The following is a 144,179-nucleotide window of genomic DNA, read 5'->3' as shown; positions in this document are numbered from 1 at the left end:
GCCTTGCAATGTGGAGCGCCTTGGGGCAACTGTTTGTTTGATTTGGCGCTATATAAGAAAAAGTTGATTGATTGATTGATTGATTGAAAATGATCTGCTAATTAAATTTTTTGACAAAAAAATATATCAATATAGAAAAAATATATAAAAAAATTTTTTTTTTTTTCAGTGAGAGTTGGACACACCCCTCATGCATTTGTTCTATGTGCTTTGATCGTGAAGATAGGGCCCACAGTTATTGTTGGTAATGAAATTGTGTGAATCAGAAAATTTATTAAAATAATTCAGCTTCATCAGCTCACCCTAAGTGCATGTGTATTTATTTTTAATTTGGTGTAATTATATGATGTCGTCTCATATTCACTCAGATTCTGTTCCTCAGTCTTTGCTGTGGGAAATCAAAGCTGGCAAGATGCTGTGAATTCAGGGAAAATCCCAGCGCACCGTTTTTTTCTGCTTCATGATGAGAAGAAGAGAAGCAGAATTTTCTTCCATTTGCTCCCATGAAATGAGTTTTATCACGTTCCTGCTCACAGATAATTAATTTCAGAGGTGAAAAATTCCCCGTGGAAGATGGAGAACAGGAACATAACGTGTGGAAATGGCTTCATTTGAAGTTCCCACTAATTATTTACAAATGTGAGATTCCAGACGTCCAGCCAACACGCCAACATGGCTGCTCCTCACGCCGCTTCATTTCCTGTCATTCTTCAGTTTGTGCAACAATAATCTTCTCTGCACAAACGACAACTGTAACACACGCGGGATCAGCTGGGATCCATCTGAGTCCAGCTCACGTGCACAAGTTCTTTTCAAGGGGCACAAAGCTCTTCTCTGATCGAGTGTATGAAAGGTCAAAGGTGAGACTGCGAAGGATTCTTCCGAAGGTTCATTACTTGTCCGGTTTTCCTCCCTGACAAACACATCTGATGATTCTACTGTAGGATTTGGAAGAGCCTTAAAATTGTCAGGCGGTCATCTGAGGAGCGACCAGACTGTCAGGTTTGGGTACATTCCACAACCACTTAGCTGCGTTTAACCGTCAGTTTTCCATATTGATGTGTTTTCACACACACCTGGTTTAAGAACTATAAAACGGCAACAGGTAAGTCCACATTTTGACACGTTCTCTGTGTTTTAAGTTGAGCACAGATGTGTTAAAACTGATTCAAACAGAATCGACCTCATGATGTGTTTATGACAAGAAAATAGGGTTTTATAAGATATTGTAAACTGTTCCTGTGTCTGGTTGTTCTGACGTACAGTGTAACACGACCTGAGGGGAGGAGATTAAACAGTGTGGAGTCCAAGGTGGGAGGGGTCTGCAGAAATGTTACCAGCTGGTCCTGGACCGGTATAAGTCCTGGATGGAGGGCAGGCTGGCTCTGATGAGTTGTTTCTGCAGACCTGTAGACCTGCAGTCTGTGAGCTGGAGATGCACAGACATTTTATTCAGGAAATGGAGTTTAGTATTTTACCAATTCAGCAAAAACTTTATTGGAGGCAATGGAAACCAGCCTGTGATGACTGGAGTCTTGTCCAGGCTGGGGTCAGCACACCAGAGGGGTTTTTCCCTCTTTGGCTGGCAAAGGAACATATTGGCTGTGATGTGGATGAAGTCCTCTGGCTAAAAACCACACACACAGACATGATGCTGAAGAATGAATCTCAGTGACTTTGTCCAGTGTTCACCTCGTCATCGTCCGGCGTTCACACTCGTCATCTGTCCGGCGTCACCTCGTCGTCTGTCCGGCGTTCACCTCTTTCTCTGCCTGGCGTTCACCTCGTCATCTGTCCGGCGTTCACCTCATCATCTGGTCCGGCCGTTCACCTCGTCATCTGTCCGGCGTTCACCTCTTCCTCTGCCTGGCGTTCACCTCGTCATCTGTCCGGCGTTCACCTCATCATCTGTCCGGCGTTCACCTCGTCATCTGTCCGGCGTTCACCTCTTTCTCTGCCTGGCGTTCACCTCGTCATCTGTCCGGCGTTCACCTCATCATCTGTCCCGTTCACCTCGTCATCTGTCCGGCGTTCACCTCTTTCTCTGCCTGGCGTTCACCTCGTCATCTGTCCAGCGTTCACCTCGTCATCTGTCCGGCGTTCACCTCGTTGTCTGTCCGGCGTTCACCTCTTTCTCTGCCTGGCGTTCACCTCGTCATCTGTCCGGCGTTCACCTCATCATCTGTCCGGCGTTCACCTCCGTCATCTGTCCGGCGTTCACCTCACCGCCTGTCCGGCGTTCACCTCTTTCTCTGCCTGGCGTTCACCTCGTCGTCTGTCCGGCGTTCACCTCGTCGTCTGTCCGGCGTTCACCTCTTTCTCTGCCTGGCGTTCACCTCGTCGTCTGTCCGGCGTTCACCTCGTCGTCTGTCCGGCGTTCACCTCTTTCTCTGTGGCGTTCACCTCGTCGTCTGTCCGGCGTTCACCTTGTCGTCTGTCCGGCGTTCACCTCTTTCTCTGCCTGGCGTTCACCTCGTCGTCTGTCCGGCGTTCACCTCTTTCTCTCTGCCTGGCGTTCACCTCGTCGTCTGTCCGGCGTTCACCTCTTTCTCTGCCTGGCGTTCACCTCGTCGTCTGTCCGGCGTTCACCTCGTCGTCTGGCCGGCGTTCACCTCTTTCTCTGCCTGGCTTCACCTCGTCGTCTGTCCGGCGTTCATCTCTTTCTCTGCCTGGCGTTCACCTCGTCGTCTGTCCGGCGTTCACCTCGTCGTCTGTCCGGCGTTCACCTCTTTCTCTGCCTGGCGTTCACCTCGTCGTCTGTCCGCGCGTTCACCTCTTTCTCTGCCTAGCGTTCACCTCGTCGTCTGTCCGGCGTTCACCTCTTTCTCTGCCTGGCGTTCACCTCGTCGTCTGTCCGGCGTTCACCTCGTCGTCTGTCCGGCGTTCACCTCTTTCTCTGCCTGGCGTTCACCTCGTCGTCTGTCCGGTTCACCTTGTCGTCTGTCCGCGTTCACCTCTTCTCTGCCTGGCGTTCACCTCGTCGTCTGTCCGGCGTTCACCTCTTTCTCTGCCTGGCGTTCACCTCGTCGTCTGTCCGGCGTTCACCTCTTTCTCTGCCTGGCGTTCACCTCGTCGTCTGTCCGGCGTTCACCTCGTCGTCTGGCCGGCGTTCACCTCTTTCTCTGCCTGGCGTTCACCTCGTCGTCTGTCCGGCGTTCATCTCTTTCTCTGCCTGGCGTTCACCTCGTCGTCTGTCCGGCGTTCACCTCGTCGTCTGTCCGGCGTTCACCTCTTTCTCTGCCTGGCGTTCACCTCGTCGTCTGTCCGGCGTTCACCTCTTTCTCTGCCTGGCGTTCACCTCGTCGTCTGTCCGGCGTTCACCTCTTTCTCTGCCTGGCGTTCACCTCGTCGTCTGTCCGCGTTCACCTCGTCGTCTGTCCGGCGTTCACCTCTTTCTCTGCCTGGCGTTCACCTCGTCTCTCCGCGTTCACCTCTTTCTCTGCCTGGCGTTCACCCGTCGTCTGTCCGGCGTTCACCTCTTTCTCTGCCTGGCGTTCACCTCGTCGTCTGTCCGGCGTTCACCTCGTTCTCTGCCTGGCGTTCACCTCGTCGTCTGTCCGGCGTTCACCTCGTCGTCTGTCCGGCGTTCACCTCTTCGTCTGCCTGGCGTTCACCTCGTCGTCTGTCCGGCGTTCACCTCTTTCTCTGCCTGGCGTTCACCTCGTCGTCTGTCCGGCGTTCACCCGTCGTCTGTCCGGCGTTCACCTCTTTCTCTCTGGCGTTCACCTCGTCGTCTGTCCGGCGTTCACCTCGTCGTCTGTCCGGCGTTCACCTCTTTCTCTGCCTGGCTTCACCTCGTTGTCTGTCCGGCGTTCACCTCGTCGTCTGTCCGGCGTTCCCGCTGGTGTAATCTTTATATTTCGTCATTTAATATTTTCTACTTTGTATATCTCATCTTTTTATATTTTATGTATTTAATCTTTTAATATTTTATGTATTTAATGTTTTTATATTTCATGGATTTAACCATTTTATATTTTGTCTATTTAATCTTTTTATATTTTATGGATTTAGTCTTTTTATATTTTGTGTATTTCATCTTTGTGTATTTCACTCATGTGAAAAGACTGAGCTCAGGTCAAAGGTCAGCCGTGTGGATGTGAGGGCTCACGTGCTGAAGGTGTGGTCACATGGCGCCCTCTAGTGGAATAATTTAAAACATCAGTCAGTTGACATGAGTGCAGCAAACGCAAAGAAATAATAATAAAATATATTTTAAAACGTCACACTGACGTCATCCCGAAAACAAACCCGGAACAAAATGAAAACCAGAACACGTCACTAGTTCGGTCAGAAACAAACCGACCCGTTTGGACTCACACAGTTTGTTAGTTTGTTGTTGATAGGTAATGTAGTTGTTTTAATTTGCTTTGAACACAATATTTAGTGCCTTAAAATGTTGTTTTGACCTCTGAATGTTTTTTTTTTTCATTGTTAAAACTACTGTTGACCAAAACGCTGCATAAAGTCACTCAGTAAAGATTATCATTGGTGTAATATTGTTTATTTATATCAGTATTCTGTCTTATAAAGGTTTCCATTTTTGCAAAGCAAACTGAATGGAGCCACAAAATAAGCATAAAAATTTCCATTCATCCATCCATTTTCTTTTGCTTTATCCTGGAGTCGGGTCGCGGGGGCAGCAGCTTCAAGCAAAGCCGCCCAGACCTCCCGATCCACACACACCTCCCCCAGCTCCTCTGGGGGAACCCCAAGGCGTTCCCAAGCCAGCCGAGAGATGTAGTCCCTCCAGCGTGTCCTGGGTCTTGCCGGGGCCTCCTCCAATGGAACGTGCCCGAAACACCTGTCCAGCGAGGCGCCAGGGTGCATCCTGAAAAGATGCCCGAGCCAACCTCAACTGGCTCCTTTCGACGTGGAGGAGCAGCGGCTCGACTCCGAGCTCCTCTCGAGTGTACAGAAGGAGTTTAGTGTTAATGTTTTCTGATAATTTTATTAACTTTTATTTCTTGAAAAAAAAAACTGTCAGAAGCACAACGTTTATCCAGAGACGCTAATAGAGGCAGAGGGGAGTCAAACCTACAACACTGCTGGTTTGGATGCAGTGTAGGAGTATATCCTCCAGAGGGCAGCCGTTCACAGCGTTTTCTGGGTACCTGATCAAAGGAATGACCGAATGTCCATGTGTCCACTGACCCCCCCCCCCCCCCCCCCCCCCCCCCCCCCCGAAAAAATAACAGTTCACGAATCAGGACTGGGATCGAATTATAGTAACAACAATATAACACTTTATAAACTAGCTGTTTCATTCCTGATGAAGCTTTCATTACATGCTGCCTATATATAAGAGTATCCATCCTCCATTTTCCTTCCGCTTTATCTGGAGTTGGGTCGCGGGGGGCAGCAGCTCTAAGCAAAAGCCGCCCAGACCCTCCCGATCCACACAACACCTCCCCCACTCCTCCAGGGGAACCCCAAGGCGTTCCCAAGCCAGCCGAGAGATGTAGTCCCTCCAGTGTGTCCTGGGTCTTTCCCGGGGCCTCCTCCCAATGGGACGTGCCCGGAACCCTCATCCAGCGAGGCGTCCAGGGGACATGCCGGAAAAGATGCCCAAGCCCCCTTAACTGACATCTCCTTTCGACGTGGAGGAGGCAGCGGGCTCGACTTCCGAGCTCCTCCCGAGTGAACCGAGTTCCTCACCCTATCTCTAAGGGAGCGTCCAGCCACCCTGATGAGGAAACTCAATCCTCGGCTGCTCGTACCCGTGATCTCGTTCTTTCGGTCATGAGCCAAATCTCATGACCATAGGTGAGGATCGGAACGGAGATCGATCTGTAAATCGAGAGCTTTGCCCCCTACTCAGCTCTCTCTTCACCACGACAGTCCGAGACAGCGACCGCATCACTGCAGATGCTGCACCGATCCGTCTATCGATCTCACGCTCCATCCGTCCCTCACTCGTGAACAAGACCCAGAGATACTTAAACTCCTCCACTTGAGGCAAGGACACTCCACCGACCTGAAGAGGGCAAAGCACCTTTTTCCGGTTTGAGAACCATGGCCCTCGGATTTGGAGTTGCTGATTTTCATCCCGGACGCCTCACACTCGGCTGCAAACCGCTCCAGTGCGCGTGAAGGTCCTGATTTGACGAAGCCAACAGAACCACATTGTCCGCAAACAGCAGAGACGAGATTCTGTGGTTCCCAAACCAGCCCCCTCTACACCTGGCTGCGCTAGAAATTCTGTTCATAAAAATAATGAACAAACCGGTGACAAGGCAGGCCTGGTAGAGGCCAATGTGCACTGGAAACAGGCAATGCGAACCACGCTCCTGCTGCAGTTGTACAGGCGTTGGACTGAGAGACACGGTCGAACGCCTTCTCCAAATCCACAAAACACATGTGGACTGGTTGGGCGAACTCCCATGAACCCTCGAGCACCCGATGGAGCATGTAGAGCTGGTCCAGTGTGCTGCGAGCAGGGCAAAACCACACTGCTCCTCCTGAATCCGATATATATAGATATATATAAATATATAGCAGACAAAATAATTATTTTATGCTGAGGTTAACATTTGTTGACATCACAATCACTGTTTCTGTGCCTACGCCTCGTCTCCATCCTACAGCGTGTTACGCCATGTTACCGTCCTACACCACATCTCCATACTACAATGTGTTTACCATGCTATGCCATGTTACAGTGCTACGCCATGTTACCGTCCTACACATCTCCATACTACAATGTGTTACCATGCTACGCCATGTTACCGTCCTACACCACATCTCCATACTACGTGTTACCATGCTATGCCATGTTACCGTCCTACGCCATGTTACGTCCTACATCACATCTCCATACTGCAACTTGTTACCATGCTACGCCATGTTACCGTCCTACACCACATCTCCATACTACAACGTGTTACTGTGCTATGCCATGTTACCGTCCTACACCACATCTCCACTACAACGTGTTACTGTGCTACGCCATGTTACCATCCTACACCACATCTCCATACTACGTGTTACCGTGCTATGCCATGTTACCGTCCTACATCACATCTCCATACTACAGTACAACGTGTTACCATGCTATGCCATGTTACCGTCCTACACCCCTCATCCTACAGCGTGTTACCATGCTACGCCATGTTACCGTCCTACACTACATCTCCATACTACAATGTGTTACCCTGCTACGCCATATTACCGTCCTACACCGTGTTACCGTCCTACACCATATCTCCATACTACAATGTGTTACCATGGTACGCCATGTTACCGTCCTATACTGTGTTACCGTCCTACACCACATCTCCATACTACGTGTTACCATGCTACGCCATGTTATCGTCCTACACCACATCTCCATACTACAACGTGTTACCATACTACGCCATGTTATGTCCTACACCATATATCCATACTATAACGTGTTACCATGCTACGCCATGTTACCATCCTACACCACATCTCCATACTATAACGTGTTACCATGCTATGCCATGTCACCATCCTACACCACTCTCCATACTACAACGTGTTACCATACTACGCCATGTTACCGTCCTACACCGTGTTACCATCCTACACCACATCTCCATACTACAACGTGTTACCATGCTACGCCATGTTACCGTCCTACACCACATCCCCATACTACAACGTGTGACCGTGCTACACCATGCTACGCCATGTTACCGTCCTACACCGTGTTACCGTCCTACACCACATCTCCAAACTAGGTTTACCATGCTACGCCATGTTACCGTCCTACACCCGTGTTACCATCCTACACCACATCTCCATACTACAATGTGTTACCATGCTACGCCATGTTACCATCCTACACCACATCTCCATACTACAATGTGTGACCGTGCTATGCCATGTTACCATCCTGCACCAGATCTCCATACTGCAATGTGTTTCCGTGCTACGCCATGTTACCATCCTACACCACATCTCCATACTACAATGTGTTACCGTGCTACACCATGTTACTGTCCTACACCACATCTCCATCTACAACGTGTTACCATGCTATGCCATGTTACCGTCCTACGCCATGTTACCATCCTACACCACATCTCCATACTACAACGTGTTACCATGCTATGCCATGTTACCGTGCTACACCCATGTTATCGTCCTACACACACATCTCCATACTACAATGTGTTACTGTGCTAGGCCATGTTACCTTCCTACACCACATCTCCATACTACAACGTGTTACCGTGCAACGCGATGTTACCGTCCTACACCGTGTTACCATCCTACACCACATCTCCATACTACAACGTGTTACCATGCTATGCCATGTTACCGTCCTACACCATGTTACCGTCCTACACCACATCTCCATACTACGTGTTACCATGTTATGCCATGTTACCGTCCTACACCACGTCTCCATACTACGTGTTCCATGCTACGCCATGTTACCATCCTACACCGTGTTACCGTCCTACACCACATCTCCATACTACGTGTTACCATGCTACGCCATGTTATCGTCCTACACCGTGTTACCGTCCTACACCACATCTCCATACTGCATGTTTACCATGCTACGCCATGTTACCGTCCTACACCACATCTCCATACTACAACTGTTATCGTGCTATGCCATGTTACGGTCCTACACCATGTTACTGTCCTAACGCCACGTCTCCATCCTACGTGTTACCATGCTACAACATGTTACCATCCTACACCGTGTTACCATCCTATGCCACGTCTCCATCCTATAATGTGTTACCGTGCTATGCCATGTTATCGTCCTACACCATGTTACCATCCTACACCACCATCTCCATACTACAACGGTTACCATGCTACGCCATGTTACATCCTACACCACATCTCCTTACTACAACTGTTTACTGTGCTATGCATGTTACCATCCTACACCACATCTCCATACTACAACGTGTTACCGTGCTATGCCATGTTACCGTCCTACACCGTGTTACCATCCTACACCACATCTCCATACTACAACGTGTTACCATGCTACGCCATGTTACCATCCTACACCCATCCCCATACTACAACGTGTGACCGTGCTACACCATGTTACCGTCCTACACCATGTTACCGTCCTACGCCACGTTTCCATCCTACATGTTACCATGCTACACCATGTTACCGTCCTACACCGTGTTACCGTCCTACACCACATCTCCATACTACAACGTGTTACCATGCTACGCCATGTTACCGTCCTACACCACATCTCCATGCTACTGTTACCGTGCTACTCCATGTTTCGTCCTACTCCATGTTACCGTCCTATGCCACGTCCATCCTACGTGTTACCATGCAACGCCATGTTACCGTCCTACACCGTGTTACGGTCCTACACCACATCTCCATACTACAACATGTTACCGTGCTACGCCATGTTACCGTCCTACACTACATCTCCATACTACAACGTGTACCGTGCTACGTCATGTTACCTTCCTACGCCACGTCTCCATCCTACAACGTGTTACCATGCTACGCTATGTTACCGTCCTACACCATTTACCGTCCTACGCCACGTCTCCATCCTACAAGTGTTACCATGCTATGCCATGTTACTGTCCTACATCGTGTTACCGTCCTACACCACATCTCCATACTACGTGTTACCATGCTACGCCATGTTACTGTCCTACACGTGTTATCGTCCTACGCCACGTCTCCATCCTATGTGTTACCATGCTACACCATGTTACTGTCGTACACCGTGTTACCGTCCTACGCCACGTCTCCATCCTACAACGTGTTACCATGCTATGCCATGTTGCCATCCTACATCACATCTCCATACTACAATGTGTTACTGTGCTAGGCCATATTACCTTCCTACACCACATCTCCATACTACAACGGTTACCGTGCAACGCCATGTTACCGTCCTACACCGTGTTACCATCCTACACCCATCTCTATACTACAACGTGTTACCATGCTATGCCATGTTACCGTCCTACAACGTGTTACCATCCTACACCACATCGCTATACTACGTGTTACCATGTTATGCCATGTTACCGTCCTACACCACGTCTCCATCCTACAGCGTGTTACCGTGCTACGTCATGTTACCGTCCTACAACCACATCTCATACTACGTGTTACCGTTGCTACGCCATGTTACCGTCCTACACCGTGTTACCGTCCTACACCACATCTCCATACTATGTGTTACCATGTACGCCCATGTTATCATCCTACACCGTGTTACCGTCCTACACCACATCTCCATACTACAACGTGTTACTGTGCTATGCCATGTTACCGTCCTACACCACATCTCCATACTACAACGTGTTATCGTGCTACGCCATGTTATCGTCCTACTCCATGTTACCGTCCTATGCCACTTCCATCCTACAGCGTGTTACCATGCTGCGCCATGTTACCGTCCTACACCATGTTACCGTCCTACGCCACGTCTCCATCCTACAACGTGTTACCATGCTATGCCATGTTACTGTCCTACATCGTGTTACCGTCCTACACCACATCTCCATACTACGTGTTACCATGCTACGCCATGTTACTGTCCTACACCGTGTTATCGTCCTACGCCACGTCTCCATCCTATGTGTTACCATGCTACACCATGTTACTGTCGTACACCGTGTTACCGTCCTACGCCTGTCTCCATCCTACAACGTGTTACCATGCTATGCCATGTTGCCATCCACATCCACATCACATCTCCATACATCCATACACAGTGTTACTGTGCTAGGCCCATGTTACCTTCCTACACCACATCTCCATACTACAACGTGTTACCGTGCAACGCCATGTTACCGTCCTACACCGTGTTACCATCCTACACCACATCTCTATACTACAACGTGTTACCCATGCTATGCCATGTTACCGTCCTACAACGTGTTACCATCCTACACCACATCTCTATACTACGTGTTACCATGTTATGCCATGTTACCGTCCTACACCACGTCTCCATCCTACAGCGTGTTACCGTGCTACGTCATGTTACCGTCCTACACCACATCTCCATACTACGTGTTACCGTGCTACGCCATGTTACCGTCCTACACCGTGTTACCGTCCTACACCACATCTCCATACTATGTGTTACCATGTTACGCCATGTTATCATCCTACACCGTGTTACCGTCCTACACCACATCTCCATACTACAACGTGTTACCGTGCTACGCCATGTTACCGTCCTACACCACATCTCCATACTACAACGTGTTATCGTGCTACGCCATGTTACGGTCCTACACCATGTTACTGTCCTACGCCACGTCTCCATCCTACGTGTTACCAGGCTACAACACGTTACCATCCTACACCGTGTTACCATCCTATGCCACGTCTCCATCCTATAATGTGTTACCATCCTACACCATGTTATCGTCCTACACCGTGTTACCGTCCTACACCACATCTCCATACTACAACGTGTTACCATGCTACGCCATGTTACCATCCTACACCACATCTCCATGCTACAACGTGTTACCGTGCTACGCCATGTTATCGTCCTGCACCATGTTACCGTCCTACGCCACGTCTCCATCCTTCGTGTTACCATGCAACGACATGTTACCGTCCTACACCGTGTTACCGTCCTACACCACATCTCCATACTACAACATGTTACCATGTTACGCCATGTTACCGTCCTACACTGTGTTACCATCCTACACCACATCTCCATACTACAACATGTTACAGTGCTATGCCATGTACCGGTCCTACACCACATCTCCATACTACAACATGTTACGTGCTACGGCCCGATTGTACGCCTAACTGTGTACCTTCCTACACCACATCTCCATACTACAACGTGTTACCGTGCTACGCCATGTTACCGTCCTACGCCACGTCTCCATCCTACACGTGTTACCATGCTACGCCATGTTACTGTCCTACACCATGTTACCGTCCTACACCACGTCTCCATCCTACAATGTGTTACTGTGGTACGCCATGTTACCATCCTACACCACATCTCCATACTACAACGTGTTACCGTGCTACGCCATGTTATCGTCCTACACCATGTTACCGTCCTACGCCACGTCTCCATCCTCCGTGTTACCATGCAAGGACATGTTACCGTCCTACACCGTGTTACCGTCCTACACCACATCTCCATACTACGTGTTACCATGTTACGCCATGTTACCGTCCTACACTGTGTTACCATCCTACACACATCTCACATACTAACAACTGTACAGTGCTATGCCATGTTACCGTCCTACACCACCTCTCCATACTACAACATGTTACCGTGCTATGCATGTACCGTCCTACACTGTGTTACCTTCCTACACCACATCTCCATACTACAATGTGTTACCGTGCTACGCCATGTTACCATCCTACGCCACGTCTCCATCCTACAACATGTTACCATGCTACGCCATGTTACTGTCCTACACCATGTTACCGTCCTACACCACGTCTCCATCCTACAATTATGTTACTGTGGTACGCCATGTTACCGTCCTACACCACATCTCCATACTACAATGTGTTACTGTGCTACGCCATGTTACTGTCCTACATTGTTACCGTCCTACACCACGTCTCCATCCTACAATGTGTTACTGTGGTACGCCATGTTACCGTCCTACACCACATCTCCATACTACAACGTTGTTACCATGCTACGCCATGTACTGTCCTACACTGTGTTATCGTCCTACGCCACGTCTCCATCCTACGTGTTACCATGCTACACCATGTTACCGTTGTACACTGTGTTACCATCCTACGCCACATCTACATACTACAACGTGTTACCATGCTATGCCATGTTACTGTCCTACGCCACATCTCTGTCCAACACTGTGTTACCGTCGTACACCGTGTTACCATCCTACGCCACATCTACATACTACAACTGTGTTACCATGCTATGCCATGTTACTGTCCTACGCCACATCTCCGTCCTTCACAGTGTTACAGTCCTACAACATGTTACTGTCCTACACCACTTCTCTATCCTACACTGCATTACCGTTCTACACCACGTCTCCGTCCTACCAGCGCGTTACCATTCTCTTCAACAATTAGTCCCACTGAACCAAAATCACAACTACAAAGTAATATGTGATGCTTTCTGTCAGCACAACAGTGAACAAAGCTGAGTCAATACCACCACATGTGCTCCAGTTTTAAATGTTCTGACACAGGAACAAAGTGCAGCACATCACTACATCATGTGCAAAGATGCACAAACAAGCGTACAAGGGTGCACGTGGATGTTCTACTTCACTGGTAATTATCCAAACATGCTGTCAGCTGAACTCTTCATCCCACTGAGGCTCCTGCTCCGAAGAGCCCGTCGTCTGCTGCAGCTTCTCACTGAACATGTGCACGTGATCTCGTATGTGTCGTAATCAGTCTGGACTGACATCATGACTTCATCTCTGCAGACCTCTGATTTGTGTCTGGCTGTGAACAGGTGAATCGTGTTCACCTCGTCTTTGTGGTTTTGGCAGCAGCACAGACATACTGGGCCGTTCTGTGACATTTCCACTCAACACACCGCGGTGTGAGAGGTGCTAACTGATCAGCAATGGACCAGTTTCACACCTTCAGCTTCACATGGCGTTCGCGTTGCAGCTACAACAGTAACATTCTCTGCTTCCTCACAGTCACATACCAGCTCTCAGTCCTCTTCCTGACCTTCACATCCCCATCAGCTATACTGCCACCTACTGCAGAAACTGTGAAGGCCACTTAAAACATCTGCAGCTTGACAGAAGGAGGTGAATTATATTTTCTACCTGTTGAACAGCTAAAAGGTTTAAGGTTGTCTGCCAGGTGGGTCGGCCCACTCTTTGAAAGGGGATGTGATGGTCTAGTGTTAAGGTGTTGGGCGTGGGACCAGAAGATCCTCAGTTCAAATCCCCGCGACTGGAAGAAAAAATAAAAATAAAAATAAAATCACTAAGGGCTCTTGGGCAAGGGTCTTTAATCTCCTAGTTGCTCCCGGTGTGTAATGGGCACCTTGTATGACATCGGGGTGAATGTGAGGCATAATTGTGAAGCACTTTGAGCATCTGATGCAGATGGAAATGGCCTAATAAATGCAGTCAATTTTGAACCTCCAGGCTGAAGAAATTTGCAGGAGGACCTCTCACACCAACTCTGTAAATGTTTTATTTGAATAAACCTCTGTTCTCTCCTGTCTAACAGACTCATTGTTACAGTGGGAGGAGGTAAACCAAAGGATAAGGGGAACCCTAGGTGCAGGACAGCCGAGCCAATGAGAGTGGTGTTAAAGCACAGTTTTATTGGTGATAATGAAACTAGACAAAGACAAACATGGCAACAAAACTTCAGAGTTGGGAGTCCTCTTCCAAATCCTGGTGGGGCCACAGAGAATGCTCATCAGAACTGGGGACTCCTTCCTACACTACAGCTGACATTCGACAGAGACTGGGTGAAAGGAACAATGTCCTTTCTGCCTAGAGAGGAGTCAAAACACAGACAACAGGTGGCAGGAAAAACTGAAGATTATCTTCTTCTGAAAATGTGGTCTCAGTAGAGGACTCCTTCCTGTAAGGGCAGTGCACTGAAAAGGTTCTTCATAAAAAGGGTGAGTACACAGATTAGGCAGAGCCAAGGAATGACTCTGCTGCTTGGAGTGCATTTCCAAAATGAAACACCACATTCAACCAGTAGGTATTTCTTGTCATACAAAATGAAGTTCAGACGTCAGTCCTCTTATTCAAACAGGGTTCCAACAAAGTATTTCTTGTGAACGAGTGAATTAAACTTCAAAGTGCAAAACCAACATTTACTCCATGCACCAAACATGATCCCAGGAGACACTCAGGCTGCAAAAAATGCAAACCTATCATGCATACACAGACAACCAAAGAGAGACAATGGACCTGCTCCGAAGATAAACCAGTCACTTTAAATAGGCTCTCATCAGATACAGGTGCAGACCAACCAAGGTGTAAGTGATAATGTCTAATTATGTGTAGGGACAAAAACGAGCAGTAGATGGAGGTAAAGCAAAGACAGAGACCTGTGAGGACATAAAGGATCACCAGAGGGAGGCAGAGAGGCTAAATACTGAAAGGTGATTCAGGCCAAATGCAGAGAATACTTTACAAGAAAAGGGTGAAACAGACAAGACGTGAAATCAGAGCAGAAAGCTGGGAGTGATTGTGAGAAGGAAATGACAAAGGATGACTGAGACAGATAGAAAATAGAGGAATGAGAGAACGGAAATGACTCAGACAAAACTGGGATAAAGTGTGAAAAATAGGAACAGAAGACAAAACCAACCAAGACATGATCCTAACTGGACAGGACCACAACACTCATCCTGCACTCAGGGGCATGTTCAGATTTATTTAAGTGTGTCAAATGTCTTTGTCACCTAGTAATATTTTACAAAACCAAGAGATGGAAAGTTCCGCTCAGGTGTGGGAGTGTGAACTGATCCTGTGTGTCACTGCAGCCCCCACGCTGCAGCCAAACAGGTCCCAAATAGCAACTGTTGAAAGAGACAAACGGTCCGTCCCCACCTCCAAAACATAACCAGCTGAAACGTGGGTGAGACACCGTGTCCTGGATCATGTCCAGCGAAACTCCACACATGGACTCAATGTAGATGCTGATGTTCCTTCACAGTGTCTGTGATCCTCCACATCTGAGTCTCACTAAGTAAACCGTTCATTGGACACAAAGTCATTCCAGTGGGACCCAAGGATCCTCCACAGAGACCTGGGACCAAAGACATCCACACCTCACCTTAGGACACTGGTTAGAGTCCATGTCTGACAACCAGACAGTAAGACAGGAAGCGCCAGGACCCTGAAAGACTTGGACCTGCATTGTCGTGCAACGATATGGGAAAAATTAACGCCTGTTTTGTACAACTACACTGGACAATATTCACCTAAACTTCCCACTGCGACTCTCTGTCACTGGTTGCCACTCAAGCTGCAGTTGCATCATTCTAGCAGCCATCCATCTAGTTTCTGAAGTTGCCTCATAAGCCCTCAAGTAACAGACCCCCAGATATCATGGTTTCACTCATCCACTGGGTGGCACCCTCCTGCTCATTAGACAGCACTGGGCTCAGATTCACTGTCCCCCGTCCTCCGGGACGGGAGACAGGTGCTCTACCCATGAGGCTAAAACCAAAGACCTCTAGTGTGTTTCTGGCAGTGGTGGTTTGTCAATAGCGGGCACTAGGGTGCCACCCCCTCTGAAATTTAACAGAGGAAAAGCTACATAAACATAACAAAACTTGTCATTATATTATATTAAAAAATGGAAATGAGCATTTATTTTACCATGAAATGACAGCCTGTCAGCACCTGTCATCATTTAATAAAAGGGGTTTCACAACATATGGATTAATAATTTTGATGTTTTGAACATGTCATTTATTAACTGAGGGGCGCAGGTCTAACAGGAGTCAACAGCAAGCCTTGACCTTTTGGCCTGCATGTGATCTGATGCTTCTCTCTGATTGGCCAGCCTCAATTTTGCCTTTGGGTGCACAGAACTGTGCCCAGACAATCCCATGTTTATTGACAGCGAATTGTATTGTGTTGGTGTTTCTTGTCCTCATGTGACTGGACAATGAGCGCTGTCAATCACACGTCGTCACCACAGCTGACATCGTACTCATGCGCAACAATCGTACGCGACCTTCTCTCTCCTGCCGGTGTGGAAAATGGCAGCTACAACTGGATCCGCAGAAATTTCATTAAAATATAACTGGAGCTCCTGACCAGGGTGAATTTTTTAACAAATATTTTACTTTTTTCGGTCAAGCCCAAAGAAAGCTGACCAACTCACAGGATATGGATCCATCAAACTTTTTGGTTCTTAAATTTGCACAGCATTCACGACAAATCAGAAGCTGCTATGAGCAAAAATAAACGGGGTAAAGACCAGGCCGCTAAAGCCCCAGGCTCTACTAGAGCCTCAAGTGACGAGGCTGTGGACTTATCTGAAGTGATGGCCGCTATCGCAACAAGTCAGAGTAAGATACTCTCTCGTATAGACTTATGCACACATGATTTAACTGCCAAAATAGATTCTATATGGGATGATATGGCGAAATAAGAAACTCAGGTGAAGGATCTGGAGGACGGACTGAACATGTACTCGGATAAGATGACGAATATGACGAGATGTTGCCCGGCTGAAGTTGGAAGTTGCTATGGTTAAAGCTGGTCGACTTGGAAGGACTGCAGCGCCGATGCAACGCTCGCATTATCTGGATAAAGGAGGGAACTGAGAACAACGGAGGCCAGTGGCCTACAGAGGCTATGGCTAAGATACTGCAGGAGCTGCTGGGCCTCAACTTTGCTCCGACTTTGGACCGGGTTCATCTCGGCCTGCGGCCGCCATCCTGCAATGGAGAACCCCGAGAGTTATGGTGGTGAAATTTCACTATTTTCAGGAGAGAGAGCGACGCCTGCACAACCTCACTGACCCTCCACGGCAAGAAAGTGAGTATCTTCCCTGATTACATCACCACGGTGGCTAAGAGGAGAGTGGCGTTTACAGAGGCTGAGCAGCTCCTGCGGAACTGCCAGGGGATCAAATTTGGGATCGTCTTCCCCGCGGTTCTCCGCATCACCCTGTCGACCGGCCAAGAAGGATGATTCAAGGACCCATCTGTAGCAACTGACTATATCTGGAAGAATCCAAAGCCTTAGGACATGGACCTTTTCTGAGATGTGGATGGCTAACAGGAGTTAGCGGCTAACTGCTAATGGCTAACGGTTCGCATGACTCCTATTTGCTCTTTCTTTTTCGTCCTTTAAAGCGGGACTAGTAATGTGGCCTTTATTTATTTATTTGTTTATTTGTTTGCTTGTCTGTGGACATTGCTGGCACTTCCCCCCTTCCTCCCTCCCCCCATTGGCTGCCAGTGAAGGAGCCGCTGGAGGCGGGCCTCATATGTTGCAGCCACATTACTTGCCAGATGTGACGTTGCCTCGCGGGTGTCTATATGAAAACATAAATCTAAAATAAAAAAATAATAATGATGATGATATAACTATATTATATTATTAGTTAATTAATTAATCAATATTATGATATTATTATATAAAAAATAATGATAAACAAATAAATCTAATGCAAAAAACAAAACAAACAAAAACCTATTAGTTAATGCTTTTATATGCACCTATTTCCAGTTTATTTAAAAGTCATTAGTTAAAAAAATAATTCTACAAAACAAACAAACAAACAAACAAAAACGTTTTTCTGGAAAAGCATTAAGGCCCAAATGGGGTCACTGAAAAGGAATTATTTGTAGTCCAGCGTATTAGGAGGTAGATGTTAAGAGGGAAAAAAAGCCCCACACTAAATATTTAGAGTTTTCTGTGAAGCAACATAGACAGAAAATTGTTTGCCCTGATTGGGGCTTATTGGGTTTACTATGGTTATTGGCTTTGTTATACTAGTGATGAGGCGTTCGATCTTTAGAGAGTTAGTAGATCATCATGGGTTTTTGAGGTTATATTTTTCTTTTTCTTTTTGTGGGTCACTGACGGGGAATTTTGTTTCTTATATATTTGGGTGATTATTTAACTACGGGCACTATTGGCCTTGTAAAAGTAATTTCCACCACACCATTGCCCCACAATATAAGGCGCCTTGGGGGCAACTGTTTGTTGTGATTTGGCGCTTTATATATGTGCTCTGATGTCACTGTTTATCTCCATAGAACTACCCAAACAATCTTTCATACAAACTGTTTAAAGGGACATTACAGTGTTGTGGTGGAAATTACGGCAATAGTGTGGGACAACTACATTTTGTTTAAAAAAATCACAACAGTGTATGACATTGAATACCCCAATTATGTTTTGATTATTTTACTGATATTTTATTCAGAGATATTTTAAAACATTAGGAAAAAAAACGTTTCTTTACCATTCATTTTTATCATTGAAGATCAAAAGTCTGGGTGTGGACAAGCACAAAACGGCAATATTGCATATAATGATGCTGAAAAAAGGTGAAAAAGTCATCATAGACTACTAGAACAAATTTTCTTAACACACTTTCATTGTAAAGATAACTATAAAAGTGTGAAATTTCCCCTTTTTCTGTTTTTCATACAGTATGATCAAAGGACATAATAAGTGCCCGTAGTCTAAGAATCACCCATTTATTCTGTTTTATGGTAAAGGATGTATGTGTTGTGAAGGTGTAGGAACACGGACCCACAACAGGGGGCGTTAAATGAACGGGCAATGGATAAGCCAAACCAGTAACAATTTTATGTTGTGAAGTGCACAACGGAATACAGACAAATACAGTTCTTGGTACTACAAACAATTATATGTTGAGTGACGTGTGGGCAGGCTTGAGGATAGGAGATGTCCGTCCAGAACCGAGCCGGATCCCACACGGCCCTCACCGCCAACGGATCTGAAGAACACCGGAGCCGCCAAGTCCTGGATCCCCAGGTGGCCACCGTCTCCAGCTGTCAGACCTGGTACTGCTGGCAGAGAACAGAAACAGAGTTGATGAGTATGAGTTCGCACACTCAGTAATCCCACAGTCTGTGTTCTTTGGGAGGGAGCACCTCCACCTCCAATCACACACTTGTGCAGCTCCTGTCTAACCACTATCTGGTTGGAGTGTGAAGCGAAGCCGTCGCTGGTCACACCTAACGCCAATCCCTCAGATAAGGCAACACCACAGGAAAACGGCTGCAAAGCAGTTCTGACTATACTTTTACTGCAGAGAAATTACCTCTTATGGTAGCTGATTCTCGGCGAGGAGGTGGAGTTGCAGTCCGGCCTTTATGGTGATGGTGATGAGTTGTATGAGTGACAGCTGGAGCTGATGATGAGTGACAGCTGTCACTCCCAGTGGCTCCGATGCCCTCTCGTGCTTGAAGCCCGCACTCCAAGCAGGGCGCCATCTGGTGGTGGTGGGCCAGCAGTACCTCCTCTTCAGCGGCCCACACAACAGGACCCCCCCCATTAATGGGCGCCTCCTGGTGCCCGACCAGGCTTGTCCGGGTGCCGAGTCCTAGAAGTTGGCCAGGAGGGCCGGGTCCAGGATGAAGCTCCTCTTCACCCAGGAGCATTCTTCGGGTCTGTATCCTTCCCAGTCCACCAAATACTGGCTTCCGACAGATGTCCAGGAGCCGGCGCACAGTCCAAGCCGGCTCCCCGTCAATGATCTGGACAGGCGGCGGCGCCGGTCCAGGGGCACAGAGTGGAGAGGTGTGGCAGGGGTTTGAGTCATGACACGTGAAAGACCGGATGTATCCGCAGTGAAGCTGGCAGCTTTAGCTTCACTGTGGCTGGACTGAGGACTTTTAGGATGGTGAGGGTTCATGTATCTGTCCTTCAGTTTTTCGGGATCTCCACTTGTAGGGGGATTGTCCTTTGTAGCTAGCCAAACCGCCTGCCCGGGCTGATACGTAGGGGCGGGGCATGCTGGCGTCGCATGGGCCTTAGCCCTCGTCCGGGCTTTGAGCAGGGCAGAGGGGGCGGTACGCCTCACCACGACATCACCTCCTCAGATGGGACTGGACCGAGGGCACCCGACAATGGGGGCTGGTACCCCAAACATACCTCAAATGGGGAGAGACGGTGGCAGATGACACTTGGCTATTATGAGCGTACTCGATCCAGGCCAGATGGTCACTCCAGGCCGTCGGATGCGCGGAGATCACGCAGCGGAGGGCCTGCTCCAATTCCTGGTTCGCCCGCTCTGCCTGTCCGTTCGTCTGGGGGTGGTACCCGGATGAGAGACTTACGGTGGCGCCCAGTTCCCTGCAGAAACTCCTCCAGACCTGGGAGGAGAACTGAGGACCACGATCTGAGACAATGTCCGATGGAATCCCATGCAGACTCACGACATGGTGGACCAGTAGGTCTGCAGTCTCCTGCGCCGTCGGGAGCTTCGGGAGGCCACGAAGTGGGCCGCCTTGGAGAACCGGTCCACTATCGTGAAGATGGTAGTCATGCCCTTGGGACGGCGGGAGGCCCGTGACAAAGTCCAGGCCGATGTGAGACCAGGGGCGATGAGGCACGGGCAGAGGCTGGAGGAGGCCTTGGATCTTGTGGTGGTCCGCCTTGCCCTGGCACAGGTGGTGCAGGCCTGGACGTACTCCCGGACGTCGGCTTCCAGAGACACCCACCCGAAGTGCTGCCGGACAACTGCCACGGTTCTTCGCACCCCTGGATGGCAGGAGAGCTTGGAACGGTGACAGAAGTCTAGGACTGCAGCCCTGGCCTCTGGTGGGACGTACATCTTGTTCTTCGGTCCAGTCCCCGGGTCTGGGTTCCGTGTCAGGGCCTCCCGGACGGTCTTCTCCACGTCCCAGGTAAGGGTGGCCACGACAGTGGACCGGGGATGATGGTTTCAGTCGGGTCTGACAGCTCGGTCCTGACTTCCTCCTCGTGCACCCGGGACAGGGCGTCAGACCGTTGGTTCTTCGTCCCGGGGCGGTATGTGATTCGAAAGTCAAAACGCCCGAAGAACAGTGACCAGCGGGCTTGCCTGGGGTTCAGACGCTTGGCGGTCCGGATGTACTCCAGTTCTGATGGTCCATGAAAACCCGTGACGGTACTGAAGCTCCCTCCAACAGGGTCTCCACTCCTCTAGAGCATCCTTCACCGCAAGAAGTTCCCGATTGCCGACGTCATAATTCCTTTCAGCCGGGGTCAACCTGCGGGAGAAATAGGCACATGGGTGGAGAACCTTGTCGGACTCCCCGCTCTGGGATAGCACGGCTCCTATCCTGAGTCAGAGGCGTCCACTTCAACTATAAACTGGCGATTTGGATCGGGCTGCACCAGGACTGGCGCAGTCGAGAACCGGCGTTTCAACTCCCTAAACGCGGCTTCGCACCAATCCGACCAGGTGAAGGGGACTTTAGTGGAGGTTAGGGCTGTCATGGGGCTAACTACCTGACTGTAGCCCTTGATGAACCTCCGGTAGAAGTTTGCAAAACCGAGGAACTGTTGCAGTTTCCTACAGTTTGTTGGTTGGGGCCAATCTCTCACCGCCGCAACCTTGGCCAGATCAGGGGCAACGGAGTTGGAGGAGATTATGAACCCCAGGAAGGACAAAGAAGTAAGGTGGAACTCGCACTTCTTGCCCTTCACAAACAGCGGTTCTCCAACAACTGCTGCAGGACCTGATGTACATGCGTAACATGAGACATGATTTGATGAAGCCAACAGACCACATCGTCCGCAAACAGCAGAGACAAGATTCTGTGGTTCCCAAACCAGACCCCCCTCTACACCCTGGCTGCGCCTAGAAATTTTGTCCATAAAAATAATGAACAGAACCGGTGACAAAGGGCAGCCCTGGCGGAGGCCACGTGCACTGGAAACAGGTTTGACTTACTACCGGCAATGCGAACCAAGCTCCTGCTGCGGTCGTACAGGGACCGCATAGCCCTTAGCAAAGGACCCCGTACTCCCGGAGCACTCCCCACAGGGTGCCCTAAGGGACACGGTCAAACGCCTTCTCCAGATCCACAAAACACATGGTTGGGCGACCTCCCATGAACCCTCGAGCACCCGATGGAGCGTGTAGAGCTGGTCCAGTGTGCCGCGACCAGGACGAAAACCACACTGCTCCTCCTGAATCTGAGGTTTGACCATCGGTCAAATTTTCCTCTCCAGTACTCTGGAATAGACCTTACCGGGGAGGCTGAGGAGTGTGATCCCCCTATAGTTGGAACACACCCTCCGGTCCCCCTTCTTAAACAGAGGGACCACCACCACCGGTCTGCCAATCCAGAGGCACTGTCCCCGATCGCCACGCGATGTTGCAGAGGCGTGTCAGCCAAGACAGTCCCACAACATCCAGAGACTTAAGGTATTCAGGACGGATTTCATCCACCCCAGGAGCCTTGCCACCGAGGAGCTTTCTAACCACCTTGGTGACTTCGGCCTGGGTAATGGATGAGTCCGCCTCTGAGTCCCCAGTCTCTGCTTCCTCTTCGGAAGACGTGACGATGGGATTGAGGAGATCCTCGAAGTACTCCTTCCACCGTCCGACAACAACATCCCCAGTCAGGGTCAATAGCTCCCCACCCGCACCGTAAACAGTGCTGTGGAGAGCTGCTTCCACCTCCGGAGGCGTCGGATGGTTTGCCAGAATCTCTTCGAGGCCGACCGATAGTCCTCCTCCATAGCCTCCCTGAACTTCTCCCAGACACGAGTTTTTGCCTCTGCGACCACACGGGCTGTGGCACGCTTGGCCTGCCGGTACCTGTCAGCTGCCTCTGGGGTCCCACCTACCAACATAGATAAGTAGGACTCCTTCTTCAGCTTGACAGCATCCCTTACTTCCGGTGTCCACGACCGGGTTCGGGGATTGCTGCCGCAGCAGGCACCAGAGACCTTGCAACCACAGCTATGAGTGGCCGCATCGACATTGGAGGTGGAGAACATGGTCCACTCGGACTCCATGTCTCCAACCTCCCCCGGGATCTGGGCGAAGCTCTCCCGGAGGTGGGAGTTGAAGACCTTGCTGACAGAGGGTTCGCCAGTCGTTCCCAGCAGACCCTCACGATACGCTTGGGCCTGCCAGGTCTGACCGGCTTCCTCCCATCCCAGCGGATCCAACTCACCACCAGGTGGTGATCGGTCGACAACTCTGCCCCTCTCTTCACTCGAGTGTCCGAGACACGTGGCCGAAGGTCAGATGATACGACTACAAAGTCGATCATCGACCTCCGGCTCAGGGTGTCCTGGTGCCACGTGCACTTATGGGCACCCTTGTGCTCGAACATGGTGTTCGTGATGGACAAATTGTGACTAGTACAGAAGTCCAACAACTGAACACCACTCGGGTTCAGATCGGGGAGGCTGTGCTTCCCGATCACCCCCCTCCAGGTGTCACTGTCGCCGCCCACGTGGGCGTTGAAATCCCCCAGGAGAACAATGGAGTCCCCAGTCGGAGCACTATCTAGTACCCCTCCCAGGGACTCCAGGAAGGTCGGGTACTCTGCACTGCCGCTCAGCTCGTAGGCCGAGACAGTGGTGAGAAACCTGTCCCCGACCTGAAGGCGTAGGGACGCGACCCTCTCGTTCACCGGAGTGAACTCCAACACATGGCGACTGAGCTGGGGAGCAATAAGCAATGCGACCCCAGCTCTCCGCCTCTCCCCGTGGGCAATGCCAGAAAAATGAAGCGTCCAGCCCCTCTCCAGGAGTTGGGTACCAGAGCCCAAGTTGTGCGTGGAGGTGAGCCGACTATCTCTAGTCGGTATCTCTCAACCCTCCCGCCCAAGCTCAGGCTCCTTCCCCCCTAGTGAGGTGACATTCCACGTCCCAACAGCCAGCGGCTGTGAGCATGGGCCGGGCCGCCGGGCCACCCGCCCTCGACCGCCACCCAATCCTCTCTGCACCCCAACCCCCATTGCCCCTCTGCAGGTGGTGAACCCACAGGATGTCGGCGCCCACGTCGCACTTTTGGGCTGAGTCCGGCCGGGCCCCATGGGCTAAGGCCCGACCGCCAGGCGCTCCGCGCGCGAGCCCCAACCCCAGGCCTGGCTCCAGGGTGGGGCCCCGGCTCGCCATACCGGGCGACGTCTCGGTCCTTGATATTTACTGGTCATGGAGGTAAAAACTAAGGTGATTGCCGGCTACTAGCCCCTTTCAAAACAAATAGATATGTTCCTGGAAATTAATATCACTCTGGAGGTGCAACGATCCACCATCTGGGAGGCTCTTAAAGCTTACCTCAGAGGCCAGATCATCTCATACTCAGCAGATGAGAGGAAGAAACTTAAACAATTAACAGACCTGTCACATAGTATAGCAGAAACAGATCATTTATACACCAACTCTCCAACACCGGAGCTCTATAAGAAGAAATTACTGTTAAAAACAGAATTTGATAACCAATCTATTAATGTTTTAAATCTGCAGTGATTAAACCATTACTTAAGAAATCTAATCTTGACCCAAGTGTATTGAAAAACTATTGGCCGATATCAAATTATCATTTTGCTCTAAAATTCTGGAAAAAGTGGTGTCACAGCAGCTCATAGACTATCTCACTGAGAATAACCTCTTTGAGCCACTGCAGTCTGCTTTTAGAAATATCATTCCACAGAGACGGCTCTCACTAAAGTGGTGAATGATCTTCTGCTTACAATGGATTCGGACACCACTATGGTTCTGTTGCTGTTAGATCTCAGTGCTGCATTTGATACAGTGGATCATCATATTCTACTTGATAGGCTGGAAAATCATTTTGGGATTACTGGGAGTGCTCTTGCATGGTTGATGTCATACTTGAACAGTCGTTCTGTGTTTTGTACAGTAACACTACCACTAACCTTAGTGACATGAAATCTGGAGATTCACAGGGGTCCATGTTAGGCCCCCTACTTTTCTCCCTTTATATAGCACCCCTTGGGCACATATTGCAGCGTTTTGGGATTACCTTTCACTGTTATGCTGATGATACTCAGTTATACATGCCAATAACTGCTGGTAATCTCATCCACATAATCAGTGAGAAGCTGGATGTCTAGAAACTTCCGACTTTTAAACTCTAAGACTGAAATAATGGTTCTTGGTCCAGTGAGACATCGGCATCAATTTGACCAGTTAACACTTAGCCTAGGCTCATGTGTCATACATCACAATGACAAAGTGAGGAACCTTGGGGTAATTTTTGATCCTACATTGTCCTTTGACCTCCACATTAGAGATATTACGAGGACTGCTTTCTTCCACCTGTAAATATAGCAAGATTCATCCCATCCTGTCTATGGCTGATGCTGAGACCCTGATCCATGCATTTGTCTCTTCTAGATTGGACTACTGCAATGTTCTATTTTCTGGTTTACCGCAGTCCAGCATTAGGGCTCTTCAATTGGTTCAAAATGCTGCAGCCAGACTTTTGACACAAAGCAGAAAGTTTGACCACATTACACCCATTTTGGTGTCTCTTCACTGGCTTCCTGTCCCAGTGAGATCAGATTTTAAGGTTCTGCTACTAGTCTATAAAATTTCATGGACTGGCACCTCCCTACTTAGCTGACCTAATTAAACCTTACGTACCGGACTGGGCTTTGCGTTCTCAGGGTGCAGGATTACTTTGTGTCCCTAAGGTGAATAAGAAGTCTGTGGGTCACAGAGCTTTCTCTTATCGTGCCCCTGTTCTATGGAATGATCTCCCTGCATCAATAAAACAGTCAGATTCTGTGGAGACTTTCAAGTCCAGACTTAAGACGCACTTATTTTCCCTTTCATATGGTTAGCATACTGGCATAGTATAGTTCTACCCTTTTTACTCTTTTAATTCATTTTTTTAGTAAACAGAGCGTGCCAAAGCCTCAACTTTATGTTAGGAAAGTGTAGTGACACGGACCCACAACAGGGGGCGTAAATGAATGGACAATGGATGAGCCAAAAGTATAACACTTTACTGTTGTGAATGTGCACAACGAAATACAGACAATCACAGAATTTGTATGCAATCAATATACAAAGGTGACATGTGGGCAGGCTCGAGGATAGAAAACGTCTGTCCAGAGAAGAGCTGGGCCCCACACGATTTCCACTGCCAACGGGTCTGAAGCACACCGGAGCCGCCAAGTCCTGAGTCCCCAGGTGGCCACCGTCTCCAGCTGTCAGACCTGGTACTGCTGGCAGGAAGCAGAAACAGTTAATGGTGGGTGTGTGTACACATCCAGTAAACAGTCAGCAAACACGTTCTTTCTGTAGCCGGGTGGGAAAAACACCTCCACCTTTAATCCAGAAAACCAGGCACGTGCAGAAATCTGTGAGTACTTATCCCAGTTTGGCGTGGGGAGTGAAAACGTCAGCCCTCCATGAACCACAAACCCAGCCTCCAGCTGCAAGCACTCACCAACTGCCAAAGTACAGATGCAAAACAGTCAGCAATACGGCTGAGTAGTTTACCTATTTGGTAGACGACATCTTGGCAGGGAGGTGGAGTTGCTACCCGGCTTTTATGGAGATGGTGATGAGGTGGTGATGAGTGACAGCTGGTGCTGATGATGAGTGACAGCTGTCACTCCCGGTTGCTCCGGCGCCCTCTCGTGCCTGAAGCCCGCACTTCAGGCAGGGCACCCTCTGGTGGTGGGCCAGCAGTACCTCCTCTTCAGCGGCCCACACAACAGGATCCCCCCTTCAACGCGCACATCCTGGCGCCCGACCAGGCTTGTCCGGGTGACGGGTGTAGAAGTCGGCCAGGAGGGCTGGGTCCAGAATGAAGCTCCTCTTCACCCAGGAGCATTCTTCGGGTCCATACACCTCCCAGTCCACCAAATACTGGAACCCCCGGCCCTTTCGACGGACGTCCAGGAGCCTGCGAACCATCCAAGCAGGCTCCCCATCGATGATCCGGGCAGGAGGCGGTGCCGGGCCGGGGGTGCAGAGGGGTGAGGTGTGGTGTGGCTTGATACGTGAAACATGAAAAACCAGGTGGATCCGCAGTGAAGCTGGGAGCTGTAGCTTCACTGCGGCTGGGCTGAGGATCTTGAGGATCTTGAATGGTCCAATGTAGCGGTCCTTCAACTTAGGGGAGTCCAATTGGAGGGGGCGTCCTTCGTTGAAAGCCCACACTCCTGCCAGGCTGGTATGCAGGGGCCGGGGAACGCCGGCGGTCTGCATGGGCCTTGGCCCTCATCCGGGCCTTCAACAGGGCAGAGCGGGTGGTACGCCACACCCGACGGCATCTTCGTAGGTGGGCCTGGACCGAGGGGGCACCGACCTCTCCCTCCACCATTGGAAACAATGGGGGTTGGTACCCCAAACACACCTCAAATGGGGAGAGGCCAATAGCAGAGGACACTTGGCTGTTATGAGCATACTTGATCCAGGCCAGATGGTCACTCCAGGCCGCCGGGTGCGCGGAGGTCACGCAGCGGCGGGCCTGTTCAAGTTCCTGGTTCGCCCGCTCTGCCTGTCCGTTCGTCTGTGGATGATACCCGGACGACAGGCTCACGGTGGCCCCCAGTTCCCTGCAGAAACTCTCAAGACTTGAGAGGAGAACTGAGGACCACGATCCGAGGACAATGTCAGTTGGTATCCCCATGCAGACATACAATGTGGTGGACCAGGAGGTCTGCGGTCTCTGGGCTGTTGGGAGCTTCGGGAGGGCCACAAAGTGGGCCGCCTTGGGGAATCGGTCCACTACCATGAAGATGGTCGTCATGCCTTGGGACAGCGGGAGGCCCGTGACCAAAGTCCAGGCTGATGTGTGACCAGGGGCGATGAGGCACCGGAAGCGGCTGGAGGAGTCCTTGAGTCTTTTTGTGGTCTGCCTTGCCCCTGGCACAGGTGGTACAGGCCTGGACGTATTCCCGGACGTCGGCCTGGAAGTCAAAACGCTCGAAGAACAGTGACCAGCGGGCTTGCCTGGGGTTCAGACGCCTGGCGGTCTGGATGTACTCCAGGTTCCGATGGTCTGTGAAAATCGTGAATGGCACCGCAGCTCCCTCCAACAGGTGTCTCCATTCCTCAAGAGCCTCCTTCACCGCAAGGAGTTCCCGATTGCCCACGTCATAGTTCCGTTCTGCCGGGGTCAACCTGCGGGAAAAATAGGCACAAGGGTGGAGGACCTTATCGGACTCCCCGCTCTGGGACAGCACCGCTCCTATCCCTGAGTCAGAGGCATCCACTTCAACAACGAACTGGCGGCTAGAATCGGGCCTGCACCAGAACTGGTGCAGTCGAGAACCGGTGTTTCAACTCCCTAAACGCGGCTTCGCACCGATCCGACCAGGTGAAGGGGACTTTTGGGGAGGTCAGGGCTGTCAGGGGACCAACCACCTGACTGTAGCCCTTAATGAACCTCCTGCAGAAATTTGCAAAGCCGAGGAACTGTTGCAGCTTCCTACGGCTTGTCGGTTGGGGCCAATCTCTCACCGCCGCAACCTTAGCCGGATCAGGGGCGACGGAGTTGGAGGAGATTATGAACCCCAGGAAGGACAAAGGAGTGCGGTGGAACTCGCACTTCTCGCCCTTCACAAACAGCGGTTCTCCAACAACCGCTGCAGGACCTGACGTACATGCTGCACATGGGTCTCAGGATCCGGGGAAAAGATGAGTATATCGTCCAGGTATACGAAGACAAAACTGTGCAGGAAGTCCCGCAAAACATCGTTTACCAAGGCTTGGAACGTCGCGGGGGCGTTGGTGAGTCCGAACGGCATGACCAGGTACTCAAAGTGACCTAATGGGGTGTTAAATGCCGTCTTCCACTCGTCTCCCTTCCGGATCTGAACAGGTGGTACGCATCCCTAAGATCCAGTTTAGTGAACATTTTGGCTCCATGCAGGGGCGTGAACACTGAATCTAACAGGGGCAACGGGTATCGATTGCGAACCGTAATCTCGTTCAGCCCTCTGTAATCAATGCATGGACGGAGTCCGCCGTCTTTCTTGCCCACAAAAAAGAAACCAGCACCCATCGGAGAGGTGGAGTTCCGGATCAACCCGGCAGCTAACGAGTCCCAGATGTAGGTTTCCATTGATTCGCGCTCTGGACGTGAGAGGTTGTACAGTCTACTGGACGGGTACTCAACGCCTGGGATCAGATCAATGGCGCAATCGTACGGACAGTGTGGGGGAAGAGTGAGTGCCAGATCTTTGCTGAAGACGTCAGCAAGATGGTACTCCTCAGGCACCGCCGTCAGATTGGGGCTGGACTTTTACCTCCTCGTTAGCAGTCAAACCGGGGGGAACCGAGAATCCCTAAACACTCCCCGGTGGCAGGTTCGCTCCACTGAGCCACAACCCCAGACGGCCAATCAATCCGGGGATTGTGTTTAATCATCCATGGGAAGCCCAAAATTACGCGGGAGGTAGAAGGAGTCACATAAAACTCAATCTCCTCCCGATGATTCCCAGACACTACCAGAGTTACAGGTAGTGTCTTGTGTGTGATTAAAGGGAGAAGGGTGCCATCTAGTGCCCGCACCTTCAATGGTGAAGGGAGCACCACTAGAGGGAGCCTACTTCCCTTGCCCATCTGCTGTCCAGCAGATTCCCTTCTGACCCTGTGTCCACCAGTGCTGGGGCTTGAAGGGTTAGATCCCCACTCAGGATCGTAACTGGGAGACTGGGATACGTGTGTGTCCCACGTAAATTTCTTGGCCCACCCTTAGCCCAGTTTCAGGGCGGGCATTGGTGTTTAACCGCTTGGGGCAGTCTCTCTGCTGATGCTCGCTTGAGCCGCAGATAAAGCACTCCCCGCGGGCCAGTCTCCTCTGTCTGTTAGAAGCTCTCAAAGACTGTTCTGAACTCCCTCACAAACCCAGTATATGTTGTTAGGAGCCGTGAATTCTGCTCTCAAAGCGCCGTAGCCCAGGCGCGTGCCTCACCTCAAAGCAAATTAATTACATAAGCCACCCGACTGGAGTCTGACGCGTACATCACGGGACGCTGTGCAAAGACGAGCGAACACTGCATCAAGAAGTCTGCGCACGTCTCCACACAACCTCCGTACGGCTCCGGGGGACTTATGTATGCTTCAGGGTATGGTTGGGGGGGTCGTTGAATGACCATTGGAACGTCTATATTTGGCACCAGGACAGCAGGAGGAGGAGCTGCAGCAGCGCCCTGTGCGCGCGCTTCCACCTGTGCGGTGAGAGCCTCCATCCTGCGATTGAGAATGACGTTCTGCCCGGTCATTAAATCCAACCGAGCAGTGAAGGCGGTGAGGATTTGCTGCAACTCACCTACCATGCCTCCCGCTGGCGCCTGTGCACCCTGCTCTTCCATTGGTTGTTCAACAGATGGTTGACGCCCCTCGGAATCCATGACACTGGCCGAGATATCCTGTTGGGAAAGTGTAGTGACACGGACCCACAACAGGGGGCGTAAATGAATGGACAATGCATGAGCCAAAAGTATAACACTTTACTGTTGTGAATATGCACAACGAAATACAGACAATCACAGAATTTGTATGCAATCAGTATACAAAGGTGACGTGTGGGCAGGCTCGAGGATAGAAGACGTCTGTCCAGAGAAGAGCCGGGCCCCACACGATTTCCACTGCCAACGGGTCTGAAGCACACCGAGCCGCCAAGTCCTGAGTCCCCAGGTGGCCACCGTCTCCAGCTATCAGGCCTGGTACTGCTGGCAGGAAGCAGAAACAGTTAATGTTGGGTGTGTGTACACACCCAGTAAACAGTCAGCAAACACGTTCTTTCTGTAGCCGCGTGGGAAAAACACCTCCACCTTTAATCCAGAAAACCAGGCACGTGCAGAAATCTGTGAGTACTTATCCCAGTTTGGCGTGGGGCGCGAAAAGGTCAGCCCTCCACGAACCACAAACCCAGCCTCCAGCTGCAAGCACTCACCAACTGCAAAAGTACAGATGCAAAACGGTCAGCAATATGGCTGAGTAGTTTACCTATTTGGTAGACGATATCTCGGCAGGGAGGTGGAGTTGCTGCCCGGCGTTTATGGAGATGGTGATGAGGTGGTGATGAGTGACAGCTGGTGCTGATGGTGAGTGATAGCTGTCACTCCCGGTTGCTCCGGCGCCCTCTCATGCCTGAAGCCCGCACTTCAGGCAGGGCACCCTCTGGTGGTGGGCCAGCAGTACCTCCTCTTCAGTGGCCCACACAACACTTTACCTAAATTCTGTGTCTTTTAGTGAAGTTTAGGGTTAGTGGTCAGCGATCACCTTAGTATTTCTTCTGTTTTTCTTGTTGTTTAATGCTGACAAATTATACTGTATTTCTTGTCTTTCTGATGCCTGATTGTTTTTTTTTCTCTCTGTTTAAGGTGCAGCTCCATCCAGAGATGGGTGTGGTATTTGTGCTGGAGACCCTCCTGTCCTGTGTCCCAACAGCATTTCCTGTATGTTCGTTTTGTGAATTGTTTACGAGGACTGCTTTCTTCCACGGAGACCCTGATCCATGCATTTGTCTCTTCTAGATTGTACTACTGCAATGTTCTATTTTCTGGTTTATTGCAGTCCAGCATTAGGGGTGCCCAGTTGGTTCAAAATGTTGTGCCTATTAGCATTTTCCGTAATTATTGTATATTGTAAGGCTTTGCCTTACAATATAAAGCGCCTTGGGGCAACTGTTTGTTGTGATTTGGCGCTATATAAATAAAATTGATTTGATTTGATTTGATTACATTACGTGACACCTGTTGGCATCACATTATGAGATGGTAGTGAGTTTTCATGATAGGGATAGCCTGCTAGCATCACATTATGTGGCACTAGAGTGTTTTCAAGACACATGAATGATTCAATTCATGGAGAATCGCTGCTTTAAGGTGCTCCCGTCGCTCAGTTTCTCAGCCACCACACGTATGTAGTGAGTGAAGTGCATTATAAATCACATTACTCAGAATGGAGGCACTCAGTGCATGCTAACGTTAGGCGCTCTTTGACATTGCACCTAATGCCAAGACAGATCATTATTCCGAAGGTCCACTGGTCAGAAGGTTCCTAAAGAAGGCCAATCAGTTACAACCCCAATGGTATGGGGGTGTGTTAGTGCCCATGACACGGGCAACTTACACATCTGTGATGGCACCATCAATGCTGAAAGGTACATCCAGGTTTTGGAGCAACACATGCTGCCATCCAAGCAACGTCTTTTTCAGGGACGTCCCTGCTTATTTCAGCAAGACAATGCAAAGCCACATTCTGCACGTGTTACAACAGCGTGGCTTCGTAGTAAAAGAGTGCGGGTACTAGACTGGCCTGCCTGCAGTCCAGACCTGTCGCCCATTGAAAATGTGTGGCGCATTATGAAGCACAAAATACAACAACAGAGACTCCGGACTGTTGAACAACTGAAGTCGGACATCAAGCAAGAATGGGAAAGAATTCCACCTACAAAGCTTCAACAATTAGTGTCCTCAGTTCCCAAAAGCTTATTGAGTGTTGTTAGAAGGAAAGGTGATGTAACACAGTGGTAAACATACCACTGACCCAGCTTTTTGGAAACGTGTTGCAGGCATCCATTTCAAAATGAGAAAATATTTGCACAAAAACAATAAAGTTTATCAGTTTGAACATTAAATATCTTGTCTTTGTGGTGTGTTCAACTGAACATACAGTTGAGCTCAAACGTTTACATACCCTGACAGAATTTTTGTTTTTTGGCCATTTTTAAGAGAATATGAATGACAACACAAAAACTTTTTTCACTCATGGTTAGTGGTTGGGTGAAGCCATTTATTGTCAAACAACTGTGTTTCATCTTTTTAAATCAAAATGACAAGAGAACAACCCAAATTAACCTGATCCAAAGTTTACATACCCCTGTTCTTAATACTGTGTGTTGCCCCCTTTAACATCAATGACAGCTTGGAGTCTTTTGTGGTCATTTGTGGACGAGGCTCTCTGATGGTGAAGCTGCCACTGAATATGTTTCGGACTTTATTTATATCAATTACAAAGAAATACAAACAATATGGCACTCTATGATAAATCTGCATGGAGTAGACAGTTCTCAAAAACTGAGTGACTGTGCAAGAAGGAGAAGAGTGAGGAAAGACACCAAGACACCCAGACAACCCAGAAGAAGTTATAGGCTTACATGGCTGTGTGAGAAATTACGAGGTCTGTCCGTAAAGTATAGGTCCTTTTTATTTTTTTCAAAAACTATATGGATTTCATTCATATGTTTTTACGTCAGACATGCTTGAACCCTCGTGCGCATGCGTGAGTTTTTCCACGCCTGTCGGTGACGTCATTCGCCTGTGAGCACTCCTTGTGGGAGGAGTCGTCCAGCCCCTCGTCGGAATTCCTTTGTCTGAGAAGTTGCTGAGAGACTGGCGCTTTGTTTGATCAAAATTTTTCTAAACCTGTGAGACACATCGAAGTGGACACGGTTCGAAAAATTAAGCTGGTTTTCAGTGAAAATTTTAACAGCTGATGAGAGATTTTGAGGTGATACTGTCGCTTTAAGGACTTTTCACGGTGCGAGACGTCGTGCAGCGCTCTCAGGCAGTGTCATCAGCCTGTTTCAAGCTTAAAACCTCCACATTTCAGGCTTTATTGATCCAGGACGTCGTGAGAGAACAGAGAAGTTTCAGAAGAAGTCGGTTTCAGCATTTATCCGGATATTCCACTGTTAAAGGAGATTTTTTTAATGAAAGACGTGCGGGCGGATTGCAGCGTCGGCTCGCAGCCGCCACGATGCTCTGCCACAGGAAAAACACCTCTGTTGGAAGCCTTAAGGACAAGTTGGAACATCTCCAGCTGATAAACAATTTCTCATATACTCACTCCACTGAAAGCCATCAAAAGCCGCCTGGATTTTACAAATGGTTATTAACACGGAGGTGTTTTTCCTGTGCCGCCGCACCGCGCCGGCTGCGTCCCGACGCACGGACCCGTCCGCACGTCTTTCATTAAAAAAATCTCCTTTAACAGTGGAATATCCAGATAAAATGCTGAAACCGACTTCTTCTGAAACTTCTCTGTTCTCTCACGACGTCCTGGATCAACAGAGCCTGAAATGTGGAGGTTTTAAGCTTGAAACAGGCTGATGACGCTGCCTGAGAGCGCTGCGCGACGTCTCGCACCGTGAAAAGTCCTTAAAGCGACAGAATCACCTCAAAATCTCTCATCAGCTGTTAAAATTTTCACTGAAAACCAGCTTAATTTTTCGAACCATGTCCACTTCGATGTGTCTCACAGGTTTAGAAAAATTTTGATCAAACAAAGCGCCAGTCTCTCAGCAACTTCTCAGACAAAGGAATTCCGACGAGGGGCTGGACGACTCCTCCCACAAGGAGTGCTCACAGGCGAATGACGTCACCGACAGGCGTGGAAAAACTCACGCATGTGCAAGAGGGTGCAAGCATGTCTGACGTAAAAACATATGAATGAAATCCATATAGTTTTTGAAAAAAATAAAAAGGACCGTAACTTTATTGACAGACCTCGTATACACAGTGGATCCCCACAGACAACACGCTGGTCATATTATATTTTATCAATTCATATTTCATAACTTATATGACTAAAGAAAACTACTAAAATAGTTAGCTATTGTTATTTAGGAGATTTTATATACTTCATTAATTTAATTTAATAAGTTTACTAAAAGATATATTTTAAGTACCGTATTCACCCATTGGCTGAGCATCAGCCCACCCCCTTTTTTGAAGAAAGTTGGTGAAGCATTCACCTGAACTTAAACTAAATTACAAAGAACATATTTAGGCAGCACAGTGGTTTAGTGGTTTGCACTGTTGCCTCACAGCAAGAAGATCATGGATTTGATTCCCACCTGGAGCCTTCCTGTATGGAGTTTGCATGTTTTCCCGTGTTTGCATGGGTTCTCTCCAGGTGCTCTGGCTTTGTCTCACATCCAAAGACACGCAGGTTAGGTGGACTGGAAACTGTAAATTGTCTGTAGGTGTGTGAATGTATTTGTTTGTCTATATGTGGCCCTGCAACAGACTGGTGTCCTGTCCAAGGTGTACCCTGCCTCACACTCTATGGCTGCTGGAATAGGTTCCTGCCAATGAATGAGAAAAGGACAAAAATTGAACATAAACAGGTGAGTTATTTGTGATTTTTTTTTTATTCGTGATGAAATCAGACATTTCATTGAAATGGGCATTCCACTAAAGATAATATTGGCCATGCTCGTGCATCAGCCACCCATCTTCAGGCAGAATTTCTAATCCTGTCCATCCTCCTCACCCCAAAAGAAAATCACATCATCTTCCGCGCCGCCTCCTATCTTTTTGTTAGTGCCACCGTCTCTAAGCCGTCCAACATAGCTGGTCTCACTACTGTCTTGTAAACTTTCTCCTTCACTCTTGCTGATATTCTTTGGTCATAAATCCCTCCTGCCACCTTTCTCCACCCACTCCACCCTGCCTACACTCTCTTCTTCACCTCTCTACCTCACTCTCCATTACTTTGGACAGTTGACCACAAGTATTTAAACTCATCTACTTTCACTTACTTTGGGCATCTACTTTCACCACTTCTACTCCTTGTAACTGCACTATTCCACTGGGCTCCCTCTCATTCACACACATGGACTGAGTCCTGCGCCTACTGACTTTCATTCCCTGTCTCTCCAGAGCGTATCTCCAACTCTCTAGGCTCGTCTCAACCTGCTGTCCAACATTTTGGGAAAAAAATTTAACACGTGAGAAGTGTCCTGTTGTCTCTTTATAAATTGGGGGGGGGGGGGGGCAGTTTCATAGGATGGGACGTGCATGAATCATGTAGAAATCTCATGCACTAAATGTGCATGTGTGGCCAGGCTGAGAATGTAAACAGAGAAGCTGCCCATAAGGGCAATGGGCAAAACTTTAAGTTGATTTTGGGTTGCCAATCCATTTTATTTTTGCCAAATCTGAGCAAATTTCAGCAGCTTTTGTCACCATCTAGTGGGTGTCTACAACCAGCCATCTACAACCAGCACTGTTCCCAGAAGACCACTCAAATTGTCAAAGTTACAAATTTTTGTCTCTCATGTGCAATAATACTTACACATTCTTGTGCAGTAATACTTGAATCACTCATGTGCAATATTACCAAACATTCATTTTAACTGTTGAATTTTTTTTCTGCTTCTAAGTAGTGTACGTATTTTACTGTGTATAATGTTGTTCCTGCACAGTACTTGCCTTCAGTGTTTTTAGAAGCTTTATTTTTCTTTTACCTTACTTTGCATACTTTGCACAGTTGTCCTGTAACGATCTCCTTGCTGCCGCAACATCGCATATTTCCCCAACGTGGGATTAATAAAGGATTATATTACCTTCTGTGAGCATTTCAGGGCATCTGATACATTTCCAACTTGAAACCCAAAATTCTGTTTAAGAAAGAAAGGAAATAAAGGCATTTATAAATGTCAAAAATGCATTTTTTACATGCAGAGCTTTAACCTCCCAGTATTTATGTATAAACATTTTGATATTGAGAGTTTTACAGTTCTTGAGTTTTAAGATATGAAAGTTTATCGAAATTAATGAACTTCTCCTGACAAGCACAATTTACAGTTATGATAAAGCTCAGAGCACAGAGGGAGTGCTGCCTCTTCCTCTGCACAGGCCTTTTAAGTGTCTCAATCTCTTCTGGCCGCTGTATAAATGTGAAACAACAATTTAGAGCACCTTTAATCTTTAGTCATGAAATACATTATCTTTTTAGTTATGGTCAGTTTACAAACACAAAAAGCGGCACGTTTTTAGTAATGAGACATTTTATTGTTTACACCGCTTTAATTGAATCCGTCGCTTATTATTTTAAAAATATCAAGATGTGTTCCTGATTCCGTCCGGTGTGGATTCTGCAGGCGGTCCTTCGCTGTCGTCCCAAGTCTTCTGTGTCGGGATTGGCTGAGCAACACAGTCCGAGGTCTGTCTCGGCATCCTATTGGTTCCTGCTCTTGTCAATCTCATTTTTCCCATTGTGGTGACAGATGGAAGGAAAAACAAAATTAATCTGTGCGCTCGGGCGGCCATCTTGGTTTTCCTTGCACAGGAGAGAGTGGAATCCCAGCTGGTGGGAAACCTTGAGAATTATTCCTCGTCAAGGATAATTCCCGGTGGTCACATATTTGGGATTTTTCCCAGCACATTTTTGAGGAAGTATACGCGGGCAGCCAGATGGCAAGAATCCTGTCCTGTGAGCGGAACGCGTCTGGAAAGCAGTCGGTCTGCTCGCGTCGAGGCTGAAATAACGTTAGCGGGCCGAGCTAGCTGTTAGGTACCGAGTCGGGTGCACCGTTTTCGGCTCTGTGCTGCAGCTGTTCCCGCTGGCATTTTCCATGCAGCCGGAGGATTCTTTCCAGCGGGACACGATATGTGGACTTTTACCACAGGACCGATAAGGTTTCTGTATGCTTATAAAGCGTTATTCCCGGATAAAATGATGTAATGTTTACTTACCTGGCAGAAAAGTGGACTGAATTCAGAGTTCAGTTTGATAAACGACCTACGATCTTACATTTTACAAACAGAAATCCGCCGAATTACATTCAGAAGTTCTCCCAGCGTGTTTGTTGAAGTTTACGTTAATGTTAATATGTACTACCAGGAATTCGTGTTAATTTTTTTTGAGGCCGTAATCAAGTTTTAAAGATAAACTTTTTTTTTTTTTGATGGACTTAAAGTTTTGATGGTTTTAAGTCAGGACGAACCTGTCCGCAGTTCACTGGAAAAAGACACGAGGACGACAACACACTGGATTAAGAACTAATTAAGGGTTTATTATTTCTGTTACTGTCATTGGATGTAAAATGGGATCAGCGACCAAACTGGCCTTCAGTGTTTTCCTCATCTCCTGCTCCTCAGGTGAGTTTAAAATGCAGATTCTACAGTTTTCCACTTTTCCGTTTTTAAAATGCACCATGTCTGCTAAGGATAGGACTAGTCGTAATCGTCGACTACGACCAGCTAACATTCAACTAGTCGACTATTTTTTTTATTAGTCGGCTAGTCGAAAGCTATTCATTAAATTCATGTAACCCTTAAGACTCGAGGCTCCCTTTACTCGGTGAAGAAAGTCTGAACGTTGGCAGGTGAACTAGTCAGCTCAAATGGGTAGTCTAAAATTAAATTAATGCAGGTATTGTGTTCATGCTAATACTGTTTCTTGTATTTGTGATTTACTGCTTATATTTGTTAGAATAAATGTCACGTTTGAGTTTCACCATGAATATTCAAAATTGGCTGAATTCATTCAATGTCAAATTTAGTCGTTGACTAGTTGATGTCTAATTAGTCGACCTACTGATTTTCATTAGTCCTCCCAACCCTACGCCAGGGTCCGGTTTCATAAAGCAGTCTAATCTTGTTTAGTCAAATAAACTCACTTAGTTGACTAGTTTTTTACGTTAGCTGTTGCACAAAGCACTTCGTCGGCTGAAGTTTCACATTACCAACTAAACTTTTTAGTCTGGTACAGAGGAGTCTAATCTTATTCTATCTGTAATCTTATTTTAGTCAATAAAACTTGAATATCCCACCTCAAAAATGACAGCCACCATGTACCACTACTTGATGGAACACTCAAAAGCACCCCTACATTACTCCTATTCCTTCAAAAAGAGATCTTCCTCTGCTTTTGGCCATAGTTACAGCAGATGACTGTTATGATGTATTTGTGATAGTTCTCACATGAGCCACTGGGTGTCGGTGTTACGCAGAGCAGCATTGTGCACAAAAAGGTTGACAAAAGTGTAGAAGAAGAAACTGAAGCGAAACTACTAGGCTAAGTGCTAAGCACATCGTTCTGCAGTTTGTATGGTTCCGTAAATGTTAACAAAACCAGTTAACGAAACAAAGGCTGGATAGTTCATGACAATGACCAACCTGGAAGTAAACAAAACTGTCGTGCATGGAGCCGTCTCTCTGCAACAGCACACGTGAGGCCGTTATGCCTGTGAAAACAGTCGACTAAGGTAAGACAGCTAATCTACAAGTTTAGCCATCGATGTAAAACGTGATTAGATGGATAATGTTGGGTGACTGACACGCTGGAGGGACTACATCTCTCGGCTGGCTTGGGAACGCCTTGGGGTTCCCCCGGAGGAGCTGGGGGAGGTGTGTGTGGATTGGGAGGTCTGGGCGACTTTGCTTGAGTTGCTGCCCCCGCGGCCCGACTCCGGATAAAGCGGAAAAAAAATGGATGGATGGGTGGATGTTGGGTGACTAACTGTAGTCGACTAAGAAAGTTTAGTAGACTGAAAGATTAGGTTACTTTATGAAAACTTGTCCCAGACCTAGGGTTGGGAGGACTAATGAAAATCCAGTTTCATAAAGCTGTGTAATTGTGTTTACTAGACTAAACTCACTTAGTTGGCCAAGCTTTTGACATTAGTCATTGCACAAAGCACTTAGTCGGCTAAATGTTTGCGTTAGCCGACTAAAGTTTTTAGCCTGGTACAGAGGAGGCTAATCTTATTTTAGTCGACAAAACTTACCTCAAAACTAGCGGTGGGATCAGGTGTTCTGGGACCGGAATAATCCATTACAGATGTTTACAGCCAGCCCTTCTTCAGGTTTTGATTGTGCTGAGGTATTACCTGTGGGACCTTTCATCAGGTTATCAATGACATGATGCACATCTCCAAGTCAGCCATTTTCTTTTGGAACACTCGAGCACCCCTACGTCGCTCATATTCCTGCAAAAGGAGTGTTTCATCTGCTTTTGGCCATGCTTGTAGCAGATGACAAACCTGGAAGTAAATAAACCTCTCGCACATTGAGGCATTTCTTGGCAACGGCACTTGCGAGGCTGCTATGCCTGTGAAAAATGTCGACGAATGTAAGACAGCTAATCTACAAGTTTAGCCGTTGATGTGAAGCAGAGATTAGACAGCCAATGTTGGGTGATTAACCTTAGTCGACTAGGTATGTTTAGTAGACTAAAATAATAGACTGCTTTATGAAAGTGAGAACTAATGTCTACTCCAGGGGTGAGCAATCATGTGCCAGGAAGGGCGGAGACACTACAGGTTTACCTTGCTACCAATCACCTCAGCAGGTGATTTCATTAATGATTAGGTGTCTCAGCAGGTGATTTCATTGATGAGCAAGTGTTTATGTTTAGGGGCGAAGCTCATCAGTAATTCACCTGCTGAGGTGATTGGTTGTAAGGAAAACCTGCAGTGTCTAGGCCCTCGTTGTCCACCCCTGCTCGACACACGTGGCTGTACATTCAAATGCTTCCTGTACGAGAGTCCCGTGAAGAATGAATTTAATTTTGAAAACTGAAAACTCTGTTTAAGCAGGCATTGACATTAAGCTTTTTAGTGTACTTGTAACCCTGGTGGTTTACTTGTCCTATAGGAAAAGCTGGTTGTCCGGACAAGCGTTATCTAATGTTTCCTGCCACAGCATCTTGCAAGAAGATGCTATGAACACACACTCCATACAGTGGTCTCGTGCACACATGATACAGGGTTCCCCCCAGAAATGTTTAGTGTAGCGGTGCTGTTGGTAATTATCCCCCGAGGCGGTGCACTGTGAGTTATTTTGACTGATTTTAGATGCACTGAAAACAAGAATAATAGACAAAAAATTTACACTTATGTTGTAATATCAAAGTTCTTTTTTGTATTTTTTTGTCTATGTTAAGAAAATAAATGACATTGAAAAGTTTAAAAACACATTAATATTTGATGGACAGAACATTTGCTCTCTTCTTTAAAAATGACACACTGGACCTGTGCAGAGATTTTTCTGTCATGTTGACACTTTTCTGAGTGGAATTGCATACTTACTAAAAAACAACAATATAACCCCTAATTGTCTTGTTTGAACAAGAGCTGAATCTGGACTGATTTGATTGTCAAATCAGAATCAAATTTATTGCCAAGTTCTCACATACAAGTAATTTGATCTGATGTCACTGGTGCATAAACAACAATAATAAAAAGAAAATGAAAAAAATAATTCTGGAAGAAGTAAAGGAGTAAATCTGCTCTTTTAAAGATGAATCCTGGATTCTGTTTCACTGAGGGTGTGTGCTGAAGATGATCGTTTATTACAATTGTTTTGCTGCTTTTTTACAGCGTGTAGCATCTGCTAACACTTTTTCCTCCTGTCTCTCGCTCTCTCCTCTTCTTTCTCGCTCTCCTCTTTTCTCTCTCTCGCTCTCTCCTCTTCTTTCTCGCTCTCTCCTCTTTTCACTCTCCTCTTGCTCGCTCTCTCTGTTCTGTCCTCTCTCTCTTTCTCTCTCGCTCTCTCTCCCTCCCTCTCTCCTCTCTCACTCTTTCTCACTCTCTCTCTGTGAGGGAACGAGAGACTCTTCACTTTCACACCATATTTGAGCAGACATTGTAAACATGAAGGCTTTCAACTGTAAAATAAAGCGTATAAATGAATTTCTGGAGCTATACAAGCAGAAGGAGCACTTTTTAATCTGAAGACTTTGACAGAGTTTTTTTCCGCTGCAGCGCTGCTCGGCTCTCTGTCTGCGGGGGAGAGGTGAGCGGCGAGTTCAGCACAAACAGCCTGGCTGAATTTTAGAAAAACTACCTGATAGCAGGGCAGAGTGTGACGGCGCTGTCATAACACTGATGGAGCGGCGCCGTTGTTGCATTGTCTGGGGATAACCCTGTGATATCATTTTTTTCCGATTGTCCGCCTTCTCGCGAGGTGCGAGACAAGACGTGATATAAATGAGAAAACGTGTCCGGTCGGACAACGATTTAGAGCTATTGCTTGTCCGATCACATTTTACACTTGTCCCGGACAATCGGACAAGCGTTAATGTCGATGGTACTTAAGTGATTCAGCAGGTATAGCAAATGTGTGGCAATTGGTATTCACACTGCCATGAACACTGCCATCTACTGGATGGGAGTGTAGATTCCAATCGCCACGCATTTGCTACATGCTGAATCACACTTAACAGAATTTTCAGTGAATTGCCTTTTTTTACAAATGAAAAAAATGACATTTATAAATACAGAATTATTTGTAAAAACCAACACACACGTTACAGTAGCTTGTGTGTTGGTTTTTACATATAAATAAAATGACCAACCACTGATGACAGGAAGCTCATTTTCACATAATGCCTTTTGGCATGTGTGTCTGTACACACTCAAACCTTCAAAATTAGTGCATTACTTTAAAACTAAAACATATAGCTGATATTTACACTTTGTAAAAAAGACAGAGGTGATCTTAATTCGATAACCTATCTGGAATTAGTTTGTTTAAAATTTTAACCATAAGTCAAAACTGTATTGCTGTGCATGACTGCTGCAACACATCTGTAAGACTGTATGGATGTGAAAATAAATTATTTTTTTCTTCTCTTCCTTTCTGTCTGGTAGCCAGCTCTCCTCTGCTGGCAGAGGATTGAGCTCTACCTCTCGGGGCTGTCTGCTACAAAAGATGTAACAGGCAGGCACTAAAATGTATGATTTCAGGCTTTACAAATGTTTTTAACTGTTAAGCTTTATTCACTATGCCCGCAAAAAGATATTAGTGGTCTAAAACTAACTAGCGGTCTAGCTTAGCCGCCGTTAGTTTCCCTCTGGCAGATCCCGAGCAGCCGGGAAAGCAGGCCGACTGGGTGACTGTGAGGAGGAAGCGTAGCCCTAAACAGAAGCCCCGTGTACACCGCCAACCCGTTCACATTTCTAACTGTTTTTCCCCACTGGACGACACACCCGCCGAGGATCAAACTCTGGTTATTGGCGACTCTGTTTTGAGAAATGTGAAGTTAGCGACACCAGCAACCATAGTCAATTGTCTTCTGGGGGCCAGAGCAGGCGACATTAAAGGAAATTTGAAACTGCTGGCTAAGGCTAAGCGTAAATTTGGTAAGATTGTAATTCACGTCGGCAGTAATGACACCCGGTTACGCCAATCGGAGGTCACTAAAATTAACATTAAATCGGTGTGTAACTTTAAATCAATCAATCAACTTTTTTTTTATATAGCGCCAAATCACAACAAACAGTTGCCCCAAGGCGCTTTATATTGTAAGGCAAGGCCATACAATAATTATGAAAAACCCCAACGGTCAAAACGACCCCCTGTGAGCAAGCACTTGGCTACAGTGGGAAGGAAAAACTCCCTTTTAACAGGAAGAAACCTCCAGCAGAACCAGGCTCAGGGAGGGGCAGGGGCTGAGGGAAAGAACCAGGAAAAAGACATGCTGTGGAGGGGGAGCAGAGATCGATCACTAATGATTAAATGCGGAGTGATGCATACAGAGCAAAAAGAGAAAGAAACAGTGCATCATGGGAACCCCCCCACAGTCTACGTCTAAAGCAGCATAACCAAGGGATAGTCCAGGGTCACCTGATCCAGCCCTAACTATAAGCTTTAGCAAAAAGGAAAGTTTTAAGCCTAATCTTAAAAGTAGAGAGGGTGTCTGTCTCCCTGATCTGAATTGGGAGCTGGTTCCACAGGAGAGGAGCCTGAAAGCTGAAGGCTCTGCCTCCCATTCTACTCTTACAAACCCTAGGAACTACAAGTAAGCCTGCAGTCTGAGAGCGAAGCGCTCAAATGGGGTAATATGGTACTACGAGGTCCCTAAGATAAGATGGGACCTGATTATTCAAAACCTTATAAGTAAGAAGAAGAATTTTAAATTCTATTCTAGAATTAACAGGAAGCCAATGAAGAGAGGCCAACACGGGTGAGATATGCTCTCTCCTGCTAGTCCCCGTCAGTACTCTAGCTGCAGCATTTTGAATTAACTGAAGGCTTTTTAGGGAACTTTTAGGACAACCTGATAATAATGAATTACAATAGTCCAGCCTAGAGGAAATAAATGCATGAATTAGTTTTTCAGCATCACTCTGAGACAAGACCTTTCTGATTTTAGAGATATTGCGTAAATGCAAAAGGCAGTCCTACATATTTGTTTAATATGCGCTTTGAATGACATATCCTGATCAAAAATGACTCCAAGATTTCTCACAGTATTACTAGAGGTCAGGGAAATGCCATCCAGAGTAAAGATCTGGTTAGACACCATGCTTCTAAGATTTGTGGGGCCAAGTACAATAACTTCAGTTTTATCTGAGTTTAAAAGCAGGAAATTAGAGGTCATCCATGTCTTTATGTCTGTAAGACAATCCTGCAGTTTAGCTAATTGGTGTGTGTCCTCTGGCTTCATGGATAGATAAAGCTGGGTATCATCTGCGTAACAATGAAAATTTAAGCAATACCGTCTAATAATACTGCCTAAGGGAAGCATGTATAAAGTGAATAAAATTGGTCCTAGCACAGAACCTTGTGGAACTCCATAATTAACTTTAGTCTGTGAAGAAGATTCCCCATTTACATGAACAAACTGTAATCTATTAGACAAATATGATTCAAACCACCGCAGCGCAGTGCCTTTAATACCTATGACATGCTCTAATCTCTGTAATAAAATTTTATGGTCAACAGTATCAAAAGCAGCACTGAGGTCCAACAGAACAAGCACAGAGATAAGTCCACTGTCCGAAGCCATAAGAAGATCATTTGTAACCTTCACTAATGCTGTTTCTGTACTATGATGAATTCTAAAACCTGACTGAACCTCTTCAAATAGACCATTCCTCTGCAGGTGATCAGTTAGCTGTTTTACAACTAAGATCGAAGCATTAAATAATGGTAGGGCTTCCTTGAGCAGCCTGGTAGGAATGGGGTCTAATAAACATGTTGATGGTTTGGATGAAGTAACTAATGAAAATAACTCAGACAGAACAATCGGAGAGAAAGAGTCTAACCAAATACCGGCATCACTGAAAGCAGCCAAAGATAACGATACATCTTTGGGATGGTTATGAGTAATTTTTTCTCTAATAGTCAAAATTTTGTTAGCAAAGAAAGTCATGAAGTCATTACTAGTTAAAGTTAATGGAATACTCAGCTCAATAGAGCTCTGACTCTTTGTCAGCCTGGCTACAGTGCTGAAAAGAAACCTGGGGTTGTTCTTATTTTCTTCAATTAGTGATGAGTAGAAAGATGTCCTAGCTTTACGGAGGGCTTTTTTATAGAGCAACAAACTCTTTTTCCAGGCTAAGTGAAGATCTTCTAAATTAGTGAGACGTCATTTCCTCTCCAACTTACGGGTTATCTGCTTTAAGCTACGAGTTTGTGAGTTATACCACGGAGTCAGACACTTCTGATTTAAAGCTCTCTTTTTCAGAGGAGCTACAGCATCCAAAGTTGTCTTCAATGAGGATGTAAAACTATTGACGAGATACTCTAACTCCCTTTGCAAAAACAATGTCTGACTCTGTAGTTTTCTCTGGGCCCCTCCCCAATCGGACCGGGAGCATGTTCTCCTTGAATTGCTGGCTGTCTGAGTCGTGACCAAAAAATGAGGTGGGCTTCATAGATAATTGGCAAAGCTTCTGGGGAAGACCTGGTCTTGTTAGGAGAGACGGCATCCATCCCACTTTGGATGGAGTAGCTCTCATTTCTAGAAATCTGGCCAATTTTCTTAAATCCTCCAAACCGTGACTATCCAGGGTTGGGACCAGGAAGCAGAGTTGTAGTCTTACACACCTCTCTGCAGCTTCTCTCCCCCTGCCATCCCCTCATTACCCCATCCCCGTAGAGACGGTGCCTGCTCCCAGACCACCAATAACCAGCAAAAATCTATTTAAGCATAAAAATTCAAAAAGAAAAAATAATATAGCACCTTCAACTGCACCACAGACTAAAACAGTTAAATGTGGTCTATTAAACATTAGGTCTCTCTCTTCTAAGTCCCTGTTAGTAAATGATATAATAATTGATCAACATATTGATTTATTCTGCCTTACAGAAACCTGGTTACAGCAAGATGAATATGTTAGTTTAAATGAGTCAACACCCCCGAGTCACACTAACTGCCAGAATGCTCGTAGCACGGGCCGAGGCGGAGGATTAGCAGCAATCTTCCATTCCAGCTTATTAATTAATCAAAAACCCAGACAGAGCTTTAATTCATTTGAAAGCTTGACTCTTAGTCTTGTCCATCCAAATTGGAAGTCCCAAAAGCCAGTTTTATTTGTTATTATCTATCGTCCACCTGGTCATTACTGTGAGTTTCTCTGTGAATTTTCAGACCTTTTGTCTGACTTGGGGCGATTTTAACATCCACACAGATGCTGAGAATGACAGCCTCAACACTGCATTTAATCTATTATTAGACTCAATTGGCTTTGCTCAATATGTAAATGAGTCCACCCACCACTTTAATCATATCTTAGATCTTGTTTTGACTTATGGTATGGAAATTGAAGACTTAACAGTATTCCCTGAAAACTCCCTTCTGTCTCATCATTTCGTAATAACATTTACATTTACTCTGATGGACTACCCAGCAGTGGGGAGTAAGTTTCATTACACTAGAAGTCTTTCAGAAAGCGCTGTAACTAGGTTTAAGGATATGATTCCTTCTTTATGTTCTCTAATGCCATATACCAACACAGTGCAGAGTAGCTACCTAAACTCTGTAAGTGAGATAGAGTATCTCGTCAATAGTTTTACATCCTCATTGAAGACAACTTTGGATGCTGTAGCTCCTCTGAAAAAGAGAGCTTTAAATCAGAAGTGCCTGACTCTGTGGTATAACTCACAAACTCGCAGCTTAAAGCAGATAACCCGTAAGTTGGAGAGGAAATGGCGTCTCACTAATTTAGAAGATCTTCACTTAGCCTGGAAAAAGAGTCTGTTGCTCTATAAAAAAGCCCACCGTAAAGCTAGGACATCTTACTACTCATCACTAATTGAAGAAAATAAGAACAACCCCAGGTTTCTTTTCAGCACTGTAGCCAGGCTGACAAAGAGAGCTCTATTGAGCCGAGTATTCCTTTAACTAGTAATGACTTCATGACTTTCTTTGCTAATAAAATTTTAACTATTAGAGAAACAATTACTCATAACCATCCCAAAGACGTATCGTTATCTTTGGCTGCTTTCAGTGATGCCGGTATTTGGTTAGACTCTGTCTGAGTTATTTTCATTACTTACTTCCTCCAAACCATCAACATGTCTATTAGACCCCATTCCTACCAGGCTGCTCAAGGAAGCCCTACCATTATTTAATGCTTCGATCTTAAATATGATCAATCTATCTTTATTAGTTGGCTATGTACCACAGGCTTTTAAGGTGGCAGTAATTAAACCATTACTTAAAAAGCCATCACTTGACCCAGCTATCTTAGCTAATTATAGGCCAATCTCCAACCTTCCTTTTCTCTCAAAAATTCTTGAAAGGGTAGTTGTAAAACAGCTAACTGATCATCTGCAGAGGAATGGTCTATTTGAAGAGTTTCAGTCAGGTTTTAGAATTTATCATAGTACAGAAACAGCATTAGTGAAGGTTACAAATGATCTTCTTATGGCCTCAGACAGTGGACTCATCTCTGTGCTTGTTCTGTTAGACCTCAGTGCTGCTTTTGATACTGTTGACCATAAAATTTTATTACAGAGATTAGAGCATGCCTTAGGTATTAAAGGCACTGCGCTGCGGTGGTTTGAATCATATTTATCTAATAGATTACAATTTGTTCATGTAAATGGGGAATCTTCTTCACAGACTAAGGTTAATTATGGAGTTCCACAAGGTTCTGTGCTAGGACCAATTTTATTCACTTTATACATGCTTCCCTTAGGCAGTATTATTAGACGGCATTGCTTAAATTTTCATTGTTACGCAGATGATACCCAGCTTTATCTATCCATGAAGCCAGAGGACACACACCAATTAGCTAAACTGCAGGATTGTCTTACAGACATAAAGACATGGATGACCTCTAATTTCCTGCTTTTAAACTCAGATAAAACTGAAGTTATTGTACTTGGCCCCACAAATCTTAGAAACATGGTGTCTAACCAGATCCTTACTCTGGAAGGCATTACCCTGACCTCTAGTAATACTGTGAGAAATCTTGGAGTCATTTTTGATCAGGATATGTCATTAAGTGCGCATATTAAACAAATATGTAGGACTGCTTTTTTGCATTTACGCAGTATCTCTAAAATTAGAAAGGTCTTGTCTGAGTGATGCTGAAAAACTAATTCATGCATTTATTTCCTCTAGGCTGGACTATTGTAATTCATTATTATCAGGTTGTCCTAAAAGTTCCCTGAAAAGCCTTCAGTTAATTCAAAATGCTGCAGCTAGAGTACTAACGGGGACTAGAAGGAGAGAGCATATCTCACCCATATTGGCCTCTCTTCATTGGCTTCCTGTTAATTCTAGAATAGAATTTAAAATTCTTCTTCTTACTTATAAGGTTTTGAATAATCAGGTCCCATCTTATCTTAGGGACCTCATAGTACCATATCACCCCAATAGAGCGCTTCGCTCTCAGACTGCAGGCTTACTTGTAGTTCCTAGGGTTTGTAAGAGTAGAATGGGAGGCAGAGCCTTCAGCTTTCAGGCTCCTCTCCTGTGGAACCAGCTCCCAATTCAGATCAGGGAGACAGACACCCTCTCTACTTTTAAGATTAGGCTTAAAACTTTCCTTTTTGCTAAAGCTTATAGTTAGGGCTGGATCAGGTGACCCTGAACCATCCCTTAGTTATGCTGCTATAGACTTAGACTGCTGGGGGGTTCCCATGATGCACTGAGTGTTTCTTTCTCTTTTTGCTCTGTATGCACCACTCTGCATTTAATCATTAGTGATTGATCTCTGCTCCCCTCCACAGCATGTCTTTTTCTTGGTTCTCTCCCTCAGCCCCAACCAGTCCCAGCAGAAGACTGCCCCTCCTTGAGCCTGGTTCTGCTGGAGGTTTCTTCCTGTTAAAAGGGAGTTTTTCCTTCCCACTGTCGACAAGTGCTTGCTCACAGGGGGTCGTTTTGACCGTTGGGGTTTTTACGTAATTATTGTATGGCCTTGCCTTACAATATAAGGCGCCTTGGGGCAACTGTTTGTTGTGATTTGGCGCTATATAAATAAAATTGATGAAATTGATGAATTTATGTTCATCTGTGTCAGTATTTTAATTTTGATTATCAATTATATTTTTATCTGTTATTCCCATACCATTTTTATTCATACACTGTGTCTGTTTGGCCACACTGTCATGCAGTGAATGAATGAATGAAGTCAAATCATGTCTTTATTATAGTACATTGGAGCAAATAAGTATCTGATCCACTGTTGATTTTGCACGCTTTCCCACCTACAAAGAATGTTGAGGTCTGTAAGTTTTATCGTAGGTTCACTTCAACTGTAAGACAGAATGTAAAAAAAAAAAAATCTGAAAAATGACATTGATTTTAAAAAAAATAAATTTAATTTGCATTTTATTGCATGAAATAAGTATTTGATCACCTACCAACCAGCAAGAATTCTGTCTCTCACAGACCTGTTAGTTCTTCTTTAAGAAACCCTCTTATTCTGCACTCTTTACCTGTATTAATTGCACCTGTTTGAACTTATCTGTATAAAAGACACCTATCCACACAACCAATCAATCAATCACACTCCAACATATCCACCATGGCCAAGACCAAAGAGCTGTCTAAGGACACCAAGGACAAAACTGTAGACCTGCACAAGGCTGGGATGGACTACAGGACAACAGGCAAGCAGCTTGGTAGAAGACAACTGTTGGTGTAATTATTAGGAAATGGAAGAAACACAAGATGACTGTCAGTCTTCCCTGATTTTGGGCTCTATGCAAGATCTCACCTCGTGGGGTAAGGATGATTCTGAGAAAGCCCAGAACTACACAGGAGGACCTGGTCAATGACCTGAAGAGAGCTGGGACCACAGTCACAAAGATTACATTAGTATCACACGACACCGTCATGGTTTAAAATCCTGCAGGGCAGCAAGGTCCCCCTGCTCACGCCAGCACATGTCCAGGCCCGTTTGAAGTTCACCAGTGACCATCTGGATGATCCAGAGGAGGCACGGGAGAAGGTCATGTGGTCAGATGAGACCAAAATAGAACTTTTTGGTATCAACTTCACTTACCATGTTTAGAGGATAACAACCCCAAGAAAACCATCCCACCCATGAAGCATGGGGGTGGAAACCTCATACTCTGGGGGTGCTCTTCTGCAAAGTGCACAGGACCACTGCACCGTATTGAAGGGAGGATGGATGGGGTCATGTATTGAGAGATTTTGGCAAACAACCTCCTTCCCTCAGTAAGAGCATTGAAGATAGGTCGTGGCTGGGTCTTCAGCATGACAATGACCCCAAACACACAGCCAGTGCAACTAAGGAGGGGCTCCGTAAGAAGCATTTCAAGGTCCTGGAGTGGCCTGGCCAGTCTCCAGACCTGAACTCAATAGAAAATCTTTGGAGGGAGCTGAAACTCCAAACCTGAAACATCTGGAGAAGATCTGTATGGAGGAGTGGACCAAAATCCCTGCTGCAGTGTGCGCAAACCTGGTCAACAACTACAGGAAATGTCTGACCTCTGGAACTACAAACAAAGGTTTCTGTACCAAATATTAAGGTTTGTTTTTCTAGTGGATCAAATACTTATTTCATGCAATAAAATGCAAATGAATTATTTAAAAATCAGTGTGATTTTCTGTTTTTTAAGATTCTGTCTCTCACAGTTGAAGTGTACCTACGATAAAAATTGCAGATCTTTACGTTCTTTGTAGGTGGGAAAACTTGCAAAATCAACAGTGGATCAAATACTTATTTGCCCCACTGTATATACTTTTATCTTATTCAAGAGAGGAGAATAAGGAGTAATAATGGTTGTGTTTTTAATGCTTTAAAATAGGTATCGGATTGCTATCGGTAAGACTAATCATTTAAAATATTGGATCAGAAGCCAAAAAAATCAGGACATCCCTAGTATTTTCCTGATATCCCTGTTTGATACCAATACCAACTGCTGAATTTCTGGTATTGTGGCTTCCTGCACAGGACAAGTGAGCCACATCAGAAGAATGTCTACAAAGTTCAGTGGCTTTTCCGCGTGTGGTTTCTCTCACCGCTCCTTCATTTCAGAGTGTTGAACATCATGCTGTGCCGTTTGGACACATGATTAAATGTGTCAGCGTGTACGTCGGAGGGCAGGGGTTTCCGTTGTTGTACTGTCAAAGCTCCTCCACAGGGTGACGGAGGCTCTCTGAGCACCAACACCTCCCCCTCCAGTTAATCCCTTCACTCCAGCACAGAGGATAATCTGCAGACTATGAACTGTGTCAAAGCATCTTGTCCTCAGAAGTAATCCCACCGCTTCTACTAAAGACATGAGACTGAAAAATGTCTTTCATAAATGCAACCTGCGCTGCTAAAGGACGCATGCAGACAAGCTTCATTTTTCTGTCCAGTCAGAATCAGAGCCCAAACTACGGCTAGGTGACTAAAACAGTCTGTTGATTTCAGTCATCAGCTTTGTATAATTTTACTCGATAGACAGGTCATTGCTCTTGATTCATTTCAAATATGCAGAGTCAGCGGTGCAATCCGCAGGGCTGTGCTGCTGCTTCAATTTGCACATTTTAAAAGTGGTGCACATTTTAAAAATGTATTTCTCTTTCCTTTGCTTCAGATAGACACCAAGTCCGTCTCTGGTGCAGGGCACCATCTAATCAGGTAGTGGTTTCTGCAGAAACGTGTTTGTCTCCTTGTCGTGTCTGTTGTCCAATGCAGAGACTGTACAAGTGTGTAATAATGATCTGAGCCACTTCAAGCGTGATTCATGATGGATTTAATCATTAACATTTCTTGAAACATCATCTTTCAAAAGTCTCTGCCAGCAAATGCTAACTGGCTAACGTTAGCTTGAGGTTTGTGGTTGTGTATCTGTGCATATGTGCCCAAATCACTAATGTTTATATGTTGGCATCGGTATCAGGCAAAATGAGTTTGAAAATATTGGCACATCGAATATCAGCAAAAATCCAGTATCATGCATCACTTGTGATTATACTCGGAGTTCAGAAATATATTCTGGCTGGTAGATATAACTGAGTTTATATTTCAGGCAGCAGTGGTGGGCACACTTCAGATAATCCGATAACAGATAATTATCGAAGATAATGTTTTCATTATCGGATTATCTTTTTAGATAACTTTAAAAACCATTATCGGACCAATTATCTTCCGATTAATTTTTGTTCGATAACTTTTAGACCGATAAACAAAATAAACAAAGCTGAACAGCGACAAGCATTTTTAAAATTTAAAATCAGTTCAGCACCTACCTGTTAAAAGTTTTGTAACAGATGGACAGTTATACCCTCTGCTAACAGAAGAGAGCTGCTTCTATGAAAAGCATCTCTGTCCTCTGTAGACAAAGGAGAAATGGCCAAAAAATAAATAATTTCCTTTAACACCATACCGATATGCTGGCAATATCACCTAAGTCACCCAGAGGCATACATTTTTAACTTATGGTTCAAATTTTAACCAAACTAATTTTGGACAAGTTATTTAAAATTACTGTCATGTCTGAAGTTTTATAAAGTGAAAATATCAGATATATGTTTTAGTTTTAAAGTAATGTGCTAATTTTTAAGGTTTTGTGAGCACATGCTGTGCCCAGCAGTGCATTATGGGTAGGATGATTTAATCTCAGTACGTTCACGACAGGACAATTGCATTTCAGACACTCTGTTCAGGCTCCATGGACAACAGCATTAAACTCTAGTGCCTAAAACTCTCGTGAATATATTCTCTTGGTTTATAGACGTTATTGTATTTGCGTTTGTTAAATTCCACGCATTTTAAATGTAGCAGACAGGGATTATCTGGAATTTTGTTTTCAAGGCCTCTACTGCCATCTACTGGTCAGTAGTGTTCATGGCAGTATTCGCCCTAAGTACTAAGCGTCTGGGCACCAGTGTTCTATTTATTTTGACCCCGGTTATATCAGATGATTGTCAAATCAACTTTTTGGGTTTGCAAATGGCTTTTTACAAATGAAGTTTAAAAACAAAACAGCAAAAAAAAAAAAAAATTACAAGACAGCTCTGTGGTGTTTGCACATGCACAGTGCGAGCGGTTAGATGCTTGTAGCTTTTCAGCAGCAGGATACCCTCACGACGGCCGACCATAATAATATCAAACAGGTTTGATTTTCATTGGACCATATGATCAGCGATCAGGAGGTGGTCCTGAGATGTTAAACGCAGCTTGTTACTCCATGTACACTACACGATGCAGGATGCGCGATTAACCTGAAACTCGGTCCAAAAAATTCCTGCATGAAAAATCATCTTGCACAGTGTAAAGCACGTTTTACAACATCATAAAACGTGCGCACATTCTCTCCAGAATGTTCAAAGACGACAGTGTGATCTCATTGTTTGGATCTGTTGTTACTTTTAATATTAGTAGAAGCTCTTGTGGCATTAAAACTTAAAATCATTTTATTAGTAGTTGTAAGTGTACCAGAGACAATATTGGAATTTATCTGTTATCGGTTATCTGTAACTTCCGATACATTTTTGGGTGGTTTATTGTTTTATCTTTATCGAAGATAACTTTTCAGTTATCTGATTATCTGTTATCGAAGTTAATTTTTTGGTTATCTGTGCCTACCACTGACAGGCAGTAAATCAAGGGGAAAGTACCTTAATTTTCATTTATGTTGTTTTCTTTTTTTATATATACAGAAATTTGAGACAGTGAATTAATTTTATCTGCTGTCTGATATTTTCATTGAATTAAATGTTCCACATCTTGTTTGAGGACATTTTCCAAAAATCCAGTCTATTTGGCGTCTTTTGGCCATCTCAACTATAAATCTAAATAAATTCCTTTGGTTTTGCTCAAACATTAAAGTCTCAGACTGTGGGGTGGTGGTTAAAGAGGTTTCCCTGCAGGGCTGCTGTCCTGCACGGGTCAGCTGATCTCATCAGCCAATCAGCAGCTGTGACTCCTGACCCAGTGGCTCTGTGTAATTTAAAAATCTGAGTCGATTTGTCTGCTTCAGTTGCCTGGCCCAGATCTGCTGATGTTCACCTCCCCCCCCCCCCGAGTAATCCTGATAATGGTCTCTGTGGCGACGCACATAATTCCCAGATTTATCCTAACCACATGGCAATTAACAGATGAATTCCTGCCCAACATTTCCATTCCACAGATTCTAGTGTAATTTCTATGTATGTATGTGCAGTTGTGCTCAAAAGTTTACATACCCTGGCAGAATTTTAGATTTTTTTTTTTTTTTTGGCCATTTTTGAGAGAACATGAATAACACAAACTTTTTTCCCCTCATGGTTAGTGGTTGGGTGAAGCCATATATTGTTAACCAACTGACCTTACTCTTTTTAAATCGTAATGACAACACAAATGACCCAAATGACCATGATCAAAAGTTTACACACCCCAGTTCTTAATACGGTGTGTTGCCCCCTTTAACATCAGTGACAACTTGCAGTCTTTTTGTGGTCGTTGTGGACGAGGCTCTTTATTTTCTCTGATGGCAAAGCTGCCCATTCTTCTTGGCAAAAAGCCTCCAGCTCATGTAAATTCTGGCACTGTCTTGAATGAACTGCACGTTCAAGATGATATTGAGGTCAGGAGACTGAGATGGCCACTCCAGAACCTTCACTTTAGTCTGCTGTAGCCAAGGACAGGTCGACTTGACCTTGTGTCTGGGATCGTTGTCATGTTGGAACATCCAAGTATGTCCCACGTGCAGCTTCCGGGCTGATGAGTGCAAATTTTTCTCCAATATTTTCTGATAACATGCTGTTTTAATTACTTAAAAATCATTAATTCATGAATTATTTAAAAACCATACAATGTGACTTTCTGTTTGTTTGTTTGTTTGTTTTTTAGCTTTTGTCTCTCACAATTTAAGTGTAGCTACCGCCGATAAAAATTAGACCTCTCCATTCTCCGTAGGAAAACTTGCAAACTCGACAATGGCTCAAGTACGTATTTGTGTGTGTGTGTGTGTGTATACACTAGCATGTTGCCCATGGGGATTCACAGGCTCTCGATTGGGTCGTGTTTCTTGGTAGCTGAAGCCCCATCACACATAGCCAGAATGTGCAGGAAGCAGGCCGACACAGCAAAAATGGTCATAATCCGGATGCAGTTGGGGGATAAAGAGGCGTGGTCAGCTGTGTCAGAACGCAGCCAGACTGCCTCATCCACACTAGAGCTGGGGATTGTTTCAAATTTCAAGATTCGGTTCTGATTTTTCGGATGTGGGCCAATTCTGTCGTCATTCTGGCTGTGTGACATAGCCAGAAGGGTGGTAATAAATTAAGCAATGAGTTGGAATGGCATGTCAGTCCAGAATGTTTTTAGAACCTTCACACATAATGCGAAACAGTTTGAATTAGCGAACCACAAAAACACTGCGCCGACGGGCAGGCGTGTACGATCCTTCTGCGACAGTGCACGCTTGTTTACAAACACAGTGCGAGCAACTGGAGCATGTGGAACCACATCGCGCAGCTGCTGTGTTAAAAATAAAAACCAGCTGGTACCTGTGGAACCACATCACGCCCGCTGCTGTGGAAAAAAATAAAAACTCAAAAAATACATAAATGCACCAAACAGCAAATGTCAGGCACGATCTGTTTGTCTCTGATCGAAGTTCCACGCATGTACAGCTGTTTGTCTTTATCGCATGCAGGTACTTTTAATTTGAGACTCAGCATCATGAGATTGAACACACTCATGGTAACAGCAGTATAACTTAAGTAATGTGACTAAACTTACAAACTACAAAATCACAATTAATTGTTAACACTAACCAATCAATCAATCAAACAACTTTAACTGCCCCTTGTGGGATTATTAAAGTCGAGCAGCCCGTAAAAACCACAACATATAACAGCATATAAGAACAATAAAACAAACAAAATGGATAAATACAGACTTAAGAAGGAGTTAAAATGAATAGCCAGAATAAATAAATAACTCAGCCACATGGGGTGTCCAGCCAGTACATTCTGAGTGCCAGTCCCAAGCCTGGATAAATGAGGGTTGCGTGAGGAAGGGCATCCAGCGTAAAACAAGCCAACCCAACTGTGCAGACTAAGAATTGAATTTCCATACCGGATCAGTCGCGGCCCGGGTTAACAACGTCCGCCACCGGTGCTGTTGCCCAACAGGGTGCCGGTAGAAATTGGGCTACTGCTGGGTGAAGACGACGACGATGAAGAAGAGGAGGAGAACATTTCCACAAACAGCAGGAGAAGAAGAAAACTAGAAGGGTGGAAATGAGAGTGGGGACTTTGAATGTTGGTAGTATGACTGGTAAAGGGAGAGAGCTGGCTGATATGATGGAGAGGAGAAAGGTAGACATATTGTGTGTGCAAGAGACCAAGTGGAAGGGAAGTAAGAGCAGGACCATCGGCGGTGGGTACAAGTTGTTGTACCATGGTGAGGACAGGAAGAGAAATGGTGTTGGGGTCATTTTAAAGGAAGAGTATGTTAAAAGTGTGTTGGAGGTTAAGCGAGTGTCTGACAGGGTGATGAGTGTGAAGTTGGAAATCGAAGGGGTGATGATGAATATCATCAGTGCATATGCCCCACATCTAGGTTGTGAGATGGAGAAAAAAGATTTCTGGAGTGTGTTAGATGAGGTGGTGGAGAGTGTGCCCAAGCATGAAAGAGTGGTGATAGGAGTGGACTTCAATGTGCCTGTTTGTTGAAGGGAGCAGAGGTGATGAAGTAATGGGTAGATATGGTATCAAGGATAGGAATGGGGAAGGACAGATGGTAGTTAATTTTGGAAAAAGGATGGAAATGGCTGTGGTGAATACCTACTTTAAGAAAAGGGAGGAGCACAGGGTAACATATAAGTGTGGAGGAAGGTGCACACAGGTGGACTACATTCTTTATAGGAGATGCAAGCTAAAAGAAATCAGAGACTGTAAGGTGGTGGCAGGAGAGAGTGTCACTAGACAGCATAGGATGGTTGTTTGTAGGATGACTTTAGAGGTGAAGAAGAGAGTGAGAGCTCAACAAAGGATCAGATGGTGGAAGATGAAGGAGGAACACTGTTGTTTGAAATTTAGCAAGCAGCTGAGAGAAGCACTGGTTGGACGGGAAGCAATTTTAGACAACTGGAAAAGTACTGCAGATGTGGTGAGGGAGACAGCTAGGACAGTACAGGGTATGACATCTGGACAGTGAAGGGAAGACAAGGAGACTTGGTGGTGGAATGAAGAGGTCCAGGAAAGCATAAGGAGAAAGAGGTTGGCGAAAAAGTTTTGGGATAGTCGGAGAGATGAAGAAAGTAGACAGGAGTACAAGGAGATGCGGGGTAAGGCGAAAAGAGAAGTGGTAAAAGCGAAGGAAAAGGCATATTGCGAGCTGTACGAGAGGTTGAATAGTAAGGAAGGAGAAAAGGACTTGTACCAATTGGCCAGACAAAGGGACAGAGCTGGAAAGAATGTGCAGCAGGTTAGGGTGGTAAAAGATGCACATGGTAATGTGCTGACAAGTGAGGAGTGTGTGCTGAGAAGGTGAAGGGAATATTTTGAAGAGCTGATGAATAAAGAAAGAGTGAGAGAAAAGGCTGGATGACGTGGTGAGAGTAAATCAGGAAGTACAAGAGATTAGTAAGGAAGAAGTAAGGGCTGCTATGAAGAGGATGAAGAGTGTAAAGGCAGTTGGTCCAGATGACATTCCAGTGGAGGCCTGGAAATGTCTAGGAGAAATGGCAGTAGAGTTTCTAACCAGATTGTTTAATAAAATCTTGGAAAGTGAGAGGATGCCTAAGGAGTGAGGACGAAGTGTGCTGGTTCCTAGTTTCAAGAACAAGGGTGATATGCAGAGCTGCAGTAACTACAGAGGCATAAAGTTGATCAGCCACAGCATGAAGTTATGGGAAAGAGTAGTAGAAGCTAGGCTTAGAAAACAGGTGAAGATCTGTGAGCAGCAATATGGTTTCATGCCGAGAAAAAGCACTACAGATGGTAAATGGTAAATGGACTGCATTTATATAGCGCTTTTCCATCTGTATCAGATGCTCAAAGCGCTTTACAATTATGCCTCACATTCACCCCGATGTCAGGGTGCTGCCATACAAGGCGCTCACTACACACCGGGAGCAATAGGGGATTAAAGGCCTTGCCCAAGGGCCCTTAGTGATTGTCCAGTCAGGTGGGGATTTGAACCCATGATCTTCTGAACTCAAGCCCAACACCTTAACCACTAGACCATCACCTCCCCTAATGCAGATGCAAAACCTCCCCAGATGCAGTGTTTGCGCTGAGAATACTGTTGGAGAAGTACGGAGAAGGCCAGAAAGAGTTACATTGTGTGTTTGTGGACTTAGAAAAAGCTTATGATAGGGTGCCAAGAGAAGAGCTGTGGTATTGTATGAGAAAGTCTGGAGTGGCAGAGAAGTATGTTAGTAGGGATGTGAATTGTACAACTACTCACGATTCAATTTGATTCTGATTCTTGGGGTGATGATTTGATTCAGAATCGATTTTCGATTCAATGAGCTCTGAGAAATAGTTATATTACTTAAAAAATGTTTATGTTTAAGAAAATGCAGCTTTACAAGGTTAATCAAGTGATTCTAGATGTAAATTTACTTATCTGCTTTGCTCGTTTGGAGTTGGCTGGCAGTTTAGCGAAGCGCTGGTCAGTTGTTGGCAGAGACCGCTGCTCCGCTCTTTTAGCTCTGGGTGATGACGTAGCATGTGGGCTTGCGGATTTGAAGTGTTTCCGAAGTACTTAACTTTCATTTTGCAGATTTTGCACACTGCATAAGTCATGTCAAGCTCCTTCTTACGCAGCAAATAATAAAATCCAAAATGCACTCAAACATTTGCCTTTAGCAAAGACGGTGCTGGCTGAATTAGCTCTTTGTCCGCCATGCTAAGCTGCAGCTCACGAATATTTGAAGCACGCCGGACCCTCCCCTCACGGGGACGCTGCAGTACAGAAGCCGTTGCCTGACAAACAGTACGCGCAGTACAAGAATAGTGTGACAGTGGTGAGATGCGCATTCGGAATGACAGACTCATTCAAGGTGGAGGTGGGATTACACCAAGGATCAGCTCTGAGCCCTTTCTTGTTTGCAGTGGTGATGGACGGGTTGACGGATGAGCTCAGACAGGAGTCCTCATGGACTATGATGTTTGCAGATGACATTGTGATCTGCAGTGAGAGAGCAAGTTGAGTGTAGTCTGGAGAGGTGGAGATATGCTTTGGAGAGAAGGGGAATGAAAGTTAGTAGAAGCAAGACTTAGTATATGTGTGTGAATGAGAGGAATCCCAGTGGAATAGTGCAGTTACAAGGAGTAGAAGTGGTGAAAGTAGATGAGTTTAAATATTTGGGGTCAACTGTTCAAAGTAATGGAGAGTGTGGTAAAGAGGTGAAGAAGAGATTGCAGGCAGGGTGGAGTGGGTGGAGAAAGGTGGCAGGAGTGATTTGTGACCGAAGAATATCAGCAAGAGTGAAGGGGAAAGTTTACAAGACAGTAGTGAGACCAACTATGTTGTACGGTTTAGAGACAGTGGCACTAACAAAAAGACAGGAGGCGGAGCTGGAGGTGGCAGAGCTGAAGATGTTGAGATTCTCTTTGGGAGTGACAAGAATGGACAAGATTAGGAATGAACATATCAGAGGGACAGCTCAGGTGGGACGTCAGAGAGGCGAGACTGAGATGGTTTGGACATGTGCAGAGGAGGGACCCAGGGTATATAGGGAGAAGGATGCTGAGGATGGAGCCACCAGGCAGGAGGAGAAGAGGGAGGACAAAGAGGAGGTTTATGGATGTGCTGAGGGAGGACATGCAGGTGGTTGGTGTGACAGAGGAAGATACAGAGGACAGGGTGAGATGGAAACGATTGATCTGCTGTGGCGCCCCCTAACGGGAACAGCCGAAAGACAAAGAAGCAGCCAGAATAAATAAATAAAACACGCCAGGGCTACAGAACATTTGAAAGTCAAATCACCGAAGGAATAAACGACTTTAAAAAACGGTTGGTTCTACGATCTGGTGAAGCATACCAGCGTCCTGAAGGAAGCAGAGAAAACTCCCTTGAAAGAACATGACCTGACAACGACAAGATGCTGTCAGCCTTCCGGAGGATCTGAGTTTAAATCTTTGTTTCACTCCGATAATCTTTGAACAGATTTTAACAATATTGTTCAGGCTGTTTGTCTTTCACTGAGGGGGTGTGAAACACTAACAGCACTGTTAAAATAACATAAACCACAATAACGTTTAAAGTCCCAAAACCCCAAACTCCCATGGTGCATTTTAGCACAACATCCATTGTTTACTGTTTCACTAAAATTGCTCATTTCTTCAAAAAACAATTTATGTCCTATCAACTTTCCCTTTTCGCAGCGTTCGTCCTTGACCCAAAATACATAAGCATACCAAATGGCAAATGTCAGCTCTTCCCGGTTTCTGCATTATCGAAGCCAAACACACACACACACACACACACACACACACACACACACACACACACACACACAGAGACCACTTGGCTTTTATAATATAGAAGATGTATGTATGTATATGTTTTTAAACCGTCTGACTGTCTATCTACCACTATTGGAATCTTTTTGGAGTAATTATACCATTTCTAACCAACAGACACATTGTCAGGTGGTGCTGATGTGTGATGTTTTCTCAGGGAAACGTCTTCAACGTCGTTGTGAAGAAGCCTTTCCGCACCGTGGCGCTGAGAGAGATCCGCCGCTAACAGAAATCCATTGTTACCAGAATTTTATCTTATTTTATTCGGCAATAAAATGATATAAGAATACATAAAAATACCGCTGAGGATAACACAAGAACGCTTCCAATACAGATGCTTATTTACATTGTGGTCCTCGAGCACCGAGCTGCTGATCCACAAGCTGCCCTTCTAGCGCCTGTTGAGAGAAATCGCTCAGGACTTCAAGACGACCTCCGCTTTCAGAGCTCCGCTGTGATGCTCTGCAGGAGGCCGGCGAGGCTGATCTGGTCGGCAGCTTCCTAGTTCACAATATCGCAGTGTGACACTGTCGGCCAGTTCGTTACATCACCACTAAATTCACTATCTGGTACAAAATACGGCTCCACTGAACAAACTGCTACACATCGATCATGATAAATAGCTTTATCTCGAGGATTTAAAGCATAATAAGCGTAATAACTGTACAGTCTCTCCATTTTTCTGTCACGTGCCAGCCTCCTTGTAATCCAGAATGGAGACGGCACCTGTCCTGCAGCAAATTGGTCACGTGATTGAAAACTCTCTATAGTCCCTTCCCATGTAGAGCAGACCGTGTGTTTTTTTAAAAACAAACACACTGCTTCTCTCTAAATGCGCAGTAAGTCTATTTCAGATGATCAGCGTGGACCATCTTTCTCTTAAAAGGCTTTATTTTACTTTGTGTGTCACGTTGGAAAGCGGCAGCTATTGTTGCTAATTTGATTAGCTGTTATGCTCCAGTCTTCTTCTGTTTGTTTTTTTTTTTTCTGCAGACGTTGCAGCACAACACACAGGCCTGGCATATGTACTACAACGTTAAACGAAGCTTCGAGGCACAGAATTTGCCTCGAACATTTTTTGTAATTGAATTATTCGAGTTAATCGACTAATCGTTTCAGCCCTAGACTTTACAGTTTTTCTTCCATTCTGGCGTTCTATATTAACACAGGGAACCTTAGTTCATGCAAAAACATGAAATTTGAATATGAAAAAAGGTTGTTTTATTTTTTTTACTCTGAAAACCACAAACATCTTTACCGAACCATTTTTATAACTTCGGATGTAAATATAAATTGTAAGTTTAAAAGAAAACATGTAAAAAATGCAGCAAAAACAAAGTTATATACATGTATTTGCATTAACCCTCTGGGGCCGATGCCGTCGTATACGACGGCTAAGACCAAGCTTTACTAAATTATAAATAATTTTTAATGATAGGAGATAGAAACTTACTTTTTTTTTTGCTGAAAAGTTAACTCCGCGGACTTTCGAGCCAGCCATCGGCCATCTTTGCACTCCTCATAGAAGCTGTGTGATGACATGCACAATGTTAGTGTCCAATCGGAATTGGTTCATCATCACATGGTTTTCTAAAATCCAATCATAGGGCAGATTTACCTCACGTGAAAAGCCAAAGATCGTTTTCTAGTTGGCCCGTTTGAATAGCCCCCTGGGTGCTCCAGTGAGTATACACTATTTGTACATACTCAGTGTGCCCTGTGCCATTATGCACAGCGATCAGTGCAACAGACGGAGCACCTCTGATGACAATCTCATGTGCTCAAACAAAGAGTGTGTAACTATCAGGATTGCTTCACTAGTTAAATTATTTTTTGCTTTATTTTTTATTTGCCTATTTCTGATTGTAAACCTTTGACACTTATAAAACACAACTAAAACATATATATTCTGAAAGCACAGGTTGTCCGGAAAAAAAAGAGACATAAAACTTGATTGTGGGATGCAGAGAGAGCTGTTAACAGCAATAATAAAACATTTATGCCAGGCGAGTGAACTGTCCAAAAAATGCCCTTGGACCTCAGAGGGTTAAAATGCAGGAGTGTTTTAGGCAGGTTTTTTTTTTTTTTTTTTTGGGCAGCATTTTACATGCAATAATATGCCACACAAATTATATTTTTGCCACTCAGATAAACATTTCCTGTCCAAAGCAAGACTTCTCTGACTTGTATTGATTGGCTTTGGAATGGCCTGATACTGTCATTCCTGCTGCTGACCACTTGGGGGCATCCTTTGTCTCTGGTGGCCTTTTTGTTCCCCTCAGGAACAATCCCACGTGGGCTCCTCCAACAATCCATGTGGAATCAGTGGTTTTGATTGGTTCACGTCATGCGTTTTCCACCAATGATAAAGGAGAATATGCCGAAATTGACTCAACACAAGAGGGCGCTACATACTTATATTAACGAAATTGCATCACTAAATATAAAATTATATTAGGTACTTTATGTAAAAGACTCACCTGACCAACTGCTGTGCTTGTTTGGAGTATGTGCTGCTCTGAGCTCTGCCTTTCCTCCAAAATCACATCATACATGTCCATCAGTGAATGTCGTGCTTCATCACTCAGTCTGCGTCTCTTTTCCCCTGGCTCCTCCTCCTCTCCAGGTGATTTTTTTTTTTTCATTCTCGTTTGTCATCCTGTGAATCTCTTGCTGCAGTTCGGTAATGGCAGTTGTCCTCACTGTAGTGTCAAAATAACAGTCTTTGTACCTTGGGTCCAAAATGGTTGCCAGATAGTAAAGCGGTTCAGAAAAACTTGACGTGAAGCGCTTATCAATAGCTTAGAATAAAGTAGCCTTTGCAGTGCCGACTCCTGCATCTGTGTCCACTGTCTTACTCAGTAAACATTTCAGTGCCACAACGGTGGGTATCACGTCAGCAGTAGAAGCTGAATGTGAGCTTATTTCTCACGTCAGTTGTTCAAATGGGCTCAGCAGTGCGGTCATGTTTTTGATAAGACTCCATTGACTCATAGTGAATGACACGGGAAGCTCATGATCAGTCCCATACACTCCAAGCACACGTTTCTGTTCCAGTAAACTTTTCATCACGTACAGCGTACTATTCCAAGGAGTCGTGACATCTTGTTGGAGGGTCTTGTTGGGCAAGCCCAGGTCTGTTTAAATGCCATGCAGTCATGATGTAGCGAGCTGCGAATGCTTGAAATGTCCCACTAATCGTCTTCCAATTGTTACATAGTCAGAGACGCTACGCTGGCTAATTAGCCCATCTTGTACTGTTAGCTGTATTTTGTGAGCCATGCAACTGAGGCTTTTAATGCCACATTCGTCAAGTCCCTTCTGCATATTGGCGGCGTTCTCACGAAGGACTACGTGCACTTTCTGCCTTGAAATGTTCCAATGAGTCAACATGTTATTAAACGTGGCGGCAATGGCAGCGCCTGTGTGTGAGCCTGTGAATTTCTGAACATGCAACATGGCTCGTTGTCGCTTAAAATCATCATTGATCCACCGAGCAGTGAGACTTAACATACTTATTTGGTTGACGGTGGAGCTCCAGATGTCCATCGTGAAGCTGATATCAGTCGCATTTCCATCCAACAGCTTGTGAATGCGTGTAGCAACAACTTTGTACAGCTCCGGCAGTTCAGTGTCCGAAAAATAATGGTGATTTGGAATGCTGTAGCGGGGCTCAACCTGTTCCATAAGCCGACGAAATCCCACGTTCTCTACTATAGAGAATGGTTCTCTACTATAGAGAATGGTTGGTCATCCAGCGCAATCATTTCAGTTATCCTTCTTGTTATGGATATGGCTTTAGCTGAATCTTTGCTGAATTTTTTTTCTCCAGCGTGTACGGAATGGTCTCCTGTTTAGCTGTAGCGGTGGGCTTGCTGCTACTATTAGCTTGTTGCTTGTATTCATTGTACACCGTTGAATGATTGTTTTTCAAATGCGTCATCAAATTTGTGGACTGTTTGGAATCACAGAACATTGAATCACACGCTGCCACAAACAAGACAAAACATCGGTGAGCATTTTTACTCATCGGCCCGATACCAATATTTTAAAAAATAACATATATCGGCCAGTCATATCGGTGGCACTGGTATATCGTCCATCCCACCCCCCATAACAGAGGAATGAGGGAAAAAGTGCATGCACGCACGGTGAATGCAGCGCCTCTGCAATCAACTATTATGTTCAGTTTTGGTGTAGCATGTACGTTTATCACTAAATCATAAAGGGACAGTCATGGTTTCTTTCACTTTGAAACTGCTGCAGGCAGAGTGAGGGAGAGAGAGAGAGAGAGAGAGAGAGTCCGTCCGTTCGCTCGCATGTGTTGGTGGAGCGCACGAACAGAGAACTGCTCCACACACATCACCATAATAATGCAGCAAAAACCTTCCGAACATTAATCATTACTCAGGTTTTACTGAGTTGATTTGAAAACTGGATTAAAGATTGAAGTCTACACTTTCAATAAACATTCAAACTGAAAGCATGGGGCATTTGGTTGTGAGGGACACTTATTTCGGTCTTGTGATCTTTGACACAGATCGGCGTCAAATGACTCCAGAGAGTTAACAATAATAATTCAGGATTTATAATTTTTATCAATTGTAAAAGCCACATCTTCATTATTTTGTTATATTTTATATTTTATATCATTTGATATTATATATCTATTTGTCATAACTAATGTTTGAAATGTTAAAAACACATCAATATTAGATGGGTATAGCGTTCCTGCCATGTTCAAAAATTTTCATACAGCAGCTTTAATCTGAGCTGCAGAGAGCAAAGTGTTGGATTTTAACACTACGAGACAGTAAATTTAAACTTTCTTTTTTCATGACACATTTTTGAATTGGATTACAGCTCTTGTCATTGGCATTGGAAAAATTTGTTCTGCAGCACTTTTTTTTTCTTTTTTGACTAGTCGTGCGCCTTCAACATTTTGTCAATTTAAAATTTTAGCTTGTGTGCAAATTACAGCATATCATAAAGCATCACCGTACAGATTAAAAATCATTGTAGTCAGCGTCGCTGTTCGGCAGACATCCCTTCCCTGGAATTGTACAGCAATTCATATTATAAAACATCGACTTTGTAATAAGTTGGTCACGTTGTTTGTCTAAGCATGCATGCAACACAGTCTGATCTGATACAGAGACAGTAATTTAATTCTGCACACTTTGCCTTTTATGTTCCTAGTTTGGAAGAAATCTGTAAGCAAACTAATTTTTTTCCAAACGTTCCAGACGGAGTTGATACAGGCTGCCATGCTAGTTCTCCTTCAGTCTGTGCATACACACAGCTCACTGACTCTGCCGCCTCCTGCAGACAGCAGGAACGGGGACAGAAGTGTGGAGTGAGTGAGGCAGTGAGGAGAAGCAAACAAAACAATGTTTTTTTTTTAAAATCATTTTTCAATGTTTCAAATTGAATTTTAATAATTTTTCAACACCTCTAGTAGCTTAAGTACATAGCACTTTATCTGCATTTTAGTAAGAGGGTTGGAGGTTGGAGATGCTTGCTTGTTGGTGTTCACCAAATCAATTTGATTATCTGCCGTGCAGGAAAATCCAATCAGAAGCACACATGCATACAGCCGAGGTAAATATCGGCAGGCCCTCTGACCCAGTGTCCATTTGGAGAATGGAATTACAGGCTATTGGATGGGCTGCAATATGAAACCTTGCCACTAGGTGTTTTCAAAACCACCTTCAACATTACTAGGGGGAGGTAATGGTCTAGTGGTTAAGGTGTTGGGCTTGAGTCCAGAAAATCATGGGTTCAAATCACCGCCTGACTGGAAAATCACTAAGGGGGCCTTGGGTAAGGCCTTTAATCCACTATTGCTCCTGGTGTGTAGTGAGCACCTCGTATGGCAGCACCCTGACATCGGGGTGAATGTGAGGCAGAATTGTAAAGCGCTTTGAGTGTCTGATGCAGATGGAAAAGCGCTATATAAATGCAGTCCATTTACCGTTTACTAGGTGTCCCTATAATTCATGGAACTGTGGCTTATTGTAAATATGTATTTATGTACATATTTCGTTCACACTTTTGTTTTAAATATTCAGCATGTGGCTGATTTTCACGTCATGATGTTGGCATGTCGGCTTTTACTCACTGCCATCCTTTTTGTGCTTATCAGGTGCCATCCTGGGCCGCTCAGAGACGCAGACATGCATCCACTACAACTATAACCCCTCCGTGATGGAGACACGGGGGAACCTCAGCGGTGTGGAGACCTGCTCTGGGGAGAAAGACAAGCGGCTGCACTGCTTTGCCACCTGGAGGAACGTGTCAGGCGTTGTGGAGGTGGTCAGACAGGGCTGCTGGCTGGATGACGTCAACTGTTACGACAGGTTATATATAGTCTGTCTTAAAGCCAAGATACTGAGGGTCCCCATGTATTTTAGTACAATACTAAAACATATTCTTTATAGTAAATGTACAATCCAGAGCTGTGAATGTCAGCAAAGTCTAATTTTGGAACTGAGTATTTCTACAACTACAGTCACAGAATTGTAGATTTTGAAGAACATGAAACACTGACCTTAAGTAGCTGTAAAAAGTAGACATCAGCAGTTTATTTCTTACATCTTCCATGCAGCTTATCCTGATCTTTAACATCTGATAGTCTTCATCGTAACCACAAGTCGGACAGAAGCTTTGATGAATTAATGTCCAGTAACCTAAACCACAGCACTTGTACACTCTTGTGATCAGCTTGGCCTCCATGTTAACTACATTTATATGCCTTAAGATATTTTAAGAATGCCTGATCTGATTTTCATCAAATCTGGCAGGGGAGGAAGTAATTTGATTGTGGATAGGATGGGTTCTGACCCCATGCTAATATCTAAGAACATATGTAATATTATCAAACTTGACAGTAAAGTATCTGTCACCTGTCACACAGGCACAGTTTTCCTGAACATGTGTGTCCTGGTTTTGAGGTCTGTAAAAGTGGGGAAAGTTGGTTTAAATTCGTGCAGGTTTTGAAGTTCTCTCCAGCTTGCTCAGCTGGACTCCCAGCTTTTTTCTTTCTGCTTCTTTTGGCTCCTTCCACTCTCGGATACCGCAGTGGATCCGGTGTGGATCCATGACTTGGCTTGTCAAAGTTTCATACTCTTTGTCCTCTCTGATGCAGCTGCAGAGCTTAAAAGCGGAATAACTTCATGTTCATGTTTTTGGTAGTGGAAAAAGCGTCTGCACCCTCCTCATGGAGGACCTGTGCGTTGAACCCAGGATAGAGAGCACTAACCACTGCGCCACCATGCTGTCAGCTTCTGCAAAAACCTCTAAAACGCACTCCTTTTTCATTCTGTTTTAAATGGAATGTCGGTTGTTGAGGGAAGGAAAAGTGAAAACTTTTATGCACTTTACAGAAGTAAAATCAGTTTGTTTGAATTTAAAGTTTTCATCATCCTCCTCTCCCTCAGGCAGGGTGGATCCTTGGTTTTGGTTTTAATATTGTTAAGGTGATGGGTTCAGTGCTTTTAAGCCAGCAGCCGTTGTGGTGAGAAAAATGGATTCTTGGTTGATTTCCGGACGGGATGGTGGATGTAGAGAAAGGCAGAGTCTTGTTGCGCATCGCACTCCCGTGTGGATCTTTGCTCACCAGCTGGCTCAGTCCCTCGTGTTCTTTCCAGGTCTTCTAGTTGATGGAGCAGTTCTTGAGGTTGTGCATCAGGAGATCCTTGTAGTGTTTGTTCTGCTCTCCTCTGGACTGTTTTCCTTCAATCATCTGAGAGTAGAAAATATGTTTGGGTAGTCGTCTGTCATCCATCCTCATGACAGGACCCACCCACCAAAGCTGGTCCTTGATGACACACTTGGTGCTCTGGAGCTCAGCTTCAGACAGGACGCTGATGTTGGAGTCTTTCCACTGGATGTGGAGGACACTCCTCAGGCAGCGTTGGTGGAATCACTCGAGGGTTTTCAGGTGGCGGTGGTAGGTCTACACAGATTGAAACTTGTTTGATAGTGATCACTCTCATCCTCAACCGCTGAGTCCAATTAAAGGTCATGGGGGCTGGAGCCTATTCCAGCAGCCATAGAGCGTGAGGCAGGGTTCACCCTGGACAGGACACCAGTCTGTCACAGGGACACATATAGACAAACAAACACATTCACACCAGCACACACACCTACAGACAATTTAAAGTTTCCAGTCCGCCTAACCTGTGTCTCTTTCGATGTGGGAGGAAGCCGGAGCACCCGGGGAGAACCCACACAAACATGGGGAGAACATGCAAACTCCACACAGAAAGGCCACAGGTGGGAATCAAACCCACAACCTTCTCCCTGTGAGGCAACGGTGCTAACCACTAAGCCTTGATAGTGCTCCTTCGCAGTGAACATTTGAAACAGAAGCAGCATTTGTTGCTGTTTTTGTTTATAGTTGAACAGCTCTGGTGGAGCTCCTTTCTGTCATTTTCAGGTGGGTTGGCAGGTCTGCACTTCGTAAACCAGCCAGTTAGGAAGTAAGTTGGAATAAGTCATTTCATCCCGTTTCCACACGTTCTTTTATAGTGGGTGATCGTAGTAGAATGGCGCCCTGTTGAATAGCCCTGCTAAGAGCAACAAGAGTTTCTTTCAAGAGTTGGGGTTTGGCTAAGTTCTTCAACAATGTCTTGTCTTGGCGGATGACTGAACATGTCCTCCTTTCAACAACTGGGTTGGCAGGCAGTCGTCTGAATGCTTTAATAAATGATTCTCTCTTTGTACCTGACACTGGCATAATGAAACACATAAATAATTTTTCCCACAGCTCAGCCAGTGGTCCATATGTCACCATGCGCCTGTGTCACAGACCGAACGGTTCCCCCTAAAAATTGGTCCGCCCTGCCTTCACTGCGTATGTGTCATTTTGGGCCACAGCAGCACATCTGAGTCTGACTCTCTTCACCCAACGCGATCAAATGGAATAATGTGATTATTAACCATCAGATGACAAAGTAAACCTTCTTCAATAATTCTAAAGTCAGTTTTAAGCAGAAACGAGGGTTAGGGTTAAAAACTCTGTTTCTCCTCGCAAAACCAGGAAGTGAGGGAAAAGGGGCGGCGCGCATCAGCGGCTGCGGAGACAAGCCATGAATTGGATCCCCCTGCCGTCTATGATTCTGATGAATGTTCAGTCACTCAGAAATAAAGTTGATGAGCTACAGGCACAAATACATTTCCAACATGAATTCAGGGAGGCGTGCCTGTTAGCAATAACGGAATCCTGGCTTATGGATAAAGACGCTGACGCAAATTTGGCACTGGATAACTTCGGGGAACCCCTTCGTCTCGATCGTGACGTAGATGTGACTGGCAAATCACAGGGGGGAGAAGTGTGTCTTTACATCAATGAGCGCTGGTGTAAGAATGTCATTGTGAGAGACAAACACTGCACTGAAGATGTAGAGCTTTTAGCGGTGTCCTTACGGCCACCATATTTACCCCGAGAATTTCCACAAATAGTTGTTGTTGTGGCGTATGTACATCCCAAAGCAAAAGTCGACAGAGTATCTGAGACTATTCTTAATGTGACTCAAAAGCTGCAGTCTAGATGTCCAGATGCACCCATCTTTGTTCTTGGTGATTTTAACCAATGCTCTTTGAAACATGTTCTGAGGAACTTTTATCAGTATGTCACATGCGCAACTAGGCAAAATACACTCAACAAAAATATAAACGCAACACTTTTGGTTTTGCTCCCATTTTGTATGAGATGAACTCAAAGATCTAAAACTTTTTCCACATACACAATATCACCATTTCCCTCAAATATTGTTCACAAACCAGTCTAAATCTGTGATAGTGAGCACTTCTCCTTTGCTGAGATAATCCATCCCACCTCACAGGTGTGCCATATCAAGATGCTGATTAGACACCATGATTAGTGCACAGGTGTGCCTTAGACTGTCCACAATAAAAGGCCACTCTGAAAGGTGCAGTTTTGTTTTAATGGGGGGGGGGGATACCAGTCAGTATCTGGTGTGACCACCATTTGCCTCATGGAGTGCAACACATCTCCTTCGCATAGAGTTGATCAGGTTGTCAATTGTGGCCTGTGGAATGTTGGTCCACTCCTCTTCAATGGCTGTGCGAAGTTGCTGGATATTGGCAGGAAGTGGTACATGCTGTCGTATACGCCGGTCCAGAGCATCCCAAACATGCTCAATGAGTGACATGTCTGGTGAGTATGCCGGCCATGCAAGAACTGGGACATTTTCAGCTTCCAAGAATTGTGTACAGATCCTTGCAACATGGGGCCGTGCATTATCCTGCTGCAACATGAGGTGATGTTCTTGGATGTTGGCACAACAATGGGCCTCAGGATCTCGTCACGGTATCTCTGTGCATTCAAAATGCCATCAATAAGATGCACCTGTGTTCTTCGTCCATAACAGACGCCTGCCCATACCATAACCCCACCACCACCATGGGCCACTCGATCCACAACATTGACATCAGAAAACCACTCACCCACACAACGCCACACACGCTGTCTGCCATCTGCCCTGAACAGTGTGAACCGGGATTCATCCGTGAAGAGAACACCTCTCCAACGTGCCAAACGCCAGCGAATGTGAGCATTTGCCCACTCAAGTCGGTTACGACGACGAACTGGAGTCAGGTCGAGACCCCGATGAGGACGACGAGCATGCAGATGAGCTTCCCTGAGATGGTTTATGACAGTTTGTGCAGAAATTCTTTGGTTATGCAAACCGATTGTTTCAGCAGCTGTCCGAGTGGCTGGTCTCAGACGATCTTGGAGGTGAACATGCTGGATGTGGAGGTCCTGGGCTGGTGTGGTTACACGTGGTCTGCGGTTGTGAGGCTGGTTGGATGTACTGCCAAATTCTCTGAAACGCCTTTGGAGACGGCTTATGGTAGAGAAATGAACATTCAATACACGAGCAACAGCTCTGGTTGACATTCCTGCTGTCAGCATGCCAATTGCACGCTCCCTCAAATCTTGCGACATCTGTGGCATTGTGCTGTGTGATAAAACTGCACCTTTCAGAGTGGCCTTTTATTGTGGGCAGTCTAAGGCACACCTGTGCACTAATCATGGTGTCTAATCAGCATCTTGATATGGCACACCTGTGAGGTGGGATGGATTATCTCAGCAAAGGAGAAGTGCTCACTATCACAGATTTAGACTGGTTTGTGAACAATATTTGAGGGAAATGGTGATATTGTGTATGTGGAAAAAGTTTTAGATCTTTGAGTTCATCTCATACAAAATGGGAGCAAAACCAAAAGTGTTGCGTTTATATTTTTGTTGAGTGTAAAATCTTGGACATGTGTTATGGTTCGGTTAAAGGAGCATGTAGGTCCTACTCTCTCCCACCCTTGGGGAGTTCTGACCACAACTGCGTGCAGCTGATCCCAACGTATCGCTCTGTTTTGAGGAAGGGCAGAGCTTTGACCAGGCAGTCCAAGCTGTGGACAGAGGATGCTGTTATGGGCCTTCAAGGCTGCTTTGAAAGCACTGACTGGGATATTTTTAAAGAAAGCTCATCTGATATTGATGAGCTGACTGATGTTATCAGCAGCTATGTAACCTTCTGTGAAGATCTTTTGATTCTTAAAAAGACTGTTAAAATATATCCGAACAGTAAACCTTGGTTTTCAAGATCTGTAAGAATTTTAATCAACAGGAAAATGAAAGCCTTTCGTGAGGGAAATCGGGAGGAGGTGTTAAAGCTACAAAGAGAAATTAAAACCGAGATCAGGAAGGCTAAATTGGGTTACAAGACCAAACTAGAAAAACAACTTAGCCAAAACCAAATGGGCTCCGTTTGGGATGGTTTAAATTGGATTTTTGACGTTTGAAGCAGAAACGAGGCGATAATCGGTGAATCACTGCTGATGCTCAGAAGTGACTCATGTGCAGTGAAGGCAGGGTGGACCGATTTTTAGAGGGGACCATTTGGTCTGTGACACCGGGAATCAATCATTCATGCAACATTTCACTTGTGAGTGAGATTACTTTAGTTGTACTGACCCAGTTGTCACTAAACTTGGTATATGCATTATGCATAGTGACCCCAAGAATTCTATTGGTTTGGGGGGTCGAAAGGTTGTCACTGGAGTGTACTTTGTAAAAACATGTGAGCACAATACCTTATTCTTGATTAGGGATGGGTATTGATAAGATTTTATCGATCCGATTCCTTATCGATTCCGCTTGTGAATTTTGTACTAAAAGTAGGCTTTACAGGTTTCCTATGTATTTAATTGAGTCTTAAAGTAAATAAATATGAAATTGGTCACTGTATCCTTGATCTCTGGACATAAATAAAAATAAACAAAACGGTGTTTCACTTTGAAGTTATTAATTCCGACTGGATTCTATCGTTCTATCTTGACTCGTCAGAGAGCCGCGCAGCGTTTGGAGCTGTGTGAACAGAACGGAGGACGATTCTCGTTTCTTTCTTGCAACAAGACAGGAGTCCCAGTTAGTAACTTTAATCCACACAAAAGTGACTCACGATTTCAAATATTCAGAGATGAAAGTGATGAAAAACAAAAAAAAGCTGAAACCCAAAATTACCGCCCAACACCACCCGCACGAAAATGTTTGAATTCTAGAAGCTCTGAAATGCAATCTGGGACTCTTCCAGACAATAAACTGCAGTGAGTGCTGAATCCATTTAGTGAGAAAAAAAAAACTTATTCATATTCATTCCAGTAGTATTCTGCTCTTACTAGGATGCAGCAGTTTTCTAGTTTGGCAGATAGTTCTGGAGGAAATCACTGAAGAAATTAACACATTGAAAATATGGTTTGACCAAAACAAATTGTCATTAAACTTAAAACAGGGATGAAATGGAGGTGTAAGAGTCACTAGGTGTTCACAGGAAACACTTATGTATGTATGTATGTATTTATGTTCATTGTTAGTTGGTTTTATATTTTCTGTTGTGTTTTTATTCAGGTTCTTTTTGTCTCTTTCTCTAAAATTGTATATAATCATTAGATTAGTTATTATTACTATTATTGTTGTGCTTGCTATTATTATTAATATATAAACAAAAATAAATTAAAAAATATTACAATTTGTAATACATTTGACTCTTTTACAACAAACGCTTGACAGCTGCAACTGCTTAATGCTAACTTTACGTAACATTGAAAATGCCATAGACATGCCAACGTGTTAGCATCGGTCCCGTTTTTAAGTTATAAAATTTAATTTCAATTTCAATTTATTTTCATTTATATAGCGCCAAATCACAACAGAGTTGCCTCAAAGGGCTTCACACAGGTAAGGTCTAACCCTACCAACCCCCAGAGCAACAGTGGTAAGGAAAAACTCCCTCTGAGGAAGAAACCTCAAGCAGACCAGACTCAAAGGGGTGACCCTCTGCTTGGGCCATGATACAGACACAAATTACAGAACAATTCACAGAACAATTCATGGACGAATATACAAGAAATGCTATTGGCGCACAGGACAGGAGGATCGCCAACACGAACACAGCTCCCATCTCTGGATGGAGCTGCACCTTAAACAGAGAGGAAAAAAAAGAATCAGGCATCAGAAAGACAAGAAATACAGTATAATTTGTCAGCATTAAACAACAAGAAAAACAGAGAAATACTAAGGTGATCACTGGCCACTAGCCCTAAGCTTCACTAAAAGACCCAGAATTTAGGTAAAGTTGAGGCCGCAGCCCGCTCTGTTTACTAATAAAATGAATTAAAAGAGTAAAAAGCATAAAACAAAACTGTACCAGTATGCTAGCCATATGAAAGGGAAAATAAGTGCGTCTTAAGTCTGGACTTGAAAGTCTCCACAGAATCTGACTGTTTTATTGATGCAGGGAGATCATTCCACAGAACAGGGGCATGATAAGAGAAAGCTCTGTGACCCACAGACTTCTTATTCACCTTAGGGACACAAAGTAGTCCTGCACCCTTAGAACGTAAAGCCCAGGCTGGTACGTAAGATTTAATTATGTCAGCTAGGTAGGAGGGTGCCAGTCCATGAATAATTTTATAGGTTAGTAGCAGAACCTTAAAATCTGATCTCACTGGGACAGGAAGCCAGTGAAGAGACGCCAAAATGGGTGTAATGTGGTCGAACTTTCTGCTTCGTGTCAAAAGTCTGGCTGCAGCATTTTGAACCAATTGGAGACCCCTAATGCTGGACTGTGGTAAACCAGAAAATAGAACATTGCAGTAGTCCAATCTAGAAGAGATAAATGCATGGATCAGGGTCTCAGCATCAGCCATAGACAGGATGGGATGAATCTTCGCTATATTTCGCAGGTGGAAGAAAGCAGTCCTAGTAATATTTCTAATCTGGAGGCCAAAGGACAATGAAGGATCAAAAATTACCCCAAGGTTCCTCACTTTGTCAGTGTGATGTATGACACATGAGCTGAGGCTGAGCGTTAACTGGTCAAATTGATGCTGATGTCTTACTTGACCAAGAACCATCATTTCAGTTTTATCAGAGTTTAAAAGTAGGAAGTTTCTAGACATCCAACTTCTCACTGCTGCAAGGCAATCTTCTAAGGATTTTATGTGAACGAGATTACCAGCAGTTATTGTCATGTATAACTGAGTATCATCTGCATAGCAGTGAGAGGTAATCCCAAAACAACACAATATGTGCCCAAGGGGTGCTATATAAAGGGAGAAAAGCAGGGGGCCTAAGACAGACCCCTGTGGAACCCCATATTTCATGTCACTAAGGTTAGAGGTAGTGTTACTGTACAAAACACAATGAGAATGATTGGTCAAGTATGACGTCAGCCATGCAAGGGCACTCCCAGTAATCCCAAAATGATTTTCCAGCCTATCAAGTAGAATATGATGATCCACGGTATCAAATGCAGCACTGAGATTTAACAGCACCAGAACCGTAGTGGTGTCTGAATCCATTGCAAGCAGATGATCATTCACCACTTTAGTGAGAGCCGTCTCTGTGGAATGATATTTTCTGAAAGCAGACTGCAGTGGCTCAAAGAGATTATTCTCAGTAAGATAGTCTACGAGCTGCCGTGACACCACTTTTTCCAGAATTTTAGAGAAAAATGATAGATTTGATATCGGCTGATAGTTTGTCAATATACTAGGGTCAAGATTAGGTTTCTTAAGTAATGGTTTAATCACTGCAGATTTGAAACATTTAGGAACAGATCCAGAAGTTAAAGAAAGATTAATAATTTCCAGCACAGTCACAGCAAAATACACCTATCAACTGTTTCAGAAGACCATAAGCGGTCGGTTTAACATAAAAAGGTAAATAATACTCACAGCCATATGCTCTTTAGGGGTTTTAGCAGGGGAAAGCGAAAGAAAAAAAAAAAAAAACTTAACGAAGCAATGATTGAAGCACTGCTTTGATCTGCGAATCACTGCTTCGATTGGTTCAAGGTTCAAAGCAAAGCTGCACTGCAGAAAAGTTGATTACAGACCCGCTGCAGGGTCTGTAATCAATGTAGAGAAATGATAATTTTCCTGACAAACACCCCCAAAAACAACAGCCACTCTGAAGGACCGATAAGGGAATTGTTAAGTAAAAAGGTTATTGATGTCGGTGGATCGAACCATTTCTTAACGATACCCGAAAGGAACCGGTTCTCGATACCCATCCCTATTCTTGATTGCCACTAGTATTTGTATGTGTGTTTGACATGGTGACTCCAGTAAGCCTCTTGATGTGGAGGTGAGAAGGTGAAAATCACTGAACTGTACTTTGTAAAAGTCTTCTGCAGAAAAGCGTCACTTGTCAGTGGGTAACGTTGCCCAGTACACCATGGGACAGTGCAGACTGTACTCTTATTTGAAGGTTCACAGAACCGCAGAGAAAACAATGAATTACTCCTAAATTAAGTGCTCACATTTTTAAGAATAAATTACTGTGCCTCATAAGTGGTATTCACTTACACGAACAGATGGGGGCGCTCACACAGCCTCTGCCTTCTTGTTCTGTTTGGCTGAGGAAACAAAGGTGCTCTGCTCACAAGTTGAGTTTTTTTTTTTTTATCTCAGCAGATGTGCTAATATTCTTCTTGAGAGCTTAAATTAAGTTCAGATTTGCATGACGAACTGCTATCTGTCACTTTAACAGATCTTCACTCTACATTTTGTTGTTACAGGAATGAATGTGTGGAAAAGAAAGATGCTCCTGATGTTTTCTTCTGCTGCTGTGAAGGTGACTTATGCAATGAGAAGTTCTTCTACAGTCCAGAAACCCAGACGCCATGTCCACGTAGGTTTAATGTCATATGTGTCATGCTCAGGCACGTCTGCTGCAGGTGGCCTTAGTTTGTTCTAGGGCCGCAGCTATTGATTATTTTAGTAATCAAGTATTCTATCAATTATTCTGGTGATTAATCGAGTAATCGGATAAAAACTACTTTTGTGTTTTTAAACATCAGTAGTCCAGGGCTCTCCCTACGCAATGGCACAATGTCTCTGCACCAGTCTTGACATTTTGCTGAAATGGTGATGGGATGTGGCTTTCTGTTTTGTTTTGTTTTCTCCAACTTGTAAAAAGTAACCATTTTTAAGTTTGTTTGTTTTTTATAAAGGTTGGTGAACTGGGTCCCTGCATGTTTTTTTTTTGTTTGTTTTTTTTTTTATCTCTCTCTGAGATTCAGCAGATGCATTTCAGCTGGAGGTTGAACATGCAAACCTCGCAGTCACTTTTTTAAAAATTATTATTTTATTTAAGTTTTTTTTTTTGTGAAACGTTGTGTGTTGCCCAGAAACGTGAAAAATAAATGTGAAACACAGAAGAAAGACTGGACTTCTGCTGTTTGTCAGCAGAAGTCCTCCTCTTCACTCACTCTGGGGATGGAGCTGTGACTCGCACCGAGCAGAGAGAGACAGCAGCCGGCCGCTGGGTCACTAGTCACTCCCCACGTCGAGCGGACCGTGTGTTTTTAAAAATAGACAAACACACTGCTTCGCTTTAAATGTAAGTCTATTTCAGATGATCAGCGTGGACCCTCTTTCGCTTAAAATGCTTTATTTTACTCTGTGTGTTGTGTTGGAAAGCTGTAGCTATCATTGCTAATTTGATTAGCTGTTATGTTGTAGTCTGTTTTGTTTTTTTCTGGGGATGTTGCAGCACCACACATAGGCCTGGCAGATGTACTACAACATTAAACGAAGCTTCAAAGCTCAGAATTTGCCTTGAACGTTTTTTTTGTAACCAAATTATTTGAGTTACTCGACTAATCATTTCAGCCCTAGTTTGTTCATGGTCAGCTGAGGAACCATTTGAAGTCAGATGGGTGTGTTCAAACAGAAGCTGCAGTGTTTGGCACCGTTACCATAGAACCAGATGGGAATGCAGAATTTTCAACAGTGCAACTCTGTGAATGACCTTGAGTGACCCAGCCAGAGCCCGAACCTGATTGTATGTAGAATTTTGAGGAACAAAATGAATTTCATCCATTTTAAAATAAAGCTGTAAGATACAACCCCTGGCAAAAATTATGGAATCGCCGGCCTCGGAGGATGTTCATTCAGTTGTTTAATTTTGTAGAAAAAAAGCAGATCACAGACATGACACAAAACTAAAGTCATTTCAAATGGCAACTTTCTGGCTTTAAGAAACACTATAAGAAATCAGGAAAAATAATTGTGGCAGTCAGTAACAGTTACTTTTTTAGACCAAGCAGAGGGAAAAAAAATATGGAATCACTCAGTTCTGAGGAAAAAATTATGGAATCACCCTGTAAATTTTCTGCCCCAAAACTAACACCTGCATCAAATCAGATCTGCTCATTAGTCTGCATCTAAAAAGGAGTGATCACACCTTGGAGAGCTGTTGCACCAAGTGGACTGACATGAATCATGGCTCCAACACGAGAGATGTCAGTTGAAACAAAGGAGAGGATTATCAAACTCTTAAAAGAGGGTAAATCATCACGCAGTGTTGCAAAAGATGTTTGTTGTTCACAGTCAGTTGTGTCTAAACTCTGGGCCAAATACAAACAACATGGGAAGGTTTTTAAAGGCAAACATACTGGTAGACCAAGGAAGACATCAAAGCGTCAAGACAGAAAACTTAAAGCAATATGTCTCAAAAATTGAAAATGCACAACAAAACAAATGAACGAATGGGAGGAAACTGGAGTCAACGTCTGTGACCGAACTGTAAGAAACCGCCTAAAGGAAATGGGATTTACATACAGAAAAGCTAAACAAAAGCCATCATTAACACCTAAACAGTAAAAAACAAGGTTACAATGGGCTAAGGAAAAGCAATCGTGGACTGTGGATGACTGGATGAAAGTCATATTCAGCGATGAATCTCGAATCTGCATTGGGCAAGGTGATGATGCTGGAACTTTTGTTTGGTGCCATTCCAGTGAGATTTATAAAGATGACTGCCTGAAGAGAACATGTAAATTTCCACAGTCATTGATGATATGGGGCTGCATGTCAGGTAAAGGCACTGGGGAGATGGCTGTCATTACATCATCAATAAATGCACAAGTTTACGTTGATATTTTAGACACTTTTCTTATCCCATCAATTGAAAGGATGTTTGGGGATGATGAAATCATTTTTCAAGATGATAATGCATCTTGCCATAGAGCAAAAACTGTGAAAACATTCCTTGCAAAAAGACACATAGGGTCAATGTTATGGCCTGCAAATTGTACGGATCGTAATCCAATTGAAAATCTTTGGTGGAAGTTGAAGAAAATGGTCCATGACAAAACTCCAACCTGCAAAGCAGATCTGGCAACAGCAATCAGAGAAAGTTGGAGCCAGATTGATGAAGAGTACTGTTTGTCACTCATTAAGTCCATGCCTCAGAGACTGCAAGCTGTTATAAAAGCCAGAGGTGGTGCAACAAAATACTAGTGATGTGTTGGAGCGTTCTTTTGTTTTTCATGATTCCATAATTTTTTCTTCAGAATTGATTCCATATTTTTTTCCTCTGCTTGGTCTAAAAAAGTGACTGCCACAATTTTTTTTCCTGATTTCTTACAGTGTTTCTTAAAGCCAGAAAGTTGCCATTTGAAATGACTTTAGTTTTGTGTCATGTCTGTGATCTGCTTTTTTTCTACAAAATTAAACAATTGACTGAACATCCTCCGAGGCCGGTGATTCCATAATTTTTGCCAGGGGCTGTAAAATGTGAAATAAGTGAAGCGCTGTGAATATTTTCCAGATACACTGTATTCAGGATGTGCTTAAACTGTGGCGGTATTGTTGTGCACTGTTAGACATCTTCAACCTCTAACCTGGTTGACCTACACTTAGTAATGTTATTTCTTGCTGAAAATTGATACATTTGAATAGGGATGGGTATTGATAAGATTTTATCGATACCATTATTGATTCCGCTTATCGACCTGATTCCTTATCGATTCCCTTATCGATACCTCTTGTAAATTTTCTGTGTGCTAAAAGTAGGCTTTACAGGTTTTCTGTGTTAACATTTTATTGAGTCTTAAAGTAAATAAATATGAAATTGGTCACTGGATCCTTGATCTCTGGACATACATAAAAATAAACAAAATCTGTAGTTTTTGTCAAAAGCATTTCCTTTCAGACATTATTGGCATGGATGTCTCTCCGTACCTCTGAGCTGAGCTCTTGCAGCCGGCTGTGCTGCACGTCAGGATGTAATTCATAAAGGACGTCTCATTTTAGGAGGAAAAAAAGTTTTAGTCGATTGTAGTTTGTCTGTATTACAGCGTTTGGAAAGAGGTGTCATTTTATTTAAAGCGGCAATTCATTTTGAAGTTATTAATTCCGAACGGACTCTGTCTCGGCAGAGAGCCGCACAGCATTTGGAGCTGTGTCAATGGAACGGAGGACGATTCTCGTTTCTTGACTGCAACAAGACAAGCGTCCCAGTTAGTGACTTTAATCCACACAAAAGTGACTCATGATTGACATATTTTGATGGCTTTGAGAGGGGTTAGGAAGCGGACTTGCCGCTTCTGAAGAGCAGCGATTCAAAGAACCAATGAGCCAGCGGATCGAAGCATTACTTCATTGGTTCACACTTCAAAGTAGAGTCACACTGCAGAAACGGTTGATTACAGACCTGCTGCAGGATCTGTAATCAATGTAGAGAAATGATCATTTTCCCAACAAATGCCCTCAAAAACAACGGCTGCTCTGATGGACCGATAAGGGAATCATTAAGCAAAAAGACTATTGATATCAGTGTTTCTAATCATTTCTTAATGATACCCCAAAAGAACCGGTTCTCGATAGTCATCCCTACATGGAAATCAACACAAACTAGTAGCACAGCAGTAAATCTGAGAAGGTCTGTTGGGGAAATGTTCTAGAATCTGTTGATTTGATAAAGAATGGCCCAAAAGTGTTTTTATAATGTCAAAGATGCAAATATAAACTGTTCTTTGTTGCCAGGTTAGCCAAAACAATAGAAAAACATGACTTTTTACCAAGCATTGTGATGTTTTTTTAAAAATAAACAATTATTAAATAACCCTCCTTTGCTGATGTCTCTTCCGTAGCATCCAGTAAGTCGATGCCTGCGATGCTACCGCTATTGACCACACTGATGTACTCGCTGGTGCCAATAATGGGCATCACCGGCATCGTCCTCTGCTCCTTCTGGATGTACCGCCACCGCAAGCTGGCCTACCCACCTGTGCTGGTGCCCACTCAGGTGAGATGCATATCACCTCACCTTTTTATAAGCTTAACGCTGATTTACTGTCAGGGTGGAAGTTCATGATTAGAAACCTGATTAGATACTCCAGACTTGGACATCGTCCACTGAATGGTGACTGTCTCTTATTTTGAACTTGCTTTCTTCTTGTCTCCAATTTTGAAATGTCTCATCTTTCTATTGGTCAAAACAGTCTCAACAGATATCAACATAAACCAGCACAAACCTAGCTGCAATTACCAAAAAATACTCTGCAGAGGTCTTTGTTGCTGTTGAATTTTGGTAATCCCCCAGTTTATCAGATAATCACATCCTGTGAAATTACTCAGATCTCCTCTTCCAGCAAACGTCTGTGAGGGCTGCGGCTCAGACAGGTGGTGACTGCACTGTGTGGCTCTGCTCTTCCAGCGAGGGCATTGAGCAGCAGACGATTTTTCTTTTTCCTGTCAGAGTGCTACATCAAAACGTCAGTACGCTCACGGTTTCTGCATGATTAAAGACCAACAACAGCTTCCTTTCCAGGTTCTTTCTCCTGAGGCTGCTCAGGAAGTGTGGTCGCTGCTGCTGTCGCTGTAGTCTTGGCAGTCCAGGAGAGGTGCTCCGAGCTGACAGTCCCTAGAAACTAAAATATGTCCAGGCTGGTTCCCCACTACGTTTCCTCTGGAAGTCCAGGATGAGTTCTGTGGTTTTGTGCAGACAACCTGTCCTAGTTTTTTTTTTTTTTTTTTTTTTTTTTTTTTTTTATATATATAGTAACTTCAGCTTTTAGAAGAGACCCACACAGACACAGGAAGGAACTGGGCAGTGCTGGAATCAAACCCCAGTACTTCAGGAGTTACAACCTCTGTTCCACCACGCTGTCCAACATGTGTGACCTCCTCACACTCTGGTGGCTGCATCAGTCTGTGTTCCTGATTGGTCAGCTGAGGTGTGATGTCAGTCAGCCGGGAACATTTTGGACTTTAACAAGACAATAGCAGTGAGGAGGATTTGATGAGACAGATGCTGAAGTTGTGCGTCTTTATGTGATGTGGTCTTTTCTGTGGGCGTGGATACCGTCTGACTCCTTGCTGAGCTCACCCAAACGTGACGGCGTCTGACATGAAGTATGAGTTAAGTCTGTTGTTGCTGATGAGCGGAAAATGTTTTGTTCCTCACAGATCTGATGTAAAAAGGTTCTTTAATAACTTCAGAAACACTGCTGTACTCTGTTTACATTAGTTTCACTCCATGAATGTGTTCACCATCGACATTTTGTTGCTTCTTGTTTCTGACATCGACTTTTACGCTGGAAACTTTTCTTCTCCTCATCCAGCATGCCTTTCATATAATGATTGAGGTAAGACATTCCTGCTCCAGTGTCTTTATTTACTTTTTCTTTTTGTCCTGTCTGAGCTTCAGCCTGCTATGTTGTTGTTGTTTCTGTTTCCTCGTCATTCAGTGAAGGTTCCGACTTGGTTGTTGATGCATAGGTGGATGGTTCTGGATCACAGGCAGATGTGCATGAATGATATGAAATGTGTCTCAGTCATCTAATCAGCATGCAGCCAGTGATTGGATGCAGACCCTCCAACCCCGCCCCCAACATGTCATGTCTGCCATGGCCCATGCACTCAATGGGAAATTTAAAACCTTCATTTTCCAGGATGCAGATGTATTTGGGTGTCATATAAACAAATAATGAATGTTTTCCATTAATACAGTGGGAAGAATATTTTCATTGGTTGAAAGATGAACGCATCATTGATTGTTTGTGTAATACTGTTTTTGAAGGATTTGGTCAGATTGATCCCTATGATGTGATTTTAACTGATGTAGAGTGTCTCTGTTTTGGGCGTCAGAGATCAGCTGGGTCAAAAAGGCTTATCATTGGGTGTTAGCTTGACTTTGCTGGTTCATAGTTTCAAATTTGAGCTCTGTGCAAAGGCACCTTGCAGATTAATCTCTATTTGATTTTTCTTCCATGGATGGATCCGTTATTGGTGGCTATAAATTCAGGAATTGATTTCTGTGTTAAGTTTCAGCAGAAAAGGCCTTTGTGTCGCTGTCCTCTCGACGCGTCTCCTCCTGTCAGGCTGAATGCTGCTTTATTTTGATCACAGAATGAAGGTCACTGCAGGTGACCATCGGTCTTGTTCGCCTCCACACAAGACGACTGTCACACAGTCACCAAGCACAGTGCCACGTTTTCACAATTTATATAAGGGGAGAAAGGTCAAGTCTTATCAGGTTACCGTCCCCAGCTCTGCCGTCCTTCCTTTATGTTCCTTTTCCTCCTCTGAATCCAGATAAAGGATTTTCTTTCATCTTCCTACTAGTTATAACAGTTTCAGAAAAAAGTGGGAGGGACAGATGATTGCTTTCTTGATGGACACATCAAATCTGACTGGATAACTGTAAATGACCACAGTGGCAGCTGGATTATGACATCCTGTTGAGTCTTCAGATCATCCATCACTCCATCAGCTCGGTGCTGACAGTGGTTGGTGATTAAAGAACATGTTCCACATTATTTAACGTCCCAGTTAGCAACACAATATCAAACTGTTCATGACTGTAAGTCTATCCGCCCACATGCAGTAATAATTAGTGATCTCTGATGTATTTATTACTAATTATATTCCTTGCTGAGCAGTTCCAGAAAACATCTTACTCTGTACTTCTCGGTGTGTGACATATATTTTAGAAAAGCAGAAACACCCCGATGGCCGACAGACAGAGCGAAACGAATGTGGTTATGTCCAGTAACTATTCTTCTTTGCTTTCGTTTGAAATGGTAAATGGACTGCATTTATATAGCGCTTTTCCATCTGCATCAGACGCTCAAAGCGTCTTTACAATAATGCCTCACATTCACCCCGATGTCAGGGTGCTGCCATACAAGGCGCTCACTACACACCGGGAGCAACTAGGGGATTAAAGGCCTTGCCCAAGGGCCCTTAGTGATTTTCCAGTCAGACGGGGATTTGAACCCAGGATCTTCTGGTCTCAAGCCCAACACCTTAACCACTAGACCATCACCTCCCCACCTTTTGCCACCATTTGAAGCCTCTGTAAATCCGAGCCACCATTTGAAATTGGTGGCTCGGATTTATAGAGGCTGTACTTAACTTTTTCAGGGGCTGTCGGATTTTGGATCCTAACGTGTGCTGACGCTGCTGTTTGTGTCACAGGACACTGTTTACTGCCGCCATGAACATGGATGTGGAATGTCTCCACGACACTTTTTTATCACTTACACTTGCATGTCATTTTCAGGAGATAATGGACTTACTTTCTAACATGCCAGAATTCTGAGAGTACTCAAGGAGCTGGCAGCAGAGCTGTAGTTGGACATTATTCTCCAGCCGGCAATCGCGCATGATCTGTGCGTGAGGATTTAGAGTGGACCTGCACATTGGTCTCAGACTGGCAGTTGTGCACGCGATCCATGCGTGGGGACTCTTTGGTGGCGTGGACTTTACATATTTAATCTTGGAAATCATTCTACAAGTGGGTGAGTGCCCTGTTCAGTTTTGTCCCCCTTTTGTACACTGAACCAAAAATACAAATGCAACGCTTTTGTTTTTGCTCCCATTTTTCATGAGCTGAACTCAAAGATCTAAAACATTTTCTATATACACAAAAGACCTATTTCTGTCAAATATTGTTCACAAATCTGTTCTTGAGCACTTCTCCTTTGCCAAGATAATCCATCCCACCTGACAGGTGTGGCATATCAAGATGCTGATTAGACAAAATGATTATTGCACAGGTGTGCCTTAGGCTGGCCACAGTAAAAGGCCACTCTGAAATGTGCAGTTTTGTTTTATTGGGGGGTGTTGGGGGGAGGGGGGCATCAGAAACCAGTCAGTATCTGGTGTGATCACCATTTGCCTCACACAGTGCAACACATCTGTGCGCTTCACTTGGAGAACTGTCATTGGTTAATTCACAGTTTAGGAGACCACAAAACAGTTTTTAATGTTCGTGGTGCGTAACATGATGTTTTTGCAGACGTGCCCCACTGTAGACTATCAACAGTTTTCAGTAAATGGAGAGATCTTGGACCATTGGCAGTTCTTCCCCTGCGTGGCTGACAAGAAATCCAAAATGGGATAACTGAAGAAGTCACAAAAGAACCCAGAAGAAATGCTAAAGCTCTGCAGTCCTAGAGGATGATGGCAAGCGGCGATGGCATCCAAACCATTGCTGGCTGAGAGAAACACACAGGATGGACTTGATGAAACCCAAATCCTTTTGGTGTGATGTTTTGTTGACTGATGGACCAAAGTCAAACTTTGACATGAGCTCATTACATCTGATGTAAAGCGACTGTGACTTCAGCAACAAGGACGTCATGCTGGCAGTTGATTATTGTGTTTGTGGTGTGATGGTTTGCTGCTTCAGAGAGACTCTCCATCTATGATGAAACCAAGGTACTGTACGTCAGGTCATCAGTCCATCATATGTAGCCAGTGAGACAGCCAAATACCCAAGAGCAAGTCCAACTCTGAGTTACTTGGAACAAGTTAAGGTTTTGGGAGTTGTCTAGTCAGTGTGCACAAGGACACACCCACATTTCACCTGGCTGCAACAGATTGACAGTTACATTGGAGAGGATGTGATGTGCAGCACCGGCGTGTGCTCCATGACCCAACCGCACAAAACCCAAATCAAGAAGGATGCTGTGGTCTTTGTGGAATCAGTGGATCCCTTGATTGTGGCATTTATTTTAATTTTTGTTTTTGTCCTGACGTACAGTGTCAGGGTTTCTACCATTGATTTTCAGCAGGCGGTGACACCATTAAGAGGCGCTTAAATGTAATCGGACTTTAAAAAAAGTTGGAATAATCAAGATGAATTTTCATGATGATCATCTACATCATAGGTGTCAAACTGATTCCAGAAATGGCCAAGAGGGTGCAGGTTTTCTTTGTAACCACCAGCTCCACCATGTGATTTCACTGACGAACATCACTTTGAGCAGATGGGAAGAGTTCATCAGTGAAATCACCTGGTGGAGTTGGTGGTTACAAAGAAAACCTGCACCCTCTTGGCCATTTCTGGAATCAGTTTGACACCTATGATCTACATGAGTGTTAATTTTTCAGCAGTTTTTTTTTCCTCAGCCGTCTTGTGAGTCATGATTTTTTTAAGTTTCTGTCTGAAAACTTTCTTGTTTGTCTGAATTGAATTCTGCACAGAAGACTGGATGTTTAATTATCGAGAGAGTTTGGTTTTTCACCCGGGGCCAAGCGATGATGATATTTCACTCCACATAATGATGCAAAATCTGTATTTTGTGTCTTTGTCTTGTTAAACTTTGTATTAAAATCTGACGCCTTGAAGTGAGAAATGCTTAAAAATAATGAAGCAAGAAGCTTTAGAACACCCTAACTTCCAGAAAACAAGCTCATAATCAGGTAGCAATCCTACAGTCCTGTTATTATCTTTTAAACTAAATCGTAAAGATCAAAATCTTTGTTCCTGCAGGTCAGCAGACACACACAGAGTTAAAATAGTTTTGTCAGAAAGGATTCATAATTTTATTTTTCTAACAGGAACCGGGCCCAATGCCCCCCTCACCCATCCTGGGCCAGAAGCCGCTGCAGTTGCTGGAGATCAAAGCCAGGGGGCGCTTTGGCTGCGTATGGAAGGCTCAGTTGCTCAGTGACTATGTGGCGGTCAAAGTCTTCCCTATCCAGGTAGGTTGACCCAGTCTGTGTGATTCATCTCCGTGTTAGAGTATCGGTGCAGGGGTCCTGTCGTGTCTGTGTGACAGTTTGGAAGTCGTTCTTAAGGGCCCCTTCACACATAACACGAATAAGTAGGAGTCAGGGCAAATCACGGAGAAACAGCTTGCACGAAAACATCGAACTGACGTCGAGAAGGACTAGGGATAGGTATCGAGAACCAGTTCCTTTCGGGTATCGTTAAGAAATGATTCGATCCACCAACATCAGTAAGCTTTGTGCTTAACGATTCTGTTATCGGTCCTTCAGAGTGGCCGTTTTTTTGGTGGGTGTTTGTCAGGAAAATGATAATTTCTCTACATTGATTACAGACCCTGCAGCGGGTCCTTAATCAACTTTTCTGCAGTGCGGCTTTGCTTTGAACCTTGAACCAATCGAAGCAGTGGTTCGCAGATTGAAGCAATGCTTCGATCGATTGCTTCGTTTATTTCTTTCTTTTGCTTAATTTTGCCCCGCTAAAACCCTAAAGAGCATATGTCTGAGTATTATTTACCTTTTCTATGTTAAACCGACCTGTTATGGTCTTCTGAAACAGTTGATGTATTTTACAGATGTATTTTATAACTTTAAAAACGGGAGCGATGCTAACGCGTTAGCATGTCTATGGCATTTTCAATGTTAAAAGTTAGCATTTAGCAATTGCAGCCGTCATCATGTTCGGGTGCATTTGTTTTCAAATTGTAATATTCCTTAAATTTATTTTTGCTTATATATTAATAATCTAATGATTATTATATACAATTTTAGAGAAAGAGACAAAAAGAACCTGAATAGAAACACAACAGAAAACATATAATAGCAACTAACATAAATAAATACATACAGAAATAAATGTTTCCTGTGAACACCGAGTGACTCTCACACCTCCATTTCATCCCTGTCTTATTTAAGTTTAATGACAGTTTGTTTCGGTCAAACCATATTTTCAATGTGTTAATTTATTCAGTGATTTCCTCCAGAACTATCTGCCAAACTAGAAAACTGCTGCATCCTAGTAAGAGCAGAATACTACTGGAATGAATTTGAATAAGGAAAGTTGTATTTTTTTTTTCTCTCACCTAAATGGATACTCCAGTTTATCGTCTGGAATAGTCCCAGATTGCATTTTAGAGCTTCTAGAATTGCAACATTTTTGTGCAGGTGGTGTTGGGGGGTAATTTTGGGTTTCAGCTTTTTTTGTTTTTCACCACTTTCATCCCTGAATGAGTTGTGATTCACTTTTGTGCAGATTAAAGTTACTAACTGGGACTCCTGTCTCATTGCGAGAAAGAAACGAGAATTGTCTGACAAGTCAAGATAGAACGATAGAATCCAGTCTGAATTAATAGCTTCAAAGCGAAACACCGTTTTTATTTTTATTTATGTCCAGAGATCAAGGATACAGTGACTAATTTCATATTTATTTACTTTAAGACTCAAGGAAATACATAGAAAACCTGTAAAGCCTACTTTTAGTACAAAATTCACGAGGTATCGATAAGGGAATCGATAAGGAATCGGATCGATAAGCAGAATCGATAATGGCATCTATCGATAAAATCTTATCAATACCCATCACTAGGAAGGATACACGATCGGGCAGGAGTGAATGATCCCGCTGCGACAGTCAGTATCTGGTGTGATCACCATTTGCACGCTCATGCACAGGCAAGAAACCGTTGCAGCGGGATCACATGACGCAGTTGCTGTGGGGGGGTATGCCACCCACGGGATTCGAACCTGCAATTTATAAAATCTCTGATTGCCAGACAGAAACTTCTGATCAAAAATGACTCCAAGATTTCTCACAGTATTACTAGAGGTCAGGGTAATGCCATCCAGAGTAAGGATCTGGTTAGACACCAAGTTTCTAAGATTTTTCTGGCCAAGTACAATAACTTCAGTTTTATCTGAGTTTAAAAGCAGGAAATTAGAGGTCATCCATGTCTTTATGTCTGTAAGACAGTCCTGCAGTTTAGCTAATTGGTGTGTGTCCTCTGGCTTCATGGATAGATAAAGCTGAGTATCATCTGCGTAACAATGAAAATTTAAGCAATGCTGTCTAATAATACTGCCTAAGGGAAGCATGTATAAAGTGAATAAAATTGGTCCTAGCACAGAACCTTGTGGAACTCCATAATTAACCTTAGTCTGTGAAGAAGATTCCCCATTTACATGAACAAATTGTAATCTATTAGATAAATATGATTCAAACCACCGCAGCGCAGTGCCTTTAATACCTATGGCATGCTCTAATCTCTGTAATAGAATTTTATGGTCAACAGTATCAAAAGCAGCACTGAGGTCTAACAGAACAAGCACACAGATGAGTCCACTGTCTGAGGCCATAAGAAGATCATTTGTAACCTTCACTAATGCTGTTTCTGTACTATGATGAATTCTAAACCCTGACTGAAACTCTTCAAATAGACCATTCCTCTGCAGATGATCAGTTAGCTGTTTTACAACTACCCTTTCAAGAATTTTTGAGAGAAAAGGAAGGTTGGAGATTGGCCTATAATTAGCTAAGATAGCTGGGTCAAGTGATGGCTTTTTAAGTAATGGTTTAATTACTGCCACCTTAAAAGCCTGTGGTACATAGCCAACTAATAAAGACAGATTGATCATATTTAAGATTGAAGCATTAATTAATGGTAGGGCTTCCTTGAGCAGCCTGGTAGGAATGGGGTCTAATAGACATGTTGATGGTTTGGAGGAAGTAACTAATGAAAATAACTCAGACAGAACAATCGGAGAGAAAGAGTCTAACCAAATACCAGCATCACTGAAAGCAGCCAAAGAGAACGATATGTCATTGGGCTGGTTATGAGTAATTTTTTCTCTAATAGTTAAAATTTTATTAGCAAAGAAAGTCATGAAGTCATTACTAGTTAAAGTTAAAGGAATACTCGACTCAATAGAGCTCTGACTCTTTGTCAGCCTGGCTACAGTGCTGAAAAGAAACCTGGGGTTGTTCTTATTTTCTTCAATTAGTGATGAGTAGTAAGATGTCCTAGCTTTACGGAGGGCTTTTTTTATAGAGCAACAGACTCTTTTTCCAGGCTAAGTGAAGATCTTCTAAATTAGTGAGATGCCATTTGCTCTCCAACTTATGGGTTATCTGCTTTAAGCTGCGAGTTTGTGAGTTATACCACAGAGTCAGGCACTTCTGATTTAAGGCTCTCTTTTTCAGAGGAGCTGCAGCATCCAAAGTTGTCCTCAGTGCGGAGATAAAACTATTGATGAGATAATCTATCTCACTCACAGAGTTTAGGTAGCTACTCTGCCCTGTGTTGGTATGTGGCATTGGAGAACATAAAGAAGGAATCATATCCTTAAACCTAGTTACAGCGCTTTCTGAAAGACTTCTAGTGTAATGAAACTTATTCCCCACTGCTGGGTAGTCCATCAGAGTAAATGTAAATGTTATTAAGAAATGATCAGACAGAAGGGGGTTTTCAGGTTTTCAATCGATCAAAACATTTTTTTTTCTCCCAAAATGAGACATGCTGTGCTGATGTGCAGCAGCCGGCTGAGCTCAGCTCAGAGGTACGGAGAGACATTCATGCCAAAATGTTTGAAAGGAAATGCTTTTGACAAAAACTACAGATTTTAATTATTTTTATTTATGTCCAGAGATCAAGGATCCAGTGACCAATTTAAAATGTTGACATAGAAAACACGTAAAGTCTACTTTTAGTACACAGAAAATTCACAAGAGGTATCGATAAGGATCGATAAACAGAATCGATAATGGCATCGATATTGATAAAATCTTATCAATACCCATCCCTACTGTTGTTGTGCTAATAGTACGAGTGGCCACACATTTTCTAAGTGTCAGGCGAGCAGTGTTAAGGTGCACTTACACGAGCATGCCTTTGACTCATGCAGTAGCACAACCTTTGTCGTTCTGGAGAGTAAACTCGTCTTTAACGGGTGCAGACAGGATGCCAGAGGGGCGCTGGTGCGTGCTATTGCGCACAGAGAATTTTGAAATGTTCAAAAATCTTTCACGCACAAATGTTGTGCTACGTGGCGCGATCTCATCTCCAACACGACATGCAGCTCATCAGGTGGAGTAAACAAGAAGTGAACAGAGCGAGTGGTGACATCAGCAGATTGCATCAGAGTGCAGCTCACCTGAATAATTATAAACATACTTTAACAGCTGCAGACAAGAAGCAAAGAACACACAACTGTTTTTCAGGCCATGACAATGTAGACATGACAAATAATTACCTTTTTTAGACGGGTCAAAATGCTTTCTGCGGGTAGTTTGGCGCGAACAGCTGCAGCCTCCTCTGATTCAGGGTGCGATTAGAGCCGTTTTCAACGGCCAATTTACAGAAAAAAAGATTAAACCGCCACAAAAGAATTTTATATACACAGCTTCCAGCGCAGAGCACGTGGCGGCCAGTGGAACAAAGAACGGCGTCCAGCTGGTTATTGCATGAGTCTCAGGCATGCTTGTGTCAGTGCACCTTTAGATATTCATGTGTGTCACCTGGAATCTGGCCGACACCTGCCACGAGAGGGATTGAATGGGCTCTCACGGGGCACTCTGTCTTTCAGCCGCTGGTGTGCGCGAATAGTTGTAGCGACATGTGTACGAGGCGTTGGAAGCAGCTCCAATTTTACACGAATGGCATGCAATTCCTCCATGCGCTAGTTGGCTTAAATCGCGTTATGTGTGAAGGGGCCCTAAAATTTTTGACAGTGTTCACGCTGTGGTCCAACATGTCTGCTTCCTGCTGTCAGTGTACAGGTCCGAGTATTAATCCCACTCTGAGCCCAACTGCTACCTCAACTTAAACAACCAGACTCCACTAAGTCCGCCGTGGCCTCAGTTAACTGATGCTCAAAGTACTGCAGCGGAGCAAGTTTACATTTTGGATTCATAACAAAAGCTGAAACTTGAATGAATTGTTCAGATCAAGCTGCACCAAACGAGACTGAAAGCAAATCACTGTGGACCCCAGCAGCTTTAGCTCATTACATGACACTGTGATGGGTTGGTGGTTCAAATCCCAGCTGTGATTGGCACCTGATGCCCCCCTCCTACTCACCAAAAGGAAGTGGTCACCTGAACTCATCACACCGTGATCCAAAACATTTGCTCTAATGTTTTCATCTCAAATTCATTTGCAATTTTTCCTTAGAATTCCCAATTTCATTTCACAGCCTTGTGAAAGTTAGGTTTTTTTTAAGAATAGCTTTGATTACTGCAGATTTAAAACTTGTAGGAACAGAACCTGAGGTTAGTGACAGGTTAATAATTGTCAGCATAATGGACCCAAGTGTAGCCCAGAAGTCCTTAAACATTTAATTGGTATCAGGTCAAAAAGATAAGCTGTGCTTTTAACAAAGTTAAAAGTTGCAACAACATACAGAGCGGAACATTATCGAAGTTGGTAAGTCTCAGCATCCTAGCACAGATGGCACCTACGTTAGTAGCAGGATCTAACGGTGGGGCGAGAGCAGGGGTGGGCAATGTGGACTGAGACACTGCATGTTTTCCTTGCAACCAATCACCTCAGCAGGTGGGTTGCTGATGAGCTTCTCCCTTGAACATAAACACCCGGTCGTCAATGAAATCACCTGCTGAGACACTCGATCATTAATGAAATCACCTGCTGAGGTGACTGGTTTCAAGGAAAACCTGCAGTGTCTCTGCCCTTCATGGCACATGATTGCCCACCCCTGGACTAGAGCGTGCTGGAATATGTTTGACCTCTATTTTCTCTTCAGAATAATCTAGGAAATCCTGAGCAGTAAATGGAGAACAGTTTATACGTGGCTGTCCTTCGATACGTGTAGTCACAGTGTCAAACAAGAACTTTGAATTATGCTTGTTTTTGCTAATCAGGTCAGAGTAGTGGGCACGCTTTGTAGGCACCAGCGCGTGCTTGTAGTCCTGAATGGCATCGCACCATGCAAGGTGGAAAATGTCTGGTTTAGACCTACGCATTTCCGCTCTAAACATCTAGACGTACGAGGTCTGTCCAGAAAGTATCGTACCTTTTTATTTTTTTCAAAAACTGTATGGATTTGATTCATATGTTTTTACATCAGCCAAGCTTGAACCTTCGTGCGCTTGCGTGAGTTTTTCCACGCCTGTCGGTTGCGTCATTCGCCTGTGAGCACGCCTTGTGGGAGGAGTGGTCCAGCCCCCTCGTCGGATTTTCATTGTCAGGAAATGGCGGAATGATTTGGGCTTTTTTTTCCATCAGAATTTTTTCATAAACTGTTAGAGACAGTTGGGACATGTCCAGCTCTCCACAATTTCTCTTATACTCACTCGACTGGTAAGCACTGAAAGCCGAGATAGGCATGTCCCAACTTGTCCCCTGGCACTCCGAAACGGAGGTGTTCCTTTGTCTCGCTCGATCAGCGAATCGGTCGTGATGCGCGAAGCCTCCACGGGGCTTTCCATGACAAAATCTCGTTAAAAGTGAAATCTGCCGGAAAATGGCTGATGTCCAGCTCTTGTGATAACCAGAGAAATTGCACACGACGGTCCTGGCTCCACACAGCGATCCGTTTAGAAATGATGTGGTGTTTTCTGCCTCTCGATGGCGGCTCGGAGCGCGGCACGCCATGGGCCATTGTGGGCTGTCCTTAAAGCTGTAGTAACACTCCTTATTCTCTGTGAAGCCCGTAAAATTTTCACCGAAAGCCAGATAAATTTTTCAAATGGTTTCCAGCTGCCAGTCTCTAACAGTTTCTGAAAAAATTCTGATGGAAAAAAAGCCCAAATCATTCCGCCATTTCCTCGCAATGAAACGACGACGAGAGGGGTGGAGCAGTGCTCACTCAAAGCCTGCCCACAGGCGAATGACGCAACCGACAGGCGTGGAAAAACTCATGCATGCGCACGAAGGTTCAAGCTTGGCTGACGTAAAAACATATGAATCAAATCCATATAGTTTTTGACTATGCTCGAGCTCATGTAAATACTTTTTAAACCAAGGTGTCTGCATTTTAGGGCAGCATGATTTTAGTAGATGGAGCATTTGCATCTAATTGACTCATGACAGAGGAGTTTAACCAGGTTTCACATAAGCTAACCATATCTAAACAATGTTCCAAAGTTACTTCAGTTTTACTTTAGTACCAGGTCTCTTTGGAGGATCCTTGGATCATGCTGGAATGACTTTGTGTCAAATGAACAGTTACTGAGGGAGACTTGGGTGAGAAGGAGGAGAATCAGGAGCGTCAGCATTGACATTTTGTCCATGTGGTTTGTGTCTCTGTGCATGATGCACATAAACTGCCTGAGTGTTGAGGACCCCAGCAGATGGAGAAGGCCAAGGACACGCCTACATTTTGCCTCACTGCAATCGATAAGTGGTTACATTGGAGAGGTGGACATGGATTGGCTGTCTGTCTGGGTGGTTGCCATCCAGGTCCCAAGATGGTTCCATAGTTTGGTGGTTGCATTGGCATGTGGTACTTCTGGCACTGCCAGACCTGAGTGTGACCCAACTGTTGTCATTCTAGTTTTCAGTACCAGATAAAGTAGAAAGTAGATGTTTTCTTACCTGAGGCCAAAATATGGCCATCGGGTATTGCAAAGGCTTTGCATCCGTCCGTCCGTTTGTCTGTCTGTGTTCAGCATAAGTCCAGTCCTGTTACTGCCAGGGTCTTCAAATTCAGAGGGAATATTCTTGGGACACAGACCTTGGACAAGTTCTAAGATGGCTAACCGTGACCTATTTTCAGAGGTCAACAGTCACATTCTATTTCCTGTTTTTTTGCTCATACGGCTGAAGGTATTTTAGCAGTGTGTTATATTTTTTTCGTATGTGAGAATTTGAAGCAGGTCTGTTTGATTGTGCTCCTTGTTTCCTGTTCCTTCACTCTTACTTTCACTGGTTCACGCTCACGGTCTCTCACCCCTTTGTCCCCGCGCGGTTCTCTCTTCCTTGTGTCTCACTCAGCCCAGTCACTGATGTCATTGTAGTCTTTTCTGCCAGTTCATGTGTTGTTGCACCTTGGCGTGTTTTCTCGAGTGTTCTGTAGCGCTCGTCTCTTGTGAATTAAAATATTCTCTGTTTAATCGTAGACGGAGCCGGTCACACTGGTTAATTGGTGAAATGCTTCTCGGCCAGTGTAGTGTTATGATCACAGTTTACTTCAGCATTCTCCTCTCAGTACTCCTTTTGTTTTTCAAAAAAAAGTGTAATCTTGCTGAAGAGACAGACTAATGTCAGTTCTGTAGCGTGAAACTACAGTGACCTGAACACACAAACCAGCATCGTGTACTCGAGACGGATTGGGTTTAGGTGTTGCGGTATGGCCAAAAAAGAAAAAAATGAATTGAATTTTGCAGTTTAAGTGAAACTTATGAGTTAAAATTGTCATCTCGTTCTGTCACATGAGCAGCTCCAGGACCCCTGTGTGGGTTGCAAACTTTGACCTCAATTTTTTTGTGTATACGTATATAAGTTTCTCCCATCATCCTCTTCAGGACAAACAGTCGTGGCAGAACGAGTATGAAATCTACAACCTGAATGGGATGAGACACGACAACCTGCTGCATTTCATTGGAGCAGAGAAGAGAGGAACCAGCATGAACGTGGAACTGTGGCTTATCACTTCCTACCATGACAAGGTAATGGTGCCCCCTGCTGGACACTCTGGACACTACCAACTGAGCCAAATTTATATTAACAATGGAGACACTTTGGCTTAATATGAAATGAAACGGTACAGATTTGAGATGAGATATACTTTATTGATCTCACAGTGGAGAAATTGTGTTTACACTCCAGTTACCTCAGACAGCAATTAGTCCACAATTATTACTTGTTTACCGTAATAATCAAATCAATTTTATTTATATAGCGCCAAATCACAACAAACAGTTGCCCCAAGGTGCTTTATATTGTAAGGCAAAAGCCATACAATAATTACAGAAAAACCCCAACGGTCAAAACGACCCCCTGTGAGCAAGCACTTGGCGACATTGGGAAGGAAAAACTCCCTTTTAACAGGAAGAAACCTCCAGCAGGACCAGGCTCGGGGAAGGGCAGTCTTCTGCTGGGACTGGTTGGGGCTGAGGGAGAGAACCAGGAAAAAGACATGCTGTGGAAGAGAGCAGAGATCAATCACTAATGATTAAATGCAGAGTGGTGCATACAGAGCAAAAAGAGAAAGAAACACTCAGTGCATCATGGGAACCCCCCAGCAGTCTAAGTCTATAGCAGCATAACTAAGGGATGGTTCAGTGGTCACCTGATCCAGCCCTAACTATAAGATACTATAATAAACTATAATAATGGCACACATCAGAATTAAAGACAGCACATACACATTTGACATTATGTGCACTAAGTTTGAAGAAGTCTGTTATCCGAATTGAGGCAAGTGGGTGAAGGTCGCGCACCAACGCTGAGATGCGCCACCGTCAGCCTGGGGGGAGGAACGGGGACCGCCTTCGTCGGAGTCCCAAGCTGAACATTTCTTTTTATGTTTGTGAAATCAGTGAGTTATTAACGGGGGAGACCATTTCCCCACTTAATGTACCTTTTGTACTTTTCATGTATTTTGTTTACTTGCATATTCATTTCTTGCTTCTGTTCCGCTGTGGCATGTTTGTGTGTTCAGGGCTCGCTGACGGACTACTTGAAGGCCAGCGTGGTGTCCTGGAATGAGTTGTGCCACATCGCCCATACGATGGCCCGCGGCCTGGCATACCTGCACGAGGACATGCCTGGACACAAGTATGGACACAAGCCTGCCATTGCCCACAGGTGTGTCTCCATCATCAGCTCTTTATGACAAAATAAAGACTTTAAAGTCCAATGGAAGTCGTTGAAATCTTCTTCCAACAGGAAAAGAATAGTGACACAAAGAGCTGAATTAACGAATTCAGATTGAAATGCTGCAAACATTCAAAATACACTGTTCAGGTTGCTCAAATCAGACAGAAAAAGAATTTTAGATTTTTAAAATCTAGATGGGAAAAAAAAAAAATTTTAAGGGCTGAAAATCACTGATTAAGAAAGACTGGGAAAAAAATCTATTTTTACGCAAATGTGGGGAAAATAGACTGAAAAATGCACTTTGTAATTATTGTGAAATAATGGATATCCACTCTGATATTGGGAACCACTGAGCTTGAGAGCTGACGTGTTGAAAGCTGTTAATTGGCTGTTGGTGAAGTCAGCCGTTAGGTACCAACATTCTACATCATTTTCTAAATTGATTGTCATCAAGAGAAAATGATACACTGTGATTGTTAGAGGATCTTAAATGTGAGAATATGTTCCATTTGTTTTTTGTTTGTGATAACAAACCATCAACATGTTTATTAGACCCCATTCCTACCAGGCTGCTCAAGGAAGCCCTACCATTATTTAATGCTTCGATCTTAAATATGATCAATCTATCTTTGTTAGTTGGCTATGTACCACAGGCTTTTAAGGTGGCAGTAATTAAACCATTACTTAAAAAGCCATCACTTGACCCAGCTATCTTAGCTAATTATAGGCCAATCTCCAACCTTCCTTTTCTCTCAAAAATTCTTGAAAGGGTAGTTGTAAAACAGCTAACTGATCATCTGCAGAGGAATGGTCTATTTGAAGAGTTTCAGTCAGGTTTTAGAATTCATCATAGTACAGAAACAGCATTAGTGAAGGTTACAAATGATCTTCTTATGGCCTCGGACAGTGGACTCATCTCTGTGCTTGTTCTGTTAGACCTCAGTGCTGCTTTTGATACTGTTGACCATAAAATTTTATTACAGAGATTAGAGCATGCCATAGGTATTAAAGGCACTGCGCTGCGGTGGTTTGAATCATATTTGTCTAATAGATTACAATTTGTTCATGTGAATGGGGAATCTTCTTCACAGACTAAAGTTAATTATGGAGTTCCACAAGGTTCTGTGCTAGGACCAATTTTATTCACTTTATACATGCTTCCCTTAGGCAGTATTATTAGACGGTATTGCTTAAATTTTCATTGTTACGCAGATGATACCCAGCTTTATCTATCCATGAAGCCAGAGGACACACACCAATTAGCTAAACTGCAGGATTGTCTTACAGACATAAAGACATGGATGACCTATAATTTCCTGCTTTTAAACTCAGATAAAACTGAAGTTATTGTACTTGGCCCCACAAATCTTAGAAACATGGTGTCTAACCACATCCTTACTCTGGATGGCATTACCCTGACCTCTAGTAATACTGTGAGAAATCTTGGAGTCATTTTTGATCAGGATATGTCATTCAAAGCGCATATTAAACAAATATGTAGGACTGCTTTTTTGCATTTACGCAATATCTCTAAAATCAGAAAGGTCTTGTCTCAGAGTGATGCTGAAAAACTAATTCATGCATTTATTTCCTCTAGGCTGGACTATTGTAATTCATTATTATCAGGTTGTCCTAAAAGTTCCCTAAAAAGCCTTCAGTTAATTCAAAATGCTGCAGCTAGAGTACTGACGGGGACTAGAAGGAGAGAGCATATCTCACCCATATTGGCCTCTCTTCATTGGCTTCCTGTTAATTCTAGAATAGAATTTAAAATTCTTCTTCTTACTTATAAGGTTTTGAATAATCAGGTCCCATCTCATCTTAGGGACCTCGTAGTACCATATCACCCCAATAGAGCGCTTCGCTCTCAGACTGCAGGCTTACTTGTAGTTCCTAGGGTTTGTAAGAGTAGAATGGGAGGCAGAGCCTTCAGCTTTCAGGCTCCTCTCCTGTGGAACCAGCTCCCAATTCAGATCAGGGAGACAGACACCCTCTCTACTTTTAAGATTAGGCTTAAAACTTTCCTTTTTGCTAAAGCTTATAGTTAGGGCTGGATCAGGTGACCCTGAACCATCCCTTAGTTATGCTGCTATAGACGTAGACTGCTGGGGGGTTCCCATGATGCACTGTTTCTTTCTCTTTTTGCTCTGTATGCACCACTCTGCATTTAATTATTAGTGATCGATCTCTGCTCCCCTCCACAGCATGTCTTTTTCCTGGTTCTCTCCCTCAGCCCCAACCAGTCCCAACAGAAGACTACCCCTCCCTGAGCCTGGTTCTGCTGGAGGTTTCTTCCTGTTAAAAGGGAGTTTTTCCTTCCCACTGTAGCCAAGTGCTTGCTCACAGGGGGTCGTTTTGACCGTTGGGGTTTTACATAATTATTGTATGGCCTTGCCTTACAATATAAAGCGCCTTGGGGCAACTGTTTGTTGTGATTTGGCGCTATATAAAAAAATTGATTGATTGATTGATACATTTGTTGAGACTGTTCAGACAGACACAAATGTTCCTTTTAAACCACTTTATTCAAGATTTATATTAAACCAGATGTTTTCTGAAATATTAATGTCTGTAAACTGGTTTCAACTGTACTTGAAGACAAATGAGTTTAATTTAAGGAAACGATTTGAATGTCTTTGGATCTGGGAAAACAAATGTGTGATTAACCTTTGTAGTTTCCAAAAAATAAAAACAACAATTAACTGTAGCTAATAGGAATGAAGGGATGAACAAATAATCAGAATAACGGTTAGTTATACTGACTGCTGTATGTTGTGTAATCTAGTCCAGACTGACTTTATTCCTTCGTGGTGGTGGTCATGTCATTGATGCAACAGATCTCTTGTCGTATAAGGAAGAAAAAAGCCTTCAGCTGAATTTTATTTGGCCTCAGTTTTTGTTTTTCTCCCCCACAGGGACTTTAAAAGTAAGAATGTGCTACTGAAGGAAAACCTCACCGCCTGCATCGCTGACTTCGGCCTCGCTGTCTGGTTTGAAGCTGGAAAGTCTCCTGGAGACACACACGGACAGGTGAGAGTTCAGGGTCCAGCAGCAAGTTAATGCTCAGACACGAGCAAATGAGCATTGAAAAACAAAATCTATAAAACACAAAATATGAAATACGATGGAGAAGAAAAGCTGAAGTGATAAAGAACAACCCTGAAGTGAGTAAAGTAACGTGAGTCACACGGAACGTTCACTGTCAACGAACGAAAAATTACAGCTCTGAAAGAAGCAGCAGAAACAGTTAGTAACCCCGTCACTGCCAGAGGAAAGCGTTAGTAACCCCGTCACCGCCAGAGGAAAGCGTTAGTAACCCGTCACCGCCAGAGGAAAGCTTTAGTAACCCCGTCACAGCCAGAGGAAAGCGTTAGTAACCCCGTCACAGCCAGAGGAAAGCGTTAGTAACCCCGTCACAGCCAGAGGAAAGCGTTAGTAACCCGTCACCGCCAGAGGAAAGCTTTAGTAACCCCGTCACAGCCAGAGGAAAGCGTTAGTAACCCCGTCACAGCCAGAGGAAAGCGTTAGTAACCCCGTCACAGCCAGAGGAAAGCGCTAGTAACCCCGTCCCCGCCAGAGAAAAGCGTTATCAACACCGTCCCCGCCAGAGGAAAGCGTTATCAACCCCGTCCCCGCCAGAGGAAAGCGTTATCAACCCCGTCGCCGCCAGAGGAAAGCGTTATCAACCCCGTCGCCGCCAGAGGAAAGCGCTAGTAACCCCGTCGCCGCCAGAGGAAAGCGCTAGTAACCCCCGTCGCCGCCAGAGGAAAGCGCTAGTAACCCCGTCGCCGCCAGAGGAAAGCGCTAGTAACCCCGTCGCCGCCAGAGGAAAGCGCTAGTAACCCCGTCGCCGCCAGAGGAAAGCGCTAGTAACCCCGTCGCCGCCAGAGGAAAGCGCTAGTAACCCCGTCGCCGCCAGAGGAAAGCTTTATCAACCCCGTCGCCGCCAGAGGAAAGCGTTATCAACCCCGTCGCCGCCAGAGGAAAGCGCTAGTAACCCCGTCGCCGCCAGAGGAAAGCGTTATCAACCCCGTCCCCGCCAGAGGAAAGCGCTAGTAACCCCGTCCCCGCCAGAGGAAAGCGCTAGTAACCCCGTCCCCGCCAGAGGAAAGCGCTAGTAACCCCGTCCCCGCCAGAGGAAAGCGCTAGTAACCCCGTCCCCGCCAGAGGAAAGCGCTAGTAACCCCGTCACCGCCAGAGGAAAGCGCTAGTAACCCCGTCACCGCCAGAGGAAAGCGCTAGTAACCCCGTCACCTGCCGGGACAAAAGTACGTATGAGTGACTCTGTCGCTACCAGATGAAAGTTGAGCAGAGGTCTCAAAGTGGTTCCAGAAATGGCAGAGAAGGTGCAGGCTTTATTTCTAACCACTCACTCGACCAGGTGATTTCACTGATTAACTGATTTCATCTGTTCAAAGAGATGTTAATTTGTATAGTCTTACACACCTCTCTGCAGCTTCCCTCCGCCTGCCATCCCCTCATTACCCCATCCCTGTAGAGACGGTGCCTGCTCCCAGACCACCAATAACCAGCAAAAATCTATTTAAGCATAAAAATTCAAAAAGAAAAAATAATATAGCACCTTCAACTGCACCACAGACTAAAACAGTTAAATGTGGTCTATTAAACATTAGGTCTCTCTCTTCTAAGTCCCTGTTAGTAAATGATATAATAATTGATCAACATATTGATTTATTCTGCCTTACAGAAACCTGGTTACAGCAGGATGAATATGTTAGTTTAAATGAGTCAACACCCCCGAGTCACATTAACTGTCAGAATGCTCGTAGCACGGGCCGAGGGGGAGGATTAGCAGCAATCTTCCACTCTAGCTTATTAATTAATCAAAAACCCAGACAGAGTTTTAATTCATTTGAAAGCTTGACTCTTAGTCTTGTCCATCCAAATTGGAAGTCCCAAAAACCAGTTTTATTTGTTATTATCTATCGTCCACCTGGTCGTTACTGTGGGTTTCTCTGTGAATTTTCGGACCTTTTGTCTGACTTAGTGCTTAGCTCAGATAAGATAATTATAGTGGCCGATTTTAACATCCACACAGATGCTGAGAATGACAGCCTCAACACTGCATTTAATCTATTATTAGACTCAATTGGCTTTGCTCAAAATGTAAATGAGTCCACCCACCACTTTAATCATATCTTAGATCTTGTTCTGACTTATGGTATGGAAATTGAAGACTTAACAGTATTCCCTGAAAACTCCCTTCTGTCTGATCATTTCTTAATAACATTTACATTTACTCTGATGGACTACCCAGCAGTGGGGAATAAGTTTCATTACACTAGAAGTCTTTCAGAAAGCACTGTAACTAGGTTTAAGGATATGATTCCTTCTTTATGTTCTCTAATGACATATACCAACACAGTGCAGAGTAGCTACCTAAACTCTGTGAGATAGAGTATCTCGACCTCAGTGCTGCTTTTGATACTGTTGACCATAAAATTTTATTACAGAGATTAGAGCATGCCATAGGTATTAAAGGCACTGCGCTGCGGTGGTTTGAATCATATTTGTCTAATAGATTACAATTTGTTCATGTGAATGGGGAATCTTCTTCACAGATTAAAGTTAATTATGGAGTTCCACAAGGTTCTGTGCTAGGACCAATTTTATTCACTTTATACATGCTTCCCTTAGGCAGTATTATTAGACGGTATTGCTTAAATTTTCATTGTTACGCAGATGATACCCAGCTTTATCTGTCCATGAAGCCAGAGGACACACACCAATTAGCTAAACTGCAGGATTGTCTTACGGACATAAAGACATGGATGACCTCTAATTTCCTGCTTTTAAACTCAGATAAAACTGAAGTTATTGTACTTGGCCCCACAAATCTTAGAAACATGGTGTCTAACCAGATCCTTACTCTGGATGGCATTACCCTGACCTCTAGTAATACTGTGAGAAATCTTGGAGTCATTTTTGATCAGGATATGTCATTCAATGCGCATATTAAACAAATATGTAGGACTGCTTTTTTGCATTTACGCAATATCTCTAAAATTAGAAAGGTCTTGTCTCAGAGTGATGCTGAAAAACTAATTCATGCATTTATTTCCTCTAGGCTGGACTATTGTAATTCATTATTATCAGGTTGTCCTAAAAGTTCCCTGAAAAGCCTTCAGTTAATTCAAAATGCTGCAGCTAGAGTACTAAGGGGGACTAGAAGGAGAGAGCATATCTCACCCATATTGGCCTCTCTTCATTGGCTTCCTGTTAATTCTAGAACAGAATTTAAAATTCTTCTTCTTACTTATAAGGTTTTGAATAATCAGGTCCCATCTTATCTTAGGGACCTCATAGTACCATATCACCCCAATAGAGCGCTTCGCTCTCAGACTGCAGGCTTACTTGTAGTTCCTAGGGTTTGTAAGAGTAGAATGGGAGGCAGAGCCTTCAGCTTTCAGGCTCCTCTCCTGTGGAACCAGCTCCCAATTCAGATCAGGGAGACAGACACCCTCTCTACTTTTAAGATTAGGCTTAAAACTTTCCTTTTTGCTAAAGCTTATAGTTAGGGCTGGATCAGGTGACCTGAACCATCCCTTAGTTATGCTGCTATAGACTTAGACTGCTGGGGGGTTCCCATGATGCACTGAGTGTTTCTTTCTCTTTTTGCTCTGTATGCACCACTCTGCATTTAATCATTAGTGATTGATCTCTGCTCCCCTCCACAGCATGTCTTTTTCCTGGTTCTCTCCCTCAGCCCCAACCAGTCCCAGCAGAAGACTGCCCCTCCCTGAGCCTGGTTCTGCTGGAGGTTTCTTCCTGTTAAAAGGGAGTTTTTCCTTCCCACTGTCGCCAAGTGCTTGCTCACAGGGGGTTGTTTTGACTGTTGGGGTTTTTATGTAATTATTGTATGGCTTTGCCTTACAATATAAAGCGCCTTGGGGCAACTGTTTGTTGTGATTTGGTGCTATATAAATAAAATTGAAAATTGATTGACCTTCTCTGCCATTTCTGGAATCAGTTTGAGACTTCTGAAGGAGATGCTCCTCTGGAAACTGACTCATTCTGCTGTTTCGTAAAGGACTAAGAAACAATCTGAACAGCTTAGTTGCTGAGTATCATGGCTGGCATTTACTGTATAGTTGATCACCTCCTGAAATTATCTCCACAACTACTTTGGTTGTGGTGCACCGTGCTGGAGCGTGTTGTGCACAGTTCATCCCTTTGAAAATTAAATGGAAAATACATATGCATGAGATGAGAACGGGTAAGGTGCTCTGTTTTCTGCAGTTTAAAGTCTCAGCACATCAACAGTGTAATAAAGTGTCCCCGTTATCAGAATGCACGTTCCTCTGTTAATTACTCTAACATAAGAGCAAAGTACATGAGCGCAGTACAGCCAGCATGCATCCACATGTTCATCACCCTGGGGTGCACACAAATATTTTACCTTTGTTGGAGTGGTAACAGTCTGAACATGGAGTCAGTCACATGCGTGATCCCCGCACTTACCCAGGGGAGCTGTGGGGTGACAACCCACCCCTGAGTTTTAGAGTTTAATCATTGAGTGAGAGCCAGTGGCTGAGCTGTTAAAGGATGTATTGGAAGTAAATTAATTTTGTAGTTGCACAGTAAGGGAAAAATAATGTGTGTGTGAGTGTGAGAGAGAGAGTGGTTTTGTAATCGAATTACAGCCCTCTGAATCGTAACTGAATTGTGTGGTGCCTGAGGACTCCCATCCCTAATGTCAGACTGAAGGATTCTCTGTGCTCATTTATGACACACTGCGTCAGTGATGGAGCTCAGAGCTTTGGGATAAATTTCCTGACAGTCCACCTGGGGGCCGTTAGGTGAACTGGAGCTACAGTGCTCAGACTGGGTCCTGTTTTGTGTTGTTGGTTTTCAGGTGGGCACCAGGAGGTACATGGCTCCAGAGGTTCTGGAAGGGGCCATTAATTTCCAGCGAGACGCCTTCCTGAGAATCGACATGTACGCTCTGGGCCTCGTGCTGTGGGAGCTAGCTTCACGCTGTAAGGCTGCTGATGGTAAGAACTAAGGGTCAACTGATATGGATTTTTAAGGGCCGCTACAGACTATCTGCAAGGTTTGGAGGCTGATACCGATATTTGAACTTGATATTTGCCTGCTGTGAAATGTGGCAAAAATGTGTCAAAATTTAGTATAATACGCTTAACACAAATCTTTCTTTAAATATTTTGTCATACATGTTTAATTCACAGAGCCCTTCAACATGATCTTCACACAAAAAGTGCAAGAAGCTCCAAATAACATTATAAAGTTGAACAAATGAGCAAATAAAGACATACAGCTGGCACAGCTCCAGTCTGGACACTATCTTCTTCTGTGCCAGTCTGTGGGACAGCAGCCTTCAGCACTGACATGCCGAACTTGTGACATCTAACAAATCAAGTAGTGCTGTTGGCGGGACTTTGTTGCATATGGTGGGCCCTTCACATACATCAATGGGCCTTTGTGAAGTGGATAAGAGATTTTTAATGTATTGTAGTCAACTGTATGAGCCACAACTTCAGGTCATTTAAGTTAAATATGATCAACATTTCATGTTTGTTATAGTTTATGTTATTTGCAGGTCATAAATAACATTTAAAGGGTTAAAAACACATTAATGTTGGATATACATTGCATTTCTTCTTCAAAACTACTTCAAAATAGTTTTTTTTTTTTCCTTCAACATTTTAGAGTGGGATTTTTTGAAAAGAGTTGAACCTGGACTGATTTTCATTGTCCAACCTGTTTTTAAAGGATAAAAGCTTGATGAAAAATGTTTCTGAATCATAGTTTTTCACACTTTGATTCATAAGCATGAAGCTTTTTTCTGAAGATGATCATTGATTGTTAGCTGCTTTAATGTGTTTAGCGCTAAAGTCCGCTGTTCACACAAATGATCATGTGATCATTTGAAAACAGTTTGTACAGTTTTTAAACAGTTCCATGAAAAATATAAACTTTTGTTTGCATGTGCATCGGGGTCGCATTGCTTATTGCTCCCCAGCTCAGTCGCCATGTGTTGGAGTTCACTCCGGTGAACGAGAGGGTCACGTCCCTACCCCTTAGGGTCGGGGACAGGTCTCTCACTGTTGTCTCGGCCTACGGTCAGAGCAGCAGTGCAGAGTACCCGACCTTCTTGGAGTCCCTGGGAGGGGTACTAGATAGCGCTCCAACTGGGGACTCCATTGTTCTCCTGGGGGATTTCAATGCCCACGTGGGCGGCGACAGTGAGACCTGGGGGGGGGGGGAGTGATCGGGAAGAACAGCCTTCCCGATCTGAACCCGAGTGGTGTTCAGTTGTTGGACTTCTGTGCTAGTTACAGTTTGTCCATCACGAGCACCATGTTCAAGCACAAGGGTGTCCATAAGTGCACGTGGCACCAGGACAACCTGAGCCGTAGGTCAATGATTGACTTTGTAGTCGTATCATCTGACCTTCGACCACATGTCTCGGACACTCGAGTGAAGAGAGGGGCTGAGCTGTCGACCGATCACCACTTGGTGGTGAGTTGGATCCGCTGGGAGGGGAGGAAGCCAGTCAGACCTGGCAGGCCCAAACATATTGTGAGGGTCTGCTGGGAACGACTGGCAGAACCCTCTGTCAGCGAGGTCTTCAACTCCCACCTCCGGGAGAGCTTCTCCCAGATCCTGGGGGACGTTGGAGTCCGAGTGGACCATGTTCTCCACCTCCATTGTCGATGCAGCTACTCGTAGCTGTGGTTGCAAGGTCTCTGGTGCCTGTCGCGGCGGCAATCCCCGAACCCGGTGGTGGACGCCGGAAGTAAGGGATGCTGTCAAGCTGAAGGAGTCGTCCTACTTGTCTTTGTTGGTAGGTGGGACCCCGTAGCAGGTGACAGGTACCGGTAGGCCAAGCTTGCCGCAGGCCTTGCAGTCGCAGAGACAAAAACTCGGGTCTGGGAGGAGTTCGGGGAGGCCATGGAGGAGGACTGTCGGTTGGCCTTGAAGAAATTCTGGCAAACCGTCCGATGCCTCAGGAGGCGGAAGCAGCTCTCCACCAGCACTGTCTACGGTGCGGGTGGGGAGCTGTTGACCCTGACTGGGGATGTTGTCGGGCGGTGGAAGGAATACTTCGAGGATCTCCTCAATCCCATCGTCACATCTTCTGAAGGGGAAGCAGAGAGTGGGGACTCAAAGGCAGACTCATCCATTACCCAGGCTGAAGTCACCGAGGTGGTTAGAAAGCTCCTCTGTGGCAAGGATCCTGGGGTGGATGAAATCTGTCCGTGAGTACCTTAAATCTCTGGATGTTGTGGGACTGTCTTGGCTGACACGCCTCTGCAACATCACGTGGTGGTTGGGGACAGTGCCTCTGGATTGGCAGACCGGGGTGGTGGTGGTCCCTCTGTTTAAGAAGGGGGACCGGAGGGTGTGTTCCAACTACAGGGGGATCACACTCCTCAGCCTCCCCGGTAAGGTCTATTCCAGAGTACTGGAGAGGAGAATTCGACCGATAGTTGAACCTCGGATTCAGGAGGAGCAGTGTGGTTTTCGTCCTGGTCGCGGCACACTGGACCAGCTCTACACGCTCTATCGGGTGCTTAAGGGTTCATGGGAGTTTGCCCAACCAGTCCACATGTGCTTTGTGGATCTGGAGAAGGCGTTTGACCGTGTCCCTCGAGGCACCCTGTGGGGGGTGCTCCGGGAGTACGGGGTCCGGGGTCCTTTGCTAAGGGCTATCCGGTCCCTGTACGACCACAGCAGGAGCTTGGTTCGCATTGCTGGTAGTAAGTCACACCTGTTTCCAGTGCACGTTGGTCTCCGTCAGGGCTGCCCTTTGTCACCGGTTCTGTTCATTACCTTTATGGACAGAATTTCTAGGTGCAGGCAGGGTGTAGAGGGGGTCTGGTTTGGGAAGTACAGAATCTCATCTCTGCTGTTTGCGGACGATGTGGTTCTGTTGGCTTCGTCAAATCAGGACCTTCAGTGTGCACTGGGGCAGTTTGCAGCCGAGTGTGAAGCGTCCGGGATGAAAATCAGCACCTCCAAATCCGAGGCCATGGTTCTCGACTGGAAAAAGGTGCTTTGCTTCTTCAGGTCAGTGGAGTATCCTTGCCTCAAGTGGAGGAGTTTAAGTATCTCGGGGTCTTGTTCACGAGTGAGGGACAGATGGAGCGTGAGATCGATAGACGGATCGGTGCAGCATCTGCAGTGATGCGGTCGCTGTATTGGACCGTCGTGGTGAAGAGAGAGCTGAGTAGGGGGGCAAAGCTCTCGATTTACCGATCGATCTACGTTCCGATCCTCACCTATGGTCATGAGATTTGGCTCATGACCGAAAGAACGAGATCGCGAGTACAAGCGGCCGAGATGAGTTTCCTCCGCAGGGTGGCTGGGCGCTCCCTTAGAGATAGGGTGAGGAGCTTGGTCACTCGGGAGGAGCTCGGAGTCGAGCCGCTGCTCCTCCACGTTGAAAGGAGCCAGTTGAGGTGGCTCGGGCATCTTTTCCGGATGCCTCCTGGACGCCTCGCTGGAGAGGTGTTCCGGGCATGTCCCATCGGGAGGAGGCCCCGGGAAGACCCAGGACATGCTGGAGGGACTACGTCTCTCGGCTGGCTTGGGAACGCCTTGGGGTTCCCCCAGAGGAGCTGGGGGAGGTGTGTATGGTTCGGAAGGTCTGGGCAGCTTTGCTTGAGCTGCTGCCCCCGCGACCCGACTCAGGATAAAGCGGAAGAAAATGGATGGATGGATGGATGGATGGATGGACGATATCCACAAAATGCTTAATATTGGTGTAGATAATCAGTAAGAACACACTAAAGCTTCAGATCTAGCACACCAAAAAGAGTGATTCTGGTGGAACTGTGGTTCTTTAAGTTAGGGTTTGCCTGAACCCTAATCCCGAGTCCAAATTTAGTTTGAATGAAATTGATCCAGATTTACCTGATAAAGTACTCATGGTGGGTTGTAAAAAAAAAAAAATACTGATATGTCTACTGATATATCTATAAAAAATTGCAGTGATTCCAAACATTTCATTATCAAAATCTTATGACAAAGAAATTAAATGAAGTTTTGATGTTTGATTTGCTGCTCTTGTAGCTAATGAGCCAGGGGTGACGGGGGTCCCAGCCATGCTTGACAGCATTGTAAATGCCGGGGGAGCGTTCCGTGATGGACAAACCATGATGACAGAATTTCCAAAAGTGTTTTTTCTACATTATTTAATCTGTAAAATAAAAGGTTTCACATTGACCCATTGATACCACTGATACCGATATGTTTGTAAAAGGCTCACATCGTATCAGCCAACTGGTATATCAGTCAGACTCTTAATTTTCAGATGAATGTTGCAGCATGTTTGTCACATCTGACCACAAGGATACTGTCCTATTTCCCTTTGTCGGCATGGCCTGTAAAAGGAACTGGAACAGATTTTCTGCAGTAACTTCCTCTTAAGAAGGTCGCATATCTTTGAAGAATGTTATGTCTTCCTGTCTCAGGTCCACTTGACGAATACATGCTGCCGTTTGAGGAAGAGGTGGGACAGCATCCGTCCCTGGAGGACATGCAGGAAGTGGTCGTGCACAAAAAGCTGAGGCCTACGCTTAGAGAGTGCTGGCAGAAACACACTGTGAGTCAGCACTACATGACCCACAATGCATCACTGTGTTGACACCAGCAAGCCAGGTTCAGCTTACATCTTCAACCTGAAACAGTGAGAGCGAGCATGTTAGCCTGTCCCATTAGGTACACAAAGGACATGCTATTGCTAATGCTAACTCATTCATTACTCTCTTAACAGTAATGCTGGTAATGATACCTGCTATGGTACTGCCATATTTGTGGGAAGCGTTTGACTTATCAGCATTATATCTTCATAAGTTAATGCTAACACATGTATGGTAAATGGACTGCATTTATATAGCGCTTTTCCATCTGCATCAGACGCTCAAAGCGCTTTACAATTATGCCTCACATTCACCCCAATGTCAGGGTGCTGCCATACAAGGCGCTCGCTACACACCGGGAGCAATGGGGGATTAAAGGCCTTGCCCAAGGGCCCTGAGTGATTTTCCAGTCAGGCGGGGATTTGAACCCATGATCTTCTGGACTCAAGCCCAACACCTTAACCAATAGACCATCAATATATGTCATCAATGTATAATTAGCTTGTTGATGTATTGCTGCTATGTGTAATTTGGCATGGATCAAAAGCCACTGTTGGAATGTAAGCAAGCTGTTTTATTGTCACATAATCCAGAAATATTAGCATGTAAATTTATGTACTTTACCGCTGAGAGGTGACGCCTGTGTTTTCGCTCTCTTTTCGTCGTCCGTGCTGAGAGGTGACGCCTGTGTTTTCGCTCTCTTTTCGTCGTCTGTGCTGAGAGGTGACGCCGGTGTTTTTGCTCTCTTTTCGTCGTCTGTGCTGAGAGGTGACGCCGGTGTTTTCGCTCTCTTTTCGTCGTCCGTGCTGAGAGGTGACGCCGGTGTTTTCGCTCTCTTTTCGTTGTCCGTGCTGAGAGGTGACGCCGGTGTTTTCGCTCTCTTTTCGTCGTCTGTGCTGAGAGGTGACGCCGGTGTTTTCGCTCTCTTTTTGTCGTCCGTGCTGAGAGGTGACGCCTGTGTTTTCGCTCTCTTTTCGTCGTCCGTGCTGAGAGGTGACGCCTGTGTTTTCGCTATCTTTTCGTCGTCCGTGCTGAGAGGTGACGCCTGTGTTTTCGCTCTGTTTTCGTCGTCCGCGCTGAGAGGTGACGCCTGTGTTTTCGCTCTGTTTTCGTCGTCCGCGCTGAGAGGTGACGCCTGTGTTTTCGCTCTGTTTTCGTCGTCCGCGCTGAGAGGTGACGCCTGTGTTTTCGCTCTGTTTTCGTCGTCCGCGCTGAGAGGTGACGCCTGTGTTTTCGCTCTCTTTTCGTCGTCCGCGCTGAGAGGTGACGCCTGTGTTTTCGCTCTCTTTCGTCGTCCGCGCCGAGAGGTGACGCCTGTGTTTTCGCTCTCTATTCGTCGTCCGCGCCGAGAGGTGACGCCTGTGTTTTCGCTCTCTATTCGTCGTCCGTGCCGAGAGGTGATGCCTGTGTTTTTGCTCTCTTTTCGTCGTCCGTGCCGAGAGGTGACGCCTGTGTTTTCGCTCTTTTCGTCGTCTGTGCCGAGAGGTGACGCCTGTGTTTTCGCTCTTATTTCGTCGTCCGTGCCGATAGGTGACGCCTGTGTTTTCGCTCTTTTTCGTCGTCCGTGCCGAGAGGTGACGCCTGTTTTCGCTCTTTTTGTCGTCCGTGCCGAGAGGTGACGCCTGTGTTTTTGCGCTCTTTCGTCGTCCGTGCCTAGAGGTGACGCCTGTGTTTTCGCTCTCTTTTCGTCGTCCGTGCCTAGAGGTGACGCCTGTGTTTTCGCTCTCTCTTCGTCGTCTGTGCTGAGAGGTGACGCCTGTGTTTTCGCTCTTTTTGTCGTCGTACAGGGTCTGGCCATGCTTTGTGAGACCATTGAGGAGTGCTGGGACCACGAGGCGGAGGCTCGGTTGTCGGCGGGTTGCGTGGATGAGCGCGTCGTTCAGATGCAGCGGCAAACGAGCATCACGGCACCAGAAGAAACTGTGACAGTGGTCACCATGGTAACAAACATGGACTACCCGCCTAAGGAGTCCAGCCTATGACTAGGCTGACAGTCGGACAGCATTACAGACTAGGTGAGCTGACAGATCTGCTGTTTGTTTGCTGGCGCGGATCAGTGTGATTAGGCAGATCAGGTGGTCCTGGTTCTGCCTGGTCCTGGTCTGAGCCTTTTGGTCGCGTCTGGCTCCACGTGTGTCTGCAGACCAGAGCCGGAGTGGAGGACGACCTGCAGCCATGATTCTTTTTTTATTTGTGGATGAACGTTTTTCTACACATCATGTGACCTGGGGGGGGGGGGGGGGGGGGGCTTCAATTTGACAAATGTTTTCCTTCATCTGTACAAAACCTTTTTTAGAAGAGTTCTATCTTTGAAACATTCAGAGGAGGTCCCTGTTGTGCTGCACCGTGCTTTAAAGGTCGTGGACACGGTGGAACCCGAGCAGACTTAAGTTATTCTGATTCATCACTGAATCGACAGAAAAAGGTGCGAAATGGGGAAAAAAAACTTTTTTCAATCAGTTTTTCGCTGTGATTTTATTCTGATATTTTCACCTCGAATCTCGCAGTGGCTCTCACACGCTTCAGAATTCAGATTCTGTTTTTTTGTTTTTTTGTTTTAATTTAAGGGCATCTTAGTTTTTGAACACGTGTGTTTTTATGATTGTCTAATGCTAATCAGAAGCATCAGCTGTTTACAGTTATTGAACCAGAGGATTTTTTTCCTTTGAGCAGGACGACATCAAACCCACCGTTTAAGAGATAACTGTATTTTTCAGATTACAGGTTGCAGGTGGGGGTTTTTTATTACCTGGGGATGTCCTGTAACTTGTTCTTCAGTGAGAATTATATAATGAATAAATCACACATCTGTTATTCACAATAATATAACTATTTATTGGAGCCTGACTGATATCTGCTATCAGTCTTTCATGGACACAAAGATGGTGTTATTTTTGCCGATATGAAAACTTTACCAGATAATGCAGAAAACATTATGTTGTTTAGAGGGTGCTTTGACAGCGTTGTTTACAATGCTAACCCCATCACTCCTTCGTCACATTAGCTACCATTAGCAGCCACTCAAATCAGCGTGATTTTTACAGCAACAAGAGAGCAGTGGTAAGTGCACCGCCAGCTAGGCGGGGCCAAAATAGATGAGAAGTCTATTTAATGCAAATGTTGAGCCATGTGACACTTCATCTGCCAATCAGAGTGAAGGCAGCGAGTGACATATGTTGACTGGATGTTAGAGTTTATTTGTAGTAAATTCATGTTTAAACTGTAAAATGTCAAAACTGATTTACATTTCTCTGTCATTGAGGTTTGACAATGAAATGTTAGGAATCATTGACTTTTTTCATGTATATATCAGTATTATAATTTTTTACTTCTTAATTTTGGTATCATATTGGTCCCCCAGAAAATTCCACGTCAGTCGGGCTCTGCTGTTTGTATTGAGCTTTCCCAGGCATCAAAGCACCAAACAAAATAAACTTCAGTAATACAACTACCACAACAATACACAAAAATCTCAGTCATACAGAAGAAAGGTTTGACTTATACTCTGTAAAACCGGTAACTATTTAAATCAGTGAATACCAGTTCAAAGGACAATGGATGATCTTCAGATTTCACACACGACGGGGGCTGCTGGTCCTCGTGCAAACCAGAACACCATCTGGATAGTTTTAGCCGACAACACAAACCAAAGAAGGCTTCAAGCTGTTGACAAGTAACAATACCTCAACCTCACTGCTGCCCCCTGCTGTTCACACCGGACTGACTGACTTTAACCCTTTGAAATGTGTTTTTAAACAGAATCCCTCCAAATATGAATATTCGGGAGAAGGTGAAAACACTTTTAGTTTGCAGTGTCCCACATATTTAACAGGCACAACTTTACTTCTGACTTGATTTGTACATGTGTCAGTTTGGAGTCTGTTCATGTTGAGACTGTCTTTTTAAAAATGTCACCTTTTAGGTTTTTCTCCCTTATATTTACGTGGTACTTTATTTTTCATGAAGTCCTGGTTTAAATTGTCTCAGGAACATTTTTTCCACACTTTTGCCCAAAACTCTTCATGTTGACTCTGATTTTTCTCACTTCTTCTTCGATGATATTAATTTCATTCTCTCTGATGAAAAGCTGAAACAGTGGGTTTGTATCCTGTGACACCGTGTGAGAGGAGTCCGATTTACAGATGAGCTTCCTGCTTTTGTGTCAGACTGAACCCTCCTCCAGTGTGCTGTTGGCGGTTTGTTTGTTCTGGTCTCAGATGTCAGCCATTTCTAAAGTTTAAAACTGTAACATTTGGATTTGGGACAAAGTCATAAATTCAGGGAGCCTGCATTTGGACTCCACTAAGAGTTCATGACTTCATTTTATCCCAGGTGATGTTGACGGGGGGAAGGTAACAGGCAAATGAAAGTGTGAGCTAAATTCTCTTGATCCCTCCATGCTGGTAGGGGGCGCCGACAGTCTGTTAGAAACAGTGGCATCACAGAGGGGAAAGCAGAGTGTGGAGACCGAACCAACATTCTGAAAAGAGACGTCAAGCCCACGGAACTTTCTGTGATTGTCATTAGCTTATTCCACCTCTGCCCCCCTGTTGCCTCATGACCTAGACAGCTGCACACGTGACGATAGCGTAGTGGGCGTAACCGGTACTTCAGTAATCATTTTTCAATACTTATTGATAAGGCTGCCACAAACGATTATTTTGATCATTTTAATTTTTGCCATTAGTCGATGAATTGGATCATACATAAGCTGCGGCTCATCACATCAGCATGCAGCTGATATTTGTCTTTGAATGTTGCTATTGTTTATTATGCCATTTAAATAATTATTTAATTATTTTACTATGCATTACTTTTGGAAATATTGTTCTAATACATTCAAGCCAGTAAAGCAACTTCAGACAGAGAGACGGAGAGAGAGAAAGAGACAGACAGAGAGAGTGCCCTTCTCAAAGGTTGTATCATGTTTCTTTTCCATCGTTGTGGTGAAGTCAGATCGGTCTGGTCAGTAGTTACAGTAGTGTTCAGAATAATAGTAGTGCTATGTGACTAAAAAGATGAATCCAGGTTTTGAGTATATTTCTTACTGTTACATGGGAAACAAGGTACCAGTAGATTCAGTAGATTCTCACAAATCCAACAAGACCAAGCATTCATGATATGCACACTCTTAAGGCTATGAAATTGGGCTATTAGTAAAAAAAAAAAAAAAAAGTAGAAAAGGGGGTGTTCACAATAATAGTAGCATCTGCTGTTGACGCTACAAACTCAAAACTATTATGTTCAAACTGCTTTTTTTTTAGCAATCCTGTGAATCACTAAACTAGTATTTAGTTGTATATCCAGTTTTTCATGATTTCTTCACATCTGCGAGGCATTCATTTTGTTGGTTTTGAACCAAGATTTTGCTGGTTTACTAGTGTGCTTGGGGTCATTGTCTTGTTGAAACACCCATTTCAAGGGCATGTCCTCTTCAGCATAAGGCAACATGACCTCTTCAAGTATTTTGACATATCCAAACTGATCCATGATACCTGGTATGCGATATATAGGCCCAACACCATAGTAGGAGAAACATGCCCATATCATGATGCTTCACTGTCTTCACTGTGAACTGTGGCTTGAATTCAGAGTTTGGGGGTCGTCTCACAAACTGTCTGCGGCCCTTGGACCCAAAAAGAACAATTTTACTCTCATCAGTCCACAAAATATTCCTCCATTTCTCTTTAGGCTAGTTGATGTGTTCTTTGGCAAATTGTAACCTCTTCTGCACATGTCTTTTATTTAACAGAGGGACTTTGTGGGGGATTGTTTCAAATAAATTAGCTTCACACAGGCATCTTCTAACTGTCACAGCACTTACAGGTAACTCCAGACTGTCTTTGATCATCCTGGAGCTGATCAGTGGGTGAGCCTTTGCCATTCTGGTTATTCTTCTATCCATTTTGATGGTTGTTTTTCGTTTTCTTCCACGCGTCTGTTTTTTTTTTTTTTTTGTCCATTTTAAAGCATTGGAGATCATTGTAGATGAACAGCCTATAATTTATAATTTTTTGCACCTGCGTATAAGTTTTCCCCTCTCCAACCAACTTTTTAATCAAACTACGCTGTTCTTCTGAACAATGTCTTGAACATCCCATTTTATTCAGGCTTTCAAAGAGAAAACCATGTTCAACAGGTGCTGGCTTCATCCTTAAATAGGGGACACCTGATTCACACGTGTTTGTTCCACAAAATCGACGAAGTCACTGACTGAATGCCACATTACTATTATTGTGAACACCCCCTTTTCTACTTTATTTTACTAATAGCCCAATTTCATAGCCTTAAGAGTGTGCATATCATGAATGCTTGGTCTTGTTGGATTTGTGAGAATCTACTGAATCTACTGGTACCTTGTTTCCCATGTAACAATAAGAAATATACTCAAAACCAGGATTAATCTTTTTAGTCACATAGGACTACTATTATTCTGAACACTACTGTATCTTGGTATTCTGGATTGAACTGCTTGATCGTGTCTTTGAAGTGTTGATGGCCGACCTTGGACAGGTGTCTGTCAGTCACCAACATCTTGAAGTTTGTCTCAGTCAGGATATTTGCTTGCTGAGGTGCGCACGTTGTTGTCTTGGTAACAAAGTTGTTCATTGAAGTGGAACTTTTTTTTTAAAGCACTGTAACTTAGCGTTATAAAATATTAGCGTGATCACATTTCCATTTTGAACATGACATGGCTGTTCCAACATTAAAGCAAACAGATGACATATGTGTGCTCATGCTAATGAAACAGTCATCGTTCATGTTAACGTTAACAGCTATCAATATAAGTAAGTAGCTCACTATAGACGTTAATGTTAGCAGCTAACTCACCAATTAGCTTACCGAGACGACTGTCCCTCGTCAGAATTTCAGTCAGTCACAGCGCATTTCCTTCTCAGATGTTCCTGCTTCGCCATTGTCCTGCCATGGAAGACAAGTTCTGCCTTGCAGAGTTTGCATTTCATATTTTTCTCTTTAATTTGGTTAAAATGCTCCCAAACGTTTGAGTTTCGTAGTCGGGCAGCCATGATATTGTTTTGGGCATAACGTTCCCGGTGACATCACAACTGACCCAGATTATCACTACTGCACATGTGCATCAAGGACAGAAAGGCAGCGGGAAGGTACAGTGGCAGCTTTGAAAGAAAAACTAAGCTCAGAAAAATAAACGATGTCGATAATTAAATTAAATGCTGATGATTTTGTAGTTGATGTAATCATAACTTGTTGACTAATCATGGCAGCCTTACATTTTTATACTTATAAACATTACTTATTTATAATTGTGCATGTGGAACTCAAAATGGTCCTTATTTAAAGCATTTACGAAACATTTTGTTTTGGAGTGAGAATTATGTAGTGACACTTGTGCCACAAGGGACACGTGATGTAGCCTTCGTTTTCAGGGGAAAGAAGGCTGCATACGTTTGGCGAGTTCCAAGGAGCCTTTGAAATGAGACGGCCAAGTCACGCCACTGATGACGAATGAGGTCGACAAATGTAGCCTTAGAAGGATGCGGCCTCTGAATGAGGACACAGCCTATCTGTACTAAACTTTATTGACAAAGAAAAAAGGAAATGGAGGGAAACTTTGTTGTACTGTCATAAATCTGCTTGAAGGCTTCACAACCTTTGGAGTGGATGTGGCCATGCTGTGCTAATGCTAAAGGTAGTAAGTATCCTGAGTGCACGCTGATACTTCAGAGATAACACAGCTGGTTGCAATAATGTGACTAATCACAGCTGGAGGACAGATCAGAAGTAGAAAATACCAAAAGCAACGGGATTTTGTGACACAGCGGATGCTAATGCCACGTTTGATGTACACTGTGAGTGAGATAGTGAACATAGTGATATAATTAATTGTTGAAATCCAACCATTGAAAATTTATGGAGTGACCGGTTGGAACTTGCCACCATTTTTATTTCAACCACGGTGCACTCAGTGAGATTTTAAACATGGCTGCCTCCAGGCTCTCTCTTGTGTGAACAACAAATGCTCATCAGCAGACAAACTTCAGAAACCCAGAACTAAAAACAAACAAAAGCTCCTTTGATGTTTCATTGAATCCAAAGTCTCCTTTTTGTCAGCAATGTCCTGGATCATGTTTAAGCCCCATTAAACCTACATCACAAAAGGTCACCGATTCAAACCTTGTCCGTGCATCGGAATACCTGACCGGGTCCTGGAACGCAAATCACACCGCTCCTTTTATTGACGCAGACAACGCTCACGCTACGCAAATCACACCGCTCCTTTTATCGACGCAGACAACGGTCACGCTACGCAAATCACACCGCTCCTTTTATCGACGCAGACAACGGTCACGCTACGCAAATCACACCGCTCCTTTTATCGACGCAGACAACGGTCACGCTACGCAAATCACACCGCTCCTTTTATCGACGCAGACAACGGTCACGCTACGCAAATCACACCGCTCCTTTTATCGACGCAGACAACGGTCACGCTACGCAAATCACACCGCTCCTTTTATCGACGCAGACAACGGTCACGCTACGCAAATCACACCGCTCCTTTTATCGACGCAGACAACGGTCACGCTACGCAAATCACACCGCTCCTTTTATCGACGCAGACAACGGTCACGCTACGCAAATCACAGCGCTCCTTTTATCGACGCAGACAACGGTCACGCTACGCAAATCACAGCCCTCCTTTTATCGACGCAGACAACGGTCACGCTACGCAAATCACAGCCCTCCTTTTATCGACGCAGACAACGGTCACGCTACGCAAATCACAGCCCTCCTTTTATCGACGCAGACAACGGTCACGCTACGCAAATCACAGCCCTCCTTTTATCGACGCAGACAACGGTCACGCTACGCAAATCACAGCCCTCCTTTTATCGACGCAGACAACGGTCACGCTACGCAAATCACAGCCCTCCTTTTATCGACGCAGACAACGGTCACGCTACGCAAATCACAGCCCTCCTTTTATCGACGCAGACAACGGTCACGCTACGCAAATCACAGCCCTCCTTTTATCGACGCAGACAACGGTCACGCTACGCAAATCACAGCCCTCCTTTTATCGACGCAGACAACGGTCACGCTACGCAAATCACAGCCCTCCTTTTATCGACGCAGACAACGGTCACGCTACGCAAATCACAGCCCTCCTTTTATCGACGCAGACAACGGTCACGCTACGCAAATCACAGCCCTCCTTTTATCGACGCAGACAACGGTCACGCTACGCAAATCACAGCCCTCCTTTTATCGACGCAGACAACGGTCACGCTACGCAAATCACAGCCCTCCTTTTATCGACGCAGACAACGGTCACGCTACGCAAATCACAGCCCTCCTTTTATCGACGCAGACAACGGTCACGCTACGCAAATCACAGCCCTGCTTTTATCGACGCAGACAACGGTCACGCTACGCAAATCACAGCCCTGCTTTTATCGACGCAGACAACGGTCACGCTACGCAAATCACAGCCCTGCTTTTATCGACGCAGACAACGGTCACGCTACGCAAATCACAGCCCTGCTTTTATCGACGCAGACAACGGTCACGCTACGCAAATCACAGCCCTGCTTTTATCGACGCAGACAACGGTCACGCTACGCAAATCACAGCCCTGCTTTTATCGACGCAGACAACGGTCACGCTACGCAAATCACAGCCCTGCTTTTATCGACGCAGACAACGGTCACGCTACGCAAATCACAGCCCTGCTTTTATCGACGCAGACAACGGTCACGCTACGCAAATCACAGCCCTCCTTTTATCGACGCAGACAACGGTCACGCTACGCAAATCACAGCCCTCCTTTTGCTGACACCAATAATGTGATTGTAAAATGAATCGCAACGTTACTTTTCTGACAGGAATAATGGTGGAATTTTTTAAATTATGAAATCAGCTTCACATTTTCATTTTTCTTTCTTCCCCCCTAATGTTTGTTCTGAAGGCCAAACCCCGTGTGATGTTAGCAATGTGAGAGAAACGCTGCAGTTTGTACATATGAATTTCGTGTTTGATTGTGATTTTTGCATGTGTTTTTTTTTGTTTTTAATGGACAAGAAAAAGAAATCTTTATAATGTTAATCTGAGAAAACAGATTTTTGTTTTATTTTCTATGATGTTATGATAAAACTGACACACTAATTTATGTTTGAGGCTTAAAATGTGGACGTCTGTGGACGGGTTCTGAAATACCTCAAACGTCCCTGCTGGTGCTCGCGACTTTTGACATCATCACCTCTCATACATCAGGGTGGCGTCTTGCAGCGTCATGGCAACACAACATTTCTCATTTGCAGCCTTTCCTCCTTTTTGATGGTGGTGTGTGGGTGTGAGAGAGAGAGAGAGAGAAATATTACATTTTTTGCCACTGTGAGGATTTTTTTAATAGGTTTTCATACAACCCCTGGCAAAAATTATGGAATCACCGGCCTCGGAGGATGTTTATTCAGTTGTTTAATTTTGTAGACAAAAAGCAGATCACAGACATGACACAAAACTAAAGCCACTTCAAATGGCAACTTTCTGGCTTTAAGAAACACTATAAGAAATCAGGAAAAAAAAAATTGTGGCAGTCAGTAACAGTTACTTTTTTAGACCAAGCAGAGGGAAAAAAATATAGAATCACTCAATTCTGAGGAAAAAATTATGGAATCATGAAAAACAAAAGAACGCTCCAACACATCACTAGTATTTTGTTGCACCACCTCTGGCTTTTATAACAGCTTGCAGTCTCTGAGGCATGAACTTAATGAGTGACAAGCAGTACTCTTCATCAATCTGGCTCCAACTTTCTCTGATTGTTGTTGCCAGATCAGCTTTGCAGGTTGGAGCCTTGTCATGGACCATTTTCTTCAACTTCCACCAAAGATTTTCAATTGGATTAAGAGCCGGACTATTTGCAGGCCATGACATTGACCCTATGTGTCTTTTTGCAAGGAATGTTTTCACAGTTTTTGCTCTATGGCAAGATGCATTATCATCTTGAAAAATGATTTCATCATCCCCAAACATCCTTTCAATTGATGGGACAAGAAGAGTGGCCAAAATATCAACGTAAACTTGTGCATTTATTGATGATGTAATGACAGCCATCTCCCCAGTGCCTTTACCTGACATGCAGCCCCATATCATCAATGACTGTGGAAATTTACATGTTCTCTTCAGGCAGTCATCTTTATAAATTTCACTGGAACGGCACCAAACAAAAGTTCCAGCATCATCACCTTGCCCAATGCAGATTCGAGATTCATCACTGAATATGACTTTCATCCAGTCATCCACAGTCCACAATTGCTTTTCCTTAGCCCATTGTAACCTTGTTTTTTTTCTGTTTAGGTGTTAATGATGGCTTTCGTTTAGCTTTTCTGTATGTAAATCCCATTTCCTTTAGGAGGTCTCTTACAGTTCGGTCAGACGTTGACTCCAGTTTCCTCCCATTCGTTCCTCATTTGTTTTGTTGTGCTTTTTCGATTTTTGAGACATATTGCTTTAAGTTTTCTGTCTTGACGCTTTGATGTCTTCCTTGGTCTACCAGTATGTTTGCCTTTAACAACCTTCCCATGTTGTTTGTATTTGGTCCAGAGTTTAGACACAGCTGACTGTGAACAACCAACATCTTTTGCACCACTGCGTGATGATTTACCCTCTTTTAAGAGTTTGATAAGCCTCTCCTTTGTTTCAATTGACATCTCTCATGTTGGAGCCATGATTCATGTCAGTCCACTTGGTGCAACAGCTCTCCAAGGTGTGATCACTCCTTTTTAGATGCAGACTAACGAGCAGATCTGATTTGATGCAGGTGTTAGTTTTGGGGATGAAAATTTACAGGGTGATTCCATAATTTATTCCTCAGAATTGAGTGATTCCATATTTTTTTCCCCTCTGCTTGGTCTAAAAAAGTAACCGTTACTGACTGCCACAAATTTTTTTTCCCTGATTTCTTATAGTGTTTCTTAAAGCCAGAAAGCTGCCATTTGAAATGACTTTAGTTTTGTGTCATGTCTGTGATCTGCTTTTTTTCTACAAAATTAAACAACTGAATGAACATCCTCCGAGGCCGGTGATTCCATAATTATTGCCAGAGGTTGTACATATAGTAAATTGTCTGTCAGGAAGCTTTTGTTGTATTTTTTTTTCTCTCAGGATTAAATCAAGAACTAATTGAATCATTTTCAGAAAAGTTATTTTGATTGTGGTCTGAAATTGATGCGTTTTAAGTTTGAGGCAAAAATACACTGAATTTAGAATTATTTTATTTTGGACCTGTAATGTGTTTTGAACACACTGTTGTGAAGATGTTCAGCCTATTCCAGAATAGCACACAATGAATATGAGCACAATAGTAAGAATATTTGCATCATCTTTCAACTCATGGAAACATTCATGATTTGTTTTATATGACACCTAAATAGATCATGTCATTTGAAATTTTCTTTAAAATTTGAAAGGAGTTTCTTGAAGGAACAGGAAGCTGACAGCAGGGGCCAGAATAGGCTCTGAGTCTGACCAGCAGTTCACGCAGACCGGTGTGCTGCTGAGCAGAGTGAGAGCCGCCGTGTGGAAACACGTCTGCTTTCCTGAACCAAGTGGGGCAAAAATAAAAAAATAAAATTCCTATAGCCGCTAAAATGTCCCCGCAAACATGCCGGCTGTCGGATTTAGCTTCCTCGCATCATGGAAGCATTTTAACGTAAAGCTAATGGGGGTTGTGCAATAGAGTGAAATGTATGGGCGAAAAATGAATGTCATGTGACATAGAATCCACCAATCAAATAGCAAGTATCTGTTGATGTCATAAAGACTGCAAAGAATTCTTATTATTTTTACATCATATATAAATCAGTATGACTTGTGCTGTTTGAGAAATGAAGCAGTTTTGGCAAAATGACTGACCTCAAAAGAATAAAGAGGTGGGGCTAGTACATTTTAAAAATAAGTCAAATTACAGATTTTTACAATTTTAGTTTTTTAATTTTTATCTGTCCCAAGACCTGATAAGCAGTTGAAGTTGAGTGGGTGAGTTTTGATCATTTTGAGTGTGAGCTGACAGACTGAATGTTCTGAACCTGTAAAATGAGAGGATTTTTAAAAAAGTTGTTTCTTCCTGAAAGCTGCTGTTTTTTTGTGAGTGATAAATATTTTCCCACTGATGTAGCCGTGATGCTGCAGTAGCAACACAGAATATTTCAGCTTCTGCACAGAAAATCAGCTGTTCTTTCCAGAAACACTGTTAAAACTGCAAAACTGCATTTTGCTTTGACCTGGAATCAAACCTGCAACGTAACGGTCACCTGTTGTTTCCACCAGCTCAGGATTCAGTCGCTAATATTTGAGCGTGACGTCTGCAGTATGTTGCCAGATAAAGTGGATTTCAGCATCAGGATGTGTGTGCAGCCTTTCAGTGGTCATGTGACCATCTGGACAAATGACATTTTCTGTGACTGTGCCCCCTGTGGGTCACCTGTGAAGACGCTGCTGTGGTGAGTTCTCTTTGTCACAGTGAATGCACCGTCTGGTTTTTAATGAACTCTTTCAGGAGGTGATTGTTGATGTACAGGAGAAAATGTGATGCTGTTTCCTCGTGAAATAAAAGTCCAGTGAACTGCTATCAACCGTGTTGTGGTCTTCCTACTCGCCAACAGGATAGCGGAGAGTCTTTACTGATCACATGACATCACATCTGGCCATCCTGACGTTAGTGACACTCAGGAAGTCACCTGACTTTGTCCCCTAGGGGGCAGTGTCAACTTCTAATGTGCACAACACCACAGAAAAAGTCATGGGGTGGGGGGTGCATGAAGTTATGAAAAGTTTAAAAGAACATTCTCAGTTATTTCTTTCAAATTATTCCAAAGTAGAGCTTCTTAATCCTGAATGACGTGGTTCTTGGATTCTGTTAAAGTGTATGAAAAGCAGGAGCTGGAATGACTGACTCATTTTGACTGTTTTTATGAATGTTGCTGGAAGTGGTTAGTGCGCTTGGTTTCAGTGCAGAAGGTTCCTGGTTCAAATCCCACTCCTGCCACATCTCCATGTAGTATGGCGTTGCATCAGGAAGGGCATCCGGCTTAAAACTTGTGCCAAAAATCACAGCGACCCCGAGTGAAAGCAAGGGAGCAGTCGAAGGGACTTCAAATTGTGGTTTGGCCTGATGAGTTTAACAGCTGAAAATGGAAATTTAAAATGTATTAAGAACACGCTGATGACAGAATCGTTCGCTTTAATTGGTTCTGTGTTAAAGTGAACATGGATGTTTTCTCCCAAAATGCATGTCGAGGTCAAATCAGAGGTCATCCTCTAAAGTCCAGGATGAGATGACGCAGTTTTCTGCAGTGAACAAACGTATCAGAACCAACAACTTATAGTGGAGCAGATAAGTATGACTTTTGGCCAGAATTGTTACTTGGTCATACAAGCATCAGATTTGACATGAATGTTCTTCATAAATCAGTGTTTGAGAAAAAAGTGCTATCCACGTGAAAATCCAATATGATGGCCAGGTAGGGGTCAATGAAGAATGACATGGGTCAAAATTTAAAAATGCTCCAATCATATAGAAAGCTATACCACATTATGTGTCTGATCATAAATATTCCAAAAAGGTATAGTTTGGACTAGCTATGACTAAATGTTATGGAGTTATGAGGTAAAAACAGCAAAAATGGTGACAAAGGTCAGTTTCAGTTTGTACAGGAGTCAAAAGTTAAAGTTGCTCCAATTTTTGTAAAATGTGATGCAAATTATTGGTCGAGTTAATAGGTGTTTAAAAAGGTGTAGTTTGCACCATGTCATGCTTAGTTGTCACGTTACAGGGTAACATACATCACATGTCATAGAATCCAATGGACATCAACATTTTGACATTTACTCTGCAAACCGAACATTTAACACAGTCAAAACTATTCCATTTATTAATCCTATTAGTTCAACCAATAATTTGCACCACTTTCTACCAAAATTGGAGCAACTTTAACTTTGACCCCTGTACAAACTGAAACTGACCTTTCTTACCATTCTTGCTGTTTTTACCCCATAACTCCATAACATTCAGTCATAGATAGTCCAAACTATACCTTTTTGGAATCTTTGTGATCAGACACATAATGTGGTATAGCTTTCAATATGATTGGAGCATTTTTAAATTTTGACCCATGTCATTCTTCATTGACCCCTACCTGACCGTCATATTGGATTTTCACGTGGCCATCACTTTTTTCTCAAACACTGATTTATGAAGAACCTTCATGCCAAATCTGGTGCTTGTATCGCCGTGTGAAGCATTGTTTCACTTATTTGCTGCGCTATTAGAAAAACAAAGAAAAACCTGTGAAGTTTCTTTCCATCAACGTTGTTTGCAGGCTTCTTGTTGCAGTCGCTCTGGTAGACGCTAGAGGCCGCTGTTGCTTCCCTGAATGACTTTCCGGGCGATGTTGTTCTCCTCTTATCCACTTGGTGGCGGTAACGCGCTTTACTTTGCGATAGGTGTCGCGGTGGCTGATGGGATAGCGCCGCCGCCGTGTGGACATGTCCGCCATGTTTTCCACAGTGTTCCGGCGCAGAAAAACGGCGCTAATGTTCGCTTAAAGCGCAGCGCACATGACTTTTTGCGGCGGTTTTCGATCGCCGGGAGCCCCAATGAGCTGTGTGCGTGTTACGGCGTGCGCTAACGATGAGTAAACTGTCGTTCCGAGCGCGTGCGCTGGACGCCGCCAAACCTCTGCCGCTTTTCCTCCGCGCGGATCTACCGGAGCTCAGCGAGTGCGCGTCCATAAACCGGACGGTGCCGAGCATGCCGAGCGGGATGGAGAAGGACGAGGAGCTGGTAGGGACACCGGAAAACCCGCTCCAGAGAGCGGCAGGGTTTAGCGTTAGCCGCTAGCTACAGCGCTATTCACCAAGAGTTTACGGCAATTTATGACGTACGGCTACTCAATTACCATACAGGCTACGCAATGGAGTACATGCTGTGTAAGGGCTACGCAATTAACTTACAGGCTACGTAAGAGGATGCACAACGTGCAGGCAATGTCAGGGTTACGCAATTACCATACAGGCTACGTCAGCGCTGCTACTCAAGTCTGTACGTTTCCTCAGGGAGTTCCTCTACTTGATCTGCCTGTAAACAGGGTTCATCAGAAACACAGGGGCTGAAATCTGTCTTTTAAAGCACTTCATGTGTTGCTTTTGACTTCTTTGAAGACTAAAACATCTGAGGTGTTTGTCTGGTGGTTTTTAGGAGCATCACCTCCAGAGGGCAATCTCAGCCCAGCAGGTGTTTAGGGAGAAGAAGGAGAACATGGTCATCCCGGTGCCTGAAGCCGAGACCAACATCACCTACTACGACCGTTTGTACAAAGGAGATGTTAAAGTTCCAAAGCAGCTCATCCACATCCAGTGTGAGTATTTCTGAAGTTAATCTGCTATTCAGGTCAAAGTTCAGCACCGACTGAAGCCTCGTGTCACCGCGGTGCCATTTCCTCTGGTTCTGCAATCACAATTTGATCATGATGATGAACATCGGTTTGTCTTCAGTTTCCCTCATGATGCTGCTCCAGCCCTGAGAGTTCTCAAATTTATATTAGAACGCCATTGTGGCTCTATGTCTCGACGCTATGGGGATCGGCTCATGAATTACAGCAGTGGTTAAGGCCAGTTACCCCAGATTCTGCATTATGTCTTGATGTGCAGACATTACCTTCTTCATATGCTCAGGGAGTTTCTGGAAATTGAGAGTTTTCACTTGTAAAATGAGCTACCAGGGCAATTTCACTGGTGAGGAGTTAGTAAATGGCATGTAGTCACCATCACGTTACTGTTGTTAGTGAAGTAAAGTTGGAAAGATACTCAAACATTCGACTTTCTGGAATCAATAACTTCAAAGCAAATCTCCTTTTTAAAATCAAATGACACTTCTTCCAAATATTGTAATGCAGACAACAAGCTATAACAGACAAAAACCGACAACACTCCCCATGTACAACCAGAGGGAGCTCATTGACGTGTGATGTGAGTTTGGTGGCACGACAAAGCATAAATGTAACATTATTGGGTTTTTAATCAAAGCCTTTCCTTTTGCTGTGGTAATTTGTTGACATTCCCTGAGCTCAGGTCTTGCAGCCAGTCAGTGTAATTTTTTTTGGGGGGGGGGGGGGTTGGTCAGTTTTGTCATTTGATTTAAAACAGTGAATCATTTTAAAGTTATTGATTCCGGAATCTATATTTCCAACTTGGAAGGGAGCGGCAGCATTAAGAGGAATGATGTTTAATCAGTCAAGTAGAAAAGTATCTGACCTTATTATTTTTTTCAAAAACCATATGGATTTGAATCACGTGTGATTGCGTCAGACAAGCTTGAACCCTCGTGCGCATGCGTGAGTTTTTCCACGTCTGTGCCTGGACATGCCAGAACATGTCCCGTGAGGCTTCATCACGGCGTTGTTTTGCGCCATGCGGCACCGCCGCAACGCGCGGAATTCCTCCGCATGTCTGTCTCAATGTGCCGAAAAAGTGCTGATGTCCACGTCTTTTCACAATTCCTGTGCTAGTCAGACGACGTCCCGGATAAAACACAGTGTCCAGTATATTCCACTGTTACAATTTCTCGGATAATCACTCGATGGAAAAACCACCGACAGCTGTCTGAAAGCCATCTCAAAGCCGTCCTGTGAGACCAAAATGGAGGTGTTCCTTTGTCTCGCTCCATCAGCAAATCGGTCGTGAGGCGCGAAGCCTCCACTCGGCTTTCCATGACAAAATCTCTTGTTAAAAGTGAAATCTGCTGGAAAATGGTTGATGTCCAGCTCTTGTGATAACCAGAGAAAGTGCACACGACGGTCTCGGATCCACAGAGCCATCCGTTTAGAAATGATCCGGTGGTTTGTGGCTCTCGATGGCGGCACGGAGCGCGGCGCGCCGAGCGTCCTTAAAGTCATCCTTAAAGCTGTAGTAACAGTCCTTAGTCTCTGTGAAGCCCGTAAAATTTTCACTGAAAGCCAGATAAATTTTTCTAATGGTTTCCAGCTGCCAGTCTCTAACAGTTTCTGAAAAAATTCTGATGGAAAAAAGCCCAAATCATTCCGCCATTTCCTGACAATGAAAATCCGCCGAGGGGGTGGACCACTCCTCACTCAAAGCCTGCTCACAGGCGAATGACGCAACCGACAGGCGTGGAAAAACTCGCTGTGGGACTCGTGCCGTTGCTGTGGGGCTTGTCGTGGCGCGGAGGGGCTTGACTGCTCCTCATTAGTATTTCAATTTCTTCAGACAGATATTTTTATTGACTGAAGTGTAAAACCTATGTTTTCTATCTGCATTTGAGAGCGTTTGTGAGACTGTACTGCAGACGTGCCAACATTACAATTTCAACACACGCTGTAAGACTGCAGTATCTCACATGGTTGCAACGCAGCAGAAGTAAACTGCTGGAGTTATCTTTCCTATCAAAGTGCATTGCAGTTTCCTGTGATGATTAAAAACTATCGCTGGTGGCCGTCATGACTTCTGATTGGACGTGTGGATGAAATTGGTGCACAGATGCGGGTTTTTGGTTTTGTTGTGGTCTGCCTGTAGATGTCCTCACCTCGGGTTTGTCCTCAGCTCTGGGTTTGGATCTGGAGCAGCCGGACTATGACATGGACTCGGAGGATGAGACGCTACTCAACAGGCTCAACCGTAAAATGGAGCTCAAACCGCTACAATTTGAGACAATGGTGGACCGGCTGGAAAAGGCCAGTACTCACCAGGTACTGAACTCAGATTCATTGCACTGTTACTCTGCTACCAAATATAAGCCCAAAATTCACAACAGGACGTTGGTCCAGATCAGGTTGAAAATCTAATTTCTTGACTTTTGTCAAAGTGGAGAAATGAATTCTTTCAAGATCAACCTTCATGGAAGATTGATGGAAATCAAAGTATCTGGGACACAGGACCTTGACTTCAATGATTTAGTGATTCAGAACTCCTAAAACACCAAGTCTAGATTTTGGAGATGTTGGAAGTGTTTCTCCTTCAGAATTAGATCTCCAGTGTCTTCTGCTGTCTGCTCTCATCCTCAGCTGATCTCTCTGCCAGAGGCCAAGCTGTTGCTGAATGAGGACGACTATCTGCTGAAGTCAGTTTATGACTACTGGGTGAGGAAGAGGAAGAACAGCAGGTGTCCTTCGCTCATCCCACAGGTCAAACAGGAGAAACGCGACGGTTCCACCAACAGTGACGCCTACGTGGCCTTCAGGCGCCGCACAGAGAAGATGCAGACGAGGAAGGTAAGCCGTCCTCTGCAGGTCTCTCTTTAGGGTTTCTTCCACTGTTGTCTTGACCCTGTGGTCTCTTGAATGGGAGACAGGACCACAGTCCTTGATTAAGGGACTTTCTTCTTTTACGAGCCTGTAGCCTTTGTTGGAATGTAGGCATTTTCTTCCCAGCTCTCACGTCCCTCCTTCTTCTTGTCCATATTTGAGCCTTCATCAGTCATGGTTTTGTCCAAACGCGTTTCCTACGTACGTATTGCTTCTGTATCTGCGTTTTGTTCCTTGGTCAGTACAAATGCTCGTGTACAGGGTCACGTCTTTCAGAAGCAGGACTGACCTGCATTCTTCTGTCAACACGTGGCTACAGAATGATAGGAGGCGGTCAGAGGGCGGGGTTTATTCAGCAGACAGGGGAATGATTGGTCAGAAGATGGGGTTTATTTAACAGACAGGGGAATGATTGGTCAGAAGGTGGGGTTTATTCAGGAGGAAGTGAAAGGATGCCAAACTCTGTTTTATGCTTTGGTGCGTAGCGGTTGTAGCTACTCGTTCTGAGTCACTCATACTTGCACCTGCTTTAATTTTTGAGGCAGCTGTAAAATTCTAAGTATCAACAGTTTTTGTGTGTGTGTTTTTAGGGCGGCCACGGTGTTTTGTTTTGGTGCAAACCTTTGATTTTGAGGTGCTTTGGTGTTTTTATCTCACTCTGCTCAGAACCGGAAGAATGATGAGGCATCTTACGAGAAAATGCTGAAGTTGAGGAGGGAGTTCAGTCGGACCGTCACCATTCTGGAGATGATCAAGAGGAGGGAGAAATCCAAACGAGAGCTGCTGCACCTCACGTTGGAGGTGGTGGAGAAGCGGTGAGGACAGAAAAGTACCTGACTGATAATTTCAGCTGATATCAGCCTTTCATGAAAATATTGGCGTCGGCCTAAATTTTGCTGATATGAAAACTTTTTGAATTAGCATTGCAGAAAACACTGGCTGTTGAAAATGGTGTCATTATGTAGTTTGGTGCTCCGGTGGTATTGTTTACAATGTTGTTAAGCATGGCTGGGACCCCGTCAGACCTTGACTGGTACAAGAGACGGCGGCGACGTGACTAGCTGGCATTCATTTTCAGAGGTGTTTTATAACAGAAAAGCGGATGATGTGTCTCCAGCTAGGTGGGGCCAAAATAGAAGAGAAGTCTATTTTATGCAAAGGCCGAGAGATGAAATGCATCGACAGCTAGTACGAGTAAAGACAGCAAGACGTACATTGGTTATATTTATACTTATTTCCAATAAAGTTCATGTTTTAACTGCAAAACATCAAGACTCTGTTACATTTATTTGTTATGAGGGTTTGGCGAAGTGTTAGAACACGCTGCCATTTGTTAATTTATATGTCAGCAGACATACTTATCCTGAACTTTTTTTTACTACTTAATATCGTCATTGCATCAGTTCCCTAAATGTCCACATCGGTTGGGCTCTGATTTTCTTCCTTGGTGAATGGAGGTTTTGATGTTACTATATTGGGGCAGCACATTGACATTTAGCATATTTGTCTCTCAAAGAGGTCCCTGGTTCGAGGCCACCTTTGCACTTTTCTTCGTGTTTAGAATTTCAGTTGCATCGGGAAGGTCATTGCATCGGGGTCACTGGAGTGAAAATGGGAAGAGGCAATTAATCGAATAATTTAATTATTCTCTGATGCTGTTGTGGTGATCATCGCTGGGCTTCCAAGTTCTCTCGTGGGTGGTTACCAATCAGCACAGGGCCTTTCCATAGTTACCGGCATGTGCTCCTGATCAGTGTGAGCGACGACATTTTGTTATTACAAACAGCAGGCTGCATCTTTGGTCTGTCTGTGTAATTGTGGCCGTGGTTGCTTTGAGTGACAGTGACTCTGTCCATCGACGACTCCTGTGACCGAAACGGAGCCGCTCGCTTTGGTGTCTGTTAGTAGTATTTTATTACAAACACCTGGAATCATCTGTCTTGTTGTGCGGTGAAACATCCTCACAGATCACCTGAGACGTCCCTGTTCCAACATTCACACTGAGTCAAACTCTCATCTTATTTAATGTTGTATGCTAACGGTGTTAGCACTTTTAGCAGCTGTCTGTAGGTCAACTTAATGTATGATTACTAAGGAAATACGCCACCGATAACTTTTACTGTCCACATCAAAGTAGGCTGTTACACTCAAACCCAGGTTAGCTGTTAGCTGCTGGTTCAGATTCAGAGAGAGGGGTGAGTTCAGGCTTCTTTCGTCACCCATGCTCCGCCCTTTTATGCATTAATGAGTTCATTGTCAATCAGTGCAACAGGGCTCTCAACATGGTGACGCCCAGATAAGGGGCTCATTTAGTCTATTCCGGGTCTCTATAGAAGACCAGTGAGTGGCGTCACACAGACTCTGTCCAGGATAGAGACCGTTTGTGGTTGTCACCTGATGAGGTTCTGTCTGTCTGCAGGTATCAGATGGGAGACTTCAGTGGAGATATTCTCAAAGATTTAATGCTCCCCCTGGTGGAGAAACCGGCGTACAGCAGCCTGGTCAGCCTTACCAACAGCAACCGCTACAAAAACAACACGAAGACGAAGGTAGCGACTGTAAAACGTTTTCAGCAGCAGCGCTGTGTTCTAAGTTCTTCTTATGCCAGAATGTTTATGATTTCATCTTATGAAATAAAACATTTCTCAAGATTTTTTTTTTTTTTTTAATCTAAAATCAAACCCTGGTGGCTTTCTGGTCACACTTTTAATGGCCTGCAAATTCCCCCCCCTCAGGTGTACAAGAGGCAGGAAGTGATGGACGACGACCCTTTCAGCTTCCTCCAGCCAAAGAAGAAATTCACTAAAAGAGACGGTCTGTATCCACCACGGCGTCCCGGGCGACCTCCCTGCCCCTACACGGTCAACAAGGCCGACATCAAACAGTACGACTTCCACAGCTCGGGGGAGGACGACCTCCCACCACCACTGGTCAGTGACAGACACATCATCAAAGAATTCTGTGTTTCATTCCGTGTGGGAGACTCATCATTTTGCTCTGAACTCATCCTGTAGTCTCCTGCGTCTGAACCCGAGGAGGAGGGTCATCCTGATGGCGTGTTTGCCTTCAGACGGAAAGCTGGCTGTCAGTATTTGTCTGTACGTGTTTCCTTCCACACACACTTACATACACATCCCCTCGAAAGACTGCTGCACAGATTTTAAATCAACAAGATACATGTCTCAAGTCTGACATCAGCAAACCACCTTCATCTCAGTGTGTCTTCTGCAGCGCGACACAGGTGAAAAAATCATATTGAATCAGAGGTCGGTGTGACAGGAAATGGTTTCTGTGTCCTGGAGTCGCATAAATAAAATAAACATTAATCAGGGATGAAAAATCTCTGCTTTATGGTCTATTTCCCCTTTTTCTGCTAGTCGCCAGGGTCATTTTTGAGATCAGTGATGCAAGACCCGTTCACTTCTGCATTTAGTGTTTTTGTTTTTTGTTTTTTTTACTTTAGGCGCCTCATAGATCGGCTGAGGCATCCTCGGGATTATAATATTGAGCCAGCCTTTGGCGGCATTCTCGCTCCCTTTTACATGATTGACTGTCTGCGTTTGTGGTAATGGTGGGTTATAACAGCCTCTTAACAATCGTTAATTTGTTCTTTCGATATGCAAATGGGCCAGCTAATTTTGGCACTGCTATAAGCTAACGTTTGTATAGCAGTGTCTAGCTGGTGTTTTACATGCTGCCTGACTTGCTGTTACTAATAGTTCACATTAATGTGCATATTAAGCTAGTGCACCTTCTCAGTTATATTGTGTGTTTATTGCAGATACCAGCACAGTCAGTCAGTCGGGGACATTGTGTACTGACGGTACAGGCGGGCTAATTAAGACATAAGATAAACTAAGCAGCAAATCTATGAAATTTGAAGCGGTATGGAAACGGCAGTGTGGTTCATCATTAAAGCCATATTGATTGTCCTATTGTGTACAGTGTCGTGAGCTTTTTTCCTGAGGACGGTGTCCTAATTCAGGGTTTTTTGTCCCAGTCTGAGGTCCACAGCGCTCTGGAGCAGGTTTTCATCCAGGATGTCTCTGTATATTGCTGCATTCATCTTTCCCTCAATCCTGACTAGTCTCCCAGGTCCTGCTGCTGAAAAACATCCCCACAGCATGATGCTGCCACCACCATGCTTCACTGTAGGGATGGTGCCTGGTTTCCTCCAAACATGACGCCAAAGAGTTCAATCTTTGTCTTGTCAGACCAGCAAGTTTTCTCAAAATTTGAGATGTTCAAGCTTTGGAAACATTTGTACAAACAGGAGGCACCTGAGCTCAATTTTGAGCTTCATAGCAAAGGCTGTGAATACTTGCGTACATGTAATTTCTTTATATATACAAATTTGCAAAAATCTAAAAACATGACTGTCATTATGGCATATTGCGAGTAGAATTTTGAGGAAAAAAATGAATCCATTTTGGAATAAGGCTGTAACATAAAATGTGGAAGAAGTGAAGCGCTGTGAATACTTTCCGGATGCTCTGTAACTATTAATGTCATATGTTTAGCTGCTTAATTCTTCGAGGAGTCCACAGCCCCCAAAGTCAACAGTCATGTCTCTGAAGGTCGTGTTTATGACCCGCAGCCTCAGACGGAGCAGACAGACAGAACCCCGTGGGATGGTCCTGAACCAGGACTTGGTCTCCACCCACTTTTCAGCCATCACTCTCTCACTGAGCTGTCTGTACCTCATCACTGGATTGGACTTGGCCGCCGCAGAGTGGGTCGAGGTGGCAGGTAATCCACCTACAGTTGTTCTCATAAATCAAGTATCAATAAATATTTTATTTTGTCTTTCCTGGTTTTGCCCCTTCAGGATCATCTTGGATCGAGCCTCATCTGGTCTGGATCCGGCGTTGATGCAGTTGGACTCGGACACTTTTTCGTACTCCGCATGCTCCTCTGTTGACACGGTTCAACCGGAACAGAAGGTTCTGCTCGGTTCAGCAGATGGTTCTGGCTCTTTGACTGAAATCCTGAACAGCATCCAGACCATCAGATGCTGCTGTTTCAGACCAAAGAAGTCGCTGGACCAGTGCGCCAGAAGCCACAGGATGGGACGACCCTCCCGAGAGGAGGGCGTCTCCAGCTGTCTGTCCAGTCCTCAAAGCGCTAGTTTAGGTGGGTGGAGTCCCTGAATTATTCTGGAATTCTGCACATCTGCAAGATCAAACTGCCTCTAATTTCTGCAGTAGTTTGTCGCACATGAAACCTACATTCTCATAAACGTGATTCTGAGGCTTCACCACACGTGTGGGCAAAACATATGATGGGCTTTGTTGTGTGTGCCAGCAGGTGGCATTACAGAGGAGCAGTTCCAGAACCATCAGCATCAGCTCGCACAGATGCAGAAACAGCTGGAACAGCTGCATCAGACACACGCTGCTTCATCCAGACAAATGCCACCGCTGGAATGCCGTGCTGCGCAGGTGAGAACACATCAAATACCACATAAAAAATGTAACACGTCAAAACTATGAAAACATGAAAGAAAACTGATTACCATGAAACACGTCCGATCCAAACCTGTAACGAGAGATTAAAATGAACAAAACAACTGACTGAAAAATAGTTAAAACATGAAACAGATCAGATCATAGCTTGTAACTACAAATTAAAACATGTTAATTTGTTAATCTCCTCCTGCCTGGTGGCTCCATCCTCAGCGTCCTTCTCCCTATATACCCTGGGTCCCTCCTCTGCACATGTCCAAACCATCTCGGTCTCGCCTCTCTGACTTTGTCTCCAAACCGTCCCACCTGAGCTGTCCCTCTGATTTGTTCATTCCTAATCTTGTCCATTCTTGTCACTCCCAAAGAGAATCACAACATCTTCAGCTCCGCCTCCTGTCTTTTTGTTTGTGCCGTGGTCATAGGTGTCTTGTAAACTTTCTTCTTCACTCTTGCTGATACTCTTCAGTTACAAATCACTCCTGCCACCTTTCTCCACCCACTCCACCCTGCATGCACTCTCTTCTTCACCTCTCTACCACACTCTCCATTACTTTGAACAGTTGACCCCAAGTATTTAAACTCATCTACTTTCACCACTTCTACTCCTTGTATCTGCACTATTCCACTGGGCTCCCTCTCATTCACACACATGTACTCAGTCTTCCTTCTACTGACTTTCATTCCCCTTCTCTCCAAAGCATATCTCTACCTCTCCAGACTAGACTCAACTTGCTCTCTACTCTCACTACAGATCACAATGTCATCTGCAAACATCATAGTCCGTCTGATTTCATCCGTCAACCTGTCCATCACCATTGCGAACAAGAAAGGACTCGGAGCTGATCCTTGGTGTAATCTCATGTCCACCTTGAATGAGTCTGTCATTCCTACGTCTCACCGCTGTCACACTATCCTTGAACATATCCTGCACTACCCTCACATACTTCTCTGCCACTCCAGACTTCCTCATACAATACCATAATTCTTCTGTTGGCACCCTGTCATGAGCTTTCCTTAATCCACAAACACAAAATGTAACTCTTTCTGGCCTTCTCTATACTTCAACAGTATTCTCAGAGCAAACATTGAATCTGTAGTGCTCTTTCTTGGCATGAAACCATATTGCTGTTCACAGATATTCACCTGTTTTCTAAGCCTAGCTTCTACTACTATTTTCCCATAACATCACGTGTCCATAAGTATTCACAGCCATTGCTCAGTACTTTGTTGATGCACCTTTGGCAGCAATTTAAGCCTCAAGTCTTCTTGAATATGATGCCACAAGCTTGGTGCACCTATCTTTGGGCAATTTGGTCCATTCCTCTTTGCACCACCTCTCAAGCTCCATCAGGTTGGATGTGGAGCGTCGGTGCACAGACATTTTCAGATCTTTCCAGAGATGTTCAGTCAGATTCGGGTCTGGGCTCTGGCTGGGCCACTCAAGGACATTCACAGAGTTGTCCTGAAGTCACTCCTTTGATATCTTGGCTGTGTGCTCAGGGTCATTGTCCTGCTGAAAGATGAACCGTCGCCCCAGTCTGAGGTCAAGAGCGCTCTGGAGCAGGTTTTCATCCAGGATGTCTCTGTACGTTGCTGTATTCATCTTTCCCTCAATCCTGACTAGTCTCCCAGTTCCTGCTGCTGAAAAACATCCCCACAGCATGATGCTGCCACCACCATGCTTCACTGTAGGGATGGTGCCTGGTTTCCTCCAACATGACACCAAAGAGTTCAATCTTTGTCTCATCAGACCAGAGAATTTGTTTCTCCTGGTCTGAGAGTCCTTCAGGTGCCTTTTGTCAAACTCCAGGTGGGCTGCCATGTGTCTTTTACTAAGGAGTGGCTTCTGTCTGGCCACTCTACCATACAGGCCTGATTGGTGGATTGCTGCAGAGATGTTGTCCTTCTGGAAGGTTCTCCTCTCTCCACAGAGGAATGCTGGAGCTCTGACAGAGTAACCATCAGGTTTTTGGTCACCTCCCTGACTAAGGTCCTTCTCCCCCAATTGCTCAATTTAGACGGGCGGCCAGCTCTAGGAAGAGTCCTGGTGGATCTGAACTACTTCCATTTACAGATGATGGAGGCCACTGTGCTCATTGGGACCTTAAAAACAGCAGAAATGTGTCTGTTCACTTCCCCAGATTTGTGCCTCCAGACAGTCCTGTCTCAAAGGTCTACAGACAATTCCTTTGACTTCATGCTTGGTTTGTGCTCTGTCAACTGTGGGACCTTATATGTAGACAGGTGTGTGTCTTTACAAATCATGTCCAATCAGCTGAATTGACCCCAGGTGGACTTCAATTAAGCTGTAGAAACATCTCAAGGATGGTCAGTGGAAACAGGAGGCACCTGAGCTCAATTTCGAGCAAAAATGTAAAAATAAATAACTTTTTTCACATTGTTGTTATGGGGTTTTGTGAGTAGATTTATGAGGAGAAAATGAATTTCATCCATTTTGGAATAAGGCTGTAACATAAAATGTGGAGAAGGTGTAGCGCTATGAATACTTTCTGCCTGCACGGTAAACATAATTTTAGGGTTCAGTATGACACCTTACCACTAGATGTCATAAAAACCACCTTCAATATGACTAAGTGGCTTTTGAATGGATAAATTAAAACACACATTTATACACAGATGAAGAATAAGCAGGTTATTAAACAGCTACCTGGTAAATGAAGCTGCTCGTTAGCGCATACGGCAAAGTTTTCAAGTTTTCAGAGTCTGATTTTCCTGAGTGTTGATTTGCTTCTCGTCTCTTGAGTAATGAGCTTGTCTGCAGGCCAACAGGTCCACCGTGTCAAAGACTCTGGACTCGGCCCGCGCTCACTTTGCTGCCTCGGCTGTGATTAGCTCCCCGGTCCAGTCTCCGCTCCACCTCCACGGCCAGAACAAAGCCTACAAGGCGAGCGTCAACGGCGTCCTCCACGCTTCAGGTTAGCACAGAAACCATGTTTCGACCTCAAGCTTCACATGTGATGGAATCACACTGATCTGGTTATTTGTGTTACCTGGTAGTTGTTGTTGGGCCTTTTCATAATGTGTGTGCTCTGGTTCCTGTCGCTCCACAGGAACCTCGAGACCCCTTTACTCCTCGAGGTCTGTGGTTCCAACGCGAGACTCCTCCCCTCAGTCCCTCCCTCACCAGTGGAGCCACATCGGTGCCGTCTCTCCTGCCCACCACCACAGTGCCCGGCTCTCCGCCCCGTCACCGTCTGCCTTAAAGCTCGCCACTGTGGCTGCCACCTTGGACCGTGTACCCAAAGTCACGGCCGCCACCGCCGTTGGCAGTATAGCCAGGTACAGAGGCGCTCAAACCACCATTCAGAAGATGTGACAACTGCAGGAAAATCTTCCTCAGCGCTGGGGAAAAAAAAACAAAAAAACGGGCTCATCCGAAGGCGAACACTTGATTTCGTAGCATCTGCCGCTGCGGCGTCAAGCGTTCGCTGCGGGCCCTCTTTGTGTGTATCTAAAACCTTTGCACAATAAGTGCTGTGTGTGTGTGTGTGTGTGTGTGTGTGCGCGTGCGCGTGCTCGCGTGTGTGTGCGTGCGCGTGTGTGTGTGGAGTCTCCGTTGACGGTGGCGTTTGTTTGCAGAGACGCGTCGGAGCCGGAGCGCCTGACGAATGGGATGTCGGAGGCCACACTGGCCATGGAGGTCACATAGCACCGCCCCTGCCCCGCCCCCACCTGACTGGTGAATGTGATAAGCTGTGACCTCCTGGAAGAAGAATGCAAAGCCCCGCCCATGCCGCCGCAGGGCCGGTGTGGAGCCTCTTTTAAAGCATTTGTTGATATTGTAAATGTCTGTTTTGTACATTTGGACTTGCCTCAGTGTAAAATAGAATCTTTGTATCATTCAGATGTTTTTTTTTTCTGTTACTTGAATCAAAGTGAACTCATCATCGTCATTTTGCACTTGAAAAAAAATGCAAAATGTAAGTTGGGCATAAACATGCAGCAGTGCTGGCATCACGTGACCTGCATGTTGGCTTATTTATTTCATCATGTTTACATTTGTATTTCTTTAAAACACACAAATCTTCAAAATATCTCCACTCATCTTGTATGCGCTTATTTTCCACAGAGGGAAAAATGAGCCAAGTCTAATTTGGTTTCACAAATTATCTTGGAATTGTTTTTTTGTTGTTGTTTTTGTTTTGGTTTTTTTTTTTGGGGGGGGGGGGGGGCCCTTTGTAGCTGTTTTTTGTTTTGGATTTTTTTTTTTTTTTTTTTTGGGTTACTTTTCAAAAAACTTAAAAAAAAAAAAAAATTGATCTCATTTAAGTAACTGCGCCTCTGCACGGGGATGGAAGGAACAGCAGCCGATCACATGTGAGCTGAAGGGGGCGTGGCTAACGGAAAACATGGCTGACCACGCCTCAGATTCACATGCTTCACCTCTGACTTGTTCTTAGTGTTTTGGGGGAAAAATGCTGCAAAATAAAAATGCATTTATACAGTGTTCTGTGTGTCCTTCCTTCATGCTTGGGTGCGTGGCCTAATGCCTGCAAACACTTCTGCAGTGTGGTGACCAATCATGTGCATACTGTTTGAACTAACTGACCTTTGACCTTGGTTGTCCGCAAATGTTCAGTTTTTGAAGGTCAAGTTTAGCTTTTTTAATATACACACACACACACACACTTGAAGCAAATGTAGGTCACAGGGGTCAGTTACCCTTATAGTCCATGAGCCAAGCAGGTTTTCAGTACCACTGAAAGTGAATAAACGACACTTAGAATCCAGCCTCAGTGTACCATGGCCTACACAAAAATATATGATAGTCATCCCAGGGTGGCAGCTGTTCAACGAAGAAATACACAAGTTAAAATCTAAAAATGGTCCAGTCACATTGAAAACTATCACATTATTTGATCATAACTAATTCAAAAAACTATAGTTTGGACTATCTGAAATAAAAGTTTTAATAAATGGAATAGTTTTGACTGTTGAATGTTTGGTCTCCAAAGTAAAGGTCAAACAAGGTCAATGTCCATTGTATTCAATGACAGGTAACATGTTACCCTGTAATATAGTAACAACATGACAGATGGTGCAAACTATTCCTTAGAACCCTATCAACCCAAACAATAATTTGCAGCATTTTTTTTTACTGAAATTGGAGCAACTTCAACTTTTGACCCTGTACAAACTGAAACTGACCTTTCACCATTTTTGCTGTTTTAACCCTGTAACTGCAGAACATTCTGTCACAGATACTCCAAACTAGACCTTTTTAGAATTATGATCAGACAAATAACGTGATAGTTTTCAACATGACTGGAGCATTTTTACATTTTGACCTCTATAATTCTTCACTGACCCCTAGCTGACTACAGCCACCACCCTATGATGGTCATCATACATTTTTGTGTAGGTACACTGAGGCTGGATTCTGAGTGTAGTTTGGTCACCTTCAGTGGTACCAATCAGATCAAAACTGATGACTGGCTCCTGGGCTATTAAAGGTGAAAGATCAGGGGGAAGGTTAAAGGTCAACGCGCTCTAATAAAGGTTTCCTCACATACTCGACACTTTAATGACCTATTTTCCCTTCCAGGTGTTTTTGTTTGTTTTTGTTTTTTTTTTTACTTTACCTCAATTAAGGACAGAAATTATGGAAGTTCGCTACAGATTTCAGTTTGAGTTTGTTTTAGGTTTTATTTTTTATCCTTTTTCCCCCTCTGGAGTTCAAAGTGGTTGAAGAAGGTGAACTCAAAGCGCAGATGTTATTTTAATTGTTCGTGATTTATGTAATTTTGTGTTTTGCTGTGCTTTGTTTACACCGCCTGGTTAAGTGACGTCACAGTTTGGCACATAGTTCAGGTGTGTTTTATGAATTCTGATTTCATGTGTCAGCAGGTGGACACTCGGGCGACGAATTGGTTTAACTACGATTATAAAATGTGCACTTAAAAAAACTGGTTATATTTTTGATGCGCTGAAATTTTCTGCTTCCTTAAAAGAAAAATTGAAAGTGAAGTCGGTGCTATTTAACCATGCTGGAACCTGATGCGTGAAAACCGATGACGTCCCAACATATTTTAAGTGACCGTCCACAAACTCCATCTCCCAGAGTTCATTGCGGCGCGGTGGTCCTGATGGGTGGGCTTCTTTTCAGCATCCTCAGCTCGATCCCGGACAAAAGCCCCCGGAGGACCGAAGCATTGGTGCTGGTTTAGTTGTTTGACTGGGGTCCGGTCCGGTCCGGTCCGGTCGGGATGGACGCGGCGGAGTGCGGGGTGAAGGTGATGTGCCGCTTCAGGCCGCTCAGCGACACCGAGCGGAGCCGCGGCGACAAATTCACCCCCAAATTTAACGGCGAGGACACGGTGGTGGTTTCGGTGAGTTTATGTCATTAGCAAACTGTCAGAGTTAATAAGTTAATAAATTATAGCTAATATCAGCAGAAGAAAAGGCTTTATTAAGTGGTTGTAAACCGGCGGCCCTCGGCCTGAACACGGCCATAAATCAAAGGATTGTGGTCCATGTCTTTAATTTATTCAGGGAGGCACACGTGATCGTTTTCATTCTGGATTAAATATTTAAATTTGGAAACATAAATGCACCATTTTAACAGATCATATTTATCTTCATGCTGCCTTCAACAAGCCACCAGAAGTCAATTTTATTTCTTAATAACTAAATGTTTCAACTCCAACTTCTTTGTTCTGCATTCAGGGACATGAACGCATCGTAAGCGTTAAGCGGAGCAGAGCTGAAAGAAGAAGAATTTTGGTCCTGGAGTCTGTTTTGTTGTGTTAATTCATCAGAAAATGCACAACTTCATGTGTTCACATCAGTGAAGTTTATTTACATCAGAGGTGTTACTTTTTTCTTTCTCAATACAAATTTGGACATAATCCCCCCCCCCCCCCCCCCCAAAAAAAAAATCAAATCAGTTGCTGCTACTGAAATGAAAAATCCAATTTTCTTTTTTTTCTACATTTATTATTGTTCTGCTGTTTATCCAGGTCAGAGGTCACAGCGTTCACTGGGCTTGTCTGATTGGTTCAAATGTGAAATGAATCTGAAATGAAGCAGGTTATGAAACTCATTTTCTCTGCTGCCAGACTTGGTGGGTCACTGAGTCCATGCCATCAGTAAGATGCCTGTTTCTATGGTAACCACATCCTGCTGGGAAACGTCTGTGCTTACTCCTCTGGAAGGAGGATGGTTGCTGCTGAAGGATGTTTATGAGATGAAAAATGCAGCGTTGTTTTCAGCGAGAGAGAGAAAAAACATCAAAGGACTCACATTTAAAGCCCCTTTCACACTGGCATATTCGTAGAGCTGTGTATTGCGGTGTTGTGTTTCATTTAAATACGCCTGAAATGCACGTGTACTCAACCTTTTTCCGTGTTTGTAGATTTGCTTGCAGCTGCGTGTGTTTGCTTTTTAATGTGTGCACATGTGTGTTGCTGCTATTTAAACCCAGTTCCCTCCTGTCAGCTGTACAGAACAACATCACTGCACCTGGAAAACAGTGGACTGGATAATGAGGGTTTTACAGGTTTATTACTGCCACGTATGTAGCCAAAGCTGCTACTTTCAGCCTCTGTGGAAGTGCGCTCTGTTCTCTACTGCACGGTGTGGTGCACATCAGAAACAGAGCCAGTTAACATTATTATTATTATTAACATTTTTTTGTCTTGGTGGATCATTTTCAGTGTGTCCAGATGCTGTTGAGTCTGGCTGTGGTAAATAAAGGCTGCTGTGAATGAAGCACTGTGACTCTAAACTTTTAAAGCTCTGGTTGCTCTGATCAGGTCCACTGATTTGTTCAGACCTGATTGATCAGGGTGTCTGATGATCGTACCGACATGCAGCGATGAGGCATTTATTTTAAAGAGTCACTGCTCTTATTCAGGTTTGATCAGACACAGAGAGAGAGCGCGACAGAGAGCGAGCGACCGACCTCCTGTTTGTGTTGTGTTTCTGGATTTCTGAGTTGAGGTTCCATTCCCTGTTCTAAGCACACAGACGTCCATCAGTTAGATCAGCTGTTCTGAGCACACAGAGGCGCTGTGAGCTGTGTCATCCTGTTCTCAGCTGATTCCTCTGGATTCATGCACTCAGTTTTTGGTTGTGTACAGGAGCGCCGTTGTTGCACAGACTTGCATACAATAACGCTGTGCTGCACAGACTTACTTAAAACTGTGTATTGTCTGTGTTCAGCGCTCCACGCCGAAGAAAATTAAACATCCTTAATTTCTTCCGTCCTACGCGCGTAGCCTTCAGCATACTGCTGCATAGGGAGCAAAAACTCGATGTAGAGCTGCTAAAAGTGGGCGTAGAGCTGCTCAACTTGGCATAGATGATATGCCACAATACGCAGCTCTACGAATACGCCAGTGTGAAAGGGCTTAAGGGTAAAGAATCGATAAATGTTTGTTGATGGTGGAGTCGGTCTCAGTAGCCATTACCGAGCAGTGACCCGAGTCCTCCGGAAGAATACTGAGTACAAGTACTCAAGTACTGACTGCCACTGAAGTAATCGAGTACATGTGTACAAATTATAATCAGGCAGTTATTGATTATTGCTTCAGATCAACATTTACGCCCCAAACATGCGACCCTGGTGTCAGTGTGTTCTGCGCCGCACTGGTGCAGGAACTCATGGAGAAGGAACTCAAACCGAGTCCCAAGTCGTGAACCAAGTTTGACATTTCTGTTTTAGACTTCCCTTTATAAAATTCATCTCATGAAATATTCTAATATTGTGAGTTGTTTTTTTTTTTTTTTTTTTGCTGCATTTTAATTAGAAATTCTGGAAACATTTTACTTTCTATGGAAAGAGACCAGGATACATAAAAATGTGTGATTCTTTTTCATGATATTCAAATTTTTTTAGATTAACTTTTATTTATTTTTTTCCTGGGGCAGGTCAGGTGAATAATTTTGGGATACTGCAGTCAAATTCTAACTTTTATTCCCGTCAAAGACAAAAGGAAAAACCAGAATGCCACCAAAATATAACCGCCTGATCCCAATTTCAAGACCGTCTATCCACAAAGTGTCATTGAAATCCAGACACCCCCCATGAAGGCTGGTGGACACATTATTAACCTGCTATAGATTTTTGTTATAAAACCTTGTTTTCTTTCTGTCTTTCAGGGGAAGCCTTACGTTTTTGACAGAGTCCTTCCTCCACACACAGACCAGGACCAGGTTTACGACACCTGTGCCAAACAGATCGTCAAAGGTCAGCGCTCCTCCTATACTGGTCACAGTGCCGTGGCCTTTAGGTTATGGTACCACAGTGGCATCACTGCTATGTACTGCACACCACAGGAATTCCATTATTAAATCCCGTGATGGTGGAAGTGGATCCCTTATGAGATCCTTGGTGAACGGAGGACGTGGGTCCTTGGTGATTGTGCAGCCTGTTTATTTGATCCTATACCAACAAAACTGTTTAAGGACCTGTGGTCCACTCTTGGGCCGACTGTGCTGGAAATTATTAATCTCTCATTAACTTCTGGATCTGTTCCTAAATGTTTCAAATCTGCAGTGATTAAACCATTACTTAAGAAATCTAATCTTGACCCTAGTGTATTGAAAAATTACAGGCCGATATCAAATCTATCATTTTGCTCTAAAATTCTGGAAAAAGTGGTTTCACGACAGCTTGTAGACTATCTTACTGAGAATAATCTCTTTGAGCCACTGCAGTCTGCTTTTAGAAAATATCATTCCACAGAGACGGCTCTCACTAAAGTGGTGAATGATCTTCTGCTTACAGTGGATTCGGACACCACTACGGTTCTGGTGCTGTTAGATCTCAGTGCTGCGTTTGATACCGTGGATCATCATATTCTACTTGATAGGCTGGAAAATCATTTTCGGATTACTGGGAGTGCCTTTGCATGATTGAAGTCATACCTGACCAGTCGTTCTCTCTGTATTTTGTACAGTA

At 44.4% G+C, this 144,179-nt stretch overlaps 3 protein-coding genes across 9 annotated transcripts in view; all 3 read left to right on the top strand.

The window, feature by feature from the left end:
* Positions 1 to 37,230: 37,230 nt before the first annotated feature.
* Positions 37,231 to 111,924, top strand: acvr2aa (activin A receptor type 2Aa). Its single transcript, XM_034185858.1, has 11 exons — positions 37,231 to 38,236; positions 66,892 to 67,105; positions 76,856 to 76,968; positions 81,218 to 81,372; positions 86,919 to 87,062; positions 95,563 to 95,706; positions 96,702 to 96,847; positions 99,775 to 99,889; positions 104,736 to 104,874; positions 109,321 to 109,451; positions 111,276 to 111,924. The coding sequence occupies exons 1-11, from the start codon at positions 38,182 to 38,184 to the stop codon at positions 111,468 to 111,470; spliced, it is 1,551 nt and encodes a 516-aa protein (XP_034041749.1). The 5' UTR covers positions 37,231 to 38,181; the 3' UTR covers positions 111,471 to 111,924.
* A 13,046-nt stretch (positions 111,925 to 124,970) lies between these two features.
* On the top strand, positions 124,971 to 138,416 carry epc2 (enhancer of polycomb homolog 2 (Drosophila)). Of its 7 annotated transcripts, none has more exons than XM_034185855.1 (15): positions 124,971 to 125,314; positions 125,729 to 125,888; positions 128,062 to 128,248; positions 128,546 to 128,756; positions 129,456 to 129,604; positions 131,209 to 131,338; positions 131,525 to 131,719; positions 131,804 to 131,887; positions 133,387 to 133,538; positions 133,618 to 133,666; positions 133,697 to 133,922; positions 134,094 to 134,227; positions 137,031 to 137,190; positions 137,326 to 137,554; positions 137,855 to 138,416. In XM_034185855.1, exons 1-15 carry the CDS (start codon positions 125,162 to 125,164, stop codon positions 137,922 to 137,924), a joined length of 2,289 nt encoding a protein of 762 aa, XP_034041746.1. In that variant the 5' UTR covers positions 124,971 to 125,161; the 3' UTR covers positions 137,925 to 138,416. The 7 variants fall into 7 exon arrangements, with proteins under 7 accessions (XP_034041746.1, XP_034041747.1, XP_034041742.1 ...); XM_034185856.1 differs by having other exon boundaries at positions 133,618 to 133,922; positions 137,326 to 137,491; positions 137,525 to 137,554; XM_034185851.1 differs by having other exon boundaries at positions 133,618 to 133,922.
* Positions 138,417 to 140,457: 2,041 nt separating this feature from the next.
* Positions 140,458 to 144,179, top strand: part of LOC117525278 (kinesin heavy chain-like) — a 79,146-nt gene continuing 75,424 nt past the window's right edge. The window contains exons 1-2 of the mRNA XM_034187119.1: positions 140,458 to 140,604; positions 143,378 to 143,465. Of these exons, the coding sequence (XP_034043010.1) occupies positions 140,482 to 140,604; positions 143,378 to 143,465 (211 nt within the window). The 5' untranslated portion in view covers positions 140,458 to 140,481. The remainder of the gene's footprint in view (positions 140,605 to 143,377; positions 143,466 to 144,179) is intronic.

This window comes from Thalassophryne amazonica, chromosome 14 (genome assembly GCF_902500255.1).
Source record: "Thalassophryne amazonica chromosome 14, fThaAma1.1, whole genome shotgun sequence".
Lineage (NCBI taxonomy): Eukaryota > Metazoa > Chordata > Actinopteri > Batrachoidiformes > Batrachoididae > Thalassophryne > Thalassophryne amazonica.
Note: the sequence above shows the minus strand (reverse complement) of the source record. Positions and strands in the feature narration are given on the sequence as shown.

Bases quoted from the DNA above. Each gene is read 5' to 3' on its own strand.
- acvr2aa (XM_034185858.1), top strand. From the start codon at position 38,182: ATGGGATCAGCGACCAAACTGGCCTTCAGTGTTTTCCTCATCTCCTGC. The intron at 38,237-66,891 runs GTGAGTTTAAAA...TGTGCTTATCAG, and splicing joins CCTCATCTCCTGCTCCTCAG to GTGCCATCCTGGGCCGCTCA. The intron at 104,875-109,320 runs GTAAGAACTAAG...TTCCTGTCTCAG, and splicing joins ACGCTGTAAGGCTGCTGATG to GTCCACTTGACGAATACATG.
- epc2 (XM_034185851.1), top strand. From the start codon at position 125,162: ATGAGTAAACTGTCGTTCCGAGCGCGTGCGCTGGACGCCGCCAAACCT. The intron at 128,757-129,455 runs GTAAGCCGTCCT...CACTCTGCTCAG, and splicing joins AGAAGATGCAGACGAGGAAG to AACCGGAAGAATGATGAGGC. The intron at 133,923-134,093 runs GTGGGTGGAGTC...TGTGTGTGCCAG, and splicing joins TCCTCAAAGCGCTAGTTTAG to CAGGTGGCATTACAGAGGAG.